General features: G+C 39.8%; 5 protein-coding genes across 14 annotated transcripts; 1 reads left to right on the forward strand and 4 right to left on the reverse strand.

Annotated features, from left to right (window-relative positions):
• Window positions 1-6,750: 6,750 nt before the first annotated feature.
• On the forward strand, window positions 6,751-19,886 carry LOC148820112 (lutropin-choriogonadotropic hormone receptor-like). Its single transcript, XM_088934313.1, has 11 exons — window positions 6,751-6,923; window positions 7,842-7,913; window positions 12,355-12,429; window positions 12,751-12,825; window positions 12,984-13,058; window positions 13,174-13,251; window positions 14,108-14,176; window positions 15,175-15,249; window positions 16,503-16,691; window positions 17,802-17,873; window positions 18,358-19,886. The coding sequence occupies exons 1-11, from the start codon at window positions 6,751-6,753 to the stop codon at window positions 19,562-19,564; spliced, it is 2,160 nt and encodes a 719-aa protein (XP_088790439.1). The 3' UTR covers window positions 19,565-19,886.
• Window positions 19,887-22,130: 2,244 nt separating this feature from the next.
• On the reverse strand, window positions 22,131-33,463 carry gtf2a1l (general transcription factor IIA, 1-like). The gene is made up of 9 exons (XM_088934196.1): window positions 33,440-33,463; window positions 32,704-32,805; window positions 32,033-32,156; window positions 31,301-31,353; window positions 29,098-29,191; window positions 27,364-27,947; window positions 26,771-27,016; window positions 22,482-22,571; window positions 22,131-22,238 (listed from the first exon to the last, which is right to left on the reverse strand). Exons 1-9 carry the CDS (start codon window positions 33,461-33,463, stop codon window positions 22,131-22,133), a joined length of 1,425 nt encoding a protein of 474 aa, XP_088790322.1.
• Window positions 33,464-36,848: 3,385 nt separating this feature from the next.
• On the reverse strand, window positions 36,849-48,946 carry ston1 (stonin 1). Of its 3 annotated transcripts, XM_088934070.1 has the most exons (5): window positions 48,255-48,502; window positions 41,350-41,454; window positions 38,910-40,777; window positions 38,369-38,571; window positions 36,849-38,086 (listed from the first exon to the last, which is right to left on the reverse strand). In XM_088934070.1, exons 3-5 carry the CDS (start codon window positions 40,717-40,719, stop codon window positions 38,012-38,014), a joined length of 2,088 nt encoding a protein of 695 aa, XP_088790196.1. In that variant the 5' UTR covers window positions 40,720-40,777; window positions 41,350-41,454; window positions 48,255-48,502; the 3' UTR covers window positions 36,849-38,011. The 3 variants fall into 3 exon arrangements, with proteins under 3 accessions (XP_088790196.1, XP_088790198.1, XP_088790197.1); XM_088934072.1 differs by lacking the exons at window positions 41,350-41,454; window positions 48,255-48,502 and adding an exon at window positions 48,884-48,946; XM_088934071.1 differs by lacking the exon at window positions 41,350-41,454 and having other exon boundaries at window positions 48,255-48,465.
• Window positions 48,947-55,215: 6,269 nt separating this feature from the next.
• On the reverse strand, window positions 55,216-77,458 carry ppp1r21 (protein phosphatase 1, regulatory subunit 21). Of its 6 annotated transcripts, none has more exons than XM_088934272.1 (23): window positions 76,935-77,458; window positions 75,241-75,309; window positions 74,702-74,848; window positions 72,561-72,662; window positions 72,307-72,471; window positions 71,807-71,865; window positions 71,130-71,224; window positions 70,322-70,374; window positions 68,278-68,427; window positions 67,766-67,867; window positions 67,576-67,664; window positions 66,961-67,097; window positions 66,401-66,493; window positions 65,441-65,568; window positions 64,460-64,612; window positions 64,030-64,122; window positions 63,326-63,580; window positions 62,706-62,741; window positions 61,590-61,706; window positions 60,906-61,004; window positions 59,591-59,719; window positions 58,004-58,065; window positions 55,216-57,380 (listed from the first exon to the last, which is right to left on the reverse strand). In XM_088934272.1, the coding sequence occupies exons 1-22, from the start codon at window positions 76,986-76,988 to the stop codon at window positions 58,015-58,017; spliced, it is 2,376 nt and encodes a 791-aa protein (XP_088790398.1). In that variant the 5' UTR covers window positions 76,989-77,458; the 3' UTR covers window positions 55,216-57,380; window positions 58,004-58,014. The 6 variants fall into 6 exon arrangements, with proteins under 6 accessions (XP_088790398.1, XP_088790395.1, XP_088790397.1 ...); XM_088934269.1 differs by having other exon boundaries at window positions 71,130-71,257; XM_088934271.1 differs by having other exon boundaries at window positions 72,561-72,665.
• Window positions 77,459-87,869: 10,411 nt separating this feature from the next.
• Window positions 87,870-115,048, reverse strand: LOC148820116 (forkhead box protein N2-like). Of its 3 annotated transcripts, none has more exons than XM_088934235.1 (6): window positions 114,946-115,048; window positions 100,304-100,872; window positions 97,464-97,588; window positions 95,473-95,528; window positions 94,309-94,377; window positions 87,870-92,726 (listed from the first exon to the last, which is right to left on the reverse strand). In XM_088934235.1, exons 2-6 carry the CDS (start codon window positions 100,856-100,858, stop codon window positions 92,242-92,244), a joined length of 1,290 nt encoding a protein of 429 aa, XP_088790361.1. In that variant the 5' UTR covers window positions 100,859-100,872; window positions 114,946-115,048; the 3' UTR covers window positions 87,870-92,241. The 3 variants fall into 3 exon arrangements, with proteins under 3 accessions (XP_088790361.1, XP_088790360.1, XP_088790362.1); XM_088934234.1 differs by lacking the exon at window positions 114,946-115,048 and adding an exon at window positions 114,789-114,808; XM_088934236.1 differs by lacking the exon at window positions 114,946-115,048 and adding an exon at window positions 114,489-114,572.
• Between the last annotated feature and the right edge of the window lie 26,182 nt (window positions 115,049-141,230).

Genomic DNA, 141,230 nt, shown 5'->3' on the forward strand with positions numbered 1-141,230 from the left:
TAGTAGTAGTAGTAGTAGTAGTAGTTTCAAGTGAGATCAAGTGACTTCTGGGTGGAAACCATTGTACACAACACAATATCAATGGCTCAGTCTGAGTACTGTTTCATTATGCATAAAATAAGAAACAAGTCAAGCTTTTTGTAAAGGTCCTTTGTTGTTGTCATTGTTAATGTTGTTTGTCTTCTAACTGCCCCATTTCTCTGAAAAAAATGTTTACCCAGAGACATTCTCCTTAATGCTGTTATTTAGTTGTTAAATTGCATTTTTATTAAACAAATACAACTGTGCAATCATTAGCTGCTTAATTTGAATTGATAACAGTGAATTATTTTAAACAACTTTAAACAGTACCATTCTATTAGTGCATTATCAGAAAGCCTCTTATTCTCCGTTTGGGTCACACACCTATTCTGGAAATGCAAGACAGTACTACCTCGGACAGGATTCCAGTCCATTACAGGAAACATACTGTACACACAAAGAAAACATAGAGTCATTTAATTAGCCTAGCCCACATGTCTTTGGAATTTGGGAGGAAACTATAGCACCAGGAGAAACAGCCCAGAACTTGACAGAGAACAGAAAGCATTATGATCCAAAATCAAACCCACAACCCAAGACCAATGAATCAGAAGCAATAAGGGCTTTGCGGACAGTAACCACAGATTAAAATTCTGCTGCTAATATCAACCATTGGCACAATAGAAATACAATTCAAGTAAAGGTTAATTCAATGCTGAAAAATAGAAAGGAGAAATTAGCTGCCACAGCTCCTCACTCAAACACCTTCAAAATGATAAGTCTGTACAAACAGTTTTACTTTATTCTTTTTTTATAGTCCATGTGTAATTTTGCTCATCTTCCAAGTACAGTACAAGAGCATTTTGGTTGGAATGATTTTCTGGTGGCCTCTCTGTCACAGCTGTGTTAGAAATATTCTGTCTTTCAAGTAGTGAGCTACACTAAAATGTCTGTAAATTAAATTCAAGAGTACTTGCTAGATTCATTGACAGAGGACTCATTGAAAACCACTTTGCTTCAAAGTGAGCATGTACTGTATAGCTCCAATCAGTTTAACAGTAAAATGTCAAAAGGCCATCACAAAGGGGTCACCAAAAGATTGCACTGTCATGAAGAACAAACTACAACCTGTCACCACAACCTTAAATTATGACATTTTCCTTTGTTGCTGAATGAACAAGACAATGCCTATATCTCAGAAAGCCAAAAAATTGGCCCTCATCACCAACATATCTGCTTGAAAATAACAAAAAAATTATAGTTGAATAGAAAGTTTTTCTTTTCTTCTTTACATTTTTAAATGTAAAGTTATTGATTATGCTTTAACTGTGCTCCTAATTTTATCTGCATAATATACAGAGAAGAACCCTAAAAACTTCAGTTTGTCAAATTTGTTCAACTACTAGCAACTGAGAGGTAACCGGTAACAGCAGAGTCTTTTTGTTTCTTTTCATATGAGGCGTTGTGGTTGGCTGCTAAGCTGATCTGAGTTCTCAGACAGGACAATGAGATATTTGAAACATCTGTCTGTCCAAGACAGGGGCATTCACAAAAAATGGTCCTGAGAATGTATCATCTGCAGCACGATAGAAAAATCCAAAATAAGTTAACATCTGAATTAAACAGGCAAATGGAGTTTATACACAGAGGTTTTGGAGGAAGGTTATCTTATAACCTCTCACACTTCCACCTCCCTACGTTGGGTGTGAAATGTAATCAAAGCGGGTTCCTGGGAGGAGCCACGGAGAACACTGGTAAAAGTCAATGTCCCGTTTTGAGGCTGTGAAGGCCCTGGTGTGAGGTCAACAAAAAGGGAAAAACAAAAAATGGGGCATCCAAACTGGACTATCCCTATCTAACGGGGTCCAGTCTTGGAAAAAAATCCACCACTTGGAACAGCAGCATCCAGACTGGACAATCCCTATTCTGCGGGTCCAGTGTGGGGAAAAAGAACCGCTTTGAGCAATGGGATCCAGTCTGGACTATCCCTATTTAACAGAGTCCAGACTGGAGAACAAGAAGAGTCGGGCCTAAAAACTCAACTTGTCCTGGCAAGGATATGCAGTGGGACAGGAGAAGAGAAATAGAAAGCAGAAACGAAAAAAGAAGGCCTTACGCTCTTTCTCCATAGTCCCTTCCAGGACTGTTGCTGGAATGTTCTCCCCTTACGGGGCTATCAGGACAAGAGTCCTGCCTGCTTGTCCCTCCGGGGAAGTGCTCAGGGTGTTCTTAAAAGGCCTCCATAGCTGCACCTCATCCTAAATTTGCCAGGGCAGCTGTGGTTGCTAAGGCAACGCATCGGCCTTAATCCAGGGCTCTGCCTCCACATTAAACACGCCCCCCGTAATGCCACAACACAATGCTCATTTATTATAAGAAACCAAAATCCAGATTTGTTTGAACTAACAGGCTGATTACTTTAAAAATTCTAACAAGAACAGTGGATTTTCTTCTTTGAGACAGGGCTTGGATTCAGTTTTACAAATGGCACTAGCAACACAGTAAATTCAGTGGTTCTGGAGTAAGGTAACCCACAGAGCATTTTTTCTATTATTATTGTTGTTCTTATTATTAGAGCCAGGTATGTATTGCAGCCTTGGGTCATTATGACAAGGCTCCAGAGAGTGGTGCAGAAGATGATTGCAAGTACTCTACCCCACTGTAATGAGGAAACTGAATGAAAGAGAGAAAGCAGGCTCTGGGGCTTTATTCGCCACAGAACGGGGCTGCTGTTTTTAGAGCACTATAAACAGTCTCCCGGGTCAAGGAGATATTCTATACTCAATTGTTTGATCTGTCAAGTTAATATAAATACGAGCTCTGGCAATCATGTTATCATGCCCTGCTGACAAGTAATAACCCACTTCAGTCTTAAGAACGAAAAGCCTTTTCTCAGATCATTTATTCAAAATGCTTTGTGCTGTACATATTTGCTTTAGCTTCAAGTTGTAGCTTCACATGTTGTAAGCTCTAATGAAATCTAAGTAATAGGTCTAATAGCAGCTGACAGCAACAGCACTGTATCTATAAAATATAAGATCTGCAGCATCTTGAAGATTATTGAGTCAGTCATTTATTTCAATTTGATTCTTTCATAGCTGTACATTTCAGTAACATTCCTTTGTTAATAACTTCATAGTTGTCCAATTTGTCTTGTATTTGAAGCATACGTTAAAGAAGTATTAATACTGAATTCATATAGCATATGAAGAAACAAAATGCACAAAGTACAAGATTTTATAGAATTATGCATGACAGACTGAATCTTGTCTTGAGAGAGTTTATTGGAGTTTCCAATACAGAAATTCAGTACAACTAAGAAGTTTAGGTTCTGATTTCACTCACTGCTGCTCTCCTAAGCATAATTATCTCACCTCATGAGCAACCTTTTGCTCTTCTTTCTCACTTGCTCTTGCCTGAGACCAACCTTGCCTTCTATTCTCCACTCTGTAAGTTGCATCGAAGTTCCCACAGCACTGTGCTGCCACAAAGCTGCCATCGTTCTTCACCCTGAGCAGGCAGATCTTCAACTTCTACTTACCCACACTCAGAGAAAACAACCAGCTCCCCACAGACCACATGTTGTCTGTTTTCGTCTTCCGGCTCTTTCTGATGTCATCACTGCTCCCAGTAACTCCAGATCGACTGCAGCCTTTTCCCCCTCCTTCCTCCCCCCCCCCCCCCAACTTCCACAATCTCTCCGCTCTCCCCCTATTCTCTCCCCTTCAGCACTGTTTCATTTTCAGGTGTCCTACCCACCACCCTCCACTGTTTCATCACTTCCTCTACCTCATTCCTCCTTTCCTGCTGCCCGTCCCTGTGTGTGTGAGGCCAAATTCCAGTCTCTCCCACATCCACTCTCCTACATATAAATATGTTGCCTCCTGAGTAACCCCATTTTCCTTCTTTCTTTCACCTCTTCCTCCACCCCATCTTTACCCTTGAGGCAGCTCCCTGGCTCATTTCTTGTGAACAGAATAGTATCCTGTGAGCCTTAATCTCTTGGGCATGCTGCCATTCCCCCAGCCTGGCAAGATACACCAAATAAACTTTTAATACATTCCAAACTTTCAGCACATTGCATTCTCTACACTAACTTAATTAGAATTTGGCCAAACCTCTGAACTGTATGTGGTAAACAAATAGTACTTTTATGTTAGTTTTTGCAAATATTTGCCTATATTTACATATTATAAAATATTTGTCTATACATATGCCTGACTTAAAAGCTTATAAAGCTTTACCCACCACCTCTCCATTACACTTTTCCAGGTATCCCACAGATCATTAAAGATCATTTTCATCCCATTATATCCACATTGGTAATGACTGAAGTGCCCTTCTAAAGCTAAACTCCTCTCACACTATGTTCTTTCTCCATGGGGACTTTGGTTTACAGTCACGCACAGAGCTACATAGCAATAGTCTCTTGGTGCTCCCAATAAATTCTGAGCGAATGAAAATTAATGACTTCCTGTGCTCACATCTACCCCATCTTTTCTCCATCCTTTAAATGAGAAACTTGTTCCTGCCTGCTGATGCACTAAGCCTGTTGTAAATAAATGATCTTGCCCAGATGCATGGCTTGTTCAACTAGGCAGGGACTACAGCAAATTCATACAGTCATGCTTCTTTAACATTGGAAATTTGTCTCATTAAACTGAACTATCATCTGCTTAATTCTGTTTATTTAGCTAGTTATGTACCTCATTTAACCAGTGGGAAAAAGATAATTAAGCTCAATGATCTCATTTACATTGATGACCTAGGAATTGAGCTGTACTATTAAACTTTAGATTCAAGAGGACTATAAGATAAGAAGTACAGCAGCATTTCATAGATTATTTTTAACATTTGAGTATTTTGAATAGTTGCATACTTGCAATTCAATTTATTCTACTATAGCTTATTACCCCAATAAATATGTATTGTCAGGTGAATGGCAGAAAACCACTTACCCAGCTATTCCCTTTTATGTATGTATGCCTTAAAAATAATTATTTGTATATCTTCAAACTTATGTACCTTCAGATTTAATCATGTGATTTCAATGCATTCTGATTCAAATATATTCAGTGCTGTTCCAGCTCACCAGTGTCACAGAAATGCAACTCAGCAAACTTAGAGTTCTGTCACTCACACATCAATTAAATTTTACAGAAGTATTGTATCTCTTTAAGTTTCAAGAATTAGACTCACACAAGGGTTTTCGTATAAGTAAGTTAGATATTCAGTTATAGATATGAATATGTTTATGTAACATGTTCATGTGGTGTAATTATATGACATAATAATTGTAATAATTATGTATTTTAGTTATGTGAAAAGTGATTTTTTATTGAAAGTACAAAATATTTCTGCATTGCTCCTACTCTAGTAGATTCTGAATGCAAAAATATTGCATGTATACCACATCTCAGAATACATACCATATTGGTTTTAAAGTAGGCTTTTCTATTCTACCAAACATTAGAACAAACAAAATGTCTCATGTATCTCTAATTCTTTCTCTCTCCTTATAGTTTATTCCCCTGACCATACACTTTCTTTTTTTGCTCCCCTGTTTCAAAGCAACCTGCAAACTCCAGGGTTTTGACTTCTCTGGTCATCTTCCTGTACCTCTGTGAAACTCTCGTATTGCGACAGGGCTCATCAATCCTACGATCTGTCTCTCAGTCTTCTAAAATACAAACTCATGTTACCACTACTGCGATATTTGACACTGCCCACAATCTGACGTGAGGCATCTTCTTTTGAGTCATTGGTAATGCTATATGCCAAGTGATCACATGTTCTGTGTTGTAACACTTCACTTTATCTGTGGTATTGCCAGCCCTGCATTATCCATTAGAGTTTCACCTCACCTTTAAGCCTGTTGCATTGCATTATATACTTATATCCACTGTTGGTTTTAGATATAGTTTTCACACACATAGCAAAAAAACAATTTTCTACTCATTGCGGTGTTTATACTATATATTTCCTGAATCTAATTAGATTTACCATTGTTTAGCTAAACTGCACTTGTTTTTAGCTATAGTTTTCTGACTTGTATTAATCTGTAATCTGTTTAGACTAAAGCTGCTAGAAAGAAGGGAATATAAATAGTAAAAAAAATTCTCGAACCAGCTGGCTAGTAAGTGGATTATAGCAGCATTAATGTACCAGGACAACGAATAAGTGCTGCTCTGTCGATGACACAACTAAAAGTTATTTTATCCAGATGACTCTCCGCTGCCCGCCTGTCCCTTCTGAATTTATATCTTATATCAGCTACGTGTCTTGTTCTTTGTAATAGTTTTGTTACTGAGGGTTAGGATAAAGTACCAAGGTCCATCACTGAACTCTGAAATTAATATGCAACAGGAAAATTGTGTTAATGAAAGTGAATTAAAACACGATGTAAAGCTAAAGCAAGAGCTTTACTGTGAAAAAGAAGCAATTTATTCCCGAAGTGAAAGACCTCTGAAACTTTATAAGATCGTTCTGCACGCGTACGGGAATTGAATTCCGCTCAAACCTGCAAGATTATACACTACCTCAGTCGACCAGAACAAGCCTGCAAAAGTGATGACGTAAACGTTTCAATATCCCGAGTAGGAGAAGAAAAGGTACAAAAGACTATCTGGGCATGTCAAAGTGATCGTGAGTACTACTTGAACTGGTTGCAACAGCTGCTTTACTTTCTTTTGCCTTCAAAATACATTTTTGGGAGAAAAGTCTGTCGGAATGGCTGTGCGGAGTGTCGGGCAGGTGATTGCCCTGTCCTGTGTGCTACACGTGAGTCTGTCAGCCCTCAGTTTCTCCTGTCCAGGGATCTGTAGGTGTTCAGAGGACAGCATCATCTGTACCAGAGAAACCCAACTCGCATCCAAAGGGGACTTTTCTTATATTAGAAATTTGTAAGTACTGTATGCTATCTATCCCTTTTGCAAGTACTTCTCGAATACTTTTCGAATTCCGTTGTTTGAAATACAGTAGTACAGAGGAATATGTAAATGTATTTTAGAATCTATGCACAGAACGTTAAGTGTCATCATAAAATGGTTGTTTACTTTATCATACATGAGTTATTTGAAAGTTAGACGTAATACAAGTCAAATAACGGAAGAAATGTTATACTTTTGTCAGCTTGTTTGTTATTCAAAGGATAATAGTTACTGGAGTTGAAATGGCACGACTTGAGGGAAAATAAGTTTCCCACTCATTTACTTAGGAATTGTTTTTTTAAAGAAGCAAACTGTTGCGTTGTCTATAAGAGGAAGTGCAACCGTTTTCTTTCTCTTCTTACTTGAGTTATTTATTAGGTATGAATCACTTTTAGTTTGCATTAAGTATTTGAAATATTACTTCGACGTTTCAATCAGTGATTGTGCTAGAATCACTGTAAACGTATATTATGTGGCAATATATACATTATCGGAATGGGTGACTGTGTGTTTATTCTTTAGTCGGAAACTGAAATTGAGACACACCCTCCTTCATCTATTAGCAAAGAATTGTGTTTTGTTGTTGTTTGTTCTGATATGACTTCTACACTACCATTAAAGTGAAGTTGCACTATCATTAACAAACTGTACAGGGATTGTGATTCTCTTTTATCTCTTTTATCTTAATTTGCCTATATCCACAGATTTTAAATGTTGATTCAAAAGTGGCTAACTAGGGCTGACTTATAAGTTCAGATCACCAATTTTTTTTAACTGTTCTCTGGTTGAAATACTTCAGACGTGTAGGGTTGGATGAAAACTAGTCACTGCTGTAAATAACTTATCTGTGAAATGCTCCCTGTTTTTAAATCCATTTTCTTTTTTTTCTAGAAGATTAACTCATCTTCCTTTCGAAGAGATCCAAAGTGGTGCTTTCACTGGACTGATCAATGTGTCGAGAATGTGAGTTTGAAATCCATTTGCAGTTCTTATTAAATGAGTTTTTTTATGAACAGTAGCCCTGTAAGGATTACCGTGACACAGCAGTGTCAGTTTGATTTATGAAACAAAACAATCTATTCCGAATGTGATTAATGTACTGTGTGTCTCTTACTGAAAATACTGTCTAGTGGTAAAAGACTGTATTGCAGCAAGCATGTTAGATAAGACCGTGTACAGCATCAGGTGAAACAGGTTGCAATACAAAGTAGTGAAAGTGCTGGCATATTACAAGATATACAGTACTTCATTATGCCATTGGAAGAATGTTCACCACCCTGGTGCTTTTGCATTGCTTCATATAAATAAGCTACAACTTGAAAATATTTTTGTCTTCTGAATAACCGGTCTGCGGTATGTACTTAATATTTTCAAAAAAATGTTTTCTTCTGTGATCATTTTAAAATAGTGCTCTGGAGAACTCAGTTATATATTTCTGAGACGCTTGCTCAAGAAAATGATGTTTATTTGGATATTGGTAGGTTTGTAATAAGAAAAGCAGATCCAATGCTTCTTTCCTGAACTGACAAACTGATGGCCAAATCTATCTGATGGGGAGGGTGTGGGACTGTGTGTGTGTGGGTAGTGTGTTGTGCTTCCAAATCAGCTCTTAATGAAGCGTGGATAAAATGGAGTGTTGTATCCCCATATATCTGCACAGTCCTTTCAGATGTCTGTCAACTTTAATAGCTAACAGATACAAATGTGGGATATTCATATATTGGGCAGCATGGAAGTGCAGTTATTAGGATTGCTGCCTTGCAGTACTGGGGTCCTAAATTCAATTCCAGATCTTGGGTGCTGTCTGCATGGAGTGTGTTCCTCCAATATTCCAAAGACAACCTTGTAGGTTAATTGGCTCTAGGAAAATCCGCCCTGGTGTGTATGTGTGTTCCCTGCAATAGACTGGCATCTTCTTTAGGGTGTTTCCTGCTTTGCACCTATCCTTGCTGGCATCGTATTGCATCAGAAAATGGTTGGATGAATGGATTTTTAAAATGGTACTTATAAAAACATTGAATCTTTAAAATACATTTGCAGAGGAGTCTCAAGGGTCTTAAGGAGTCTCAAAGGAGCACTAAGGGCAGTTAGTGCTTTTGGATTCTGGACTGGATTGCCTTGAGTCTGAAGTCTGCATTTTCTGACTGTGGCCCCATGGATTTTTTCTGCGTGCTCCAATGTCTTAACACAGTCCAAAGAGATCTTGTTTAGGTTCACTGGCATCTCTAAATTGTCTCATGTGAACATATTAGATGGCATACGTTCCAGCTCACTGTGAGCCTGCATTGGAATAAGTAGTTATTATAATTGTATGGGTGGGTCTTTGCAAGAAAAATGAATGCAAATGAATATGTATTGGTCAAATTTTAATATGTTCTGGTGATGTCTAATGAAACAATTTCAGACACCTGTGAAAAGAGCATGTTAGATATGTAGGAAGGCAGCCATTGAGCAATTTATTGTACAAATAGACTCATTATACAGACTTGACAAGAACAATAGTAACATCTAGGAACAATGTTTGCCTCTGGTGGTAATACAGAATGAACACATCAAAAGAAACATTGTTTGGATGAAGAAGGTGAAGTGCATTTTTCATTTAAATTAGAAAATGTCATTACCTATTTAAAGAAACAAAAAGGATTCTACAAGAACAGTAACCTGTTAATATGCACAAAAGCATAAAGACAATTACCTGGGACCCATTTATTAGGCCTAGCAGCATGTGTCTTGTTTACTGTGTGATTAAAAATTTAAATAAGAGGAGCAGGGATTGCAGAGTGTTTCAGGAATCTGTGCCAGCAGCTGTGACTGTCCTTTGCTGAGGAACCAAAGGCTCTACTTCAGAAAAGAATGTACACATCAATCAATAGATAAGTGCAGATGATCTATCAATGCATTTGTGGATCCTTTGCTTGGCTTCCCATCTACCCCTCTCCTTCCTAGCAGGCCCGGCTGTATTTCATTTTTCCATGTGTTTGCATTGATATTCTTGCCATCTCAAGAGACAACAGAATATTCTCTAGCGTGTTGTAATAAGGACTATAAAGTATAATATTGACAAATGTATTTGCAGTGTGAAAGATTTTCTGGTTGTTTAAACAGTCCAACTCGCGTGGGTGACTCACATTTTTAAGAATAAATGATAGCAACATACTTTACAACACAAACACAGGGAGTAGCGCTGATTATTGTAAAGGTAACGGTGACTGACCATAGTTTCTCTGAAATGCATGCATAAATGAATGTTTCAGTAAAAAACAAATGATAATACAGGATATCATTATTGGCGCCTTTCATTTTCTGAGCTCTGTTTTTGACCTTGTAGACTTAGGTTTTTTGAACAAATGTTTGATTTTTGATCAGTTTATGATAAGGAACAGTTAAGAGCATTCTAAATATTGCAAAAACACTGCAGCAAGTTAACTGTTTTCTCCTTTGCTCTGCATACTGCAGTCAATCTATTCATACTACTTAACATGCTTCTGCATATCACCTTCCTTAAAGCACCTATATCCATACATTTTAGTAACCACTTTATTTGTAGAAGGTCACAGTGTTTCAGAGCCCAGTCCAGCAGGCACAGAATGCACAGCGGGTCTACACCATAGACAAGACAACAGTCCATTACAAGGCACACACACTGGGACAGGGGCAGTTTAGAGATGACGGTTAACCTGGAAACATGTCTTTGGACTTGAGAAAGCTGGAGACCCTGGAGAAAACCCACACTAAAATGGGGAAAATATACAAATCCATATAGAAAGCTCACCCAGACCAGAATTGAATGCAAGACACAATAGCTGTCAGGCACTAATTGCCACTGTGTTGCCCCTCAAAATACAATGACTGCAAAATCAAGACAAGAGTTTAAATTACACTTAATACAAGGCTCTGCACCTGACAATGCAAGGCACAAGCTCATGTCACCTGTAAATAGTAATTATACCTGTATATGCCACCTGGGCAGTCTGAACCATAGTCATTTTAAACTACATTATTGCTACGACTGGCAACAGCTCTTTGAAATTATACCATCATGCAGGGATAAAAATATGATGATAATCTGAATGCCTATAAGAGCGTTTATAAGTGTTTTTATGTTTGGCAGTTCTGAGATATTCAATTTGTGTGTTGTACTTAAAACAAGAAAATTACAGCTGTTATACACTGGTGGCGCAAAACAGTTTGCCATTGTACATCTTAAAGAAAGTTTGAAAACAAATTTTAAGTGTGTGAGAGAAAACAAGACTGGGAGATTGTAATCCATTGTGGAATGTTATAATTATCTGTGCGAATGGGTATCGAAAACTCTTTGCACCGGCTGTGTAGATGACAGTATGAAAATCCAATTTCTGTTTTTCTTTAAATAGCATTTGCATTTGCAAATACAATTTAAAGGACATGTTAATTATGGAAAAGCGCACATCTTCTGAAATTATAATTAAGGCAGATGCAAAGACTGTGGAGAAAAATGAAATTAGGTTTTTGAAACGAAAAGCACTGCCGCACTGACGCCAGTAGTAAGGAGCTATTACAGACAAGGTCAGGTCAGTGTCTTGTTTACCTTTTCAACCTGGAAGCCATTTATCTTCCCTGAAATGTGGACTTATGGGTTTCGAATGACATGATCAGAAGTAAACAGCATCCATTTTTAGCACATGAAATTTGGCTGCACACTCTTTTATTCTTTACTTGCAGTTGTTTGTTGACACAAACCAATGTTAATCATTAATGTTTCTCATCAATATAATACATTTCTAATATAAAACTCACAGACTAGTAGCATGTGTGAGTGTGGCCACCATTAGAAACAATACAAGCTGAAAACCTGCAGATCACGGATGCTACATGATAAATGGCATTCGGGATACCATCTACCACTACTAGCAGAATTCTGTAGCACCTAAACACTCCTGACCAGGCCATCATATGTGTTCTGTTTTAAACAAGAATTAGTGTATTGTTCTGCTCATCTTTGTGATGTGCATTAACTTCATCTATATAAAACTGTGATTCATCCCTTAAGAGGACTTTACTTCGCTACTAGTGATTCACTGAGGTACTTCTTCCAACATACAGTAACAATGGCACAAAGGTGTTATTCTCTTGATAATCGTGGGGCATGTTAGCTCTTTTCTGTGCATCTTGTCTCCTGTGCCCAATTAACTCTTACTAATTAGGTGATTGAGTACTTATGCAAAGTCAATCGAGTGTATTATGGTCAGTCATAAATGATCAGTTAATCAAAATGACACTAGAAACATTCTATCAATATCCAGATGGATATTTATTATTTTTTAAACATACAGTACATGTTTATTGGTTTGGTGAGTAACAAAAACACAAACAGCATATCCACTCAATAATTACCTCTGATAATTTCTCCTTGTCTCTGTCACAGCGAAATTGTCCAGAGTGATTCAATCAAACGAATAAAAGGACAAGCATTTGTGTATCTCCCCAACCTTTATGAAATGTAAGTGTCTTTCTGGACTTGATAATGACATTTCTACTACAGTATTAACACCGAAGGCTTGCTGTAAAAGAATCGTGTTGATTAAATGGAAAAGAGGAGATTGAGAAACCTAAACAAAGGTTAATTAAATTTCATGTGGAGTCCAATTTGTTGTTAACAAACAATGTTCATGACAACCCAGACTAAATCTTTAAAGCTAAAAGAAAACACGAGTTTAAGCCATTAAACACAGCATAACGCAGCATTCAATATTAGGTTTTGGTTATGTTATTGTCTTGAATGTTTGAATCCTTACTTGTTTGTTCTGTTCTTTCTTTTTAGAGTAATACAGAATACAAATCGGCTTGTGGCCATTGAGAAGGGGGCATTCACTAATCTAACAAAGTTAAAATATCTGTAAGAATTGGTGTGAGTTTGTTGTGATAATGTTCCATGTTTTCGTAATAATGTCCAGTGTCTTTTAGATAGTAGGATTTCCAATTGCTTGCATTGTGCCATTGTCTGTACTTTCCACCTTTATTTTTAAGAAGTAAAGTATTGTTTCCTTTAACCAGGAGTATCTGTAACACTGGAGTCAGAGTGTTCCCTGATCTGACAATGATTTCCTCGCTGGAATCCTCCTTTCTTCTGTGAGTATGCAGCAGGCTCACCTGGAACCTGATAACTGTTGATTAGACCTAAAATGCTGATTGCCCACAACCACTGGAGCTAGTCTGATCATCTCACTAGCCTTTGTTTCTCCAGGGAACTGGGTGATAACATGCACATAACCACAATCCCACCCAATGCCTTTCTGGGAATGACAGAAGAGTATTCACTAATGTGAGTAAAGAATTGGGAAGGTAAATCTGTGAAGAACGTTATTTATCTTAATCACCTTTACTAAGGTGTAGAGTAACCTTTATGAATAGATAACGTTTAGGTTTTCCTTAAAAATCTGTTTCTTGTTCTTTCGAAATAGATCTGCCCTTAGAGGTATTCATATCTTATATTACTGTATATTGGCTTAATAGTGCAAAATCCTTATACTTCCTTTGGCTAATTTTGAAATTAATTAGGTTTGCTGGTCTGTCTTACCACAAGATGGTATGCTGGTCTCGTATTTTGAACACATACAGCTTTGTGCACAACAAACTCATCTTCTCTAACGATGTGACGTGCATTGCACCATGATAGTAAGCCTTTAAAGAATCAGTAAAAATTAACAGTGGCTTAAGAACATGAAAAAGTGCACTGCATGGTGTATAGAAAAGTAGGAATCCTAAATGGCTACACAGCTGGAAATTATGGTAGTTCAGCTAGTGGTAGACTAATTAATCTAATGAAGGATTCAGTCACATTATTAAGAGTTCGAGCAGAATTAACTACTATTTTTTCCTGTTATGACCAGGTATGAGTATGACTGTTACTGACAAGGAATCAGCAAGGATTCGGAACGGAAAATGTAAACCATCTCAGACACATGCAAACTTCAAACTGAAGCCATCCTAGTTCAGACTTGAACTCAAGAGCCTAGAGCTGTAGTACTAATTGGCAATATGCCATTTCACCCAAAATGCAATATTAGATTCAGAATTGTAAAGGTTCTGAGAGAACACATATAGAAACTGAGTACAAAAAGTATGTGTTTTCTCCCTCAGTTTCACTGAAGGAAAACGTTTCACTGTTTGTTTTTCAGGAACCTTTTTAAAAATGGATTTAGAGAGATACAGAGTTATGCCTTCAATGGAACAAAACTGGATAAACTGTACGTATTTCTTTTTTCTCTTCAGAGCTATCCATAAATGATATAACAGTAAACCTCAAAAACAGCTTGACAGTCTGATGTGATGAAATTCACTTTCATCCCAGAGCTGCTGGAGTTATCCAGAAAACACATCATACTTTGACACTATTATTTCAAATATTCAGTGGGGTGGTAGTCTCCTGTAATCACTGGTACTTTATGTACCAGTAAATACATATCTTTCAGACAAAACATTGATTATAATGCCGGTGCAGTGCTGTTTTCTCATCTGTACCATATATTAGTTTTGTAAAACAATATTTTATCCTTCACTTTTGTTTCCATATACAAATGAAAGAAGTGAAGGCTCTACAAACTAGCAATGGATGTTTATTGTAATGGATAAACAACATGTGGGGTCAAATCATAGAAATAGGTTTTTGAAATGATTATGCTACATGTACAATTGTGCATTTCATCTTAGAAGATGAAGATGGTTCATGCCTAGAAGATGGTTCATGCCTTTTCACTTGTGAAAATACAGTATCTTCCTGCAACTTCTTCACCTTTAGAGGAGAACTAAAAATACCACTTTTATTATTAATGCTAGTCCAATTATTTGTGTGAATATACACTTAAGTGAATGTTCCCAATATTAATCTGCTCCATACATAACACTACATTAATGGATGTTATAAACTGAAGTTTGGGAAGGATAACAAGTCAATCACACACAGCTGTACCTAATCACCACCATCCATCTCAGCCATTCCTCCTCCACCCCATCTCCACCTTGCAGCTGTCCCTGGATCACTCAGCCTGAATGGGGTTTGAGCCTCCTCGTCCTGTGGCCAGGAGGCTGCCCATTAACCAAGTGGGTTAAGCCAAACATTAACATAAAGCCAGATTTATATGATACAGAGCTATTTAAAAAAAAATTCATATCTGCCTAAAAATGTATAATTTACGAAGTTTAATAATTATTGCCTTAAATTAATTTCTCTTTCTTTTAATCCTAGAGTTCTTAAAGATAACAAGTATCTGAGAAGAATTCACAAAAATGCCTTCAGTGGAGCCACAGGACCGAGTATTCTGTAAGTTATTTGTTTTTGACCTTATATACTATAATGACACCAATCCCTTAACCTAAAAAGGTCCATACTATTTACTTACAGAGTAATAGCAATATTTTTTGTTCACAAATGTTACATCCTTTGTGGTTAGAGAAGCCCAACAAATATGGCAGGCAATATACTAAATTTGAAAGGGTTCGAATTCTACAGTCTAAAATCATTGTTCTTTTCACTTCCTTATACAGTACCTCATGTCATTATGACCTTTGCTAATGGACTCCCATCTTATCAGCTTTAATTGTAGATGATATATATATTGTCACATCCTAGGTGCTCTGTATCACAAGAAATCAAATTGTTCCACATAAGAGGAGACCAGATATGTTTCTTTATCACTGAATCTCAGTCGTCCTGTCAATTTATGAAGAGAATGTTTAAGAGGAAAATATTTAACCTGGACACTGTATAATGCTATTCTAAGATAGTCATCCAGTATTGAAAATATTCCATTCGCTAGGTAGATCATTCCTGCTTGCAACAAAGTGTTAATACAAAGCAATTTCTTAAGTCCTGTAAGAGAACTATGGTGCTAGCTTTGCCCTGACAGTAAAGTTGGGTTTATTTTTCTATTTCTCAAAATATAAATATCAGTTTACAGCACAAATATAAATTAATTGTACCATAGCCTTTTGCTTCTTTTACACAACAACCTGTAATTACATCTATATGGCATGTTTGACAGCTCAGGGAGAGAAGGCAGACTAGGTATCTTCAGCAGCTGTCATGACTGTAAGACACCAGGCCTGAACACCACTAGGAAATGCATCCCTTATTATTAAATGTCATTCACAGCTGACAGTGTGGCATTGAAATGCCTGGTCATTCAATAGTGGGTTAAAGCAATTGCAGGTGATAGCAGCTTCAGAGTCTGCACTTTCTGTGTGTTATTGCATTGTAGCTATTTTTGGTTATGCAAATAGGCAGGTAATATTGTAACAAAGTTGTATCACTAACAAGCCATAGCTATTAAAATTGATGATCAAAAAGCTGAAGGCTAGATACAAGTTCATACATTTTAATGTTTTTTTAAGATGAACATTTCTTAATATTTTGTGATGTTTAGTGATTTAAAAAGAATGTTTTAACTTAAGGTTTAAGGTTTCTCTAAAAATACCCAAGGCAACGTGATCTGAGCATCACGGGGCTCCTCTTTTGCTCAAGGTCCAGTGTAGGGGTGTGTGTGTAATAGTACAGTACAGCAGTGTGTTTTTCAGGGACGTCTCCTCCACAGCATTGCAATCGCTCCCAGCCTGGGGTCTGCAGTCTGTGAAGGTGCTGACCGCACGTTCCACTCACGCCCTCAAGACGCTGCCCCCACTGGACAGCTTCCTCAGCCTGCAGGAGGCCCAGCTCACCTACCCCAGCCACTGCTGTGCCTTCAGGAACTGGCACTCAAAAAAGGAGTAAGCAGGCTCTTTATACACTGCCACACACAGTGTGCGCAGGCTTGACTAGCTGTCTCCACTGTCCATTATGGGACCAAAAGAGAGGACCAGACTCTAGAATATGAAAACAACACCATGAAAATGATAAATTGATCAATGGTGTAGGCAGTGTGTAGGCAAGTATCAATACAACAATGGTGTAGGGAGTGTGAAATAGTTTTTTTTGGTTTATCAATGTAAGGAGTTTGTTTTTCCTTTTTTTCCAAAGCGTGTGGTACATTTTCCATCAACATTGACCAAGGTCTTTTACAGTGGGGCAGGTTCTGACACAAGTTGTTTTTTCCACAAAGTTACATCTTCATTTTTGTTGATGAAACATGTACTTCATAAATAAGCACAGGGGGCAATACTTTAGGACCTGAAAAACCTTGTACTGCTTCTGGTTTTACTCATTTATTTTTTTTTCCCTTGAAAACAGTTTGCGATTTACCAGTATATTTTAAAGCATATGGTTAGAAAAGTCCTCTGCACTTCAATGAATTTTCTGTGTGCACTTAAGTTAAGCCTTTGAGAAGAAGGCAAAGTTTTAATAGCACTGCTAAATCATTTCTCCACTGAAGCACTATTGCAATCTCTCTGGAGTGGTTGTGTAGGAGAAAAAGAGAAAAAACTAATCCTAAACTAATAAGGCTTTCATTTTCTCTCAGAACAGCCACACTACCATGAGACTGGACAGAAAATGGGAGTTGTGAAATTTGAAATTTGATTAGGAAGATTTATAACACTAAATATGCTTCTGTGACCTCTGTAGGAACTAGAGATGTTGTATATTTCACAAAAACTCCAGATTTAGAAGGAATAAAAGCATTATGCTACAAGGTACTATAAACATGAAGAGGAAGTACAGATTAATTTACTGAGAGGTATCAGAAACACAACAAATATTATTGGTTTTAATACTTATTTGTTGTGTTTTTAATGGCTGTCAGTATATTACTTAATATAGTTCTAAAAATTTGAAGTTTTACTAAAGCTGTGTAATGCCTATAGACAAAATTTAGGAAGTCTATGATTGTCTCACATTTCATGCTACTTAATATGAACCATTTTTCTCCTTTTTTTACACAGAGACCGAGCCTTTCTGGGCTCTTTTATGAACCTCTCCAGGCAGTGCCCAGGTGTCACAGACCAGGAGATTTTGTAAGTCATTTGTATGTTGACAGAAAACAACAATACATTAAAAAGAAAATCAGCTAATTAGCTTCTTAATGAGTTTCCAAGAATCCTTTCTGCTAATCAGCAAAGCAAATCATTATAAATGATAACAGGTGTGCTAAAAATGACACTTCTCAAATGCAAATATATGTATAAAATTCCATGAGTTAAAAATAGAGCCAGTCAGAATATCTACTGTGTTGTATGTATTAAAGGAATGAGACCAATTAATTGTTTTGTAACATTCATTTCATTATTCATTTTTCACTAATTAAGAAATGAGGAAAGATTAACAACAAGGGAGAGCACAGTTGGGTTAATAAGTACCAGTGTAGTAATTATGTGTACATTTTTATAATGAATATTGACAGTTTTTGGCTTCCAATGCAAACATATTTAATGCACTTTAATTCATAAACCTTGCTACTGTACTTAATGTTTCTATTAATTTATTGAATTCTGACTTCAGATATCCCTCTGACAGTGGCCTTCTGTATTCAGAAGACAGCAGTGATATATTTGGTATCAATTTCCACTATCCAGACCTTGAATTGTGCGTAACAAACACCCATATTAAGTGTACACCAGAGCCAGACGCCTTCAACCCTTGTGAGGACATCTTGGGCTACAACTTCCTGAGAGCCATCATCTGGATCATAGCCATCTTTGCCATTGCTGGGAACTTTGTTGTGCTCCTCGTGCTGCTCACCAGTCATTACAAGCTCACCGTTCCACGCTTCCTCATGTGTAACCTTGCCTTTGCTGATCTCTGTATGGGCATCTACTTGCTTCTTATTGCCTTTACTGATTACAAGTCCAAATGCCAGTATTATAACTATGCCATAGAGTGGCAGACGGGAGCTGGCTGCACCATTGCTGGCTTTCTGACTGTGTTTGCCAGCGAGCTCTCGGTCTACACGCTGACTGCGATCACCCTCGAGCGCTGGCACACCATCACCTACGCCATGCAGCTGGAGCGGAAGCTGCGCCTGCGGCACGCCACAGCCGTCATGGCGGGCGGGTGGGCATTCTCACTCCTCATGGCTCTGCTACCCATTGGCGGGGTGAGCAGCTACAGCAAAGTCAGCATGTGTCTCCCGATGGACATCGAGACGCCCATGGCTCAGGGCTACATCGTCTTCATCCTCGTTCTCAACGTGATTGCGTTCTTTGTGATTTGCACCTGCTATGTGAAAATTTACTTGACAGTGCGCAACCCCGAGCTGGCGACCAAGAACAGCGACACCAAGATCGCCAAGAGGATGGCAGTGCTGATCTTCACGGACTTCCTCTGCATGGCACCCATATCTTTCTTTGCGATTTCAGCTGTGCTCCGCATGCCCCTTATCACCATCAGCCATTCTAAGATTCTTCTGGTCCTCTTTTATCCCATCAACTCCTTTTCAAACCCTTTCCTTTATGCAATCTTCACCAGGGCATTTCGAAGGGATGTCTTCATACTACTGAGCAGGTTTGGGTGCTGCAAGGCCCAAGCCGACCTCTATAGGACCCGCAGCCTCTCTGCGCAGAGGTCAGCGATGAGAAACGCCAGCTCACTCAGCAGTGCCAAAAGGAGCTCTCAGGCTATTCTCTCCCTGACTACCTTTTCGTGCCAGTGTCCTGCAGAAAAAGGTTCAAACGGACACTGCTGCAAGCTACCCTTAAGAACAATCTGAAAGGGATTTGTGTTATGGAAGGCTGGGAGTTTGCAGTTTGAATTTCAGGGATTTTATGCAGGTGGTTATGAAGGACTGCTTTTACAATACAAAAAAGCACAAATAGCTTTACTATGTTTTGAAGAGACATTGAAATGTTAATAAAACCCAAACCAGGAGGGAATAACTAAGGTGCTTGATTAATACACAAATATATATTTTGTGTAGTATTTTTGTAATAAAGTCAAAATATTGGAAGAAAATCTGCTTTATATCTATTTTTACTAGTTCTTTACCAGTTAGTGGTATTCATCGTACAGTAAATCCTTCTGCAAACTGTATATGGATCCTCCCCCAATTTGTTGTTACATTTAAAGTATAACTATCACTTTTTATTTAATAAATCAGCATTATTTTCATTCCAACTCCTAACTTGTGAAATGATTGCATTTTTTATTTATGTTAACATTCATAATTATAATTATTTGTATTTAAGTATCAAAGGTAAATATTTTAAGCATTGCAGAAATAAAACAGCAAATATTAATACATTGTGGCTGGAGAAAAAAAAAAAGAACATTGCCTGGAAAAAAATAGCATTTCCACTTAATGAGTTGTAGCTTTTGCTGAAAAGGCCAGCTAACAATTAGCAGACAGAATCAGGACACCTTGACCCAGGGCATTTGAAAAATCACAAAGTAAAGATCACACTGTCATCCATTTTGCACCTGAAAAGGCTGCTTTTTCATCGTGAATTCTAGTATGAGGGATAAGATCTTCAGATTCAAGAGTTTGGGACAATCCCATAATGAGGGAATTGGTGAATGCAGTGTAAGCCTCAGTGCCTTTTTCGGCTCATCACCAGCAGGCTTAAGAGTCCATATTGTATCCAGTCAAACAAGGGAGAGCCCCTAATAAATAAAATCATGTGATCAACCGAAAGATTCAAGTTAAAAATGTTGAGAAAGATAGAGACTTGGGGAACCAGAAGGATACAGGTTTCCCAATGTAAGATATCAGCATGTTTTCATTCATTTTATTATAAAAGGTATGGTTGACTTTTAATCTGTTTTAGGTGTAGTGAAACATTTTCAAAAAAGTACAGGTTATGAAAAGAATAATAATTTCACAGGCATCACTTCATCCATTTAAAGTGGATTTCACTGCACTGACCCCTAGTACCTTTTCATGCACTTAATTTGATAAGCATAACGATATTCCACATTGTGCAACAAGAGTTTTTCCAGTCATATTTACAAATCTGACCAGAACATAGTGATAGAAATTTGAGTGCATGCCTGAGAGAACAGCACTGAAGTGAATCTGGATCTAATAAAAAAGTCTACTTGAAACTCAGGAAAGAACAGCAAAATGAGTTATTTTATCTGTGAGATGCCATGTACATTGTGATGTTAATTTTCTTCTTACTGCTTATTGAGATCTGGTGGCATTTTATCATTGTCAATGTACCATCCTTAATCCTATGTAATTGTGCAAATATAGATTTATGAATGTCAAGCTAGTCAAAATATGCATGAAAGAATGCAAAGCTCTACACAATATTGGCAGCTTAATACAGGCAAAAAATGAAACATGGTACTTTGCAATCCTTCAAAATGTCAGTACAATAAAATGTGGACTCAGACAGACAGCATTCATGATGAAGAATCTAGTCATAGCCCAAAGTGTATGCACAGAAGTCCCTATTCATCATTTCATTAGTACTTTGTTTAAGATTTCAGTTTAGATTTTATTTTGCTTCAGCAAGATTTTATGTCAAAAGAAACATTTCCAAAGTGTTTTGTAAATATGCAAGCACCAATGTACCCAAATCTAGGGTGATACTGAATGTATATATTTACCCAAAACATTTTTTCATATTCTTTGTGCTATTTTTAATTCACGATACAAAAATACCCTTAATTAAAAATTCAGGCAGCTTGTGTGCATGCAACACATAATTTATTAAATTTAACCAAAAAAATACAATGCAAAGCAATGTTTTCCATTTATCATCACATGTAATGTTTGGCAATTTTAAATATATTTCTTTGAAGAAGACACCTTGTGTAATTTCACAACCAAAAGAAGTAACAGAGCTGCTATATTTTCCAGATAAATCTAGGCCAATCTGAAGTGGTGCTAATGAGTGTTTTATAATTCCATCCACAAAACAGCTTTAAACATTCTGAAACTCATTTGCAGTCAGACTGCATAATACAGCTGGATAAATTATGTACGAATACAGCTGTTATTAGTAATATTGTGAATATTTCTCCTGATGGAAGCTCAGAAGCAACTTTCCAAATGAAGCAAACAAATTTAATGGCATTACAAAAAATAAACCAGAAAAGCAATACACTATAATAGCTTATTATAAATCCTTCCAGTCCAACAGCTCAATTTGCATAGACACTTTAGCTTTGTAGTTGTTGCTCAGTTCATTAAACATCACATTTGCTTCACATCAACCTAAATAAAGTTTTTATCTTCTCACAAACCATGCTTACATCAGGGTTTCAATCTGCTCAAGTCTTGCTGACCCTAAACCCTTCTCACAAGCAAACTGCTCCCTCTCCTGGTACCCTTACCACTCTGCCTCTCCAATTGCTTTAGAGAAGGCATAGTCCTTTCCCCCGAAGCTCATTACTCCATCTTTGAGGTAGAATTTCCATCTGTTCTTGCTGCGATGAATCTAAAGTTAGAAATATTTCCAACAGCACATTCATCAAAGAATATTTTATAATTTGATTTGCAAGAAGCTCACAGGCATATCAGAAAAATGCATTGAAATCCTGGAGTGAATACCCTTTAATGATTGAAATGTTTGATTGCATTGATATTGAAAAACTATTACCCTTATTTTGCTGAATGAGCCATCTTCCTCATTTCACACATAACAGCTGCAGCACTTTTTAAAATGGGAAATGTTACCTACCTTATCATACTGGCAGACAATAACGTTGTCTGTGTCAAACAGGTCTGGTACATCTTGCTCACTGACATCATCTCCAGAATTTAAAGGATCCTGGGAGAGTAGAGATTTACAGTAAACACTTTCCAAACATAGCAGCATTCAAGAGAAATAACAATGGACTATGTAATTAAGGAAGATTACCCAAAGACAGAGGTAAGCAGATGCAATATTTCATATCTGGTGACCTTTCAAAACTTGAATGAAACAGTATGAAGTTCTAAGAGGGAAGGTAGCACTACTGTAGAAGTTACGGTAATGACTCACAGGGGCATCTGAAAGCTTCCACATTGTTCACAACAGACTAAATCATAGGTTTCACAAAATAATGATATAGAATAAGTGCCTCATATATACAATGAAAATTTAATCTGAAAATTACTAGAGACTGGAAAAAGTGCTGCACTAAACAGACTGACCATCTGTTTGCCCACATGCATATTTTCAATTAATATTTAATGCTTTCTGAATTCAACACATGGAAAATTCCACTGGAGCAAACCCACCCCTGGCCTTCACCGGATGGGTAGAAGGAGAGGATGCAAGCAGCTGGCAGGGTCTGCCCTGCAACATTGTTAATAAATTTCAGGATGAAAGTTAGTATGTGGGTTCAAGATCATAATGGCTCACACAAGGTTACTTCTAAAATGCAAAGTCTCATGTTCAAGGTCAAAAAAGGCTTATTTCATGCATGCTAAGGAACTGACAATAAGTTGTATGTCTTTGTAAGTGACCACAGTAACCATGAGGAAACAAAGTCAAGCAGGATTTGTAACACCATATGTTTCACGTTTCTTGTTATTGTGAAAATGGATGTTATTCTGTACATTCATGTGAACATGACTTGATATACCAACCGTCTGCAACAGGTATTACAAAGAACACAATATGTTTGGATTGGTATCCTTTTACTTACAGATTAATTTGTTTTCTAAACTGTTTGCTGTATTTTTTAAAAGAAGAGCAGATTCTTCACAAAATATAAACACCATCTTCTTGGCTCAGACCCACTTGTTTGTAAAGAAAACCCAATTGTTTGTAAACTGAATTGCAGTTGTACTCGAAATACTGAACACAACTCTTTAACATTAAAGATTAAAGGCTGGTGTGCCTCTTAAAATGCTTCAAAAACTGCAGAACAAATAGAATTCTGTTTTTGAACCATTTCCATCCCTAGAGGAATAGCCAAGATCAATTTCTTCCCCAGTATGATCTACATTTTTATTTGTTCTAGACATTTCATCATCCCAGGGATAACAAATTCTAAAATTCAAGTCACTTTATGCTTTTAACCAAGGCTTCATGGGATATATCTTCTTTTAAGAATACCTGCTGTTTGGGACACTAGGATGCATGAAATAATGTACAGTATATCAAAAACTGGCTCATATATGACTGGAGTAGAATACATAAACTTCATACTTATCTTTACACAACACCCACAGTCCCCCAGAAGTACAACTTATAATACCAACGGGTTGCTTTTTTTTAGCTCCTTGCCAATTTCATTTTTGAAAACTTGTTTAAAAAAAAATCGAAGACAATTTTCTACCAATAATTTCTCTCAAAATTGTATGTCTAAGGCATCTGTGCATGTAACTATCTATTACTTAAAATGAGCAACAAAAACCTCTGGAGAAAGGAAAAAATAGAAACCAAAGAATATGAATGTCAATCAAACTCTAATTGCAGCCTCAGACATGTCATGATTCCCTGCAAGGTAAATGTCAAAATGCTCCTGAACATTCTCTTCTATCTTCTTCAAAGGCGAACAATGCATTGTAGGGTCAGACTTGCAAAAATTTTAAGGTGTATGCTACTTAATGTGTTCTCACCTGGTTAATTCTCCTTAGTTAATGGATAATATATCATCAATTCAGTGCAAAACAAAAAAAAAAATGAAGGGCAAAAAAAGAAAAGGCGTCCTGGCAGATTTCTTGTACTGTGTTCTGACTGCCTTTCAAGCTGTGCCATACAGACCTATAAATTATCACCTGCTGTAAATGGATGACAGCCCCCATGAAAACTCCATCAACTACTGTCTGAGGGCCAGAGTGAAAACTTACTACAGTAAGAAAATGTGAGGGAGAAATGGAACCATAATCCACCACGCATCGATCAAATTTTAGTGGTCATTGTTAATAAAAGGGTTCAAGCAGCCAAACACGAGACACTAGACCTAGAGATGAGAAATCATGCACTCTTCTCTTGCTGCTCCATCAGCTTTCCTTCATGTTCATCTAGTCTGCAGGCAATGTTCTCGAATAACCCAGTATGGTACGAGTTCTGGGTCTGTCATTGAAAACACCCACCATTGTTGCCCATGGGCTATAGGAAATATTTCTTCTAAATTCCTCTTTCAATACCTTTAAATACATAGACAACAGTCTCCCAAAACCATTTTCAGGTTCTCAAGATTATTATTTTCTAAAAGTCAGACAGATTTAAAAGTATCCTGAACTCCAAGCCGAAATCTGAAAAATAAATTCAAGTTTAATTTAAAGAAAAAAAATGCTGCCTGTGGCTATTTCTGAAGCATATTTCAGAGTGGGTTACAATAATTATTGATGCTGAGAATAACATTTTGTGAGCACAGGTCACATTATAAATGAGAATATATTGTGTTTTTACAAGTATGCATGATAAACGCATAAGACACCTGTTTACATTATCCATGGATTTTGAATTTTGATTCAATGTTTTAGGTATCATTTTGATTCAATAATGATTTAAAACCTTCTGAATGTCAGTGCTGGTGAAAATCAATAAAACAAAAAGGAACCATTAAGCCCCACTTATCAAGAGAATACCACCTCAGTGCTATCACTTTGTTGTATACTCTCTAGTTATATATCAAGGTTTTGTGTAGACCATCCCAAAGGACATCAGTGAGATGCAGAATGAATATGAATGATACTCTAATTATGTACAACAGACCAGTCAATGGAGAGGTCCAAGCATGATGGTCTCGACAGGAGAGTTGTTGCTACAGACATCTACTAGTAGTATTTGATGGCAACCTGATAGTACAGCATTACATTGACCACTTCCCATGACCTCAATTTCTGTCCTTCCTGCAAGCTCATCCTGACAAAACATTCCAACAGGACAACACTTCTCATGCTGCTCGTGTAACAGTGGCTTTTTTGCGAGACGAGAATGATGGTTATGCCATCAATGCCAGACTTGAGCCCTGTTGAACATGTGTTGTACAAGCTGGGACAACGTGAGGCAACTAGGACTATGACAAAAATGAACAGATACATGCCTGGCCAGCCTCTACAAGCCCAATGGAGCAAAATCCTACAAGAATCTATAAACCACTGCAAAGCAAGCATTGTTACAGCTTATATTCCTTCAAAGGGTGGACATACAGACTACTAATTTGTGACTTTCACAGTAGACCCCCATTTGAGGACAGATGCTAATCTGCATAATGAATTTACCTGTCTGTTTAATAAAACGTAAAGGCACTTACTACAAAGAAATAGTGATTCCCATGACAGTTATTTTTGCTGTATAGTATATAAATCTACAGACAGGAATATCAACAGAGTAAACATTTTGTATCTATAAAAAGTCGCTTTCAGTAGTCCAACAGCACCATCTGTTGACAGCAGCCTTGCAGACTTAAATCCAAATGCTTCTTTAAATTCTACAGAAGTCATGAAATACAAAGGAAATAACACAAAATTAACATTACTTGCAATAATAATTAAAATTACCATTTATCATAAAACTTATCAGAAAGACATGCTTTCTAAAGATAAGTAAATTGTTTCATTGCTTAACACATGCTGTATTTCATCCAACTGAAGGATTATTAATGTTTGACTTCATATTTTTCTTTGATAATTGTATATACCTAAGAAGCTTTAAAAAGCAGAAATGTAAACGGAGCATTCTTACCAATGTACTATTTTGAATTACATTGATCCTCCCAAGTCCAATGACATACTGGTAAGTTAATTGGCTTCCGAGAAAACTGGCCCAGGTGTGAGTGTGTGCATGTCTGTGTGTGTCCTGCAACAGACTGGCATCCTGTCTAGGGTGTATCCCGTCTTGCACACATTGCTTACTGGGATAGAATCCCACTTCCACACAACCCTGTAAGTGCTCAGAAAATGGATGAATAAAATTACATTAAGTGCAGCATATAAGCATTCTATTGATACCAGATTTGGCTGGTATTAAAATGTTTGGCAAAAACAAAAGTTCTGTCTACCTCAGTTTTCTTTTATATTTCTACTCACTTCCTCGACTTCCTCCAGAGGTGGGTCATCGTCAGTGTCACTTGTGGAGCTGTCTGAAGTGCTGGTCCCTCCTCCTCCTTCCAACACCTTCAGGTCCTCTGCATCAATGATCCCCAGGAATTCATTCTCACCCACTTCTCTGAGAGTGCCTGCACCTTCGTCAGAGGAGCTGTCACACGTACCATCAATCTGGACTATGTCAATGATGTCATTGTAGTTGTAGTCTTTTGTCACATTAATCCCAGGCTTTAAAGAAAAATAATACTACACTGTATAGGGTTGGCATTTTAAAAATAAAGCACACATTAGCTCGTCATCTTTTTTCACTTCACAAAGCCTGTTCTATTTTTAAGCATGTATTACCAGTCCCTAATGGGAATAAAAAAGAAAGCAGAAATTATTTAGGCAAATGAACTGAACTGCAGTAATAAATACTCTAAAGCATCCGAGTCAAACACAAAAAGTGAGACATCTGTAATGCTAAAATGTGGCTAATTGGTGAACTAAAGGACTATATTATTGCCCCTAACAAGCTTGCTTTTAGATAAGCCTAATGGGATTCATTGGTATCTTGTAGACGTTTGCTATCTTACCTGTGCAGAAACCTCTGGTTGACACTGGAGATTAATTTGTTTTACACTGCTGCATTCAGATTTCTCAGGCTTTTCAACCACCGCACCAGGATCCTCATTGTTACGCACTACATCAGCACTAAGCAGGTGTGAATCAGGCTTAACCTGAAAGCTACCGAGCTGGGCAGGAAAGGCCTGCTGCACTGAAGATGCCTGGCTCACATCAATCTGTGGGGTGTCCCCACTAGTTTGACCATCGCTCAAGCTGTCACTGTGCTGTAACAAGATCTGACTGACTGCCACCCCAGGCTGAATGACTAAAGGTTGCTGTACAGGTGGTTGTATGGATTGCACACACTGGCCCATGACAAGCTGTTGCTGCAGAAGCTGTCCAGAAGGCCCCTGCTGGAACAGGTCTTTCCTCTGTTCAGGTAAGGACTGCATGACGGCTGACTGGATTTGGACTGAGGCAGTCTGCGGCACAGCAGCCTGGGCCTCAGGAGCCTCACGCTGTTCTAACAAGTGCTGGACCGACTGCTGCAAAATGCGCTGACCTCCTGGAGCCCGCGTCACCATCACAGGGACATTGACTTTGTACAAATGCCCTGCAGAAAGAAGGAAACAACGAGCTAAGTAACACAAATATTGATGTACTCATCAATACACTCCAACACAGCACTTTATTTTAATGAATGCTGAGCATCCATTTTGTCTGCCAAGTAACAGATGTAAGGAGAAGCCCATTTATCATTACAAAGCTGGTATCATGGTTTCTATGGAAATCTAAATTAGTATACTGGATTCTATGTGAATTGTATGCAAATATTAAGAAATGGACATTTATTCAAAAAGGAAACAAGTTTAAATTTTTATCCAAAGCTACACAGCTCAGCATTTCAGCAATGAAAAAAGTATAGCAAGTGAATCTTGATGTGTGCCTTCAACATTCTCCCCACAAATGTAACAGGAATGCCTCTCCTAGGTTACTAAAGAGCTGAATCACACAGGCATTCATCATTCATGGTTTTGTGCTGTCTAAGCGCCATACTTTTGCTCCAAGCCTGTATTTTTTTACAAAGCTATACACTGCACACTTCTAATGAATTGTTCTATTCAGTTTAATGGGAACAATAGAACTAAAGAAAATAAGGAATACAATACATTCTAATTATGAGTCAGTTTGAGAATGGACTCTTCCCTGACATTTTAGTACTGAAAAACAGAGTTCTCTTTTACAAAATAATTTTTACCTTGCCAGGCCATTCTGATACAGTGGATAAAGAAGTGGATACAGAAGACCAGAAATTGAATTGGTTAGAAATAAGGTTGTATACTCCATTATAGAGAGTCACAATAGCACAGGAACATATTTCACCTAATGAATACACCTTTCCTCTAACCATATTTCTGTACAGAATAATCTACAGCACACAAGTGCATACCCTGAGAATCTGCAGATTTTACCTCCTAGCTTTTCCCTAGGGTCTAGAAGTGAAAATGTAAGTGGATGTTTTTTCTCTATTTAAATGTCACATTGTCTCAAACAGCACCTTTTATAGCTCAGAAAATTAGTTCATGCAGTAACACATTAAGTGTGTAGTATTATCAGAAGGTCTGAACCATTTGTTGATAACAAAAGCTTCATTCCCAGGAGGCATTTTAAGCGAATAGAGAGAAGATTATTCAGTCAGCAAAGGTTGGATAATTATGCAAAATGTAAAGAACTAGGCTATATAGTACCCAATTACCCTGTACCTGAGGATGTTTGTAGTGTGACTCCAGCAGGTATCTGAATAGGATAGCTGACACCTTGAGGGAGAGAGAGAGTAGCTGCTGACCCAGAATTGTTCTGAAAGCAAAGCAAGATTTTTTTTAATTAAACCTTCATATTAAAAAATGAATTATATTGTCCTCTTATGCACAAGCATCCTAAAGAAGTTCTGAAACCTGTTAAACTTCTTAATGTTCTGAATTCCATAACATTGACTTTAAGAATGTTTACAAACATTTATAGCTAGCAGTTTATTGATCCAAGGTCTCGTCTACCTGGTTTTGGTAACTTATACCAAATACCTACAATCCTTTGAGTAACAAAAGGCCTTTTCTTACTTTTAAAGGCCCTTCCATGTAGTTTTCACTTTGTCCTCTTGCTCATGGTACTGTTCATCCACTGCACTGACTATCAACACCTCTGAGGATTTTGAATACTCGTATCAAACATTATCTCCATTACCAGGCTTATAGATCATAAATAGAAATTACACCGTCCCCCTCAAATACCATTTTAATGAAACTCTGAATAAACTACTTCTGTACATCATATTAACATGTCAGTATGACCTAACCCCATGCTAGTCATAACATGGTGTTGAAAAGTCTGTCTCCAGTAAGGAGTATGAATGTTCTTCTCAAAGGGATTTTTTCCATTTTACAGTGAGGAAGCTCATCACATTGTTGATGATGGCTAATTTTCTGCATTGCTGCAACACTGGGCTATAATATAGCCAAAGCTACACAAGCCAATCATTCTGTAGTTTTATTCAGTGGCGTACCACCTCTATTAGTTACCACTATCACTCTAGCTCTATCCATCTGCTCTAGATGGCTGCATTACTTCCAGTTTTGAATTCCATTTTATTTGCAGGTCAGTACAGGGGTGGGAGGGTAGTGTACCCCTTTTTATACAATGATGCACACCCCAAAAACAGATAATTGCTGGTAAGGTCACAGCAAGCTAGAGTCTTGCAAAGTGGGACTAAACTTGGATGGGAAGTCAGTCCGCTCCAGCGTTGACACACACAAGTCAGCCAGCACAAGACAGAACCGCCCATTAGCCTAGGCAGCAGGTCTTTGTTACGTGGGAGAAAACTGGAATAACTAAAAGTTATTTCAAATTCTAAACCTGTCCCACTTGTGATGCAAGAGATCACTGCCTACTCAGAACTAACATTTAATTTATAAAATATGTGTTATTCATCTGCTCAGTAAATATGAAATTAAAAAGTCAGTCTCAAGATCACTAAAGGGTTTTCTCCTCCATCAGTAATGCTCATGTTTCTCTGTCCTATTTGCCTGCTCCATGTACTGCTTTTTCATGCATGCATTTTGAAACATGGGCCAAATGAAATAACTACAGGAGACAGCAACAATGAAACACTGCAATAAAGGATTTTAAAGGTTTTCTTCAATCAGCCGGCTGGTTTAATTTTGTTGGCATGGATTTCTTTAATGTCATCTCACCGCTGGGGGAGAGGAGCAATCTACCTTCACACAGCAGTTTGTTTCATGGAAGGAATGTCAGACAGCCTCAAAGGAAGGTGCCATTTGGAAATGACTGAACACACCTTGGGCAGTAAAGGAATGATTAAATTCTCTCTGTGCTGCAATTCAGAGGCAGTAATAAGCCATTCGTGATCCCAGTCCTTTGCAAAAATACGGGTTTGTGAGATTCCAATGGTAATTGTGATGTACAGTAGGCTTAACTACATATATAGAAAGAAATATGTAATTGAATTAGTAAGTATACATTTTTTTTCATAAAAGGAAATTTTTTAATGAGTTCCACTGCATTTCTCATAATCATTCAGGAGCTCTCTAAGAAACAGAAATTGAGTTGTCCTTTTGAAATGTTCCCTTATTATATGGAAATCAGCAGGAAATTACTTCAACATTTTGAACACATGAATAAGCCCTTAAAGTTTTGCATATAAGAAAATCACACAAAATAATAGCTTAGAATTGTATGATTTATGTATCTTTTTGTACATTTTGCACAAAAGTGATAGACCACAGTTTTAACCAATTCAGGAAATTGACTGTATTTTGAATTACTGTAAGCAGCATGTCTTCAAACTAACCCTTTATTAACTTTTCAATACAACATGCTGTATTTCAATATAATTTGAAGCAATATTAAATCCTTAATATGTTAAGATTCAAAAGACCATTTACAACTTACCATATCTGCTGTAAAATTCTGAACATTTTGGCCAGCAGGTATAACTATCGAGGCTGAAAAAGGAGTAACATTTTTGGAAAATCAAACTGCATTAAAGAAATTGACACCAGGCAGTTAAGAACACAACATGATTAAGAAATCAGACATTTTACACTGTTCACTTTCCATCCTTCAAAGTTTTTTTTTCTTTTGTTTCTCTGGGTGAATTTCCTTATCAGGGACTTGAGAGGTAGAGTCTCTTAAAATGTTCTTTTATTGGTCTTCTTTATAATAAGAATAACTGCTAATGCTCGGCTTTAAAGAGCACTGCATGGGGGGAAACGCAAGGAAACAATATGAGTGTGCTATCAAATGGAAGGAAACGGTTTTGCAGTTGACCTTGGAAGATCTGGATAACTGTGGAGCACTTCAGAGAACGAACACTGGTTCAGAGAAATGGATCCCTTTATCCTAAGCTGAAGTGTTTCATGGGAGGCTCTAACTGAAGAGAACTAAACTGCAGGTAATATGTCAAAGAGAGCATAACAAGCAAAAAAAAAAAAGAATATGAATCAAATTACATGTAGGACAGACAAGGAATAATTCACCAAAAGCTAAAACTGGTAGAATGTAGTCTCTGTACCAGAGACTGCTACACCCAGGACCTTTAAAAAGAGACCAAATGTTGAGCTGACATTAGTCAAGTTGCAGGTACATAAGCAATAGAAAGTGTTTACAGAAAAATGAACTAACCTGTTGGCTTCTGCAGTGTTTGAGCAAAGCTAGCTGGGAGCTGCAGAAGAAAGTTGGATGGATTTATGGCGTCTTTAACAAAGCCCTCCACTGCTTTCGACTGCATAACCTTGGATTCCCACATCTAAAAAGAAATCCTATTGTCTGATTTCTGGCAATGATATTCTGATTGCTGGAGAATGTACATATCCATTTAATATATTAAACAGAATCAACAGTAAAAGTAATAAAACATTATCCATATTAAAATGCAGTATTTTAGCAACTATTTTAATATTAATGCGCGTTACTAGAAGTGCATCACTACAAAGAATACATGAGTTTTAAAAATAAACAAATGTTGATATTAATAAATTGACGTCAAAACAATATAAAAATTATTTCACAAATATAATTAAATAATATAACAATAAACAGAAATAAATGGTAGCACTAGCTATTTTATTTATATACATAACACTTTCAGTAATTTCAGAGGAAATGGCAAATAGCACACATTAATCACATGTAAAGTATAAACATATTAACATCATATATATATATATGTGCATACAGTGTCTACACAATTGGGACAGAAGCCTTTGTGTTTCTGCTGAGGAGCACCTCAAGATGACTTCCAGATGAGGTGAAAAATGAGCCAGATTGTAAAGGATCCAGCATGATCATCTCACCTGCCTTAGATCCTGCAGCACTTGCTCTTCCACACCTTCATCAACAAACAGCTCACGTACACCCTCAATGACATCCTCAATGATGGACTTGTATAATTTAGGCTGCATGGGGGAGGGGAGAGAAAGAGCAAAGCAACAAAGAGAGAGTCAAGGTGCAGCTGAGATACCCAAATAGACCACTGAGCTGAAGATTAATCATAGCATCCAAATCAGTCATCACTTCTTCAGAATGCTGGCGTTTTGAGCCCTTACACAATGACTGCCAATTTGAACTTGGGAGCCTATCACAAAGGTCTTAAATATAACTAAGAAAATTGAGAAAAATATTAAGCCCTGATTTCTAAAATTGTTTTTGGAGATGGCTTGTCAGAAAGGACTCAAAAATCAGAATACCACACTTGCAAATAGCTTTATAAAAGGGCAGGTATGGCAATTTTAACGCTGCATTGTTGGAAGAAAAATAAATGCTTTTACAGACGCAGGCATCGCAAATATTAATGTGTTGTATTCTAAAAAGTTCCCCCCAAGCAACAATCTGCACATTAAATAATGAATACTGTTATAACTCACAGCATAAAACTTGTATCAGTCGCACAAAATACTGGACACTGTTACTTGATTGCTTATCAACTTACAAACGTTAACAAGTATAGGGAGGGTATACGTAAATTACAATAGATTCCTATTGTAGATTGCTAGAGATAAACTGTAACTAAAAATATATCCATGCGCTTACCACAGGGTTTGAGTTGGACAACATTTCGGAGGCTGTTGAGATTATAACGGTGGCTCTGTTTCAAAACACAAATACATTTTGAGATAGCAAATTAAACTTTTCCAAATAAACCATATTGAAAATCAAACAAAATCTTTGAACTGCAAGCACAAAATATTTTTGAAAACGCAAATAAGATGTAAAACATTTCAGAATGCAAAAAAAAAAACAAATAATATAATGTCTCACAATGGAAATAGTTCGTCATAACGGAAAGGAGGCAATACGGAGAAGGTCGAAAAGGTAAGGCTGGCAAGACGTCTGTGAGTAGTATTTAATTATCTCCTTTAATTAATTTATCATGACGTAGTGACACCCACTAGGCAAGCAAATATTAGCAGCCATAATGTTTGGAAAAATATTTTCGTCATTCCTGTTTGTTGTGAATTTGGTGTATATGGTGCAGTCATGTAAGCGTTCTCGAGTTTAACCTCTTGCTAGCAATCCAAAGAAAAAATAACGTAATCTAATATGTGTCGTGCTATATAGTATTTTGCACTTTATATCGTCAATATAATTAGGTTTCTCAGCGCACTACAAATTTTACCTGTTCTGTGGCGTTTGCTTTAACCTAAGGCCTTGCTGTGGAAGGCTTATGGCTTTTTCACCCAAACAAAATGATCCCCAGTCCACCACAGCGCGACGAGGATTTGCAGCATATCGTGCAGGTAGGAGTCAGTGTTAAAATTTAATCAATTAATTGAAAGAATAACTTAAAAGAAGTTTAATTCCAATTGTATTTTCACATATGATGTCATTTTCAGGCCATTGGGCAACCTTGGAACTCGAGTAAAACAATGTTCATATGCACTTACTTAAGTGGTGATTTATCATGCTGAGGTAGGGTTCGAATTAGAATAAACGTTAATGTCTGGCTTCAGTTATCATGATGATTGAACTTTAAGTGGTTAAATTAGAACTGTTTCAGGGCTTACTTCTAACATTTTAATGGACTTCATTTTAGGTTGAAGCTAGTGCAAGGCCAAGTAAAATATCAATATTCATTACTATCCAAAATGAAACCCTAGCTCAAGCTTAACACCTGTGAAAAAACATTATTATTTTTACAAATCCAGTGTTAGTCTCAGAGGGCTGATAATCGATAGTACACCTTTATTCACCTGCTTTTTAAATATTACAGATATTTCAAAGACTTGATATATGTAACAACCATGGCAGTTCTATTTATATTTATGTGCACTGAAGTCTATACTTCTATGTTGTGCCTCAGAGCGTTGCAATATCTTTTTACAAATGAAAAAGTTGTCTGAACAAACTCATTAATTACAATTATTTGGTACTGAAAGGAAAAAGTTGTCATTTGATTGCTTGCTTATTTAAATTAATATTTGCTGTTTCCTCTATTGATTAGGATTAGTATGTGGCATTTCTCCAATCTTGGTTTTGTTCTCCTTTGTGGATTATATACTGGTATATATATTATATATGTGTGAAAGATTTGTCGAATATTTTTGCTGGTATTTAATAGCTGTTGGAATGACTGAAATGTATTTTGTTACAGCTAAACAATTTTAAATACATGATTTATAGTGTATTTTTACTGTCCAGTACATTTTTATTCATTTGGATGGTACTTTACACACACTTGTTCTTAGTTCATTTCTTTAGCAAAAGCATTAAAATCCGCGTTCCTTAGTTTCTTTGCTTTATGGATAATCACCATGTTTTTGATTTACTGAACATTTTGAAAGTGTATTGTTGTGATTATGCTTTGAATTTAAGTATTTTTCAAAGTTTTCTTGATTACATTTTCAGTTTAATATTGGGAACATGATATCATTTTAAAAAAGGAGGAAACGATTTACTACTTCACATTTTTCCTGCAGTTTCCAAAACTGACTTTGCAACCGAAGCAAAATGTAGAATGTTCAGTCGCTGTCTTCCTAATTCTCCACATGTTCATTTGCATTATAATGGAGCAACTGTAGACAAGGAACCTGGATCTGAGAATTAATTACGAGCATTTAAGAATTCAACTGTCAGATCCTTCTGGAGACATATGTCTTTCATTTGTGCAAAGAAGATTATATAAAGTGTGTATGTAAAAAACTAATATTTGTCTTTCAAATTAGGCTTTAAGTGCTTACTTTGCATGTAATACAAATACTGTCTTTTAAGAGTTACAGTGTAAAAGGGGTCTCTTCAGTCCCTCAGACAGTTTATTAGTGATGTTAATAACTGATTCCAGAGTCCATATAACTTACACTTCAGTCTTGCAGTTTTTCAGTTGATCTGAGAATACATCCATCCCTCTTTATGACCATTCTTGTTCACAATTTATTTCTACAAGAATGAATTCTTATTCTTGTTGTTTGCTAAACAAAGCCTTTTTCTAATATAATACGACAAAGGAACTTTAAGATCACTTAGTAATTTTTAGCGTTGAATATCCTCCTTATTTTTAACATTGCCAGTTAAACTTTGCAAATGGTTCAGGTATTGCAAAAGAAAATAAGCAGGATTTTCCCTGGCTATAGAACTAAGTGATAGAAAGAATGGAAAAATTAGAGTGATTGCAAGACATTTGCATTGTCTTGAATTTAGCTCTCCTGTCCTGATTTTCAACAGTTTAAAGTTTTACACATTTTATCTTACATGTCATTTTAAGTTAAATGGGCTGATAAACTATCCTAAACATGAATAGTGCTCTGTTTCTACAATTCACTAGTTAATATTGGATGACTTACTAAACCTTGGGAGCAAGTCATACGCTTTTATGTGTAAAGTAATGGGAACTTTATTTTTGTTATGTAAAAAATGGTATTATAAACAATTTTGAGAAACTAATCCTTTACCATTATTTTACTGTTGAGGTTATGAAAACCTCTGATTATTTTCGCCTGCATTGCAACATTCCTTAACATCTCTCTTTGCCTTTCTGCCCTCCTCCAGCTGGACGAACTGCAGTGGCCGAGAGTTCTGTTCTTCTCAGAATCATTCAAGGGGTTTATATAAAAAGGGGTTATCCCTCACTGGACCACAGATGCCCTGTTGTAGTAAGGATATCAGCTGCTTTAATTTTTTTTAAATGATACTTCAAAAGTCTGATAATGTTTTCTAACCTATTCTGCAGCTGGCAGCCATTCACAGATTGCCTAAGAGCAGCTGGTGAATAAATGAGTTGAAGAAAAAGAGCCATTTTAAACATCATTTGAAGCTATTTGCCCTTCAACATAAGTGAAAGACCTGGTTCAGTGAGCTTTGTCACCAGAAGAAAGACATTTTAGCAGACATGTAAGAACTCTTCTTTACAGTTTCTATTGTTTTTTTTCTTGCACTTTAAAACTTGCATGTTCAATCTGACCACTGTTCACCCTATAAGCCACCAAAATCACACAACAGACAGAAATCAAATAAAGGAAATGTTTATTGTACAAGGAAAGTCAGCACTGGAATAATGTGATAACTGGTTTAGAATTAAAATTTTTACATGAAACAGCAACATTATTGTATTAGTTTTGCAGATCATAAATCAGTTTAGATAGAACAATATATGTAAATAGTATCTTAATTGCATTATGTTCAAACGATTAAGCTATGAATGACAAAACAGATTATGATGTCTATGCTTGCTATACGTGGCAAATGACTTGTCATTTTTCTGTGCTTCATGTTGCAAAGTCTGAATTGTGTAGCTCATAAAATCAGCTGCAAGTACTTGATCTTACTTTTCAAACTTATGTGATTTCAGCAATATATCAAATGTACCTTATCACAGCAAGCAAACTGCTAATCTTCTTACACTGGCAGACATGGACCTCTAATCAGAGCTTTTTCTGTTGATGCTGGAAGTTCGGAGTTAAGTGAAGCCACACTTCGTCAGCAGAGTGCTGTCATAGCTGTGTGCAGCCTGGTGTGGACCCTCAGGGGACTGGCCCCAGTGGCACTGTTAGGACTGCAGCCAGGCATGTCATGAAAATGTTCAGATGTCAATGTTCCAAGGCTGGCAGAACGTCTTCATTTTTTAACACAAGGTTGTGTTAAAAAGACCATATGCCGAGGAAGCCTGCGGTTTAATATCTCTGAAGCAGTTTAAAACAGACAGAGTGAAGAGAGAAAAGACAAGGGGAAAAAAGCTGTATGTGGTCAAATGCAGGCTTCCTAGGCTCGTCTGTTTCCTCCAGGTAAAATGCTCTGAAAGAAAGCTAACTATGCTGTCGCTCAGCCAGATCTGAAATAAACTAATTGAGCCTGCCAAGCTGTTCAATTGCTGAAAAACGAAAATCCAAGTGTGTGGTGGAATTCGTTAAATGTGCACCACAGAAGAGAAGAGAGCTTGATATGAAGTTGCATCCATATGTTTGCCATACATTTATTTGTGAGATTTGGATCTACAGTTACACTTTTTAGAATGAGAATATAATAGAGTTTTCCCACTGCCAAGTGTGGTATGCCAGCAATTCAGCTAAGAAGACTGTAAGGAAATTGACTTTTTCACTGTGGGAACAAAAATAATGTAGTTTTGAAATGGTATAGTTTGTCTTCCAGTAGAAACCCTTTCACACTGGCATTTCATTGAGTCAGACAATCAGCTTTTTTCCGTGAGTCACCTTCATAGTTCTGGATCCACTTCTTCTCAATTTCCACCTGTGAAGGGACATTCAAGGGCACAAATGAAAGTTATTTCTAAATGTTTTAATAAAGCATACAAACTCTAAACTCAACAATCAAGAAGTTACCAGACACTCTGGGACCAGATCCAAATTGTAGGAAAAGCTTCAATTCATCAGAACTGTTATAAACAAGAGGCTTAAAAGAAGTAATGATATTGGTTTGGACAACACGGCTTGATCTATATTCCCACATCCTACTGGACTGTAGGTGTTGTTTTGTCCTCATGTTTTTATTGCAATCCCTTTGTTACAATACCTGGCAGTGGAAGTGTGCTTTGGAGACGATGTGCTTCTGGGGCTGAATGTCACTCTCAATTCCCAGTGATTTCACTCTGGTCCTGGACACCACTGCGTCTGCTACATCAAACTCCATCATGACGAAGGGATACCAGTCCAAGGGAATCTCCTGATCGGACCCGAGCTCCAGCTTGCAGGAAAAGCAATGTGGATGGTCTGCGGCTGCCAGAGAGAAGATAACAAGTTTCAAACTCTCAGTCCGACTGTATACTTGCATGTACTGTACAACAGCAGACAGCCCCTACCACCTTCAGTGTTTATTCTCTAAGACATGAGATGCATTCTAGCTGATGCATTAAAAACTATAAAACTACGGTAAAAAGCTCATCTTACATGTTAAACTTAATTTTAAATATAATTATTCTAATAATTTACTCACAATACTGGCAGACAGTTGTAATTGTAAAATTTACGTATGTCACTTGTTCTGATTTTACTTCTTATTTCAGAACATGAAGAAAGACTGGTGGGAGGTTAAATGTCTTCAGTTGGTTTCTTACCAGTGTTTTTAGCTGGCAACCTGTCAATTCTCCACACGATAGAGCCATAGGCATGCTCATACTTGACGGTTCCCACTGTGACCTGCATCACAGGCTCTGTGTCAGCTGTGTTGACAGATCCAAGGCAGGCATTTCTGTTCATTCTGGACTTCAGTGACTTTTGCCTGAGGAGAGCCACAGTGCGAGATACTTTGATCCAGTCTCCTGGAACTGAGACCTGAATGAATACATTCTCGCAGACCTGCGTTGAGTCCAGATGAACAGAACTTGTTAATGTTGAGGACATGTTTAAGAAGGCCTGTAGCTCAATGTAGGCTCCCTGCACAGTCACAACAGCCTTTACAGAGAAAGGCAGTTCCACCATAGTTGAAAGTGTCTTAAAACGCATTAGCTCCACTCTGCAGGCATCTGGAGGGGTGAATTTGATGAGTCTTGATCTCTTAAACTCACTCTCATTTATGCTTTTGTGAAAGAAGTAGTCAGAAATCTCCATCCAACTTTCACTGTCCTCTCCCCCATAACTTGGGTCCCTCCTGAGTAACTGCAGGTCATTCAATGCTAAGAAACACTCAGCACCTCCATTGACAAAGGCCAGACAGTAGATGTGAGTTACTGCTGCTTGTTCCACCATTCTCCCATCCTTGTCTATTCGCCCCCAGAAGTTGTCAGTGATTTGCAGGAAGAGCTCCTGCTCTTCATAGTGTTTCTTCTGCTGAGAGTGGGGAGGCAGCTGCATGAGCTCCTCTTCCATAGTGGCCAACAGATCGGTGAAGTCACTGTAGTCTGTGGTTCCAAACTTCAGAAGCTGCTCCACTTCTGCCTCATGTACCACCTCGTTCTTGGGGTGGTATTTTCTCCTCTCAGTGTAGGATACATGCTCTATCTTCACTGTGTGGATTTTTCCAGGATCATTGTAGCTCTCCAGCTTGGGCTGAGAGAGCCGGCAGTAGGGGTGCAGCTGAAATTCTTTAAATGGCTTCTCTAGGCCTTTCTCATAATACATCTGCAGGACCCCACCCAACAGCAGTTTCAAGTATATGGGACCCCACTGGCGTGATGACATGCGATTCTTCTTCTCCGGTATCCTGAGCATCAGAGACCAGCCATCTCTCCTCTGGCTACGGAACAAGCCTTGTGGGATGAAGGACGATCTTACTTTTGACTCCTTGTACCTTTGGGCTGGGGCAGTACTTCCACGTCCCTCATCCTCGGCTCGAAGCCTTTCCAACTTCTTGCAAATATACGTATAGGACTGCTGGATCTGGTCACCTGGAAGTTCATGTCCATCTTTCCTGGCAAAGAACCGAGGAATGCTGGTGTCAGCAGAACTGGGTTCAGAATCCGAGGAAGAGCTACCCGATTCCCGCCCCTCACCCCAGAAGGGATTGGTGTGTCCGCTGTAGTTCTGGAAGGCTGGAAAAGGACTAGGCCCCCCAGGGGGAAACGGGCATTGAGGTCCCCTGAATTGTGGAGTCCCCCAGCTACTGTCCAAGGCAGGAGATGGAAGAGGGGTACTGCCAGAAGAAACCCCCCCGAAGAATCCAGGTGTCTCTCTGACTGGTGTGCACAAGGGTGTATTGCTGGGTACACAGGGGCTTCCATTAAAGTGCAGCTGTGGTGAAGTAAGGGGGCTGGTGTTCGACAAATGGAAACTGGCAGGGTCATGCAGAGTAGGCAGGGATAGCTTTAACCCATTGGGTTTGGGAGTGGCGGTGCTGGTACTGGGGGGTGGAAAAGATTTCTGTGGTGACTGGAAAGCAGAGCTGTCATCTTCAAATGTCACCCAGTTTGGGTGATTCATGGAGCACATTGTTGCTGATCCCCCAGGCTGAACATCAACTTCTGTGGGTTTCCTGATGTTAAAAAAGCTGTCAAAAATAAAGGGAAACAAATAGTGAAGTATTTAGTAATTCATAAGTCAGCAATATTCTAACATTTTTAATATTATGTTTATGTTGAAAAGTGTACAATGTATTTTTAAAAGTCTTATGTTAAACAGTATATTTACAGTATATCTGAGTATGCTACAGTATATTTTTGAGTGTCATTGCCTTCACTGATAAATATATTTCTAGTGCTGATAAACCACATTCTTTGATATTAGGCTCCATCTGGTGGAGTCAATGTGAAAGTGCAAATAAAATTTATTGTGCTGCCTAAATTAATATAACAGTTGGCAGCATTTCTGTGTGTACACAGTGCCCATTGACCAAAAACCCTATTATTTTGTACACCTATGACAGATATGAAAATGGCTCAAAAGCTAATAAAGGGATTACTTATGCTAATAGAAAGCTAATAAGGGGATGAAGTTTTGTTTCAGAATGCACTAGTAAAAAAAAAAATGAAGCACCTAAAAAACAGATTTGCTGGGCTCGCATTAGTCTGATGTGTGCAGACAGTTCAATAGCAATAATACCATGCTGTCAGCAGTGATTACCTAATGCACAGAAGTACATTAATTAAATCAATCAACTGCACCCTCAAGCTCAGACTTCCAAGCACAGTTTCAATTTAGTTCATCTGAAGCCTGGAGGAACTGCACCTTAAAAAATGGAAAAAAAAGGTGAAGCAATTACATATAACTGAACTTTAGGACAAAACACTCCACAGATTGCTGTTTTTCACTTCCATGAAAACTGTTATGTTAAACCATTATGGGCTGTAAATAACATTTTGACTTTTTGTTTTTTTGTAACGGAATTCAATTAGAACTTAAAAACTGCAGGTCAATGCTTAGTAGAGGTTTATGAAGTATAAATAAGATTCTGAAACACTTATGTAGTGTTTTCTGTAAAGTACTACTAACATAACATATAGTACACTTAGTTTTAATACACATTTTTCCAGTTCTGTACAAAGTCACAGTGCATGCCTATCCAAAACCTCACCACACCTGACTCTGATACTGAGATTTTTGTTCATTACAAAACAAATGGTACCATTCAAGTCCTTCAAGTCTTTGTACACATTTTATAATGTGAACAGTATATAGTCAGTAATACAGTACATATCAAACTATTCTAGGCTAAAAACTCCCAGATACTGACTTTTAAGTAATCATTAATATTTTATGCATTTAAATGTAATGCTAAACCATGCTTATTTCTATTTTAATGAAACTTGCAAAGAAAATACCAGTTCCAAAAACGAAGGACTTGGAGGAGTAACAATTGACTGGTAGCTCTGATTCACACTTTACTGGGGTTTTACAACATCTTCACTGAAAAGCCAAATAAACTTATACTTGACTCCAAGTTGGTCATAAGTAAAACAGTCTGGTTAGGTTTCAGTTTCAGGGATTGGGCTTTAATTGTTATCCAGTATGAGTTTAAGCTACAGTTTCCAAGTTCTTCAAGTAAAAACATCTGGAAGAGTACAATCTTACTTTGTGTGTGTCTTTGTAAAATAAATGAAATTAAAATCCCATTCATATGAGCCTATCATACCTTGACAGTATTTTTTTTTTTAATAAAGGTTATAAAAAGTCAGATCAGTTGGGTGGCTCTTTCTCTGCTTAGTAACCTCTCAGAATAAGCTGAAAGTGTACTATAAGCCATCTTTTATCTGTCAAAATCAACGTTGTATATAAATTGATCTTATACTATTATATAGTGGAAGGTGCATGAATACATTGTTTTCCTTGGTGTAACAAAATACTTATCTCAGGTCAAGAGTTTCAGAAACAGCCATGGCATCCATTTGGATGAACCAGAGAGTGTGATGGAGTGTTTTATTTACCAGCAATGGCTGTTTTTCTCTTGAAGACAACATATGTGTTGATGTTACAATGTTACATTAACAAGTCCAATATTTAAACCAATCAGAGGAGTGGATGTGTAAGAATATATGGAGGATTTATTTCTACTTTTATGCAGACTAGGGACAATATTACTTCTCAGAGATGTGTTGGCTTTCAAACCACAGTTTTTCTATTCCTGCAAGCTAACCTGCAGGACAATGCAAGACCACACAGTGTTAGGGTTACAATAGAACAACTTCTTTAAAACTATTTTAAGTTCTTGAGCCACAGCCAAGAACTCTGACCCAAGTTCAACAGAACATCTGTGGGAGCAATTCACCAAAGCTGTCAGGAGAAAAGAAGTCCCATTCTACCAACCTTCTCCAGCTGGCAGTAGCTACACAGGAAGAGTTGCAAAGTATCCCACAGCAGTCTGTCCAGAGGCTGATCAGATCTATGCGTCAACATTGCCAGACTAACTATTTATTAATGCACAGGGAGGTTATACTCTGTACTTTGTAATGTTTTCATTTTGACAGTGTCATTTTTTTATATGAGAAACATGGAATTTGACGTATTTTTCTTTCTGTTTTCTGTGATTTTATTTCATATCATTAAACTTCCATTAAATCCATTAGAATTATGTTTTTTTCATGCATCATTTGTGCATGTATGTAATAAGCTTTCAAGCCAGCTGCGTAGAATATATAACATCAATTGATAATCAATTCCAAAGCTGCCCTGATATATTCTTTTGACATTAACGTCTAGAAACCATCAGCAGTCTCCAGGTTTTCTTCTCCTCTCGTACCACTCTTGGAAATGAAGCCTTTAGTATTTTCCAATTGAGAAAGACGTCTTTTTTTCATTTAAATGAACCTGCCTGCCATTTTTTGACTCATTGTTTTCAAAGACACAGATTGAGGGGAAACACGAAACCAGTTGCATGAAAAGCCATGCTTCTCAAAGCTTACCAAAGTCAGAGCTCCATTATATTGCAATTCTTGTTCATAATGCATGAAAACTATAAAGCTTTGCAAAGTACAAAATATGCTTAAACAAACAAGACTACAGGAATGCAATCTGACCTTTAATTGAATGTTGCTTTTAGAATAACATATCTCATCCATAAAATTTGGTATTTCAATTTAACAGAGGCACACAGAAAAATAACTCTGCAACCAATTAATAAAATGGTTCCCTTCCACGTTTTAAAGACGTGCTTAACTATTGTAAAAACACTGCATCTACAGGATGAGTTTGAGTTTGTTGCCTGAAGCAATGCAGACATAAACAGAGCGCCAGAGGTCAACCATGCATTCCCAGCAGTTTGAAGAAACATGCAATACACATTAACATCCTATAATCTACATCTGCTTTGTGGAAAAATACTTTTAACTTCAAGCTGAAGTCTCCAGCTTACATATTTCCTATTCTCTACAAATTCAGAGCAAAATTACAAATGTACTAAATATATTGCAAGAATCTTTTTTCAGTCATGCTTCCAAACTGGGTCTCTTTTTTGGCAACAAGAACTTTTCGACTCTATCACTCCCAACAAGGCAAAGCAAACCACTTTCTAGGCATTATTGACTGGATATTTCCTACGTTGAACTTTTAAAGTTTGCTTGCTGTTACTGGAACGAAAGTGAAGATAATTCGCGTGGTCAGTCACAACTAATCCCTTCTTATTATGCACACTGAGCCTACAGAAGCTAACGAGTCAAGTGCAAGGACCATTTAAACCCGGGTCTGTAAAAGTCTGGGTATAAAAAAATATCCTGCTGACCTACTTAACTGCAGGTATTTAGGGAACCAACAGTGTAACTGACAAGGACTTATACACTGTAGCATCATTAGGAACATACAATCAGATTACTCACATTCCTCAAGCCTTCCCAAAAACGAGCAGGCAGGCGGTTAAATCGTTTTATTCCCAAAAAACACATACTAACATTGCAAAAAAACTAGCACTAAACTACTCACAACTTTAACTTTTTACATATAAATTCTAGCTGAAGCCTTGATTTAGGCTGCCTATGACACTGTTGTACAACCACCACCTCCAGCAGTAGTAGGGAGAACATACATTTCTGGGAGCTGTTTTCCACATTCGGAACAATATACCTGTCTTCATTATTTAAATGTTTTTGAATCGAAAAGGCTGAGACTGCACATTAAAGAAAGTGAAATATTGTATTCAGTAAGTTAATTACAGGGTGGTGAATCGCCAGAAAATCTTCCACTACCCAAACTGTGTTTACTGTATTGTACGTTAACTACAGCTAAGAGAAGCATAATGACATTTAACCTGTTAGCATTTAAGCTTTAGTTTTAGAGAAAGATATACCTGCCTGGTATGTAAAGTCTGTCAAATGTGGGTGGTTATACATCTTAGGTTACAGACAAAACTGTGATGTTAGTATTTCTTATTAACTGTGTATAGAATCTTAAAAACTGTGGCCAGATGATACTTATCCTGTATGTGAAAGTATCTAAGAAGATATCCCACTGAAGGCCTCCAGAGTTCTGACAGTTAACTTGTGTTTCCAATATTACATCAGTTCATTAGAATAACATTTTCAGGCAAGAAAGGAAGCAGGAAAAACTAAATATTAGATATAGATAGTAGCATTACAAAGTTGAAACAGAGCGCTTTTGATCAGTCAATCCCAAAAGGAAACTCTGCAAGTCATATTGTTCAGGCTCAGTCGTTGTAAAATATATGTTCCAAATGTATGCTTGACTGCAGATTTATGTAAAGCCCATAAAACACCTAGATAAGCTTTAGTAAGCAGTAAATGCCATAATTCCCTTTACTATTCAAAGTTAATTGAGAGATTAAACTTTAACCATAAACAGACTTTCTGCCATTGACTGGATTGCAGTTCTCGAGACCAGAATGGACCCAGATAGTGACTAAAGAGATCAGATTTCCACTGCTTGGCAGCTCTTAGCTGACCACTTAATTTCTCTTTTTAATTCATTGTCACCCTATCACAAATACCAGACAGCTCAGCAATCACCATATCCCTACACTCTTCATTTCATTGCTTTTTTAGCATAAATATTGTTTAAAAACTAAAGCTGAAAGGATTACTCTGCTGATACCATTTTGTAAAAATAACAATAATTTTGCATAGCAATAACATCACATTGTACTGAATTACATGCAATATATATATTTTTTGCAAATTAAAACTTTTTACTCAAAATGTTAATGATCAAAATGAACAGTTATATGTGAAGGAGGTTGATTGTCAGCAAAACCTGCAATGAAAATACACTGCACAAAGTGAAATTAACTGATTGCATAGGTCTTCAGCTTTCTAAGTACCTGGCAGAAACACCTTTGGCAGCAATTACTGCAGTCAGTAGTTTTGGTTAGATTATTCTTGGCAAAATGTCTCCAGTTCTGAAATGGTCGTCACTGGCGTTAGTTGATAGACCCCCCTCCATATATTTTCTGTTGGAATCAAGTCAGGACTTTGACTGGGCCACTCAAGGACATTCACCCTCTCCTTGTCAAACCACATCAGCGTTGCTTTGGCCTAGTGCTTATGGTAAAATGTGAATTTTCAGCCTAGAGTTAGAATATCAGATTATCCAGTAAAATTAGCCTGTATTTTGCATAATCTATTTTTCCTCCACTCAGCTTCCCAGTCCCTGTTGATGAGCCTACGACATGGTGCTTCCATCAGTACTAACTGGGCAATGTGCTGTGTTGGGCTTGTGTCAGATACTGTATGACAGGTTGCATTTAAACCAAGAAGATTTCTCAATTTTGCTCATCTTCCCATAACACATTCTACCATATATTCTCTCTGCAATATATTTCATTGAGAATCGTCTAATATTCTTTAAAAATGCAATTTCTACATGATATTATTTGTGATCCTTCTCACAAAAAACGTATTTTTCAGAGCACACTGGGCAACTAATGACTGTATTTAGTGTCTCTTAAATGTTCTTTTAATAATATAATATGAAGATTAACAGGCCATGATCCTGTGTTGCATTGAACTTAGCACACCTAAGGCACAAAATGTCCAAGCTTTGGCGACCCCACAATTGCAACATTGTATTTGTAAAAAAGGAAAGATTCTATAAAGTGTATCACTGCTAATTCACAGTTAACCACCAGAGTAAAAGTGACATTCCTGTGAGTGTTTGTGGAAGTGTTGCCTTGACGTACTAGTATTAAAGAATGTCACCCTTACCCAACATCTGTATAATGATGTAAGAAGTGGTGTCTAATTACAAATATGGTGAAAAGTCCCACAGGTGACCCAGAAAAACAAAGGGAAATAATGTATGTACTGCAGCTGCAGTTCTCATTAAGAGACTAATTATTTCCAAATGGCTTGCATGCTAACCTTAACTGAATTGATGCATGTATAGTGCTGTACTGACACATCAGATCTCAGGGATGAGATGCTCAAGGCATCACTGTCAGTCTTTAATTAGGGTACTGATGCAGACAACTGCAGATAAAGTCATCGCTATAAAGCCCCACTGTTAGGGAGCAGACTGCCAGTTAACATCTCAAAAGCACTGGCACATGAAACGCAAAACGTTTTTTAGAAGATACTTAATCATTATTATTTCCAATTTTAAACTGCATTTTCCTGCTTTCTTACCAAAAAAAAGTTAATTCTATCATAGCACGCATTAATTGTTAAAGAGCTGTTTTTTTTACTATTAACACAGGACTACAATAATATTATTCCTTTAGGTTTTGCTTCTGGATTAACCGACACTTCAGCAATCACAACTCACATCCAGGTAAGACGCATCACATTGGCCCTAGCAGGTCGTCCTGGACACATTTAGCCAATGTGGGTGAGAGAGCATGCTGGTAGCACAAGTCTGGTTCCATCGTTGTTTGGGACCAGGAAAACGGGGAGATAATACGAGTTTTGTCCAGAAGGACCGTCCGCTGTGGTGAGCTGGATTATAGAGGATGAAGAAGGCAGATGGGGTTGGAGGTTAAGCAGACAAGCTATAATCATACTAACGGGTCATAGGCACCACACTGATGCAGGATGATCTGCCTTCCTGGTTCCATAACATGTCTGCAACAGTTCAGAATACTGCCGGACCGACGCACGGAGTACCTACACGTCATGCTGAGTGTCAGTACTGTCAGTAACGTACACCCTGATCTTGAATGCCTATAAGCAATTCATATATAATTTCTGATGGTGGAACAAAGAACAATAAGTCTGCTGTCCTGATTGTTAGTGTTTCTAATATTTGATACATGTTACTTAGTGCCAGAACTTTTGCTCACGCGTAAAACTAGAAAGGCTCTCCAACAAACAATCTGCAATAACGTGAATACCAAATATTTTTTAATTCGGCTTAAACTCGGTATTTTCGATCAATGCGTAAATAAAACGATACTTGAATATCGCCCTCGAGAAATGCAAAACAGCTCATGACAGAAAACTGTAAGTTCTGTATATTCTGCTACTTTAAAAGCGCAACGTATTATAGAGATGTCCTGCGAAGTTGCTGTAAAGTAATTTGCTGCGCAGAAACTTTCAAACTGAATATTCGTTAAATAATTGTATTCTCTATTTTTCTATAATTGTACTTACAGCGATCCACGACTCCAAATTCGTCAACAGTCGTACATTGCTAAAGCATAAAATCCTTTTTCTTCTCTCTCCCGTTATCCAAATACTAGCTCAACCCTATGGAATTTTAACAAAATGGCAGAGGACGCGGCGGCTGTCGGAATTTTCTCTTCCAAAGAAGCTGCGCTAACGGGAATATCTTGCTTCTGCAGGCGACAGCTCGTAGAAGAATGAGAATAATACAGTGCACTACTTCCTCTTCCCCAGCTGAGCCTGGTTAATGACGACGGCATAGCTTGGCATTTCTCCGAACCATGGCTATTTTTGTTAAAAGCCACCTCCGAATTGCGGGGGAGAAAATGAGAAAAAGTTGGCGAAACGTTAAACAAGCACAGTTAGATGGCCTCCACTGAGAAAAAAAGGCCACTTTTACTAGAAACAAGTTTGAAAAGAAGTACATTTTAGTGTCAAATTAAAATGTTTTTTACGCTTTACTTACTCCATTACTCTCAATCCCTTGACTTCTAATCGTACCCTAAAAACGCTTATTCTAAAAGCCCTAAATTATAATTTAAAGTGTACTATTAAATTATTTTGGCTCTTTCTTCCATACGATTTACAGTTATTACTATTGCCCACTTTTTACTTACAAAAATGCTCAAACCGATTACTTCGACTTTTCTTTGTATCAGCCTGCAGCCCAAAGCACGAACACAGAATTCACAGCATGAGCAGTATGCCCCTGCCGCCATACTGCTGTGGATCTTGACTTTTAAATCGAGAAGCTGCGCAGCAACACCAATGTTTTATAATGACGACACATGCACAAAAGCTTGTCAAGGAAAATGCGTCTAAAGACCAAATAAAACCAAAACATGTATTTGTTACAATAAATGTTAATGCAATAAATCAGTTTTAGTTCCGTGAAATTACTTATTATACCCATTGTATTTAGCCTGCCTCATACCGAGTTTGCTCCTTCACTGGGCTTTAAGTTTTGATACCCTGTTTCACTTAAATGGGCTTTAAATAACAGATAATAAATCTAGGCCGAGATGCAGTTCACTGGCCTGTCGCACAGCTGTATATACTTGAAGGCAGTGGTGTGCCTATGAGGAGCAGCTGCAGTGCGTTGGGAGGGGTTCATTCCCACAGGAGCTGCAGAGCCCTGAGGACCACTTCAGCCCTGCTGCCCTCTGACAGGCTGCAGCCTGGGAATTCGTGGTGGGTTAGGACTCAGGACGCGCTGTCGGAATTGACAATTTCATGCAGATTATTTATTTCTTTTTCCACATCAGTGCTGCCATTTATCATGTTTGCACCTACAATTATATTTTTAAAAAATCAAGAGCAAATTGTACCCCGTGAATGGCAGAGAAAAAAAAGCAGCGAAAGACACCAGTAAAGTAGGAAAGTAGGTTTTGGTTGTGTTTTTTGAAATTCCGTGTTAACATCTGGATCACATATCGGTTTCTCATACATTTTTTAATCCACATTTGTATCGAAATCAGTTCTGTTATTTTCACTAAAACTGTTACCACTGCATTTTGCAAACCTCTGAAGCCCCAAACCAAAATGTAAAGTATTGAGGCTATATATACAGTATTACAGTATATTGTATGGACAGATAATTTTGAACAAGAAGGAATATACTGTACCCTGACCCTTTAAAAGAGTTTAGTAGAGTTCATTGAAAAGGCAATGGCTGAAGTAAAACAGCCTTTAATCTGGTGAGGAAAGTCCACTCACCAGATAACAAATTTGCTTATTGCCACCCCGAATCTCTGTCCCATTAATGTGGCTCTGAACTTTCAAGTTCTTAACTGTACGCCACAAAGATTTGACTGGGTTCTTACCAGCACATCTCCTGGTCACTGTTTCCAGGAAGATCTGAGAATTTTCCAGAATTTATCAGTCACCAACAGCATACCAGTGACTCAGGCCCAAGACCAGCTCCACGTGCTTTAAGAAGCACCCTACACCATAGCCCATCCCCTTTGCAGTTCAATTCCTGCCTGTATAACTTCACCTTATTACTCACCTTCCACTCTTTCCACCTCTGACACTTCTTAATGCGTGTAACGAGCAGGCTTGAAAAGGGAAGTTTACCTGTTGAAGACGTCTACAGGGTGCTCACCCCCTCTTCTCACTAGTCTATTCCACCTCTACGCCTGTCGCTCAGTGCTTGGCAGAGGAAGGAAGGTTCTAGTAAAAACCAAGGCGTATGAAATGCAGAACCCGGACAGTTAAGGAACTGTTCCACAGATTAATATTATCATTTCCTTCCACTTACGTAGCACTTTTCTGGACACTCCACTCAAAGCGCTTTACAGGTAATGGGGACTCTTCTCCACCTAGTGTGAAGCCCCACCTGGATGATGCGACAGCAGCCACAGTGCGCAGAGTACACTCTTCACACATCAGCTCTCAGCTATCAGGAGAACAGAGTGATAAAGCCAATTCATAGATGGGGATTATTAGGAAGCCATGTTTGGTAAAGCCCAGCAGGAAATTTGGCCAGGACACCAGGGTAACACCCCTACTCTTTTTGAGAAACAGCCTGGGATTTTTAATGATCACAGAGAGTCGGGTCCTTGGTTTTATGTCTTATCTGAAGGACAGCACCTTTTTTATATATATAGTGTCCCATCACTATACTGGGGCATTAGGACCCTCACAGACTGCAGGGTGAGCTCCCCCTACTGGCACCACTAATACCTCGTCCAGCAGCAACCTTAGTTTTTCCCAGGAGGTCTCCAATCCAGGTGCTGACCAGGCTCACACTGCTGAGCTTCAGTGGGTTGCCAGTTGTGAGTTGCAGGGTGATATGACTGCTGGCTGACACCATTTAATACTGACATGCCATAGTAAGACTGAGTACTCTACTGTACTTCATAATATTCTGCTTCTATTTAATTTGCAATTGCTTGAAGCTAAAGATAACTATACAAAACCAGTGTTTCTGTTACACATTGTCAGACCTACTGTATGTGTCAGAAGTCCTCTATAGATCCACAGATTTGATCCATTATACTGCAGGAGGAACAATCAATTCTGCTGGCACACAACTCATAGGGTATAGTACATCCCTTGGTGTGGTGAATGGACTAGTACAATTATAAACTAGCCTTGTACCTCTGTATATGTGAAACCACTTTTTTGTTTTGTTAAATGTTAAATGCAGTTTTAAAGGTTATTCAATATGTCACAAAAATGGTTTCACACCTTCGGTATTATTATTCTATACATCAATACAAAAGAACATGTGAAGCACATATACAATATAGTACGTTAATTATTGATTTCCAATTAAGTAGTATCTCACAACAACAAAGGAAAAAATTGCTAAAAGAATTTAATTTCAACCTGTTCAAGTATTCACAACAAATAATCATTGCCATTTCCTAGCTAAAGTATTGCCTTTTCTGTATATTCAAATAGACCATTTCACCTATGAAGATCGGGGAGTATATGCTTTTTTCTTGAAAAACATTTTTCAGTATTGAAAAACAGTTAAAAGAATTAGCATCTGTGCAATTTGAAGAGATCCTCCTCTATGTCCCAACCCCAACCCCCCACCATCAGGGAGCGCCTGGTCTACAGAAGGGCCTCTGTTGCTGTGCTTATATAAGTAAAACAAGAACATGACAGAAGCTCCACACGCTGTCACAACCCACCACTGGCAAGGGAGTGGAAGCACTTCTGCAGTTTTCAGCAAGACTGTCAAGAAGTGAGACACATGGATATTATTTTGTCTGCTCCTCATGTGTGCATACAAGGTGTTCCTGGCTTTCTCCAGGGTTATGGAAATAATTATAGGATGCATCACAAACTAGTGATTATCTGCAATGAGAATAGCACAAATGATACAGAGCTTGTTTTTCACACCCCCAGAGACAATGGAACTGTGAAAGTCAGTTTGAAAGAGATGTTTTGACATGGGTGGGTGGAAACTTCAAGGCTCTTAATCTGGTGTTTTGGGGGGGGGTCTCCAGAGGCCATTCTCCACAGGGATAATCTCAGAAAGCCAGTGAGAAGAAGACATCTTCCAAACTCTCAGCAGCTGAGCCACATCTGTAAACACCGTCAAAAGGATCTCCTACATTTTCACAAATGAGCTAAAGCATAATAAAGATAAAATGAAGCCTAAACAAATGTAATAAAGCAAAACAAACCCACTGACATAGGGTTATTTTTTAAATGTATTAAAACTTCAAATCATAGCAATTTCATTCCATAAAAAGAGCAATTGAGTATTTTTTCTGTTGTTTAAAAAACAAACATGGTTTCCAGGTGGTTTTTGTTTAACTGTTTCTGATTAGACAAAACATCTCATCAGCTGAAACATTTTTGTGACACATTGAAAAACCTTATTTAATGCATTTAACGTTTAACAAGGCAAGAAGGTCTTTGAAGGCACAATAGAGATGTGCACACAGGCAGTGTGGTGGCGTAGCAAGCAGGAACACATTTCAATTCAGGTTTGTGGTTGAGCAGGCAGTGGACAAAGCAGGTGAATCCTTGGATCCTTGGAAAGGTGAAACACATTACGTAGCAAGTGCAAATCCAGAAGACACTGTAGTAACAGCAAGCAGGTTCCATAGCCGAACATACACAGAGAGATAACAAGCCAAGGGATGATCCAGAAACGAGGTAGTTAACAAGACAGGTCAGTATTCCAAGCAAGGCAAAACTAGAGAAATAGGAACAAGGATTAGAGGGACTCAGAGATAAAACTATTACAGAGCCCTGAGCAGTGTCAGAGCAGTCCTTAAATATTCTGCACCACCTGATTCAGGAGTGGAAGTAAATTGCTTGCAGGTGATGCAGATTTCCTGTGGGAATATTTCCATAGTAACCAGTACTCAGTGACAGGTGAGTGGCCAGCTACCATGGCAAACGCTAGCTTTCTCTGCAGCTTTGCAGTGGATGTGAGCCTGAGACAATGAATCAATGTTTCTTTTTGAATTACGATTCCCAATTGCATTTCAGTAAAATTGCTAATATGTGAGCACCTGTGTTATAGCAACAGCTCTCTCAGAATAGAGAAGGCTATGTACCTGTTGTAAAGCATGTTTGAGAAGACTACACAGTCTGCTATCTGCCTTCCCAAAAAACATTATCTGCATTCCTACCTGGGCAGCAGGTGCCATTGTTTTTTGTCTATCCAACCAAATCCGATTCTTCCAATGCTTAAGGCTATGATCAGGCAAAGTGTTTACTGGATGAGCGATTACTATCATATGAGACTGAACAGCAGCTTCCATCAGTGTTTTTCTCACTATTACATGTGCATGTCTTTGCTAGGCAGCACAGGGCTATAATTTGGGTAAAATCTCATTTTAGAACACTTATCCAAGCAAATACACTGGGTTGCCTGTTTTGTTTTAAAAGCAAGTGTCTATCAGTGGAGTATCAGAGACATCTAAAAAATAAAAATAATCACTTTAGGCTTGTTGCAATTCCATGAAGAGTGATCTCCATATGTTGTTTGTGCCCTTTCCATGCTGTTCCAATTTTGGAAACGCAGTGGTTTTGTTTTTAAAAAATCCAATGGGATATGTGAATATTTTAACACTGACAGTTGTCCTCCAGTTCAGCAATTTTATGTTTCAGACACTCCAGCTTCACACTGTGGGTATTAAGTACTTTTGTTGTTCCCTTTATTCATTTGAGATGTCTCCAGTTACAATTGCTGAATAATTCACATCTGAACATCCATGTTTAGTGCTGTTGCAGCAATCTGTCAGTTAACCAACATCACATCAGCTTTTACAAGTTGTACCTGCTGTTCCATTAGCTGCTCCAGGAGAATGGATATTTTGGCTTATTAATGACAATTAATTATTTTGTCTTCTCAATTTCCTCCCTCGTTTCCTATTTTAATTAAGGAAACAAGGTGTAAAAAAGCAGCCTTTAACACATTTCATATATCTGGATCATGGACTCAATATAAAAATGACAAGGATAACAAAAACAGCAAAAGGGGCTGGCGACAACAGAAGAATTAACTTTGGATTTTATCCCCAGCAGATACCCTAAAGCCTTTAAATTTAGACTGGTCTTATGAAGTTTAAATTTGAACCCTGCCTCCAAAATGTGGAATAAACACTGAGAACAGGCATTATTGTTCTCTGTACATATCGATAAAACCATCATGTTTACTAAACATATGGGACATGAACAAAAGCAACTTCTAACTGAACCAAATATAAATATTCATAGATAACCTAATTTAAAACCCTAGACCGGAGTTATTTGTGTATAGTCCCTTTTAAATACAAGGACAACTCCACCGAGGGGAAATGGAAAGAGCACCCCCTCTGTTTTCTTTAATTTGCTTAAACATTTTTCCTCTCCCTAATCTCAGGAACTTAATTAAGCAACATGGTTAGAATAACTTATGATTCATGGGTCGTATGCCAAGAATATCCTAAACTACTCATTGTATCTCGAGTGGATGATGAGATTCACTTCAGCCTCCCAGCTAAGTGGGAGAGAGCACTCAAGATAAAGGTTCATACAGCCATTTTTCCAAGAGAAAAAGGTTATCGACTTCATCATCCTACACAGTTATAATGTTCAACATTTTGAGAGGATCATATCTCCCCTTACAGACCAATAAGAAAAACATGCATGCAATACTGTAAGTCTCCAAATACATAATTTTCTAAGATATTAATCCTATATGTAATGGAGTCAGCTATTGCCAGAAGAAAAACAGCATTAGTATTATAGCAAGATTCCTTAAATTAGATCCACATACAGCACAAGCATTTTCACTGTCAAGAGGAAGTCAGAGTAAAAGAACAGTTTTTCACATCTAAAAGATCTTTTAGTGTTGATATACATTTTTGTGAGCATCCTTCAGAGATACTGAGTTTGTTGAGGTCTCCATCTGTACCAAAAAATAGTTTCAGTTTCTTGCATGATTTTAGGTACAAAAAACATCCTGCACTAAGCATTTCAAACAGAATACTGATACCGTTTAAGATCATTTTATTTATACCAATGACATAGGTAATGACTCACTGAATGGACACAATTGACATGACTGCCAAAGAAGTAAAACCTTTCACTGACTAAAGACATGAATGTCTAAAACACAGAACTCTCTAGACGTTTGGCTTTTTGGTAGATAAACATAACTGCATTCAGACTACATAAAATACAATGCTCATCAATTCAACAGAACAAACATTCAACCTTTTTATCTTTTTCACATTACAAAATTAAAAATCAACTCTTTTTTTTAAAAAAGTGCACAGAACAATGAATAGTTACTTTCATCAGGAGTGGAGTGTATGATAACCCTTCACATCCAATGCTAATTCCTATGGTGTACAATTTCTATGGCAAACACGAGTCAGTCCATATAATGTTTTACACATATACTGTTACAGTGAATAATTTCCAACATTCTCGAGATGTTATGAGAGTAATTTAAATGTATTATTTAAGAACATGTCGGACTCAGAGCCGTTAGTCGGCTTGCTAAGTGTGCAGTTTCGTTCCAAACTCTTCTCAGAGTAGTGCAGAGGAATAGCTGACTATGGACAGGATAGGGCTACTGAGCCAGGGGAGGCAACATCTAAGCAGAAATTGTCATCACACAGGAAATTGCTCTCTCCTTCTGTGACCTCATGGTTTAATATTTGATTAAAATGGATTTTCATCATGAAGCAACCACCTTCAAAAGCTACTGCCTTTAGTTCTAGAATGAATCCATCTATACAGAAATTCAGAAAAGAATAAGAGTGCATCCCTTTTAAAGTATGTGAAAGGCAACTTGCGTTTTGGTCTTGCTATTTAGTGATAAAAAAGGAACAGAGGATATAATTGTGTCAGAAGGTTACAACTGCCCGCCAGGCTCACTGCAGAACTTTTTTAATTGTAAAACTGTAATTGTAAAATGTCCAAATACATGTACAAAAGCTAAACGTTTTCTGAGCAAGTCTCAGAGTTCTAAGTTATAGCAATTTATAATATTTAATTCTGGGCAGTTTAACTTATAACACAGCTCTGTTGTCTGAGACTTTTGTTTGGGTTTTTTGGGCCTTAAGACTTCATCTTTGTACTCTTCAGTGTGTGACATACTGTACCACTGGCTTCTCCACCCTGGGCTTCTCATATAAAAGTGTTTAGAGTAAAATCTAATCTCATAAAAACAAACCTTATGTAGAATAAGGAGAGGATGGATTAGCCTTTACCAGCCATTCAGAAACTCAAGACTCCTATACCCCCCTGTGCGACAGAGAACTTGAGTGTGAGAAACCGTGGCAATTTTACACCTACATAAATGAAGGAGAAAACCTCTTCCAGAACTGGCAAAACTATTGGACTTCAAATAACTTGCTAGTAATCCCACTGAATCCATGTCCACAGTGATAAGCTATTTAAGAATTTAATGATAATAAAAACAGTAACTGTTTTTTTATCTTTCTCACTTAAAATATTTTTCATACACATTTTATCCCTTTCAGCTGTCATGCACCCTAACTTCCCAGACTAAGCAGATCTTCTCCACATGCAATGTACTGTTTGTGGTCTAAAAGTGAGACCCAGTAAGTTTGGCTCTGCTGACCTCGCTCTTCCAGGCTTTGGCGCTCTGCAGTGTGTGGCTACATCCCACTGGCAAAACCCACTCTCACAGTCAGGGCAAGCTTCTCCCAGTAGCAAAGCACACATCACTGAATTCACCTCACTGACTGAAAATCTAGCTTCCTCCAGGTCTATAAACAGCTTTAACATGTGCTAGACTCCTGATATACTTGGGAAAACAGTTTTTCTCCAAAACAAAACAGCTGTATCTTCTTCCTTAGTTGCTATCATAACAGCTGCTTCCTGGATGGAAGGAAGCACTTAACAAAAAGGGACTAAATATATAGAAACAGTTTACTAAGGCAGGACCCTGGCTTTCTGCTCAAATCCCTTCTGCTTTGTGTCGGTTACTGAAGAAGTTTGATCCCTGGTTCCAAGACAGTTCCTCACTGTGCCGTTCTCTCAGCAGGAGGAGGAGGATGGTACCCCATAATATCCCCCACCTTGCAGCGCAGGCTGGTTCCCCACCTCCTCCACCCTGCTCCAGTTTGTAGGTGCAGCCTGCCTTTGAACCGTCTAGCGACTCTTGTTCTTTTTGGAATTCGCCTATACGAAAAATATAGAAATGAGAAAAAAGGAGGAGAAAGACATTACTATACTAAAAATTAATCAATAAAAAAAACACCGACTTCATTAACATTTAATTGTAGAATGCATTTGCATTTAACTTCTTCCCCTTATCTATACCTTGTAAAAGCCTTTCATATTTAGAATATGTGTATACATTTTCTCCTTGCATTTCATGAAACTTTGAAATGGACATATTTTAGAAACAGCCATATCAAAAAGATTAGAATCAAACATATCAAAAATAGACATATGTGTTTTTGGGTAGATGTAGAAAGAAGTTTAGTTTCCTACATTTGTATAATAGTATTGCATTTGGTATTTAAAAGAATGTATTGCCCCTGCCACAAAACACCCCTTAGGCCTTTCAATCATGAAGAAAATGTAGTTAGAGGTAAGTGATAAGGCAAGATCAAAAGAGATAGTTTATAAAAGCTCACTTCAAACGCATAAAAAATTCTCTCTCCGATTTTGGCATCATCAGCTTCATTCCCTCCCCAAATTTGATAAAGTGACCAACCTGAATTGCTCTCCCAACATGGGTCTACACAAATTGTCCAAAAGACCTCACCCATGCACAGAATTCTGAACCACTCCTGTACCTGTGCTGTGTCTACTGGCTCCCACATGCTGTAGACTTTGATCTTGATCTTTGATCTTTGATCTGCCCTTGTATAAACAGAAAAGGTTAACTGCTTCCCTGAGGTTTGAACAGGTGCTTTTCACATCAGCTTGCTTCCTGATACCTCATGCTTTCAGGCAGTAGAGTGCTACAGCTCTGTCAGCTTCCATGAGTTATAAAAGGGACTTCCAGTCCAGTGACTCAAACAATCTGTTTTCCTGAACTGCTGCTATCATCTGCACTTCTGGCAAGGGATCACTATATTTCCACTTGTGTTTCTCATCTAGTTAAAGCTTCTACTTATAAACAAGACAGGAAGACAGCAAAGAAAATACAGTCATTACCAGACAAGTTATCTAATAGCACATTTTTACAGAAGAATGTCTTTAAGGTGGATTTGAAACATATATCTTCTTGAGAGGCATTTAATTCAACAGTTCAGTAACAGTTACTTCTCTAAACATTAACCACAGGTCAGTCCATCAACATGGCACGTGAATGAGGACAAGGTTTGCAGAAGAAGGCTTCAGCTTTCTGGTCCACTGGCAATCTTTCCATGCCAAAGGCCATCTGTACAGATTACATCTAAATGACATGGGCACCAGTTGTCTTAGCACAAATATCGAGATTTATCTGAAATCCAGAAATGTTTAAACTAGAATGGAAGGGGACAAAATTAAAAAAATTAACACTAGGAAGTTACATGGGTAGCAAAGATAAAGGAAGAACAAAAGGGAAAAATAAAAAAGGACCAATTAATTAAGTGCTTATATTTCAATGCTAGGAGTATTAGAAACAGATAATGGGCAGAAGATACCACATTAGCAGCGATTTATGACGTTACTGAAATGAAAGACACCTGAAATGGAGATGGATGCAATATTGGTTGATTAGTGCACTGTTCCAGAGACACAAGAAAGAAGGAGGAGGTGTACCCCTATATAGCACAGGAACTAAAGGCAAAGGAATAAAAAAAACTCTGAATCACCTTCATAAAAAACATTCCAAAGGTATAGTGTAAGGAGTGTGCTGTAGACCACCAAATGCAGATGTTGATTACAATTCAACACTGTACAACTAAATTCAGAATTTATACAAAGGAAGCAATACAAAGCTAGCTTCAGTGTTCCCCACAAAACTTTGATGAATTAGTTACTATCTACTACTAGGGCTAGACAGGCTGATTAACCTCTTCTCATTTGTAACTGTTCTAATGTTCTTACCTTTATAAGAAAGAATAATAAGTCTCACTATTTCAAGAATAAAGAAGCATTGGACTTTCCGAGCCATTACAGGGCAGATCTTTAAAGTAAAATCAGCTGTATAATTGAAGATTTATTTTTAAAAATTAACAAAGCTGAATGTTCCAAAGCCTTACAGTAGCATGGGTTGATAATCAAGTCCCAGTTACAGGGCTCTATTAATTCAGTAAATCTCAGTGTACTCCTGGGTACTGTAAAGCTGATAACACACACTTCATTTATTCACTGTAAGAAATGAAGTGGGGCGCATCATGCTCTTCTTTCTGGACCTGTTTTCAGGGGTGCCTGTGCTACACTCTACGCACCTTGCTTCCCAGTTTCAGAGTGTCGATCTCCTCCCTCTGTTTGCTCAGGGTCTCATTCATGCTGCACAAGTGATCACTCATCATGCTCAGCTGATCCTCATAGCTCCTCTTGGTGGTAGTCAGCTCATCCTGCAAGGGTGTTCACAAACTGAGTGCCAGCTTTTTACTGCTGTCACTACTTGCAACAGTATAAAGATGCCATGATTTGGAGAAATACAGGCTGTCCTCTGTTTTCATTAGTATAACACATCTGATGTCACATTAGCTACAGTAATTCAGAAACATAACAAACTCATCTGGTCTTCTTTTAATTAATTGACATTTGTTTTCTCATAATACTAAGCATTACATTATTATTTTTTACAAAACTGAGGTTACATGAACGCTATAACAGAGAAGGGCAGCTTGAGTATGAAAAGATCAAGAAGCAGGTTTGCAAATTTTAGAAAATTTCCCTTTGTACTGTGGACAAGTATTCCAGAGCTCAAACACAGTAGGAAAGTCTACTGTTACATTGGTATGCGGAAACCGAATGAAGCCAGCATTTCTGACCTTCTAATCTCCCCACTAAGAGACATTCCTGGCATCTTTCCCAGCATGCCTGTCAAGCTCCTCTTTAACAGAACAAAAAGACGAGATACCACTTTATGGAGTTTTGGAAAAACAAACCACAAAATCTTCTCTTCCAAGTTGTGAACCTTTTTTTAAAATCCAACTTTTAACAAAAATAAACGCCACAAGAGGATAGAAGTGCAGGACCAGATATTTCCCATTTGTTGGACAGGGAATACCCCAGAGGACCCCACACAACAAGCGATGAAGAATTCCCCCTTTTGAAGATTTTTTATAAGGCTTTTTCCCCAAGGTGTTAAATCAAGTTTCATGTTTTTTAAAAACGTTCCTATGCTTGTCACTGTTTTTGCTGGGTTTAATGTATCAGGTTTAAAGTACCATTGATTCAACAATATCATCTTTCGTTTCAAAAGGATTCCTGCTGTGGCTGTTATTTCACGGGTTATAAATTCAGTCTGTCACACCGTTTAGTCACACTGGGTCAGTGCAACAAAGCTCACAACTCCACATTGTCCGCAGGGCCTCAGTTAACTCATAGAGCGTTTACAATTTGTTCAAAGTGCAAATAAGACCTAGATTCTCTTCTTGCCATAGCTACAATTTATCTCATACAGTAAAAACATGTGGAACATTGTCAGTGTAAATGAAGAACTTGAAAAGTCCACAAAAGATGATGTAAATAAAAAATAACTGTTACAGTCAATGTTCTGTGATTCATGTTTGCCAATTTTTATCACCATACCTGTAAACGACTGATATTCTGATTGGCCATTTTCACCTCCTCTGTCATCGTTTCTCTAGATTTCTCAGCCAGTGCCAGTCGCTTAGCCAGTGCTCGGCACTGTGAAGGAGAAACAGGAGAGATGTACAAACCTCAATTCCTTCCAAGACATTCTCCATATTCCAACAAAAATCCATAATGTTGGCAAAGCAAAGTTCAGATAGTGTTGAGGAATTTGTTCTCCACATGGGAAGTGTCTAAAGTTAGTGATCCCTTCCTTACCTCCATCTGGCATCACTTCTGTTTCCGACACAGTGAGTAAGAAACAGTCAGACAATGACTCCAGTGATGCAATGCATACAAACAGACCATGTGTTTCCCAGCAACAAAGCCAACAGTCTCTCCGGGTATGGATATATATATAAATCCTTACGTACTGATGCCTGAACAGTGACCTTCCCAGAATACTGCAGATGCTAAACTGAACCTTGCCCTGCTTACTAACTTACAGTGAAACTCTGGAGACAATTAAAACTGATCTTTTAAAGAGAACTGACAACACAATGACACATCTGGATGCACAATCCCCAGTGTTCTTCCCATCAGCACATCCTCAGGTTCCCCCACTTTCCATTCTTCTCTTGGAGGGGGGCTTAAGGAAAGAATCTGGGTCTGAACAGGGGGGTGAAGATCTTAAGTACTGACCTCAGCATGGAAATGGACAGCCTTGCTATCAGCCACTTGCAGCTGCGCAGTGAGATCAGCCACGCGGCTCATGTAGTGACTCTTGATGAGCTGCTCCCGGGACTGCTCGTCACCTGCCTGCACACACAGTACAGAGGTGTGTTTGTCAGTCACATGCATTGTATAGCCCTCCAAACAGCTCCCAGGGTGACTGGATAGTGCACATGATCACAGCTGAGTTTGAGTGCACTTGCCTTGTTAAACAATTTAAAATAGATTTGTTCCCAATGTGACACCGAATCACACAGGATAAGATCAAACTGCTCTGAAACAAGGACACAAGGTTCCAGCCTGGCTGCCTGATGCTACTGTATGTACCTTCACATGCACCATGATTCTCTACCATAAAACACCTTATGTTTACATGCACCTGACACTGACCATTGTGGGTCAATACACTAGATCACAGGTTTGAATAAAACACTATAAATGAGGAGTTAGAAAGGGCATGAATAAGAAGCCATGTAAAAAAAAAAATCAAGTGAATAAAGAATGACCTAAGCAACCTGACACTCATCTGTTACATAACCCACTGCTTATCCCTTCGAGCATGTGATTAGGAAGAGCACACTGCTGTTTGACTTATGTCAGCTCAATCACATTAGAAGGCAGCAGGGTGGGTTAAGAAAGGATTTAATGTGCCTGTCAAAAGTTAAACAGATGATTAAGAAAATATTTTGATGTTAATAACTATAAGTTAGTATTCTCCTAAAGACAAAACTACCTACAGTAACTGTAATCATAGTAGATACAAAATCCTGGACGAAAACAGACATTTGAAAAAAATCTAAGTTTTTATTGTTTCAAGGTGAACATAGTAAAAGTATGCATCCACAGATAAGAGAGAAAACATTTATGAAATCTAAATCACACTGACAGAATAATGAAAGCATGATTTTTACCATTTTACAGGTGGGGTATTGTTTTCAAATCCCCAAATCATTTGGTTTTATTAAAATATTTATTACCTGTTACTGAGCTTACTTTTGGTTCATCTCCTTTAACATAAGCATTAGAATAGTGGAAAACAACAAGAAAAAAAGTCTAGTTGCAGTAATTATTAACAAACTGACTTACCTCTTCACTAATCTGTGTTGTAGTCAACATGCCCACCTAAAAATGAGGGGGAGAAAGGGTGTGAAGATTTAATACAAAAACAAACTTTATGTTATGGCTCTAAGATTAAAAGTGACAAAACAAGCAATCAGTTATAGACTAGCATTTGCTTGCTAGTTTATATTCACTTTATAATTTAATAACTACTAACCCCAGTTGACAAACTAAAGCATTCCTTTATGGTTTGTAAGGTAAGTAAGAAAATAAATTACTACACATTTTCCCCTTACTTAGCTTTCACTGTTTCACTACAGAATTGGGGTTCTAGTCAGTCAGCAGTTTCATACAAGATAGTGAGCTACTGAAAAGTTAAAGTTATTTTATTCATCTTCCTATTACAGAACTCTGGATTAGATAAGAGAATATGTTCTACAACACCATAAATCTTTCTCTTTTCTACTAGTAAACAGATCAATATCGTTTAGCTCAACTTTGTACATCTGTCAAGATCTAACAGTTTCTTAGAAATCTGTACATTCCCATTATGTGTGGGGTTGCTCATGTTGAGTTGTCAGGACTCGCCAAATTAAAGCAATAAAAAGCTGAGGATGACAGAAGGCGGGGCAGCATTCGTCTCTAACCAGGCTGGTGGTGAGTACAGGCTCCTTTGGGTCACGCTCCACGGACTCTGTCCCCTCCTGGTCGGGCCTGGGAGCAGCAGGGCTGGACTGGGCGGCTGAGGGCAGCTGTCCAGCTAGGGCCATGCTAAGCTGCCTCTCCAGGTCAGCAATGCGCTGGGTCTCCTTCTCCAGTTTAATGCGGCTGAGCTGGGCCTCCAGAAGCCAGTGCTCCTTCTCCTGCTCCAGCCGAGCGATCTTCTCCTGGCTCTGCTGGACCTGACAGGAGCACCCCATCAGTCAGCAAACACCTAGGAGCTGTAGCCTTACAACACGAGGGTTGAATTCTCCAGCAGCACGTTTCAGTTTTCTTGTTACGGTACATAATACGGACGCTTGCAGGAAGATTTCAGAGGAGGCAAGAGCAGTCATAAAGCACATCTCCAACAAATACATTTGGTGGTATAAAGACAAACATCTAATACAAAGTTCATATCAGAAGGAGAAATAAAAGAGATAGAAATACATTTTCTTCCTTTCAGGATTAGCCAGGAGCTTTTTAGTATCGGTGAGAGAAAGTAAAATCCAGGACCCTGGGTGTGTGTTGGGACTCATTTCCAAAACTTGAAAACGAGAAGCAAGCACTGGAGTTACTGTAGGTTAGGTGCATCCCCCGAAAATGTCTTGGCAGGAGCAGACAAGCAATGAAGGGAAGCAAGAAGGGGTACCTGCTGTGTGAGGCCTTCCCGACTCTCTGTGGAGCTGGTTAGCACTCTGCGGTTAGACAGTGCCTCCAAGTAGGGTACAGACTCTGGCCTTGGCTGGCGCCCCAGAACAAACACAACAACAGAGGGGGGGTAATGAGTCAAGGATAAACTGTTATTCAGCAGAAGACAGGATATCTTTTTACATTCTTATGTACTTCAATTATTGCTGATAATGTGTACCTAAAGATGAGATTCACTTAGGGACACAGCACTTAGACTTGTCACACTTCCTCAGTCGATTTAATGCCAACACTTTGCTGTAAGCCAGAAACACTAAGTAGGTTAATAAAGAAGGTCTTATCTCGCCTTAACACACCCCCAGTCCAACTAATGAGCTCTAAGTGTTTTAAGCAGAAGCCCAGCTGGGATGCAGGCGGACAGGCTGACTGACCTTCCTGAGCCTGAGGATGTAGGCCGCAGCTCTCCTCTTGTTCTGCAGCATGCACTCTGCCTGGAGAGGGTTCAGCAGCCCGAGGCCGCCCCTAGGCCCATACCCTGCCGAGGCCGTGAAGAAGTCCAGGTTGTTGCTGAAAAATGTGGCAATCTACATAAACCAAAAGAAAAACAGCACATTTTGTTTCTGCCACATTCTGCTTGCAAATAGAGAAACAAAACAGTAATTCAGCAATCTAGAGCTACTATATCGCTAAGCCCATATTTCTGCACAGTGAGAAGTTCAAAATCTCTTCCTATTCAGACTCAAGTTATATATCTTTTTTTAAACACTACATTTTTGCACAGTTCTATTGCAAAATCATGATTCATCAAAGGAAAATGCCAGGTTCAGTACTTCAATATAACAATATGCTCGTTTGCATGCTTAATTTCATACTCTGAGCAGGTGATTGGGAACTGACTTGTAAAGCTCAAATATACAAACATATAATTAACTAGCCTGCAGCTACTGTATATCACCCTGCAACTCACAACTGGCAGCCAACTGAAGCTCAGCAGGTGTGAGCCTGGTCAGTGTCTGGATGGGAGACTCCTGGGAAAGCTAAGGTTGCTGCTGGAAGAGGTGTTAGTGGGGCCAGTAGGGAGCGCCATCCTTCAGATGAGACATAAAACCGAGGACCTGACTATCAGTGGTCATTAAAAATCCCAGGGTGTTTCATGAAAAAAGTAGGGGTGTTACTCCGGCATCCTGGACAAATTTCCCCCTGGCCTATACCAATCATGGCCTCCTAATAATCCCCATGCACATCAAGAGATAGCTACACTGGATGCAGGATACTGGTTCATAGTTCAGTACTCCAGTTAATATAGCTCAGTTATTGGGTTGGCAGTACATTGTTGAAGTCACTGGTTTTTGACACGTTCCTGGACTTTAGACCTTCCTTGCACAGGACCGTGCACAGCCCATTCCAGTTACCTTTCCTGTGCTGTTGGTGAGGGAACCTAGGGAGGACAGGATGCATTCGTTTGTTGTCCTGAGTTTCTGTGTTACAGTTGGGAGATCCTGTTCCAGAGTGGCTTTCTGACTGTAGTGCTTGGAAACATCTGCGAGAGAGAAGTTGAGGAGTTACAGAGAGCTATGAAACTCACACACAGTGCTCTCTCAGGCACCTTAATAAAAAAAAAGTTGTGGTCCCCTTTTCAATTGCTTGTCACACAAGCTTCATCTAAGGATACTTTAAAAAGCATGTTATTAAAAATGTATTTTTATAATGGAAATTAGACTCTAAACTGTATGTCTTGGCTCCTCTGCCTTTTTAATCGCTGTCTAAACATAATAAATCGTGTTCTGCAGTGGCAGTATTCGATGCCACTTCAAACAAATAAGTTTAGAACACTTCCCAAGCATTTCAGTAGGACCTAATAAGGGAATGGTATTCTGCATGGTTATAATCCTTTTATCAGTCTTCATTATGTATCCTACTGTGCTGTAACTTTGCTACTCAGGAGTACAAGCCTAAGCAAAGCTGTTGGCTTGTTTACCAAGAATACCACACGATCCCTTAAAAAGGCAAGCTTGGCAAACGATTCTCTACACAGCAATATATCAAGTATCTAAAGTAACTAGGTTTAGTAAATAAAGTTAAAAGATTGTAGTTTTTTTTAATAAGTTTTGAATTAAACATACTGTGCTAATTGTCATGACCTCCTCCTGTGTAAAACGTTCCAGGACACCAAAGTTACCCAAACAGCATTCTAATGTCACGAATTAAATAAGAAATGAAACTGCAGGCTTGTCCTGCTGTGTTGTTCTTTTAGGAACTATCAATTTTTGTTACCACAAAGCATATGAATGATTTAGAGAAGACATCCAGACTATGGGGTGAAATGTGCATCTTTGCTTCTCTGCCTTTGCCATGTGAGAGGGCACACTTACCTTTCATTGCATCCTGCAGGCCATGGAGACATGCAGCTAACTGAGTAAACACAGCACTGAAGCTACTTGGAGGGAGAGCCTCTGGTTTTGTACCTGTGAACACACTGTACATGTTGTAATATGGCCACACTCTGATCTACACAAACACTCAGACAACTAGCAAGCAGAACATAGCATGCAAGATTTAACAGGTTATTTTTAAGAATCCCTATTAATTATAAGATAAGAGAGATAAGATAAGATCACTTTATTAGCTCTATACAATTTCTTGAATTAGGAATTCGTCTTTTCGCATACCCCAGCTTGCTCTCCAAGCTCACATTCTATTAGTAAAAACAATGCTGAAACTTCAGGATTTAAACTCCCTTGTTGCTAAGAATGTTAGTACTACTTTCAACGTTATTCACCTTTATAAACCTTGTCCGTGCTTGCATTAAGCTGTGTCAGAGCAGGAAGTGTCCCCTATTGATAAGATATAGTAACAGACAAATTTTGCCAAAGAACAGACTCTGTGGAAGAGTCCCCTCTCCTTATTTGAAACAACAGTGCTGGCCACTCACTTGGTAAAGACAGAAGACTAATATAATTCTGCAGCTTTTCAAAGACTGATGTCATCTTTCTCATGTCGTCCTGCAGCTCCTTGTTCTTCGATGTTAGAGAGGAGGTGCAAAGAGGAGATTCACACTCCTCCTCCAGACTGTACAGACACAAAGAAAAACCATCATGTTCAGGAACTCACACACAGCTGAGGAAGCCTACTTACAATGAACAATCTTTAAATATTTATTGCATTTAGCTCTGATAATGTTATTCTCAAACAACAACTGTACCAAGACAGGTGATTAAACAACTTTGTAGAAAAAAGTTGAATAACATTTGACATTTTCTGATAGTCCAGTAAAATGAGGGGAAACTAAACAATGCTTAGACACAGAAAATTACTTTCTAAATGTGCACTGTCCACTGTCCTTGCTTTTCAATGATAAACTACTACCATCCTACTGGTGAGCCGTTAACTAAATGAACAACAATAAGTTACATAGCTGTCTTTTATAAAGACTTATTAAAAGACAACAGAAATGAACAATAAAAAATAATTTACAGTACAAACAACTAATGTGATAGAAGACTCTAAGCACGGAAATTTGTCTTTTTAGAAAAGCAATCATAAAGACCTTTTCAACTGGTATGGAAGTATCTTCTGCAGAAATCGGGTATAGGAGGTGAAATGGTCAGAAAAGTCTTTAAGTTTCACAGTTGTTTCCTAAAAATAAATAAGACTGCATTGTCAGTTATTCATTCCAATAAACCACATGTAGCATGAGAGAACACAGGGCTGTGACAGAGCAGGGAAGTGTTACACACCAGCGTGGTGACGGTCTCCTCTGTGATGCTCTCGAACAGTTGTTGCAGTCCGTCCTCTAGGGGGCGCACATAACCTGCATTCTCGTGCAGGTACTGAGAGAACTGCCAAAGAAACCACAGGCAGCTTTGTCAGGAGCTCCATTGAAAGCAGAAATTTTAAGAAAGCAGAGAAAAACATGCAAGTTTTTATTTTGAGCCGAGGACCACAATTTTATACATGGTCAATGCATATCTTCACGGATTCAGAACTTCAAAAAAGGCCAAAAAAAAAGGTACTTCAGAAAGGTAAGGCAAAAAAGTGTTTCAGATACAACATTCATCAAGATATTTCAGACTACAGAGGACAATGCTTCAAAGGAACACTGTGTAACTTGTACATGTAAGTATTTTTCACTATTTCCAAGTGATTTAACTACATACATCTACATGCAAGGAAACATTTCAGTTGTACTCGGTATCCCACAACCCCGCTCGGCAGGGATTCTCCCTTTTAAGCCCCGGACCCCACTTGCCTTCTGGTTGAGTGGTGAAATGGGCTCAATAGCTGAGTCCCGGGGGTAGATGTGGACCCTCTGCTCAGTGTAAGTGTGGAAATTGAGCAACGCAGCCACAAGGTCCTGGACAAATCCCAGTGCCTGGCCAGCCACATCCTGAGCCTTCAGCTGGAGAGAGGACAGGGCAAAGGCAGTCAGCACAGGGCTCTCCTGGCTGATACCTGCACTGGACACAGCTACTGCAGATAGCACTGGCTTTAACCATGACACTGAAGCTGATTTAAATCCAGTGGAAAAATCCATCTTTAACACATGATAAGCCATCACAAAAGAGCCGTAACAAAAACCATGCCCCTTATCAGACGCTGTAACAAGTCACACCAATGTACTGGGGGACTTTGATGGCCCATGTTTTTTTCTGTATTTAAATTATACGGCAACTATCCTGAAAATAAAAAAAAATATGGTAGCCTACATTGCTGTTTAGAACATACGGGTTCCATCTATAATAACCGTTTAAAAACACCTGTTATTATGTCACACTGCCAATGTGCCAAATAAGTATCATCAGCGCAGCCTTCAGATATGCATTTTGGTTGACATCAAAGATGCAAATGAGCTCTTGCTCAGTCAAGAATCAGGTGTGTTCATCATAAAATCCCTGTGGAAACACCTATTAGGTAAAACATAATATTCCACCAGTGCTGTGTTAGTGGGTTTAAGGACAAAAAAGAAAATAATAAAATTGTTTTAATTTACAAATTGAATTGGGAAAGAAAACTGTGTAATTCAAATCCCTCTTTGTCTATAAAAGCCATCTCAATGATATGAAGTGACATACACACACAAATACATTTAAAGTACAATTAGACTGCCTGGAATTAAGGACGATCAGCTTTCTTGCAATGGAGAATCCACTGCTGTCTGAAGCAGCACAGTGTGGTTCAAGAGCTGCGATAAGCTTGGGAGATAGGATTCAATCAGTGGCAAGGAGCAAACAGTGCATTACCAAACATATAGTACATGTACTTATATTAACACACACGGCGAACACGCATTGGTGATGTAAACAGCATTTATTAAATCGCTATTATTTAAGAGAGTTCACAACCCGTCCCTCAGTTAAAAAAGAAAATTAAAATCTGAGCATTTACATTTAAGAATGTTAATGACTTTTGAATTCGTATTGTAGTTCTTGCAACAGCATGATCTTATAATATTAAACATCTTGTTCGGGATAGTAAACTGAGCATTATTGCATTATGTGTCTGGCATTTAAATTTATTAAATTAAAGTTATTTTTTAATTAAATACAAGGTTTATAAAACTGCTTGTTTTTGGTACTCAGAGCATACGTACAATGTAAATATTAAACGTTTAAGGTATATTCCTTTTCTTTCAAATTGGAACTAAAGTCCATGCTTCAGCGAGCTCTCATTACACAACTACTTTGAAACATTACATTTAAGCACAACTGCATTGTGTTTTCAAAGTTTTCATGATACAGCTTATTTAACTTTGAATTAATTGCATGGTTACTTATAACAATTTATACAACTTACTTTTTTATGTCTAGAGAAATGTGTTGTCTTCAGTCATTTACAGTAGCTACTCCCCCAATACACTAAAGTCTTTTTTCTGCTTTGACACGTAGTTAAGCCACACCTTCATACATACACTTCACAGAGCGTATTTTCTTGACCTCAAAATAACAGCTGCCTTCCAACACATGGCAGTGTTGGATTTCTCTCAATTGTGAAACCAGCTGACTAATCAAATACACCCGACCACAGAGAAAAGAGAAATAAAACTATAACATACCTGTAGCTGGAACTAAATTTCCTTTTAATTTAGGGTAACTAGCAACTCCTTATTCACTCCAAGAAATAAAAAGGTGGCATTTAGCACTTTTTAGTACAAAGTACTACTGCTACATCAGAAGTTTTTCCAGAACACATTTTATGGCCACACATAAATATAAATTAAGTGTGGGGAGAACGCTGAAGTCATTATGAAAAAACTACAACCATTACCTAGCAGGAAATGAAAGCAGGCTGCTTACCTGATGTCTTCGATTGTGAGGGGGAACGTTCAATGTGTTATAGTGGGCATGCCCTTGGGCAAAGACAAAAGGAAAAATCATGTCATTCCAAAATCAAGAATATTTCCAAAAAGATTTTCAATAACCTTGTCAGTGAATATTTAAAAAGAATTACCCGACCAAAAGAGAGTCCTGCCCTACAAATAAATTTGTAAGATGCATTTTATTTTCAACTTAATTATTACTAATTCAAACTGCAACAGATGATTGAAGGGCCGTACTTAGATATGAATGCTGTACTTGTGTATGTAGTTGAAATCAACAAAAAATGTTGAAGAGTTTGGAAATCAAATCTCTATTTCGGAGATCAGACAAAGCACTGATCAAATTCTGAATTCCAAAAGAACAATGTACATTAAATATTCGGATAAGTGATGCAGAAATAAGGACATCAGCATCTTATGTCAATTCACTTTTATTACATCCGGAAAGCTGGCTTCTTATTTATAGACACGTTGCTCAACAAGGTCTACCGATATAATTTTGGTTCCTATGCAGTAACCCACAGCCCCTTTCTCTAATGGAAGGCAAAACTACTGTATCAAACCACCCAATACAGCTACAGTTTGACACTGTGCATGTGTCTGATACCAGAAGGCATTACCTTTTCATTAAACAAAAACAGAATTACAAAAACATGTCTTCCATTCTAATAATGTCAGAGATATATTTTTACTCTTATCTTTTACTCTCTCTTTAAGAAAATCACAATTTGCTACATTAGAAAACAAAAAGCTGAACAGTGTAGCTGTGTGCAAATTTTACTCACTAGTGTCATTGAAGGGCACTTTTTCCTTAATGATGTTGGTGGTGTGCTCCAGCTGACTGCTCAGCTCAGTCTGGAACTTCCTCAGCTGCTGCTGGCTGTTGGCAGAGACAGCACAGTGTAGGCAGACCCTTTGTATCAACATGTAAACTCACTTTAGGAACAATTCACATTTCAGTAGTATTTCAATGACAGGGTTCAACTGGAGTCTTTCCCCTGTAGTAAAATAGCCTAAAATACTGACTTTCCAAACTCCCTGCACGCGAGCACTAAGCTGTTCTATTTTAAGATCAAGAGCTTTCAGTCTCCTTATAAATCTGTTGAAAACCCACACTTTATTCAAATTCATTGATCTTCTTTTATTTGCTATTAAACTAGGCTGCAATAAATCTCTTATCGGGTCTAGTAACACTCAAGAGGTCCTGACATTTTCTGATCTCACTATAAAGCTGAGACTCCTGCAGCACTCTAGCAACTCTAGCAACACCTGCTCCGTGCAAATGCTAGATGTTTAATGTAACTACTAAAAAAAACTGTTTCACAGGATTTCCGGCACTATTACTCCACTGCAGCACAAAATTCCACATTATAATGTAACAGATTATAACTTTCCCATCCTGGGATTGTCTCATCTTTTGTTCTGGGAAAAAAAAAAGAAAAGAAAAATGCATTTTGTTTACCATTCTTCAGTTCGGAGTCTGCATTCCTTTGCCTCTCTTTCCAAGGTCTGGGATTTTACCTGTAATACATTTTTAAAAATAAGAAGAATCATCTAATCCTTTTCAGTCACTATTAGCTGAAAAATGTTCCCAAGACGGAAGAAAAATTACGTATGTGCATAATGCTGAGGTGCTCAGAATCTGCTCCTAATACCTTAATCCAGAACACACATTTAATCCAGGATCCCTTCTGAGTGGTAACGCACAGATGGAAGGGGTGACAGACAAAGGGTGTGTCAGTGGTGTAATTACTGCTTTACTGCGACTCATTTATTCACGTATTAATAGGAAAGTGGATCCTAGATTGTGACTCCCTGGAAATATGCAGGACCATATTTACTGCCTTCAGTCGACTCCTAATGGCTCAGGCAGGTCATCTGAATTCCCAGCCCTAGCCCTGCTCTCTTGGGAAAGCTGAGAAAACAGCAGGTGGGTTTTTTGTGTGTGTCTGCAGGGCTCACTTCCAGCTTGGCCTTGTCATTCTGCAGCTTCTCGATAGTCTCCATGTACTTCTGCGTCAGTCCGTCCACAACCGCTTGGTGCTGCGCCGCGTCCCGCTCCAGGACCTCCAGCTGCTCCCTCAGCTGGGCTTCCCTGTGCCGGTGCTGCTCGTCCGCCTCAAAGAACTGCAACACAGAGAGGCCGCGGCTCACTCCCGCGCCCTGCCGGCCACTCCCCCAGCGGGCGGGGCGGGGCGGGGCGGGGCGGGGCTCACCTGGATGTGCAGCCGCTCGTTCTCTTCGATCTTCTTCTGCAGGTCCTCGTCGAACACGCTGGGGTGCTGCAGGGCATGCTGGGAGGGAGAGTCCCCAGTCTTCTGCTGGCAGGGAGCAGACGGACAGAAAGAGCGATTTCACACCCAGGCCCCACCACACCAAACTAGCAACCAGACGGACAACGAGCCACCGGGGGTCAGGAAGGCTCCAGTTAAAGACCCGCTGCTGGAATGTGTTCCCCAGGATGCCGAAAACAATAAGAAAAGTGGTGTGTTATCCCAGAAGCGCTCTTACTTATAATCAATTTATCCATTATAAATGTTGATATTTTCACCTTTAATATCACAGGCATTAACAAAAGATATCAAATGTAAAAATTCTAATAAAGCATTAGTATAAAACTTTCTACTTAATTAAACAAAATCACAGCAAATGGTACTATTTCATGTAATGTAATAAATAAGTAGAATTACACCTAACCGTGCATGGGTGTAGTGATTGGTAAGGGAAGTGTTAGAGTCGGCTCACATTTCATTTACATTTGGAATCTCCTTTCTCTGAGGCCATAACAGCTCTACATTAATACATTAATGACTGCAGCTGCATAGAAACAGCCTGGTGCAGCCCAGCAGGACTGCTCTATTCTGCACTCACTCAGACTACAACCGCAATCCCAAAATTTCACTTTTATTTGGTCATAAAATATAAAGCAATATAATTTAATTTAGGACAATCCATTTGCTCTCTCTATTGAACGGGCATCTACAGAAAAACATTCTGTGGCAAATAATTCCTAATTCAGGCAAAGGACTGTATTCTGCAGACTTTCAGGTTTATAAAGAGACAGCTACATCTCTTGCAAATCTACATAAATATTTATTTTAAAACATGCCACAATACAGATACAGATAATAATGTCACACTACACAAACTCTAAGGTTTGTACAAGTTTGTAAGGTTTTTACTTAAGAGATAAGAAGAAGTCTACACTCTATGGGTAGTAAGGCTTTTTTTTTTTGCTATGCCCCAAAGCTGTGGAAAACCATTGCAGAAGAAATCCTTATTACTAGTACTACAAGCCTGAGAGGCTGTGAGAGCTAACTATAGTGATTCTCTGACAAAATGGATCAAATTCCATACTGCCAATATCATACTGTGACTTTATTCTTGGTTAACAAAGCCCAGAACCCTGCAGTGATGTACTCTAGTCAATTTAGAAAACTACTACTAAAACTTTAAAAGAAAACTAGAGAACTGCTCTGCCATAATTACAGCAGTAAGAAAAAGGAAAATTTAACTTCAGCTTAAAAGAATAATTCCTTTTGTTTGCAGTTACCAATACACCTGAAAAACGAAATCTGCCTGGTTCAAGTAAATCAGTGAAGTAAAAGTCAAAATTCAGAAGACAGTTATTATACTAGCTCACATGTAACTGCAGGCTAATCTTGTTGCTCTTTTAGCTGGTCAGTTGTGCTCTTTTGTAACACTAAGGACTAAAGACCTGTGAAAATCACCTGCTCGGGTGCCAGAATGTCTCAGAAAGGCAATGGGCTTGCTTGGCATGCTTAGAAGAAGACCTCCGTCGATCAGATGTCACCAGTTTGAGGGTATGTATGACATCTGAGATATGCATCTATCTAATGCAAACAGCAGCACACAACAGAGTATCACGAGGGTAAAACTGGGATTACAAAACTATATCAATGGAGAAACAGCACAGCAGAAGGGCATGTTAGAGGTGTGTCAGAAACTCAGTCAAGCAGACATAGGATTCACTGCAGGACAGCTGAGTCCTACCTCCACATTTGGTGGATTTTTAAAAAGAAAAAATAAGCAATTTTACATGTTAGAAAAGAAGGAAAATATCACTCATATGACGTATGAATATCTCATGAAAATGTCTCGGTACAGAACAGCCTTCACATCTTGAATGATTGTACTTCTTTTTACACACATCAATACAAACATATGTTTTACCATATGCTTCCTCCTGGGCCTAGATTTATTTGAACATTTTTCAGCCTAGAGCACCTAATGTAAGCTGCACTGTACTCTCCCAGTACTGTGCCCAGGACTGCGGTGTGTATACTGGGCGGTCACACTGCTCTCAAACCCTGCCCCCAGGTGGACGCAGCTCTACCTTACTCTTCTTGCCCCGCGCCTCGCTATTCGCCAGCTCTTCCTGCAGCAGCTCCACGCGCTTGGCCAGCTGCTGGTTTCTGAAGGTCAGGCTGTCCATCTCCTGCTCCACCTTGCGTAGGCTCTGCTCTCTCTGCTTCAGCTGCTCCTGCGAGTGACACACAAGGGAATCAATACTGTCTCCTTACTATCCTATATCCTTACTATCCACAATGCGATGCAGCCTAACCCAAGAGGCACAGTACACATGGCAGGACTGAACTCTGGACAGGATTTCAGTCAATCGCAGGATACGCACACATGCACAAGGGGATTTTAGAGGCACCAGTTAACATGGACAGCATGAGAGAAAAACTGAAGTCCCCAGATCTGTGATTCGTCATCCGGGAAAGAAACCAAAAACAGAGTTAAGCTACAAAAGAGCTGTAATGCACCCCTGTGCAATACCAAGTACTCCTGCAGAGGCTGCCACTGTCTGTAGAGCCATGGACCCTGCTGTAACAATGATGCCAGGCCAAGAGTGGTGATGTTATCGCCTACCTTGAAAGAGCTCGAGTTGGCCTGCTCATCCACCACTGCCTTCTTCAACACCTGGTTCTGTGCACGGAGCTGGAGGAAACAAAACTACAGTGAATCCCAGACACACACACACACACACACACACACACACAGGCATTACATGAGTAGTTCAAGCAGATAGCTATGTCAGCATGTGTAGGCTGCAAAGGAACAAGTAAAGGTTTATTCTATACTGAAAAGAGAAGAAAAGAAACACACCCGAAGAAGGCTCCACAGCCGAAATGTTATGTTTCTTTTCAGCATGGAATAGATTTTTACTTGCAACACTACATAAGGCTGCACTCAAACAAATGGCTCAGTGTATATGGGCAGATTTAGACATTTCAATTGTTTTCCTACAATTTATTTCTTAACCGTTTAAAAGTGTAAGCCTGCTAAATTGCCTAACACTGTAAACTTCATTGTCTTTTGCAGATGATGCACATTCCTCTAGCTGTTCAAGAAACACTATCGAGGCCTCGTTTGCATTAGCTCCTTAACTAAGCTGTTACTTGTTAACTTTTTTACAAGGCAAAGGTAAAATTACTGTAGCAGAAAAGCAGTACTGTATTTCATAAAATGAACAACATCCGTAAAGCTTTCGTGATCTGATTCACTAAATGAGATAAATTACAAGAGACTATAATGTATGTTTAGACCTAATGGTTTACTAAGGTTCAAACATGGGCTTGACTAGACTCTGGTGTTGCTTTTCTGAAACAGCAACAGTAGGCCTCCTGAGTGACAACCTCACCAGTCACGCTATGCATATAATACTGTAAAACAGTCTTCTGGTGGACAAGTGAAGGAATGCAGACTGTTTTTAAAACGTTCTGATTAAATGGATGAACTGCAGCTTTTCTGTGCCGCTCTGCCCTGTCCTAAAGAGTGCTAGCACTCTGTAACCCACTGAGCTCAGAAACTGTACACATGTGTGACTGCAGGCATTTCATCACCCAGACCTGCATGTCCTGAGTCTCCAGCCATACTACATATAACATAATGCTACTGCCTGAGCACTAGGGCCGGGCAATAAACTTCATCTGAACAGAAAAAAATCAATATCACTTTAGTTAGGGCTCTGGACTTGCACATTTCCCCCACGTCTACTATAGATTAACTGCCTAAAAAAAGCCTAATCCTGACTATCGCCCGAATTTGGATTCCAATTGTTATATTTACAATACTATTGAGACATGTCTGTAAACAGTTATAACCAAGACGTGAACTAAACTGTTTTTTAAATAAGACCTACCTAATTGGGTTGGGGGAAACATTTATCAAAGCGCGCATATACACCAAATAAAGAAAGCTTTTAAAAACACCCACAATTCTTAAATTTTCCTTCACTTGGTTCTTATTTACTCTGTGAAAGTAATGTACTGTACTGTATATCCTGCACTTCTATGCATAACTTCATTAATGCAGTCTGAAGAGTGAGCCAGTAAATAAGGAAGTTTCCATCTATGCTCGGTGCATTCATTACAGCGTTTAAACAAAATTGTTTCACCGTTAAAACGTTGAAGTAAATAAAACATCATCAGTTAACATGAAGTGGTAATGATATCTCTCTGTATAGAGCTGACATTCAAGTCACCCGACTGATCCTATACTCTCCACACCGATAAATTAGCTTGTAAACTAAATTTAAAAGTATATACGAAACGTATGCTCACCTTTGAGTACTCCTGAGCCAGCTTTGTATATTTGGCTTGCAAATCGGTGGCCATCCTTTCCCCCTTTATAAAGCTGAATATGAATATCAGTCAATCTGCGCTTTGACAGCAGCCACTGTCACTCAGAGAATGTACGGCGCTGACAGAACGTCTACCCTGCTTCTTATCGTCCTGTCACGAAACTCAGAGAATGCATCTTCATAACATAATAGCGTCCAACAAGAGTTTTAAACATTAATACCGGAATTGCCCTGCAGAATGGCGGCTCCTTTCCAGCAGGGTTCGCCTCCTATGTCGCTATGACTGCCTGCCTTCTTAAATCTCGGCTAACGAGTGCAACGTGTTAATATCAATGACAGCTTTTCTTCTACTGTTTACGTTTTTCAGCGCTAAAAGGGCATTTGCTAGAACTAATCACACCTAAAAAAAATCCATCATCACTTGCACGATCAGGCTATCCCCAACATTCTCATACAAATTCGCTCGGCACAACACTACAGGCCTCGGCTTCCGGCTTCTAGTTCAAAGTTCAACAAAACACACGTGTGGAACTACGGAAACCCGTCAGGCTCTATGGGTGGCTAGTACGATTCTGCCCCCTAGTGGACGGGTGTGTAAAAGACAGTATTAATTTTATTCATTTCGATGTACCATTTGCTGCTTACTAATTTTACTTTCCTCGGTTTATTTTTATTTATTTAAAATAAAAAGTTGACATTGTTCTGAATCCAGCCTCATCATCAGTTGAATGCCAGTTACAAATGAGAGTAGGTCATTTGGGTTCATTGGGTTCATTTGGTTTCTGAGGAGAAGGATATCACGCCTTTTATGAACAAATTAGGACCTTTTGTAGTCACCACTAAAGTGCAGCACCCGACTGTGTGACACAGCAACTATTCCATGCCAGAATCTGCACTACACAGCAGATTGGGAGGAGAAGTGAGAAGTTTCTTCACCAACTGAATTAAGGGGGAACTTCAGACAAGGCAGGTATTGTGCAAGCCTGGCTAGGCAGCAATTTAACCAGGACACGGCAATCAAAATACTACCTCTTACAAACAGTGCTATAGAATTATTAACAACTAAGCAGTCTCTTTAATGCCTCCTCCAAAGATCTACCAAAGAACTATCAGCATACTCATTGTACTGGTGTATTAGCTTGCCAATTCTGGTCCAGAGAGAAGAACACCATCTAGTGGTTCAGCAGCACCACTTATAGAAGCAATCTGGTTCACTTTACGAGATCTCCAATCCCTGTACTGATCCTTCCCAGCCTTGCTTAGCTTCCAGATTAGATCAAGCTATAGGGCGGCAATGCCGCTGTACCAGCTAGTAGATTCAAGCTTCATCAAGCTATTTCCTGAAGGATCTAAAATCTATACCTTTGGTACCCAATTCGAGCTGACTCTGATGTCAGTCCTTTTTTTTGGTTAAGCTACCCACAAACAAAATCAATTGTTTGTGCTACTGTTCACTTTCCAATTTATTTAGGTGAAACTAAGGTGTTGTTGAAAAGCTGTTACTTACATGACCATGTCAAAGAAGCTCAGGTCAAGCTCCATAGAACCAAAAAGACCGTATGACAAAAACACGTAAGCAGTAGTACCTTATTCTGCTCCATTTTAAAACTATGGACTTATCTCACACATCCAACACCAAATCTGGAGCAAGAGGCTTTTGTCATATCATTATCCAATAAGACCTCTGTAGAAGACCGTTCACACTTATCACTCCAAGACTCTCACAGCAGACCTAAAACTGGCTTAGGGTGCAGAACCCAGCTAAGATACGAATCCCGCTAGAATCTCTTTCCTGCATAGATTTTCAACCCAGAGAAACAAGTTTAGTAGGATCAGTGTTAGGTAGCCCTTGTGTATATTTGTTGCACTTGACAGTGTGCAGCGAGGGCACTGGTGACCTTTGTGAAAAGATAATGCATACCTTTACCTATGTGAGCCTCCGTACCCGATTGATAAATCTGGAATCAATGCTAATGGGCTACCATAAGATTAATAATCCGCATCTGTCTGGGGCATTATCAGAGTCCCAAACTAATCAGCAAAGAGGAAATCCCCCTAGACCTGTCCTGTAGCTGTTAGTAGTGTGTATCCTCCTGGCTGTCATGCTGTCCTTATACACACGCCACTGCGCTGCCGGGGGCTCTGTCTGGTTGCCTGGTAACTGTTGGCGTGGTACAGTTGCCAGGGCGGTGTGTGGGGGGAGGGGTGGGCTGCACTCCTGCGGGATTGTGAGTGTTGGTTGAAGGAGAGGCCGGGGTGGGGGGGAGGAGGTGGGCTCCACCAGCAGTTCCGCTAAACTAAATAATTTGGGTTAGATAATTGGATTTAGGGCATGTCTGGACAACCGGCATTTGGAGGTTGTTCTGTTCAAACATCCCCCACTGATTAACAGAGGCTCGTGACAACTAACGAAGCCACTGTCAAAGGCCGTCTGCCATTGACACAAAACAAATAATTAAAAAAGGAAAGCCCAGTGGTGTCATCACAAGCCATATTAGGATTTTTTTTTTACCATTCAGGCAGTACAGTGATTCTTAATTTATTTATACTGTAAAACTAAAACATGGGAAATGTTTTACTTTAAACAGGGCTCTTCCACATGGCTGGGCAGGGTTTGAACACATCCATTAAGTCGTTCTCAGCATTTTCTTATACATTGCGGCCCTGCTGCGCCTTTGACAAGAAGTGATTAAGAGTGAGTATATGCCATCTTGACATTCTCACTAGACCACTCTGAAAGCTAAATGCAGGCACATTTACAAGTGAGAACAAGGGGACGCGTTGATTATACACAGGGCTGTGGGAGTCTGGAACACGCTGTGCAGCCATGTTGACGACAGTGGTTCCCAGCAGACAGGCTAGGCTGAATGGGTCCCATCTCTTTGGTAACCTTTCTTATGTTCTTAAGGGGTTTTCCTTGTCACTGCACACAGCACAGGGCAGGAAACTGGTGTGCTTCAGTCGCATTGTATCAAAGAGCTCCTCCAAAACAAAGCTCAGACATTCTAAAATAAGGCTGTTTTCTTGTCTTTTTGATCATGCGTGTCAGGCCTCTTCACACCCTTGTTTTGCCATATTGGTCGAAAGCTGGTGCGCCTTACTGAAAACATCAGTGCTGAAATGTAGCTGAAGGAGGATGAACATGACAATCCTAACTCTTGTCACTAACACATGAGTTCGATGGCCTGGCACAACACCACACATCAGCACAGGAGGCACGGTGGGTGAGCTTAGCTGAGGCATTGCTTCCTTAACTACTATTCTTGCTGGGTTCAAAAGAAAGGGGAACTGCATCGGTCCTGTGCGGGTTCCTCTGCAGATTGTGACTCCTGCCCAGTGAATATCAAAAGCCTCTGCAGACTCATCAGTTGCCATGGACAACTATCTGACAGAAAGTTCTGATAGCTTATTAACCCCTCTGTTCTTTTCAATTGCTAAGATTTCTTTCCATTCCTTTTCTTTAAGGTAAATGTGTCACTGCTCACTATTCTTGTGCAATGTCCTCCATTAATTAATGGGAAATGAACAAAAGCACACAAAATGTGTTTGGGATATTTACTTTTTCAGGCATTCCACTGAAATAATTATTTCTCATATTTTCTTACTTCCAGGTCCTTTTGATGTTACAGTTAATAGGTATGCAGTCACGCTGGGGCTGGTCTCAATATCACTACTACTCACAGTGTCATTCATTGTGTCACTTTAGATTTTTCTCTGCTCATAGCCGTCTAAAATTACAAAGATACCTCTTACAAAAGGTGTTAAGCTGTTTAGACGAGCCGTCATTTAGTTTGCAGAATTGAGTTAGTGCAGAACTTGTCTCAGCCCTCACTAGGACAAGCAGTGAATGGATCGTTTGGTATTTCAGTCTTAAAGCAATTGGAGTTGGGTGATTGAATGGAAAAGAAGTGCTGAAGATTTAAAATTATTTCTGAAGAAGCACACTTTGCTTACGTGTTTGCTACTGTTATTTAACTCCACAAAACAGTTAAAATTGTCTCAAGTTTACACTGTGGATGGTGTGAATTTGCTGTGTGATTTTCTACTACACTCACTAGGATACCAGGTTTTCGTCAGGAGCCTTTGAAAATCTCCAACTCTGGCCCTGACAGTGAGGCTGGGGCAGACCGTCCTGGGAGACCAGGAGACTTTTTCTACTGAGGCTCACTGAGAAGGTTACAGCTGTACAACTCCAAGAGAAACCATCACTGTGTTTTCTCCCTGATAAGAATGATGAAAGATCACTGAGGAAGACTACTATTGGAATGCTCATTCCTAGACAGGTTTCCTGCAAATCCTGCTGATTAACGACTGAGCGAATGAAGACATCAGGAACACGAGAGACATTACCCAGGGACTAAGAAGTGAGACATTGATTTATATATCAGAGACTTTCGCAGGCACATTCCCTTCTAGGCTCAATGTCTGCGTTTTGAGTTACACTCTACCATGGCTGCCACAGCACTGCCTCCTGTCAGCCAGGCCTGTTTCTGTTACAGTTTAGTCCAAAGGCAGCTGTGAAAAGAGGCTCTGTCTCTGTGACACTGACCTTGCACACAGCAAGGCTATGACAATACGCTACTGGTTTATGTTTCGCTATTATTTCAAAGAAATACACTTACAACACCCTGAAGGGTGTAAGAGTGTATAGTGTGGCAGTTAATGCTTGAGAGCCTCTCCATTGACTACGCTTGTTAGCAAATGGGAGAACAAAGCTGCTGAATAATACATAAACCACTTTCACCTGATGCACTCTGGCTAATTAAAGGAAGGCCCTAGTTTTTACTGCCCATATTCAATGGCATTAATTATGAATACTGCAAGAGAAGACATCTGCATATTTCTAAATGGCACTGTTTAAAAGCACTTCTTTGTTGACAAATAAGACAAACACATTTAATTTTTCTTTATGCATTTTGTATGATACAAATCCATCCTCGTGTCCCCTAGGTGGTACAGTGCAAAGGTATTGAGAGATGTCTCTTTGGTAACAGGAGCAATTTTGGCTCAGTGTAGCTGCTTTACTAACCACAACACTATCTCTTGCTTAGATCAAGAGCCCCTGATACTCGGAAGAGTATGACAAAAACACTGATGAAAAAACCTGATGCAGTCTCAGTATTTGCAAGAAAATGTGTATTTTACTGTATACTGTAGCTCTGGCCTTTCTTACACTTTGAACTTGAGTCCCACACTGTTCACTATCCTAACTGCAGGTTCCTCTACAATCAAGTTCACAGAATGAGGGGCTTTTCGCCCAGGCCTAGAAAATGTTCCAGGCCTAGAAAAAGTTGTATTAAAGTCTGGAAAACTCCACAATTGTGAAAGAATTTGCTTTTCATCAATAAACAGAAGTATTTGTTTCAGTTCCTTTATAAAACTGTACCATTCAAAGCCACTAGCAAAACCGCTAGCCCTCAGGTTGACAATTTGTTATTCAAAAATTCGCCATGTAGTTTTTGTAACCAATACTCAATTGGAATTAAAATGATTTAAGTTATTTTCATCATTAACATCTACCTACCAATCTGTTGAATCTATTAATCTATTAATGTAATTAATTCACTCAAGTACATTAAGTACATCTTTCCAGAATGAATGTGGTCATAATAAATGTAGAACTGCCTGACAATAAAACATTTAATTATTTAATAACTATATTTCAGATACAGTGTGTCAATTCTTGTGTCTGCAACTATACATTATTTATTAGGTTCACAAAGGCATCTTACAATGAAAATATGCTGTATTGTAAAGAGCCTCTTATATCACAGACATGTATTACTGAATGTTGCAATGTGTGAATAAGTGCAGAAGATGTTATAGCCCAGTATAGGAGATCACACAAAGGGCAATAATCACATGAAATAGGAAAATGTGTATAATCTAAGTTATTTTAAATTGTATGATGTTTAATAAATGTACTACGATAGAGAAACAAAACATGCATCAAAATGATAGAGAAAGACAAATATTTCAATGGATCCCAATTGCTGAAATGGTCTGACACCACTATTAATAAATGTAAGGCTATTGGAATTTTTATTTCCCTGCTTGTTTCAGAACAAGAACAGTCCTTTAATTAAAATGTGGAAACAAGTTATTAATCATAGTCATGTTAAACTGTTTCTGGTTAATACCCTGATTGAATTTTTTTTTTTTCGGAGTACAGAAAAAGAAGGAGTTTGCCTCAGGTTCTAACAAGGTAAATGTAATTGTTTTGAACAAAATCATTAATCTACAGCTGCTTTTATATCATGTGAAAAAAGAGTACGATGGCATGCAAGACAGACAGGTGCAGGCGAGCAAACACAAACACTTAAGTCTTTCTCTTCGGTACCTGGTCTAATTCAGTACCACACACTTGACATTATAATCTCCAACCTTGCTAGCTGTATAAAACTTTGCATTTATTTATATTCAATTAAATAATCTCTGTGTTTTGCTAGTTTTTTCAATAGACTTAAGACTCAAAAGAGTTTGATATTTCCAAATACACTTTGGCATCTTCCTCAAATTTGAAAAGCTTGCTAATTATACAAGAGTCTAGGTCACAGATGCAAATTCAGACAAGCATTGGCACAGTGATTCCTAAATACCTCTGTTAATCCTAAACTATCATTTGTAACATTTTTTCCAATGGCACTTCATACCGTGCTTTGGCATTATCAATGCTATATACAATAGTACTTTAAATTTTGGTTTGGCAGTGTTCAGTGCTATATTAAGTGGCACTTAAAATGACAGGGGTTTACAGTGTGAAATTCAATGATACTTTCCTTAATAAACTGTATTGTCTTCTACATGGTGTGTGTGACAATATTTTCAATATTAAATATGGTATTTTTCACAGTGGACTAAATGATAAACTAAATAGGGAAATGATATATGTGATTGCACAATGAGTGGTATTTTTAGCATTGTGCTTTGTATTGTTTAATTAGCTAGAGACAGAGAAGTGTGGGGATATTTACAGCTGTTCCTGTTTTTGGGGGACATGTGCAAACATATATATATATTGTTTTCTATTTGAAAATATATTAAAATGTATTACAGCTTGATGAATTAACCAACCTACTAGCCAATGACAAAATAAAAACTTGATAGAAATAGCTTGTGGCCCTAGCTGTGACTGTCAAAGCTAGGTGTGTACAAACAACGGTGGAATTGTTAATTTATCTCCGCAGTGCACAGAAGACAAGCAGCCCACATTGAGCTGCAGACAGAAACATCACTGTTTTCCACTAGTAATGCAATGTCATAAAACAAATGTGTTAACAAACTGATGGCACAATAACTAAAGTGAGATGGCACAGATGTCTTTTATTAGGAAATGGAAGACCGCAATGACAGTGGTACAAGACAAGATGCATGGTAAGTCAATAAAGTTCATTTGAAAATTGTGTGCTTCACAGTCAGGGAAGACTTCATTTCTCAACTTAGTACTGTTGCATATTCACACATATATAATTGATGCCTTCATAACAAATTATCCTGAGCCATTCATGCAACCTGATTTGGACCCCTTGGTCATCACTGAATTTCTGACCTCAGCACAGGTGCTGCTCTGAGGAGGAAGCAGCCCTTGTAGTTATAGAAGGACATAGAGCAGCAGGACAAGAAGAGTGCCTATATACAGTGAGCTTATGAACCTTGCAGTGTGGTCAAATTGAAGGAGTTCTCCAAGGTTAAAGTATGATTACAAGGTCATGTTGTGGTGCAGGAATGGCTTGAGAGAGCAGCCAATATCATTTTATTACAAAGCCCTAGTGAAGCAGTGGTGAAAGCCTAGTCTGGAAGAAATGTTGAAAAATGAAAGTTTTACCCACCTGTAAATTTGGCCAATACTTTACAAATTATCTTTGTTTACTGACTTTAGTTCTTGCTGGACACTACAACATTTTATACGGGTTTAAGTCAGGATTGTTACTGTTGTAAAATACCTGAATATTTGTCAACTGTCCACAATACTGTTCATTTCTTTTGAAATATAAGGCATTGTGGGTAATTGTAAGTGCACTGGGGCTCGGTGAGTAAGAGCCTGCCACAATAAGGGACTTCACTCCCTTGACATCCAGTGAAGAATTCCCCCACAGAAGCAGACCTGGTTTAGTGGGGCTCCCTGTGTTCTAGGGAGCAGTGGAAGGTGGTTGTTCTGAGCCCACAGGAAGATGTGAACGAACTCCCGCAGGGAGAGAGCCAAGCTTCACCCGTCCCACAAGGAAATAAGATACTGCCGAAAGAAACAAAATTGTATTTCAAGTTCAAGAGGGAAGCTAGCAGCTGATATTATTTTATTTGGTGTTTTAAATGTTTTAATTTGTGTTAAACAAGTCCACTCTTTAAATTTCGCATGGTTTTTTACCTGATATGTGTGGTAGATCCCTCCTTTAGGATAGCTGCTTCAACAGCACTTTAACTCAGGAATTCCTGGGTCCTGTATTTATCAAAGGTTGAATTGAAAATAATAATGAAATTAAACAAAAGTCTTCTCTCTTTGCTACCATCACCCCACCCTTACTAGGTGCGTTTACTCTATATATAGGTTACCTACAGTATATCTGACTCCACCTCTACCTACTATATCTTACTCCACCAAGCACTATTGACAAATAGCACACATTGTCTACTGACAACAGTGAAGGAAAGACTCACCTTATATGCACAAACCCACATGTGCAAATCACTTTCAAAACACTTAATAATTCATTTATATACAATTACACACTGCAAGTAAACTATTTACTGTGAAGTGTTTAAACCACCTCACTGGCGGCCTCTAATGGCGATCCCATTGTCATTACAGCTTCCGAGTGTTATTCAATGGATAAACCACACAGGTCAGGCATAATTCTATAATACCACCAGAGCTTAATAATGACAGAAATTTGTTGTCTCAACATTTAATCTGGGCTGATTCGATACACTATTCTTCATTTGGAATATTCTCATAACTTTTACCAATAATATTTTAGTAATTTCACATGCACAGTACGTTTTTGCTAATGCCGTGCAACGATTTACATGAGCACTTTTAAGAAATTTTACAACTGGTGTTTTTTTTTATGCAATTTTAGCGCTCATGTGGACAGCTGTAATATGTATAAATGAATATTTCACAGCTTCTGGATATTGAAGGATTTTGACAGTTGAAAAAAATTTTGCAGATGGAATTTATTGATCATACTGTGCATTTCTGAATTGATTAAAAATTTGTGAGAAGTAAAATCACATCTATTTCTACATTGCATTAAGAGAATAAACCTGCCTTGGAGGAACCCTTCTTCCAATACAGCACAGCTGTATTATACTAAAATATTAAAAAATAATTATAAAAACAACTAAAGCGAGTCTTAATCTGCACATTCTCTCATCATATAAAACTGATTATTTGACAATACTCATTATATAATGGCTGCCATTGCAGGATTTTCTGAGCTTATCCTTTTTTATTTTGTAGGAAAAAATCACTGAATTTAAAGCAGATTACATCTATAAACATGCCACATCACTACTCACTTTAAACTTATAATGCCTGATCAAACGAATGACGAATGTCATTATTTTTCTGAAATTAATAAGACAAACCGAAGAGTTAGGGGACATGTTACTTGTTGACTGTCTGGGATCTCTCCCGTATCGCCTGTTCGGAACAGGGTTAGGATGAGGTAGCCACATTGTCCTCACATTTCGTCAGAGAAGCAGCAATACCAGCAACTTCCCAGGCACCTCCAGGGACACCGTGCAAAAGGCACCCCAGCTCTGATCACTGCTAACTCTCCGGTTGTGCCCTGAGGAGCTTGCTTCCTCATTCTCCTTGCGTGGACAGGAGTTGTATCTGAGCTGAGATGCAAAGAAATAAATGGAGATTCCACAGGTAGGAAATGTAAAATGAAAAAAAAAATTGTTACAGAAGAGAGGGGGATCAGTTTAATGTTATTCCTTATGTCACAGATTTCTTATTAGCTTTCGTGTCCTCTCTTGCTTTTTTGATCCATTGTGCTCCGGGTGTAATTATATTGTTATTATATGCAAATGTGCCTCTCTGGAAAGCTACAAATCAAACAGATTTATTGTTACTTCTGCAACAGCCTGAACAGTCTGAGAATGGTCGTGTGACTCCATAGGTAAAGAACAACACAATAATAATTATTGCTTACACTTACATAGCGGTTTTCTAGACACTCCACTGAAAGCGCTTTACAGGTAATAGAGACTCCCCTCCACCACCACCAATGTGTAGCCCCCACCTGGATGATGAGACGACAGCCAAAGTGCGCCAGTCCGCTCACTATACATCCGCTATCAGTGGGGAGAACAGAGCAATTTCATAGATGGGGGTTATTAGGAGATCATGATTGGTAAGGGCCAATGGGAAATTTGGCCAGGACACCGGGGTTACACCCCTACTCTTTTCAAGAAACACCCTGTGATTTCTCCACGGAGAGTCAGGACCTCAGTTTTACATCTCACCCAACAGTGACTTTTTTTACAGCATAGTGTTCCCGTCACTATACCGGTATATAAGGACCCACACAGACCGCAGAGTGAGCTCTCCCTACTGGTCCCAATACACCTCTTCCAGCAGCAACCATAGCTCTGCCAGGAGGTCTCCCATCCAGGTACTAGCCAGGCTCACACCTGCTGACCTTCCGGGGTTGCTGGGTGATATAGCTGCAAGCTTAACCGTCTCAACATTGACTGAAAGGCAAGCAAATATCCTTGTCACTCCCTTCAGAGAATGTACTGACTGGCAACAGCTGTTTACTTGGTAAAAGTGCCCTACTTTTTTATTCCACACCGTCACAAGCCTCAGAGCAGTAGCTGGAAAAACCCGATTTACAAGATAATCAGAGTAAATCACATGAGAACAGAAGCTAAAAAGAGCAAACAAAAAAAACATACAAAACGTGTATAACAAGAACATTTTATTCAGTAATACCATATATAATGCAATTGCATATCTTTGGCGAAAATAAACTTTATAAACATTTTATTAACAGAGGTTAGCATACAAAAACCAAAGGTTTGTCTGTCTAACAGACATGGCAGACAACAGACGCAAACTGATACTGGATTGGCAGCTTTTAATTAAATGTTAAAAAAAATATCAATCTTTGATTAAATTATAGAATAGATTCAAAAGATTCAGTATGCCAACCCTATATCACTTAACCAGCTTCTAATGTCACCTGGCAAATACTGTCAATGACAAAGTCACCCTGGTTCTTCTGGCTAGTTGGCTAGAAAATACTCAAAGCTTACAATACACTGGTATGTACCACCCCCCCACACAAACATGCCTTCAATATCTTTTCACATTGAAGTCCTCTGTGATGAAAAATCCTACAGAATGTTCTTCTATAATCTATAGATTTCTACATTTACATTCATAGGGATATTTCCTATTATGTAAATTAACCCTAGAATCATAATGAATATTCACTGTATGTTCCAAAGATAACCAAACTTTCTACTTTTACCTATGGATTTAAGGCTGGTATCACCTTGCTTAGGCAGTCATTTTCACTGAACTTTTACTGAAATACAGTAACTGAAAGAGCTTAAGCTCAGAAGTCTGTCCAGGATCCTCATTCTCTGATGGCACTACAATCTGATGGATACTTAATACTAACCCTGGAAGCCAAAATCAAGACCTGGGATGTCTCCCCCACCACAAATGTCCTGGCCAGTTTGGTTTAATTGTTCTAATTGAAAGTGGATTTCTAGGTTGGCAGCTTAAGATTGAAGTTGTGCGGTTACACACATTTATCTTTAATTTAAGTACTCATGAGGAACTAACAATGATTATTAAACTTTTCATTTCAAACAGTTTATAAGCAGGTGCACAACCCCAGTCCTGAGGGCTTACATCTCAGACTATCATAAAGGGTCTCTTATACCTCTAGCAGAACGGTGTCAAACTGGTCCAGTTAAGCCTATTACTTTATTAACTGGATAGTTCAGAGTTCAGATAGAAGAAAAACCTGCCGATACTGAGGCCTTCCAGGACTGGACCTGTGCACCTCTGATGTATAAAAGCCATCGTCAATTTTTAAACACGATTTTTGATATCCAGAGTAATGACACAGATAGATACAGCTCTCTTTATAAGGGTTGGTTGGTAAGTTCAAGCAACGCTTTTTCTTTTGACTTTTCAGCAGATCTCCATGACTTCAGTTCACTTCACCTACTTCTGAAGTTATCTAAGTCAGCCAAACAAAAGAGCTCTAGAGGTTGCCCTCGCTTGCCTCTTCTTGTTTTGCGTGGAGCACAAATGGGAGTTTTACAGTTGTGTCTCAGGGTCCCAGTGGTGAACACTGGTGATCTAGTTGGCTAGATTATAACCAGCAGCTGAGAGTCTGATTCCTTTCACTGAAGCAAAATCACGAGCACTGAGATTTCACAGCACGCTTTCTGCATTCTTGACAATACTCATATCCACACCAATTATCACCAAAACTCTTCCAAAGGGGCTTCTGAGATAATCTGGTGACACTGACCCTCCACACATGAACTCAGCAGACATGATGACGTCAAATATAAGGGAATTCCATCACTACATAAACCCGTCCTATATTGATACATTTGAGTGGGTTTGCCATCTTCTTTGACAAGGGTCAGTTTGTAATGAGCTCCACATTTTATATGGGTGGCAACTTCACCTCGAAATGTGAACTGTGGCTAAGGAGACAAACATCTCCCATCTCTACCAAATGTCATCTAACAACCGTTACAGACTTGATGAACAATGTCCGCATGATTCGCACATTTCAATTTATACTTTATCAATCGTTTCCGTCTATACATACAGATCTTTAAAATCCAGGAGAATGGCAAATATAAATATACAAAAGGAAGAGCACCCTAAAAATCATATGAAATTAAAACAACAGCAAATAAAAAACATTTATACATAATGTTATCACCCATCCCACCTCAGTAGAGGTGAAGTATATGGCAGTGAGAATGTCACCGACAGCTCTAATCAGAACACTGTCATATCCGTTCCTCGGAGAGAGGGCCAATCACCCCCTGACACACAGGGGCTCAGTAAGTGCTGCAGTCCTCCCTGTGTGATTAATCACATGTCTTAGCTCAAGCACCGGAGCTGCCAGCTCTTTCTCCGAACACGTTATTCGCCCCTTTCAGCAAAGGGTCAAGGGCAGTATGAGTTATTACAACTTCTGCACCTTCTGTTACCACACTTATGTAACCACTTGGAAAATGTAACAAGGAAGGAAAACAGCTGCAAGGGTGGAGTGGACAGAGGGGTTGGTGGCCTGGGGAGGCCAAGAGGATAAAAGGTACTTCCATTGGGGACCTGGTCAGCTACCAATGGAGTTTCCACATTTGGGTTCCTCTGAGGGACAGGGGTCTACAGGGAAGGGCTATTTCCTAGATCCAAAGCATACATTTTGTTACTCACATTGCTTAAGTACTTCGACCACATTTTCCCTGATTTCCTTTATTTTTCTCAGCATTTCTGTTCAGAACTGACCGTGTAACAGCGTGCTGTCTATACATCGTGCAGGTAGTGCACTTTGTGCCATTACCTCTGGCACCTCAATGACACTATTCCAAAGCCCACGCCAGCTGGCACCTGGGTCTGCATTAAAGCACATGCCGCAGGTGACCTTCAGCTGACAGATTCAGGGCTAGTTTCACCTGACCCTCAAAGAGCGGGGGCAGCTATATGTGTGAGATGCTTGTGCAAAGGAGAGGAGTGACAATCTACTACCTACACTGGGACAGAGTGCAAAAAAGCTTTCACATAAACTGAAAAAATACTGCGGTTTGTCACGATTTGGCATTAGAAATCAAAGAACAACTGTAAAGAAGACATTAGCGCATGTGAACACCGCTGGTTCACCTAGGGAAACCAAAGAAAGAACTGAGGTCTGCCATGCATGTACAGAATCAACCTGTAGGAATGAAGACTTGCCCTGGAACCTTTCATATATTTGCATATATTAGAGGCATCCCAAACACTCGAACTACATGATGGGTAGACAACTAAAAGAAACTTCAGTGCAGATCAACACTCAAGCCATAACTTAACTAACTTAACTTTCAGAATTTTTTGTGAACGGGAGAAATCAACAATTGTTTTTCTGCTTTTGACAGTGTCTTTGTAAGCTCCTGTCACTATCTCTGTGGTACTTCTCATTACACCGGGATCTCTGCGTCTCTTGTCCATGTATCTCGCTCTGCAGCCCACACTCACACACGCACTGTCACACGCGCTCACAAGTCAGAGGGGCCGGCGTGTCGTCACCATAGGGATAGCCACTCCACCTCCAACACACCTTGCATAGGATCTGAGCTGAAATCGTCTGAAAGGCTGCCACGATTAACCTGTTTCAGTTTGCACAAAGAAATATGAAAATGAACAAAAACAATGACAACAAGAGCCACAATAACAGGGTCTGTTTCTGCTGAAGAAGTTGTGGATGGCCCGTTGAATTCTGAACAGTGGCAGACTCGCTCCCAAATGTACTTTCCAAGATCTGTTTTAAACTTCCTGCTTTAGGTTTCAGGTTTTCAGTATCCACACGTCCTTCGGGTTATTTTATTTCTGCTGCCAAGTCCACTTGTTCCTTTTAAGTTCAAACATGAGGCATTTAACTGCTGAAAATGGTTTTGTTAGGAAGCCGAGGTTTAATTGAGGTTTCATCCCGTCTGACAAAGTCCTGCTTCAAGTCAACTCTGCTGCTTCTCTATCATCAGCTCAGACTTTGCATCCACTACCAAACTGCATCTTTCAAAAAAAAAGGAAACCCAAAAATTACAATAAAAAAATAAAACGAGAAGTTTTGGAATAATTATTGCATTTCTCTTTGTCTCATAATTATATAACAAAAGTCTTCTAACAAAAACGATGGCAATTGGCAACTTTTTTTTTCTTTTTTACACCTTGGTAGAAGAAACCGAACTACGACTACAAGATGGATAGGTGTTCCAATTTGTATTTTACATCCATGCACTCATCCTTAGTATAAATATTTTCACTTGTATACGGACAGACTTGAATGGGAAGGAAGCATGCAACTGTCCAATTTCTGAAAACTCCTTTAGGTTTCTGAAGCCTTGAACTGCTCCGACTTCTAAACCAATTAAAGTCGGCAGCGTTTCTGGAGCCGTTTCCAGTAGCAAAAGTCTCAATATGGCTTTGATCTCCTGTGTGAATGATAATATTGCCATGTGGGGGATATTTTGTGTAAAAAAAATGAGATTGATTCACCAAACGTAAGAAAACACCGGGGGGAAGGGAGGAGAGAGGCGCCCTATTTTTTGCTTTTTCTACTCTTGCTCTTGGCTGTGCGTCTGGAGGCATCCAGGCAGGTGCGGATCCCAGCCAGGTGAAGCAACGACCCGGCGGCCTCCTTCAGCTCCTCGTCGATCTCTGGCTTGGCCTCCCTGCGGGCTTTCTTCCCTGGGGGGCCCTTGGCACGGGGCCGGGGGGCACTGCCGCCGCCGCCGCCGCTGCGCTGGGACGCCCCGTACCCGCTGTCCCCCAGCCGCCCCTGCACCTCCTCCGGCTCCTCCGCCAGGTCGGAGTCCTCGTCGCTGTGGAAACCCTCGCTGCCTGCCCGCCGGGCCTGGGAGGCTGGCTGGTAGCCCTCGTCCAGCGAGGAGAGGGAGGAGGTGCTGCAGCGTGAGACACAGCGCTGGAAGGACGCACTGTAGTTGTGGTCCTCCTTGGGGTCGCTGCTGACCACTGCCACCTCTGGCCGAGACAGGTCCATCGGCCGGTCCTGTACCGCTCGGCCTGCAGCAAACAAACACAGGCAAGGTGCGTGTGAGCGCTCGCCGTCTATCAATCCATCACTCTCACTGATGCAATGCTTTCTATCCCTCAAGGAACCCACAGGACCAGAGTAAGGGTTAACAAGTGGCAATCCTTACTGTCCAGGTGTCCATCACAGGTCAAATCAACACACAAGCACTCGGGGGTAATTCAGAGACACCACTGGCTAGCACGTTTTTGGAAGGTGGAAGCAAACTGGAGCAATAGCTGAAAACTACAGGGGTTACATGTAAGCTTCTCAGGGTAGGCACCCCAGTCTGGAATCGAACCCTGGACTCAAGAATTGTGATGTAGCAGCCACACCAACACAAGCTATATGAAATAAAATGGATGGCACCAAAAATAACATATAAAACTTCTCAATCTGTACCAGGCCAAGAAGCAGTTTGAAGTCAACCAGCACAAACAGAAAGCTTGCAAACCCAGTGCAGTAACATTTAACAACTGTGTTTTATTCTCTCTGCCCTTGTTCGGTGTCTATTCACTCCAGAAAGCAGACAGCTATTATCCAAGACAGATTTGTTCATTAACCAAAATCACAAAGAGGTCCACATGAACTATCAAATTAAATATGATCAAATTAACTTTCCATGGTTTCAAAGAGACAGCTAAGCTGAAGACCACAAAATGAAGACAAAATGTTCACATTCTATAGCTCTTTCATTGATATGCCAATAGCCCAGACTGTCTGCAAATAGAAAAAGCTTTAGTTAAAGTAAGCTACATAGTATTATCAGAGACGGTTTCTCTGTAGACAGTATGCAATTCACTGTCAAAAAGAAACCTCTCAAGGGTTTATGCAGTAATATAAAGCAAAAATATTTTCAGAAAAATTAAGAAATAGTCAAGTGACTCCTAGAAAAAAAATCTATGTAAAAATATTTGCTTTGGACTCAAGTCAAATTCAAGATATACACATGATAAAAATCATGTGGAGCACCCTAAATCAGCTTTCACTGTGGATTTGGTCAGGAAGTGAAAACTGGACAGTGCATTTCTCTTTACATTATCTCTCACCTGGACTGCCAGCTATGACAATGCACATGGATAGTCTGGCACAAACTGTAGCCCTTGTAAGCTAAATAGCGGAATACAGACTAGAGCATTAGGGCAATGCTAGAGCAATTACCAGGCTTTCTCTTTATCTCTTCAAGGAACAGACACTGTCAGTGGATTAAAATTACATGACATCCAAATAGAAGCAACATAGACCCCTGTGTGTAATATCTATAACAACTGCAGATCATTCTGGTGAGAAGTACAAGAGTAAATAAAGCTATGGCAGTTAGCATTTAGCATAATCACAGGACAGCTCATTTCGTTCTACATAAATAAATACAAGACAACATCATTCCTGAATAGCACTACATTTTTTAAACTTAAAGAGAATGTACTAGAAACAGCCTTCTAATCCAGTGTGCACCTGAAAATCAGTACTACATTCTTCTGTGGATGCAATGATTTTAACATTCAGGAATATTGTTTATGCTTTCAGAAACAGAGGACAATGCATCTTTAATAGCTACAGTAACAAAGGCCTTACATTCCATTCTGTGCTGCTCTGGGGCTGAATTTAAAAGCATCATGGCTGTGGCAGCATCAATATCAGACTCTGCAAAGACAGGGAGAGAACATGCATTAAAGAATATTTACTGTTAGCTCTTAATAAACTGAAGAGAGCTGCTATTCTGTCATAATCCCCAGCTGTGTTGAGAGCTCTTGGGCCCCACGGAGGACAGAAGAGTATAAATTATTAATCTCTATCTGAAAGAGCGAATATTCTTCACTAACAACACATACACTGGCTGGTGGTGTTTCTGTAGTCAAGGTTACAAAAAGGATAGAGAGAGGGAGAAAGATGGATAGAGTGAAATTCTATACCATAAGGGCTGCTCTGATTGAACTTGGAAACATTGATTATTTGATGGAAGGTGTTGTTATAGTGACATAGGATACATTTTATGAAAAAATATAAAAAATGGATTTAATTGTCACCATATTTAATGTTATCAGTGCACATCCAGTAACTCTGCAGAAAGTATATTACACATTATGTTTGTAGCTGCTCATTTTGAAAACACTGTGCAAACACCATATCTATATGCAAGTTAAAACCAAGCATGTGTGCGAGTCTATTTCAGTTCCCTGGCCAGGTAAATCCTTTGCTATAAGCACAGAGGTCTTCTTAAAAGTGACCTGACATGCCAATGTACTAAATCACACAGCTCGAACTCATTCATCCCAGATTTGGACAGTGTGCATTTATTTAAAAGTGGCTGCCTATGTGGACTGTCCCTTACTGTAAGCTACCAATTCAGTCATTACCTCCTGAGTCTAAAGCTACAGACCTAGTTCTTGTGTTCTACCAGAAGCCCACCTAAAGGTGTATGAATGTATAGGAAGAATACATCCTTCTACATTCTACAACAGAATAACCAGGTCTGTGGTCTCTTATCCACTAAATCTTCTAGCATTACCTTTAACACTATCAATTTAACTTCAAGCGAGATTGAGCACAACTCTGCCCATTTTCAACTACAGCTGGATGAGCAGGAAAAAATAACACATCTCAGGACCAGAAGAATTTAGTAAGGCAAAAATGGCATGTTCCCTTGTTAAGCTTTATCATGTTCAATATCTCAGATGTGCCACGAAGCGACCAGCCTTGTATAGTGATGACAGAGAAATGCGTGTGTTGGGGCCTCACCTTTCAGAGAGCAGCTCTGGTCCTGAGGGATGAGGTGGCGAGGAGGTGAAGATGCACTGCAAGATAAACAGGAAACACAAGCTATAAGGCAGGGTAAAGTTGGGGTAATTGACAAAGATACACACTGGTTCACTGCAGCATCAATTACTTACACTCAGTAATTTATTCAAATCGCTTTTTACAGTTTTTTGGTTATTTGCATGCCCATGAACTTGTAGGCAACCGACAAGACTGTAAATACCCAGATCTGTGCCCACTCTGACAGCAAGCAGTTTTCACCCAGACCTGGTTTCTGAGCAGCAGGCCACAGCCCCACACCCAGGTCCTTCTGCATGAATGGATGAATGAATGCACAAGGGAACACGCCAGCCTCAGCACTGCTCTGTCCCTGCTCTCACACTGCACTGCCTGACACCCGGGAAGCACTATACAGTAGCTCCCTAATTAAGATGCATTTTTGTCTTGTTACATCCTGTCCTTTGAAGACATGTGAAAGAATGTCTCTAAAGCAAATATTCCTGCTTTTTGTAAATTGTAGCAATAACACTTAAAGTACTACAGACAAGAATTAAGTATCTAGTACCTACAGGGTGCTTGTAAAGGTAGCTGGTCTAATTAAAGAGCTATAAAAGGGGAAACTGCAGACTGTGGACCAATGAACTTTGGCACTTGTGTGAATAGGACCATAGAAAAAGCTTCCCCAGGGACAATAACAGTAGTACAGGGCTCAGTGTTCTAACCAACTGCATCCATGATGGCTTGCAGAGATGGAAGGACATGGTAAACAACTATATGACTGCGTTCAGTGTTCACTGTCATTGTCCACATGTTCCCTCTGGTCCTATTTGTGTATGTGCAAATTTACAAAGATCCACACTTTTCCGTCTTTAAGAGTCCCATATATGTTAGAGTTCAAATTTTTGACTCCATCACAGTCAGGAGGGATCTGCATGTCCTCCAGGCTAACAGACCAGTCAGTTTATTCTAATGTGTACAGATATTTGACAGGCAGTCAAACCACAACCCGTAATGTTGCAGATGAGCAGAGTTATTGATACATTTTATGTTAGAGTACTTGATGACTTAAACAATTGCAGCCCTGACTTGTTATACTGCCTTAGGCATAAGCTAGGTGGTTGGGGTCTAACCTACAAGCATCCTGCATACATTAATAGAATGATCAACTGCACTGAGAGCACAATATTAGAGCCTCCTTTACCTGTTGCTCCTCATGCAAGGTTTCTGGGGGAGCACAGTGCAGCATTATTAAATACTGCCACTGTAGCTCTCCCTCTCCCTGCTCCCCATGGTTCACTTCAAATATACAACAGAGACACAGCAATAGGCAGACACCCATGCATTCTAGTAAGCACAGGCTTCAAGTCACACAATACAAGATGGTGACAACATGTATACAGACACCTGCCAAAGACACAGGAAGTCAACCCCAAAGATGTGTCTGTAGAGGCACTGTGCTTCTCCAACCATCAAAAGCAGCTTTGCATTCTCAACCTGGGCACATGTCTCACACTAGAAATACATTTCACACTATTTCTTGCAAAGACCATAATGAGGAAGATCCTACATGTACAAACTGACACGAGTACACTGACGCATTAATACCAATTTACAACAAGACTGACTATTTTGGCAAGTCCTTGGCTACGAACATGAGCAGATAGTAAGGACATTTCCAACACACGGAAACTCTACATGACAAAACATAAACACCTACAGAAAAAAAGATAAAAAAATCTTAAGCTGGGCTCAGACAACATTGCCCAGACAACAGCCAGATATTGTTCTGAAGAAAATGGAGGCACATTTCTACAATACTTACTATTGTTTAAGCTTGTTTTTTTTAAAGAAAACAACATGATTTAGTTACAAAAGGTCACACAGATTTCAGGATACAAAATATCAGACTACTTGTAGGCTGTTTCTAGGTGTTGTTTCTTCATGTCTGAGTCTGTGCTGTGGTGCTGCAGTACCTGGGTGGGGAGGCAGGAGGCGTGCAGAAGGCATGGGCACTGGGAAAGTGCTGCTTCTTCAGGGCCTGGATCAGATTGGGTCGGTATTCCGGGTCCACGCACCACAAGGAGCCCTTCCCATTCGCCTGGAAGAAAAAAGATGGAAATTACGAACTCCCCGACAGCAGGAAAGGGCAGCTGTGCACTGTGAGAGCAGCATGACCTGCGATCTACAGTAACGCTGCTTTGCATCAGTCCGTTCTCCATCTTGGACCATACCAGTGAGGCCTCAGTAGTGGGATTGTTCCACCACCTGGAAGATAAGTTTGAGTGAAGAATGGGTATGGCCAAGACCACAGCCCCTGTGTTTACCTTGCAGCTGCTACCCTTTGCTAGCTTGACTGTCTGGAGGACTATGGGTAGCTGTTGAGTATAGGTAACGCACTGTGAATGCTAAACAAAATCTCCTATTATTACTCCACACAAACTGCATACAAATAAGGGCTATCAGGTGCCTCCTCGTTGGGCAAGAGGGACACGCTCAGACGCAATTTACACACAGAAGGGGCCACAGAGAGAGGGAAATCTGGGTTCACACACAGGACAAGCAGGACAAAAAACAGGCACAGCGCAACAAGCTTGCAAAATAAATGAACACCAGTTTCAGGTACGCTACTGCAGATTAGACTGGAAAAGAAAAGCTGAAAAACAGCTTCTAGTTCTTGTTGAATAACCGCACCAGTGAAGCAGAAATGGCAAGGTTGCAAAAATGGAACAAACTGAAAATGTCTCTGTGCATGTGTAGCACAACCCACTTAAGTTTCCAGCCCAAAGCAAAAAAAAAGACTCACACAATGAGACCATTATGGTGGTAAACAGTACTGGAAATTTCCTTCACTCTTCCTCTCTTACACAGACAGCTGAGCATCCCCTCCGCGTGTACCATCAACCATCACACCACAGGGTCAATTAATCGGTTGAGCTCCTACTGCACTTTATTTTTTTTATAAACGTATATTCAGACCCATACTGAAATAAGCACCCGCTAAATATGCTACTACTGTTTCACATTTCACCAAAACGCTGCTAGTTAGTTCACAAACTAAAATATTCATGTTCTACATGAACATCAAAATTGCGTACTGCACAAAGATTAAGACCAGGTAAAGAGACTACTACATCTAGGCCCACAATGTCACCTACACATATTATATTTAAACAACACAAAAGGGGCTATAAGTAAGTAAATGCAAATATAATTAAAAATATATAATGGCCAGAACATATATCTCACTGTGTTTTGATATTTGGTTTGACTGTGAAAGACAGGAAGCAGGGGGATTGTTGTTTTTTTTTGTTGAGCAATCTGAAAGAGCCCTGCAGATGAAGAGGAATATAACCTTGACTCATATTACCAGCCGCTCATAAACAGGAAGGAGGAAACATCACCATGGCAACAGAAACCAGGCTGTCATCTGACACCAACGCTGCTCAGACACGAGCTGACTGCTGGGAAACTTGCTGCTTTCAAATTAAGGGTAAAAGAGCTGTTCAATTAAACAGCTGTACAAAAATTACTACCCAGGAAGCATGTCAGCTCTTCACTGTACTGGAAGTCACACAGAAAACCAAATGCATTAGCATCCTGGTATAAGATGAATCCTCCAATTACTATTAACTTGAGCAATCTGATCACAGGGAAAGCCCCTGCTCGGGGTTGGCCACTGCTTCACTGTGCTGGATGGAAACCAGCCACACATGAAATACAAACTGATGAATGTCCGAGCCATGGCCTGTGATTTACTGCACACTGGTGACCTGCTGCAGTCTGCCCTGCCTCACACTGTGCCTGCAGTTCATGCTGCAGCAGCTGCAAACACATGGGAGCAGGGGCGATCCTATTTCAGGCAGTTTCACAGATCCGGGCAGAAAACCTCATGGCACTTTACATAACTGAAATCGTTTGTAACATCGGTGTACTGAAATACTGCCGTAGTCATTTTTTTTTAATAAGGAAGTTGACCTTGACAGAATTCCTTTGTTATCGGGAATCACTGAAGTCAGAGGCATGCGACTTATTTTAACACTAAAAGGCATGTGAGACGCAATGGCACCGGATATAGTGGCACAGATGTATCTCCTGCTGTCTGCTGCTGTTCACAGCAGTCACTAATCACTTTCACTTTTATGTTTTAGTTCAGTTTTCAGCTTTCAAAATTACCCACGTTTTCTCCCGGATAAAATATTCAAATGATGAATATTCAGAAAGATTGTTCAGAAAACTATTTATTTTTTGATAAAGGTATATATTACATTTACTTTGTGAATTCAGGAACTGTTTAATAATGTAATACAAAAATATTCATCTAAAATCTATTCAGCACTCTTGATTACATCCAAAACTCTCATTATAGCTCTCAATCACACCGAATAAGCTAAGAAAGCAGCTGCACAGTGCAGTGGTGCCTCTGGACTTTGCAAATCCTTCAGGCAGTAGCAGCCCTGGAGAATGTCCTGAAAGACAGGTGAAACTGCATCTCTTTTGTCTTGAGGTTAGGAGATATCAGATATCTTTAGAACACAAGAGAAAGTTCAAAGGAAGAGCATTTAGGACTGAAAACGGGAACTTGTTATGCAGTTGAGAGTGTCTTGATCAGATCACCTAGCCATTGCACAATCTTTCAGAAAATTACTTAATGACCTTCCCAGATCAATCAGCTACCAGCAACTAAATAACCAACAGAGGCCAGGTGGGCTCCTCTCATTAATGATCTTTCTGATGCTTTGAAATGAGGCACAGAGGTGTTGCTATGAGCTTAGCTAGCAGCCCAATGGATCGGTACTGCGGACTCTCTCCTCACCTTTCCCAGGCTCCTCTCCACCTTGCGGAAGCACTTGTTAAGGGACAGGTTGTGACGCACAGAGTTCTTCCACCCCGTGGGGGCACTCGAGAAGTAGGGGAAGTGCTCTAGGATCCAGCTGTAGATCTCCTTCACGGGCAGACACTTGTTGGGGGACTGCTCGATGGCCATGTAGATGAGCAGGCTGAAGGAGTACGGTGGCTTGGATTTGAGCGAGTCCTTCTCCCTGCCAGCGAGGGAGGAAGATGAAGAGGAGGAGGAGAAGGAGGGAGGTGGCACTCCGTCTCCCTCGATGTCGAAGAGCGGGCTGACGCTGGGCTGAGCCTCGGACCCCAGCGTGAAGTTCTGCAGCAGGTTCTCGTGCAGCCAGTTGAGGTTGGTGAGCTCCTCGTCGTCCCCGGGACCCCGGTCCAGGCTGGTGGCGCGGGGGCTGGCGGCGCTCTCGGCCTCGGGCAGGGTGCCCGTTCCGCAGGGAGCCGGCCGCAGCCCCGCCCGCTCCTGCAGTCCCGGCGTTTCTGCTTTCTTATCTGGAGTCATTCCGATTATCGGACCCATTAAACCAGGGGGCTCTGCAAACACAGAGAAGGAAATTGGCATGCAACAGAGATTTAGTCCACATACTAGACTGTTAATTTCATTGCCTACACTCGGATCCTTTCACAATCCTATTAAGCATGCAGAAGAGAAGCAGCTGTAGACTAGACAGACATAGGGGCCGACAGACCTGCAGAATAAAGCTTCTGATTATAAGAATGGCAGCAGGAGCGCTGCTCAGCCACAGTTCAGATGACACTGCCACACCTTACTGAAGAGTTGTGCTTAAATTACACTGCTCCTCTACAGCTTCACACCGGCACTCAGATTCTGCAAATGCCCATGCACAAAGTTAACTAACGTACAGAACAGTTCGACTCCAGAGGCCGCACATATAAAAACAGAACTCCTCTGCAGAGCTCGTATTAAGGAGCCTAAGTAAAGAATCCCAACCACCTGCTGCAACTCTCCCTGTCTGAGGACTTGATCACGCTCTCAGCTCAGGCTGCTGTCTGATCTCACAGTTGCTCTGACTTGGGATCAAGAGGCACTTCATTTGGCGCGGCTCTCGAAGTTCAAACGAAGGACATCTGAGAAACGTTTAAGTATCTGAGATAATATGCATCCTTCAAAAACCCTCAGAACGACTGACATGAGATATTATAAGAAAACAATGTGGTTGGGAAACGATTGATATACAGAAGAGGAATGCCAACCAGAAGACGTACAAAACGTATGAAGTGAGAATTGAAATCACTTGCAGCTAATTGAAGGCCCATAAAGCATTCAGACACAGCTCTCATGATTCAAATGGAAGGGACAAATCACTGATATTCTTCTCAGTAAATCAGATTTCAACACTGAGCTTTGTGTCAAATTTGAATTATGACTCAACATCTGACTCATAATTTCCACAATGACAAGCCATGTCATTTAAAAAAAAACCCTCAGGATCAGGTCCCATTTCTAAATGTTAATTTCTAAAAGAAACACCCACACTTCGACCTCAGCAGCCCTTCAATTTATTTTCTATTAAAGTCCCCTGAATAGAAGGGATCCTTGTGCCTGCAGTCCAACAGTATTTGTGGTAAATGAGAAGCTATGAAGAGACCGGTGCAAGCTGTAATCGGTTACGTTTTTATCCATTTTTGAAGTCCGCTCAGTTTTCAGCAAAACTGAAATAAAAGTTAATACCTGAAAACGAGGCTGTAACCATGGGAACAGCACGCACCATAACACCACTGTATACAACCGTGACAAATATGCAGAATACAGCAGTTTACATACTAATTACTTTATAGAAGTAGTTATAGAAGTAGCCAACAGCAAGGTAATAGAATAAAGTATTAGACAAACATTTCTAATTGTTTTATGTCTCTTGTGCACTTATTTGCTGCTACAGCTCACTGGAACAGGCAAATCACACCTAAAATATGTCTGAATAGAAATGAAGATTTACCAATGGCGTCCTTTTCTGTACTTTTAACTTAAAAACAGTCTACCTGCTTTTAATACTACTACCAATTAATCCGAGCCTTTTCATCTCTGGACGTCAGTCTAACTTGAAGTGCCAGTCCCAGCTGAGATCACAAAACACAGTAACACTCCCACACGACTGATCACAGCCAGCAGCTGACTTGTGCTGATGAGCAAAGGTGACGGAGAATCCTTCCCTAAGGAATGCCCCCACTCCTTTCCTCCATTCACGGCGATAGTGCATTCCCTTTCCTGCGTCACCTGGGCCGCACCACACCGACATACGAGAACGGCAAGGGGTTGGGGGGGAAAACAACGCAAAATTTGAAAAGCAAATTTCTCTCCAGCCGTCGTCCAGGAAAGGAGAACGGGTGCCGTGTCTAAAGAAAGGCCCACATGGACCGTGTCAACAGAGGAAAACGGCCTCAGCTGCGGCAGTGGGATCCGTGAGCTGCCTGGAGCCCAGCCATGCCACCGCGCAGAGCGCATCTCCACCGCAGGGTCACACAATGCACAGCGGCACTGCCGGCCCACGTGGCCCTGCCCCACATCTCCATGGCAACCGCCTGTCACTTTAACTTAAAAACGGCAAAAGGAGAGAGAAAAATTAAAACCCTGAGAAGTGTATGATAATAATACTATCAGGGCTGTCTCACAGCAAACCAGAGTGAGGGCTGCAGTGGGGGAGGGGAGGAAGCAGGGAACAGCGCTCTGTAACTGGGTCAATCTGAGGCCAGACTGGGAGACTGCAGAATGGACACCGACAGACAGGACGCCCCGAACACATTCAGGCAGTGCGCAGGGAGACACTGGGGTAGGCCTCTTAGCAAGGGCATTTTGAAGTACTCCTTCAAAGTTCAAGGTTGAGCAGCGCACAGGACAGAGGCAGACACACAAATTCATTTTTATTTTGTTGGGCGTATTCATAAAAGTTCATAAACAGGTTAAAGACATAACCAATACAGGGACCACAGTGCACTGGGGAGCACTCTGAGAGGACAGAACATTGTGAGCGTGCACCCGGAAGTTGCTCTTCTAACCCGGGCAGGAAGCAGGAAGAGAAGGACTCCTGTTTTTCTCTTCTAAACAAACAAAAAGGCTCCGATATGACTGTGGCAGGTATCGGGAAGCAAAGCTAACCACAAACAGCAAAAAGCAGTCTCACCCAGCAATGATTCATAGCACTTAGAAAATCAGAGCAATCAAGATGTCATCTACTGAAAGGTTAACCCAGACTCCTCTTGTAGCACAACCAGAAATTCTTTTCTCCACAGAAGGATCATGCCTCTCAGAAAAACTGCAATAAAAAATGTATCTAGGCTTAAAATGCCAACCCCCCAAAATATTACCAGCCTGTTTCATGAAAAGGAGTAAAGTGCTTTAAAATATCACCGAGGAAAGATTAATTTACCTACATAAATACCTAAGACACATGAGATGGATGGATGTTTCTTTATCAAAACGTGAAAGTTGGAACAATAACTACAACAAATCGAACTCCCGGGAGGCTTCAAAGTCTTTCTTTGAGTAGTGTTGAGTTTTTCTTCTGCCCTGGCATGATGAAGATGATTCTCCAGCACAGACATCTCGTTAGACCTACTGTGTGGGTGCTGTACTGCTTCACTGGCTCCAGTCAGTTCAATCTCAGGCTGCCTTCTTCTTCATAGCCATAATAGCCGAGTTTCCAAAAGTCACATATCCAATACTGCGAATATTTCTAACCAGTTCATGTTGATTCATTTTCCCCATTATTAACTATTTGTCTTAAGTAAAACTTTTTTTTTATGTTACTGTTCGGCTTTATATGAACTAACAATAAATGTACAATACTGTTCTAAAAATACATGCTGTAAGAATATATATACCTACGCTTCACAAAGTCAACCATTCAATCAGATACCACCTACAATAACTGGTACACAGAATAGGGAGAACGTGATGATAAGAATTGTAGTGGGAGTTGTGTGTACCTCACTGTAGATAATGCGTCTTAGCTGCCACAGGGAATGTCACACAATACTGAAATGTTTTAGAGTGTTTATATGGCACTTTAATTTTATATCTTACACAAACAAAAGAGCAAGACTAAGCCTCTTCAGGCAGCAGTTTACAGATCGCAGCACTTCAACGTTTTTAAGGTGATATTGTCATTTATCATGTATTATAAACAGGTGATTTAAGCAGCATAGCTATTTAGTATGTCAAAGAGTCATCGCAGGAGAAAAGACATTGCTGGAGCTGTACTGCACAAGGCTGAGAAAGGAAATTTTAAATATTACATGCCATTAAAAATGGTCTCAACCTACATAAAATGCACCCATCCTATAAAAGACACAGATTTACACAAATACTTAAAGGTAAGCTGAGTGCTGTGCTGACACAGCTGTCCATCTGAGACAGGGCTAGTACCATCTCATTTGTGGGCTTAAAAACCATGTGGTTACTAAACAATAGAAAAAAATAACCAGTTAAATTAGAGATTAAGATGTGAACTAATTTTAAAGGTTATGTAACAGCTAACAACAATTGTAGGCCACAGCTTTATACTCTCGCTAGCCAAGAAACTAAGATCTGTCCAATGAGGGGATGGGTAATAAACTCCTGTTCCAACTGGGGTTTCTGCTTGCAGGGGGCCAACGCGGTGTTCAGTGTGTGATTCACAATGTGGAGAGTAGAAAGGATTTGTAAGCTGGGAAACGGTGTGCAGAAACACAACACCTGATACAAAGCAGCAGTGGGAAGCACAGGATCAGTCAACACTCCTCCAGAACCCATTTACAGACACTTGGACATTTTCTGGATACAGTACCGAAGTGTGAAGAGCCGTAGCTCCTATCCTCTTCCCATTTCTCATCTATGAAGACTAAGCATACAGATTATCCACTTATACCCAGCAAGGTGCAAGCTGGGTGGTGGCTCACATTACCAATCCATTCAGCCTAGCATACAGCTCTCAGAATGGGCCAGGCGGAGAGCTTAATTAACCCCAATTACCAACACAAAGCTCACCTGCCTCAGCCTCTCCATCAGCCAGGGCTTTATGGCTAACACACCCATTTCATTGCAAATTACCCAGGCTGGGGGACATTAAAGAGCTCTCGGGCCAACAAAAACACACAGGTGATTTGAATATCTATAGAAAGCAGAGAATTCAACTTCCCACTGAAGTGTTTAATATTGTTACTGGTATTGTTATGCCGAACATCAAAGCCACAGCTCTGAAATGATCAAGTCTTTAATGGCCCACTCCAGGGAAAAAGAAAGGGGATAAATTTAAGCCAAAGTGAAAGCCCAGGTTACTAGTAGTCCATTCCTATGCCTTTCCACAGGTGTCTGCATATTGCTGGAATGTCATTCCAGAGAAACAGAGCACATGATAAGAAATTACTTTAAACAAGTCTTAGTTCTCTGCTACAACTGAACATGGATACTAAACTAAAATGGGTTTCCCCTACTGTTCTTCCCACCATTATACCGCATTTCCCAAAATGCAATGTGATACATATTAAAAGTGGTTAGTATCAGCTCTTGGACTCAGAAGTGTAAAAGATAATGTATTATCTGAGGCAACTGAAAGACATAAAATATCTGGATTTGTGGTACCACTTATTCTGAGCTGCTGCCGGAAAAAAAACAAACAAAACATTTGTAATTTTTTACTGAACATCAAACAGAACCATGGCCCAGTTCAACCCCACCTGCAATGCTGCAGCCCCTGACCTCTAGAGAATGAGGGAGCTCTCCTACAGGAGGAGGCAGAGCCTGGTGTGCTGCGATCAATATCTGCAGCGAAGCGCTGAGACCAGCATTAAAGGGAAAAGTACGAGTGAAGCCTGATCCTCCTCCTCCTCTCCCATCCCATCCCCAGGGCCCTCCAGCACGTCAGAGGAATGGAGTGAACTGGACAGAACATCCGCCGTGGAAAAGCTCTCTTCCCAGACTAGGGTGCACAGCTCATCACATGCGTCTGACACAGTTAGGCTCAAAACTACCCTTCTTGTGAAACCTCTGAAAGCTCTGAAAACACCCGCAGCTAAAATTAAAATTAGAGCTGGCAGACTTTCCAGAAGTTTTCTCACTGAGGTAATGTCAGTGCGAAGGGGGATTACTAAACAATTGAATGTCGTGTGAAACTTCTGACTGAAAAGCACCGAACCCATTCATCCAGATGTAGCTGGTATCAATATCTATGTTTCACTTGCACGTATGGGCTCAAGCGTTTCAGGAGCAAAACGAGAAAAAAAAACATTTGAACAATATGCTGCATCAAGGCGCAATACAGTACAGTCAGAAACATGAAGTGCATTAAGAAAAGCTTTCACACAGGCATCTTAGCTAAAAGTCACTTTCACTATAAAAGCACCAACCTCATCAAACCAGATCACACTATCCTTGGAAAACAGAGATGTGCACCAATACTCTCTGGGCCACACTGAGAAAATCAGAGCCTGATTATAAACACAACAATCCACTATTTGTGACCACTGTGGCTCAGGACCTGTAACAATCAAAACACAGGGCAAAATCAGAACCAATTGTTTTAGTCGTAAATGAAAAACAAGGATCATAGTCAAATATTTCTCTTGTTAACTTCCTGAAAAGTGCGAGAGATGCCCCGTCATAAAATGAAAACCTGTGGTCTGTAAATAGTCGAGTGCACTCGTACCTAGGAATAGTGGGATGTGACTGACAGGAAAGCGCAGTGGTGATAAGCCTTTTTTACTGTGACCAGAGCCAGTTTCAGAACACTGCGCCATGACTGCAACTATACCCGGGCCCAGCCTTGAGGTGGGTTCAGGGATGGATCGTGTGGGATGATCTTTAGCCCTGACTAACTCACTGACCCCTCCACCCCTCCAGAAAGTGGGGCTACATTAACCACTTCAACCAGAGCCCACGGAAATGTAACACCAGCTCTGAAGTGATTAACGGGGATTGGGAAGCGGGAGCTGTTCACACTGGCCATGTGCTGCAGCCTGAACACTGTCTGTTCCCGTTCTGCAGTCCAGGGTCTGTATCAGTGCACTGTTTCTCCCGGTCAAGTCTCGAAAGCAGCGCAGGTCTCTTGTCCTCGGGTGGGGAGGCTTGCCATCTGTTTGCGCGGGAGTTTCCAAACTTTTGCGCACCGCTGCCTGTAAATAACCACCGTGAGGCAGGGGTGGAGCCCCCGTGAATTATACATTAGAGCAAGTGTTAGCGGTTAGGGATTGAAAAGCATGCCATTTGATGCATCGCGGATTGCTAGTGGCGCGCTCGCTCACGCCCCACACGCCACACGCCACGTGGGCGCTGCGCAAACAAGCTGCTGGCAGGCTCACCGGCTCCTGTTGCGAGCAATCTGCACTCTTCCTCTCCACGGCCTGCGTCTGTCTGCCGCACGCGAGCCCACGGCGTGAGCAGCGAACGTGAAGAAAGCACTCCAGCGCTGAGAGAGACAGGGGGGCTCTTGCTGAATTCTGCAAACCTTTAGGCTTCCCCTATGTGGCCAAAAAGTCACGAACACCCAGACCGTGCAAAGAAATGCACCACTGGGCTTGAGTCAAAACCCAAAAAACACATATCATGAAATCAGTGCTACCTAACCCATTCTAGAAACATGAGGCCGTACCAGCTTCACGTTCAACTCTGGATGTATAAAGATGCCAGTAAGTTTTTCGACAATTGTCTTAGTATCCGAGCCCTATAAGCATATTTCTTTTCTCAGCCTTCTGAAATTATATTAACTTTGAGCGCCAGTACTGACTCCCGAGTTGCATGCTTTGTCACATTTCCAAAAACAAACGTAGTGTGTCAGACACAGTGAAACTGCAAGCGGAGACATTCTGACAGCCAGACAGCAAGGTCACGCGGATTTGTTTGGAAAAATGGGGGAAAAGCAAAGAAAACTGAACAAAACAAAATAACCTGTTTTACTTTGGTGTTTTTGAACCCTGAGACGGAAGAAATGATACCTGTATGACAGTAATTAATTCATCGAACACTAGTTAACAAAGGCACACAACTCTGATTTTAAGCTAAAATCAGGCGGGGGATTGCAAAACATTATCCATTTTGTGAAAAGAGGGATTTTTTAAATATATAGGTTTTCAGTCTTATTTCTATGTGATAAACAGAAAATGAAAACAATAGGACCAAGGTGTGCAGAAGTCATATTTCCAAAAAAAACAGAATTATCAATGAGTCCCACTAACTCAGGCTAGAATTGCAGAGATATTTGCGAGAAATGTTTTAATGGAATTAAAATTGTGAATTATCCTATCATAAGCAAATGTTTTTTTTTACCCCTGACATGCAGACCTAAACAGACATGGAACCTTTGGTACACAGACTTCCCAACTTCCCGAGAAATCGAAGGCACAGGATAAACAGGGTAAACACTGACTAAGTAAACGTTTTTGGACAAGCCTGCTGTTTTATGTTTCAAATCCAAATACTGAAGCTTTTCTGCTGAAAATTCAAGAACACGTGAGGTGTTTTGTAGCAACTGTAGCAGAGAATAAAATGAGTGATTAAGTGAAATAAAATGACTAAGAGTGGGAGAACCTCAGGCAGTAGTGTGGAGTAGTGGTTAGGGCTGTGGACTCATAACTGGAAGGTTGTGAGTTCAAATCCTGGGCAGGGAATGCTGTTTGCACCCTCACACCAGGCACATCACTCAAAATTGCTTGAGTAAAAAGCTCAGCTGTATAAATGGGTATAAACATGAGCTGATCTGTGCAAAAGAATTCAAATAAATTAGGGATAATAAACTCAAAGAGCTGGGCATATTTGCGTCTGAGGAAAATACATAAAGAATCTCTCCGTGAGACGGTTTGACAGTACTGACTGTGGAGGAACCTGCTCTATATGCTCTCAGTCACTGATCACCCAGGCAGAGAGGTGATATGATCTGCACCGAAAGTACCTGAGGGGAACATAATTTTGAACAGTGAGCACTTCATGTTGAACACAGACAGAAAACATTTGATTTCACTAAAATGCTCAAATTCACCATTGAATACCAGCTCTTGTTATTAAGTGTGAATGCTATAAATAAACTTCACCTGAGAACAAGATGTAAAATTTTTAGCTGAATTCAATAAAATTTCAGGGTATTTGAATTACATATAGACTACAAAATGAGAGTTCCCTCTCATACTAACAAGTTTTTTTTTTAGTTTAGACTGTTGTACAAAAAATAAGAAAAAAAGGTGTTTAACACCCATTTAATTCAGTTTCCTCTTTGCAAAACCCAAAGCCTCTTCGTTTGAAAGCAGAGCTCAGAAAAACACAACTATAAAACAAAAAACACACGTATTAAAAAATCTATATGCAACACACCATAAGAATCCCTTTGTGTTGGCCTGTATGTCAATATACAGTGTGTTGTGTGACAACTGCTTGAGCACATGTAGGACGTGCCAAGAAGGACATGCCTGTCATATCCTGAACTGTCTGATCGTCTGTCAGTCCTCCACTGCCCAAAGCCTGCTTTACTGTAACACTGCCATCTTAATTAAACAAACCTCGTTTATTTAGCCAGGAGTGTCCCACACAAAGCTCTATTGTTTCCCTGACACTAGGAGTTGGCAGACCTCTTTTCTCAATTAAGGCCAGGGACCATTAGCATCCTTTTCAACACAAAGAAGACTCTAATGGCACACCATTAACTGAAAGGGACTTTAAATCCCTATCCACAAAAAAGGGGGGGGGGCCTGGAAAGACTTTAGCACAATGATTCTGACCAATTATCACCGAAACCCAAAACCACGCAGCTTAGTGGCAGTCAGTAGGGGTCAGTGTGTGGAGCTGTATTCACTCCCTTGTCATTCATCTGCGAGGAGCCCTGGGTCCCCCCTCATGGTACACAGTTCCACTCCATCTCCGAGTAAAGAGGGGGAGGGCTAGAGGGAGGCTCCAAGGCCAGATAGGAGCTCACATTTGCAACCCAAATTCAGAGCAGCCACCTATATTTGATTACCACGCTCTGATGTCACGTATCCAAGACAACTAAAGCATTATGGTCTCCTGGGGATAGCCGCCTCCTGGTCACAGCTTTAGGCACAAATAAAAGTGAGGGGGAAAGCGAGCACGAGATGTGTTGTCTCCAGATGAAAAATGTGTGCAGCTGGAGTCATTATGAAAAAGCACAGTCAGAAAACAAAGGCCATATAATTATTTAGCAAGCATGGAGACGCGGCAAGCATGCGGGAAAAGGGAAGACTCGAGCTATTCAATTCAAACCACCAACCAGGCTTTCTTATGGATCAGAACCAACCTCCTCACAGTTTCAGCACAGCCCCGGGAGGGAATAACAAAGGGAAAAGAAGCCCATGAGAATGTTTTCGCTGCATTAAAATAAGCTAAATATGCACCCAGTGGTCTAGCTCCTAAATGATAGTGCAGTGCCTTTCTAAAAACAGCCATCTTCATCTATTTTTAGCACCTTCCGCAAAGCGGAAAGATAAAATGACAGGAATTTCAAAATAAAATATTCCCAGCCCAGCATTTAAAACAGACAACCTCTACAGCAAGGACCTGTTTTGCTCAGCCATTTAGCTGATGAGCACAGGAGATGTTAACAACAGGAGAAGCCAGCAGGAAAAGTCCTGAAGAGTCAGCAGGTCACACATTCACTCTGTCCCTCTGTGGTGGAGATGACCTCCCAGTAAAATCTCTAATTATTCTCTGGAAATCCTCACTCCTCACTTGAGTCTTAATCGGTATAAGCAAATGTGTGGAAAATGAGCAATATACCCCTGGATCTCAAGGGGAACGTGTGCTGTTTATGGTAATTTAACAAACATCTTCCTTCATTTAAAACACATCTGGTACAGATTGGTCAAGCTCTGTGTGACTAAAGCTCAATTAGCAAGACAGTCTGTGGTTTCCAAAAAAACAAAATCTAAATATTTTAACTGGGCAAACCTAGTATCAAAAACCTTCCAAGCATCTGTAAAGTAACACACAAGGTCTCATTTCACTGATTGTCCATATAAACTAGAAATTCACACCACCTTAACCATGTTGACAAAACAAACTGGTTTTCTTTTTTTAGAAAGCCCAAAAACATATGTTGTTTAAGATGTGTCCCACAGATCTTTCACAACAGTTTACCAGATATCAAGGAACTACAAACAAACAAGAGACAAAATTAAAACTCAGTCCAGGTTCTGCTGAATAGGGTCTAGTTGCTTGTGCTCTTTTTTAAGAGAGGAAAAAAAAACACACCAGTTTATGCCTAAAATCGATATGAGAAATGATGTTTCGTTTTGCAAAGTTCCCCTTTTCAAAGAATTAAAGCCATAATGACAAATCACACACTTTGTAGCTGGTATTTTCACAGTTTTACCATGAAGGAAGATGTGATTTGCATAATCTGCTATGAAGAGAGTATGGGAGCCAGACCATTTACACAATTAAAGTGGCTTCAACTACAGTTTTTATACCATCTTGGAGAACCAACCAAAAAAAAAAACGGATCCAAAAATGACAAAAATTACACAACAGCCAAAGCGCTCACAAAAAAGTACGTTTTCACTTAATTTTAATTTGTGTGCCATATGACAATGAATGAATCTGCTTACAGTGCTAAAAACTTACTTTGCTAAATACAATACAGCTGAATTCATTCGGGCCAGCATCAGCAAAAAGAGCATAACTTACATGGCATGTTTTATTTTTAGTATTGGGACAAACTCGGATAAAGCACACATTTTGTTCCTATCTCTGCAGCGGCTAACATTTTAACTTTCACTGGTACACACCTTAAATAAAATAATTGACTGTTACACAAGGGCACACACACCGGACAGTAACCAACTCCCCTGATGGTTGAAATGAAAAGCCATTCTAGTCTATATAGCATTCTCAGAGACCGGATTCCATGTAATTAAAAGACAGGTTGTTATATTTTCTGGCTTCTTTGTTTTTATTTATCTACGTAGGTGCCAGCAAACAGCATCTGCTAGACCAACTGGGTGACTGAGCACACCTGATGCACAGAAACTTCAACAGAATAAAGTGCAAACCAGTCTTACAGTCCAGTTCAAAGGTATTCCAGTAACCGTCTTTACGCAAACATGAGAGTAAAGAGACAGGAGAATCCGATATTGATGCAATTCTTCGAAAAGACACTAAAACCACTGGTAACAGCCATGCGTGGCAATGAAAGTCTGCCAATGTGCACAGGCCATCTACCACACAGCTCAGAGAGAAACACTTTGATTGGAATGCATTGCAGATCTGGGACATGCTTTTGCTGTAACCTACTACATCATGTGTTCAGAGATTACCCACTTCCAGAGCTAAAGATCAACCTTTGCACTGCTTTTGTGGGATCACAGGGCCTGTCGGCTAAAACCTTCACTACACTTCTGCAAAAGACAAGAAAAATAAACCGAAAGTAAGCCGATTAAACTTCACCGTAATAAACAGCCCGTTGATGCATGATAGTGGTTGTTCACGTACTTTCCCGAACAGACAAGACAAAATAACGGGATGATATCATCTTGTTACAGGACAGAGGCTGTGGTGGACAAATTTGTTGGAATGTGGTCAGATCCGCACTCCGAACTGTCTCAGTCAGTGTGACACATGGGGACATACTGAAAGGTACAATAAGTGACGCGATCGGGAAAATGTCGGAAAAAAGCCCCTGGAATCCTCACTGTAGCAGGACTGGGTGCACCATCAATTCTTGTTGTAAACGAGCAATTAAGGGACGCCCAGTAGACTTTCCGAGTTATTCTCGTCTTTTAGTTTATGGCTATTTCCATACAAGTTCAACGAAAACGCAATGCCAACGGGGGAAAGCAGACTTCGATCCCTGCTGCCGCTGGCTCTCAGACCCTCACCGGGGCTTGCTGATCTTCGCACGCAAATCGAAAATCCATTGTTTGGGAGGGGGGGGAGAAGGCAGCGTCTACCCGTCTAGACTACTCCGTGTTGTGTTTATTCGAGAAAAAGGCTCAAATTGAAAACACTACGCTGAGATGTGCGCCAGTGCTAAGTATAGAATCGTGTGGGATTCCTCAGCTCCGCACGGCAGGAGCTCTTGCTCTGTGTCTGGCACGGCGCCCTGCGTTTTTTTTTTTAAGCAGGGTGCATGGGCGAAAAACAAGAGCACCGTCAAACCAGAAACACACCTCATGTGACGAGCTCGACGGAGAGAAGTTGTCGGTGCAGCCCTTCCCGAAACCTTTTCTAGCTACCTCAGCGCTCGGCTCGGCTCCCCCTGACCACGTGTCTCTTGTCACTCAGCGATACAATCTATCACCCGATTCACCGGAAACAATGCGCACGGCTCCCTCCTTATACCCATGTTATCTTTATTATATTTCAATGTGAGACAAAAGTTAAAGCTGTGCGTTCCGGAACGGCCACGCCGAAGACGTGAGCACGCGAACGACTGGTTTGCCCACGCGGCACAGCTGCCCTACATTCGAGCCGAAGCGAGCGTTTCCTGATTCACGTAACGTTTGAGAATATGCTGGTTAGCATTGCGAGCATTTCAAATATGAAGTGCATTCAGCTCGGCTAGTCCTCCAAGAAAAGTCTCCCAAATAAATACAATGCGAAGTCCGACCCTGCCAGGACTTCTCGGAATAGCACGACTCGTTTCAGGAACACGATAAGGGCTCGCTGAGACGAAACGCATTCAATGACCCTGCCTTCTGTTTTGTGGATATACAATCTATCTACACAGTCCATTCTTGGGTAAGGAAGGGGATTAGATATAAACGATCCTTTGTGTTTTGTATTACTGGTTCACAATAATACAGTACACTAACAAAAGAACGCTAAGACAGAGGCGTTTCAACTATCTCCCCAACAATGTTGCGTAAACATGTCAAATCCGTCAACTTTATTTCTTCCAATACACCACATTAACTTGCTCTGACCGGGACCGAAGTTAAACCAAATCGAAGCCCAACTCGGAGAACGAAATAACTTACACACACCACACACATTTTTCTTTAAAAATAAAAAAAACGGGACCACAGAAGTGGGGAGTCAGTGTCCCTCCAAATCCTACCATACGTCCTTAAAAGATATATGGAGGGGAAATAAATATTCACCGCGTCACGTTATTAATTAATATAACCCATTTTCTCTTCAGTGCACAGGATAAAGAGGGAGAACTACCCAAAAGGCATTGTTAAGCGTAAAAAAACGAATTCACGTTTGTACTTACATGCATGCACGCTGTGCCTGTTTAGCAATATGGCAGTGAATCTGTATACAGTATGTGCATATAGATGCCTGTCTCTCTCACTGTGTCAGAGATCAGCAGCTGCTTCCTCCATCCACGCAGCGCAGAAATCACACCGCACGGCAACGCTACCAAACCCCCTGCCGTCGCCACGGCAACAAGGCTACTTCAGCCAATCACGCCCCCTCCCCTCCGACGTCCCCTGGCAACTGCCGCAGCGCAGCAACATTTTTAGAAAAGCGCAAGCAACTGCGACCCCTTCCGTACGCCATTTGGGCTCACCGAGCATCTGGCCTTCAAGGGAGAAACGGCCGGCAGTGTAGAAACGGAATGGCGTCAGTTTCAAATCCTGTCCTACACTAAGAACCCCAGCTAGGTAAGGCAGCGCAGAGAACCCGTTTTCATTCAGTAACTTTTCACTTGAGATGCCGTCCTTCACCTTGTATTCTCTTTTTAGTCTGTACTGAACTCGCACGCTGCAAATGCGTGCGGCGCCGGCAAGGATGGAGCGATGTAGCAGAACACGCTCCGCTTCCCGCGGAGGGAGTGAACCCGGCAAGGGAATGGCGGCGCGTGGCAGAATAGAGGCCAATCGAAAGGTGGGATTTAGAATTCGTGTGCGTCATTTTGGCGGGGAAGTCCTGCCGGCGGGTCTTTGAGCCGTGCGGTCTAGGAAGCGGATGATAGAAGAAGTTAATCTGAGACAATGTCGAGCAGTTCACTTATACAACGCATCTTAAAGAAGAGCCTGATGTGTAATGTGCTCGAGTTTATTTAAGATCAATTTCGCCATGTCAAACTAACGGGAATGATAATTACTTGAGTTTATACGGCGCTTTACATCCTAAAGAATCACTATTCCCTTTGCATAAAGGAAGGGACTGTTTTCGCCAGCCCCTGAAAAGATGGACCCATTATGTCTAAAAGCTCCACTATACTGTAGATCAGCCAGAGAAGTGAAAAAAAATGCTTCACAAATTGAATTAAGTGATAAGGAGGCTAGGTAGTGCACAACCAGAATATTCAGTTATCCAGGACATCAGAGCTCATACCCCTACTCTTCCACACAGTGCAGTGCTAACGACTACCTACTGCTCCACACAACAACCCTTACAGGAGCGTTCTGGTTTTCCTTGGAAGTCTCTCATCCCAGAACTGACTAGCCTTTCCTTGATTCTGAGATCGCTCAAGATCAGAAGAGACTTTGCTAACACTGCTGTTGGAATAAGGCTGTGAACAAAAATAAAGTGTTTTAGTAAATTCCCTTAACCATATGTAAAATGTATTTGGTTCTTTTCTTGGAGACAGTTGTTCGCATAACAGCTACAGCCTTTGTCCTGCAGTTACTCAGTGGCACAATGGGGCATTTTCTACTGCTATGTGTGCGTTTATATTGTGTTATGAAATAACTGTAATTAATCGTGGGTTGCCTTGGTTAAAGTTGTTAGCAAAATAAATATATAAATAATTATTCATTCAAAAACCCAAATCCCTCAGGCCTTTCTCGGTATTATAAACTAAGCCAAATCTCTAAAACATCAGAGAATCCTGTTCTGTTAGCTATGAGTCTTAAAATGTTCAGCTTTTCCTCCCCTTCAGACACATAGCTACTCCTGCAACCGTATCCACTCAGACTACAAGTGGTGCACTGTCAGGTTCATTGATAATTAACACGATTATTCTCTGATTTTATAACCATTTTAATAACCTATGAAAAAGCTATCTTTTCTGAAAGCTTTTCCTGCTCTTACTGTATATCTGAGGACCTACAGAGATAGTCCAGGTCTCACTCCGGTCTGGACTGTATTAGTTCCCTCCCTGCTGTATTTCCACCTATTTTGCTTATTTATTCATCTTCAGCCTGATTGATTTCACTGGCTTGTTAAAAGTGACTGTGGACTTTGCAGTGCAGTTTAAGAAGCAGTTTAATTGCTGATGAGGGCTGTTTCTAGGCAGCAGAGCACCTCTTTTGAAGCTGGGGTGCTGAGCTTTGTTTGGTGAAGCCAACAGCAGAAATCATTCACACTGTTGCTCACAGGGGATTGCCAGTGCACCGTGTACTTTTAGTGTCCTGGCTGTATTCATGACTATATTTCCATGGCTTCGATTTGCTATGGTTTCTTTTATACTTTGTCATGTGACTTGTCTCATGTTAGGTGGAGGAGGGCAGAAAAAGCGGCAGATAACGCTTTCTGGTTCAACAAAACACAAGGCTGCTTCCTGGCATAGCCGTGTTTATTACAGGAAAGACAAAGTGTTTAAGGTAGAAATTGGTTTGAGAATCAGACCTGTTTAGAAATGACACCACTCCAGTCAGACAGCCCTACCGTGCCGTTTAGAATAAAACTCCTGTGATAAAATGTTTATTGTGTAATGTATGTGTTTACTGTATGTTATAAAAATGGTATATAGTGTAAAAGTGTATATATATATATCAATACCAGAGCAAGGCATTGGGCCAGAGCTTATCCTGGATTCTGTAGTGTTAAGCAAACTTGGAGCACTTGATGGGACGGGACACTGGTCTATCACTCCGCACAGTAATGCATATAATGTTCCCATTTGTACAGCTGGGTGGACTGGAACAACGGGGAGCAGTGCCTTCTCACTCTTCTTCACAACTGGATTGTATCTCACAGCTGTTCCTCTGTGTCTGCGTGTGCATCGCTGGTGCATGTTAGGGTGAAATGATAGCATCAAAAGAGTCACACATGGGTGTCATCTACCTGGTGCCCCAGAGCATTGTACAGGTCACCCTTCACACTTCACCACTGCAAGAATCATCAATGTCCAGCACATTTAAAAGGCTATTTAGCTAGCTGAACTTGAAATGTGGCGAAAAATGTAAGCAAATCAAAACGGTTTAGGCCCCTGTTGAACTTTCCAATAGCTATGGAGTATTTCCGATCTTGGCAATTTAATGTAGGGATACATATTTTGAACTAACTACACCCTGGAATCGTGTAGGGGACGATGTTGCTTTTCAGGGTTTCCATTTGAGGTATTCAGCCTGTTGTGTTTCTGTCATATGTCTGGGTGACTGTCAGGAATTCTGAAAGTAATTCTCAAGCCTTGTGTTTGATATTGTTGAATGAACAGATATATTTTTTAAATATCCATTATTCAGTTTTTGAACAGTTATGTAATGCCTTAATTACCTTTTACAAAAATGAACACCTCACCACACATCCAGCTCAATAAATAGATTAATTGCACAACATGTATCAGATTTATAACTACAGATTTAAGTGGCTTGAGTTTGGTGAAAATCACTCATAAAATTGAACTACTAATCAAGATGGAGAGATCTGTCTATCCAGGTTATCTACATACAGTAGACAGATGTCGTAAACTAACTTACTCAAAGGTCAAGTTAGGCAATGAAGCAGGTACTGGAAGCATACTACGATGCATGAATCACGTCAAAAAATCCTTGAATCCCTAATAATTATTTCCTTTAGTTGTGCTCATTCTAGTCAGAACAGTGTTATTTAGACAGGGCTATTTATAGAGGCAGCATGAATGGAATGGCAATGGTTCTGATATCAGTCCTGTAGTGCTGAGACAGCAGGTCATGCAGAAAAATGAAAGACAGCACTCCATGAAAACAGTCAATTCAAGTAGCCTTCCTGCTAAAATGATTTGTTCTGTGCTACTGACAGTAATAACGTGATTTATGTGCTACAGATGGAGGGGATGCAATTTATTTTATCGCGTGCTAAATTGTTAATGATCAATACAACCAGCAGATATTCCTAAGTGTCCTGCATTGGCTGCCATTCGGTTTACTAGTTTAGCTCATCCACAGACATTCTCTCAGCGCATCATTATCTGAAATGAAGATGGATACTGCAGCCTTGCTAATGCCATTTAATCTCTGAAATTGGTAGGCTTTCAGAACGAAAGGGAAGCGACTGATTTCTGGAAGTACCATCTCCTATGAGAAAGAGAGCGAGTGTTTATGTCTGTGTCAGCTTGCGCCAATATGTAGAAAGCATATAAGAAGCGCACTCAAAGTTTAACAGCATGGCAAGCACCTCCCTGGAGACTGCACTCATTAATGGATCAGAGTGGCTTGTATGAATGTTTGCTTAAAGTAGACAGATCAATAGAAGGGTGATGCTGAAGGGAGGCTTATACCCTGTGGACTACTGGAGGAGCGTGTGTTTGGCTACATTCTGTCTCTGCTCTCATCGCTGTGAGAACCCCAGCTGTTTTTTTAGCAGAGGCAGGGAAAGAGATACATTAATCTGTGATTTCTGTAAAATGACCATCTTTATATCCTGTTTATTTTCAGCTGTTCTCAAAAAGGAGCTGGTGTTGTGTGAGCAGTTTGTCATTCCTGAAGCTGATGCACAACAGATCCAAAGCAAAATATACACAATCAGGAAAGTATAGTTGTGCATTTCATTTGTGCAGGAGGGCAGACCTCCGCTACCCACGTTTGCTGCTGTTTATCAGGATTCTAATTCTCTTCCTCAGTGCAGATGGATTATCCAGATTCATTGCAGCCAAATCCTTGCCCATCATTGTCTCGAGAAGCAGTCTGCCGGTCGGGGTTCCTTTGAGATCATGATGTCCTCATCTCCTGAGAAGGGGTTAAGGAAGAAGATGCCTCTGTCCATGCTGAGCACAATCACAACGTAAAAAACAACGAGAAATTCCAGATCCTGCTTAGTATGGTAGAAAAATGGACTGATGAATAAACAGACAAACAGTGGCTCTGTTAGCGTGCTGCTCAGTGATGGAAAGGGAGGTGCTTGGAGGAGAGGGGGAGTGTGCCTCTGAGAGACTCACACAGGCTCAGCAGGCTGTTCCATGGCGGCCAGGAGCCCTGCTATTTTAATTGCCAATAAATCAGCATGTCCTCCTCCTCCGCCTGCCAGTTTCCTACAATGAGCTTTTCAGGCAGAAAATGAAGCGGCTGATTTTTACAGTGTGTATGAGTGCCTCCGCTCGCCCTGCCCGGGGTAAGATAAGAACAGTGACACATGCAGCCTACTCCATTTCACTGCGGCACAGCTAATAAAGCACTCTATTAATGACATCCTCTATTTGTTCACAGGTTACCCCCCGCCACCTCTTGTTGCATTAGAATAATATCCACATACACACACGCCTGCAATTGTTGAAAGCTTTGCATTTGTCTACTTGCTGGGCAGTAATTATTGAATTAATCAGAGGATCTCGCTCTTTATTTAGGATGCCGTAATGGATTTCTGCTAAAGTCTAAAGACTGCATTATTCTACTGCTGTGTGGTAATTTTATTTCTAGAAAAATAGTCCTGCATTCCCAGTTGTCGGGCACTCTGCTAATTGCAAAGAGCAATATAATTAAGGCACGTTCCGGAGCTCCAGTGACATAAATGAGAAGTCATTGCTGTTTGAAGGCAAGGCTGTTCCCCAGCCCATTTTTGCAGCTGAAGGGACTGGGAGCTGGAAGCCCATTAAAGATGGGAGAAACAGGCCAGGGGCTTTTCCCTGTGGAGTCTCTCCCTGTCTTTATTTAGATCCAGATTAACATTCATCTTTTTTTAGCCATTTCCAGCTGTCATTGACTTATCATTCCACTACCCCCTTTAAAGCATTTTGTGGTGCAAGTTGAATACGCAGACTTTGACTTTCTTTCAAGAAATTGCCACATGTATAAATTGTTTTCCAGATTTCCATTTTTGTTTAATAACAGTGATCTACAGTGTAGGAGAGCAAAAGAAACAATTTTCTTTTGGAAGGAGTTAAGGGAGAGCTGCCTTGGATGTGGATGTGCAAGTATGCTTCAGATCCCTCGGATCTCAGGCAAGGTGGTCTGCTTCCATAAAAGAGTCCATCGGCTTGTGTGAACCTTGCAAGATTAATTCATGTATTTAAAGAACAATATTTAGATGCCGGAGTCATTGCAAAGATAAGAAGCAGGAGCTAGGGATTAAAAATACACCAGCACGTGATTGACTCAAATAAGCTTTAACTTGTCTGTTGACTTGTCCCCTGAGGTGGACAGGTTAAACCAATAAATGATGTCTAACAAAACATGCAATTTTAAGCCTCTCATTCACAGCCCCACGTCGTCCTAAGCAATTTTGGCAGCCGACAAGACAATTGCATGCTCACGGTATTAAACAGGCACTGTGGCATTATACTATAATTATTTTAATGGGACGGGTGGTTTCAGAGCAGGCTGGCTGCCAAGACCATCATACTACAAGTGCTTGAGTGTTAAAGCAAAGTAGGAGGAGCTAGAGGAGAGAGTGAACCAACAGGAAGGAGATGAGATGATCTATCCCTCCTCCTCAGGTGTTTTTTTTATTTGATGTTATCTACAGAAGTACTCCACTTCACTTCATAGGTGATATACAATTTCTTGTATTAGGAATTTGTCTTTTTGCATACCCCCGCTTGCTCTCCATGAGACACACAGACAGGAAGAGAACCCTGGGGTCAGAGCGCAGGGTCAGCCATTTATACGGCGCCCCTGGAGCAGTTGGGGTTAAGGGCCTTGATCAGGGGCCCAACAGAGTAGGATTCCTCTGCCGTCCGCGGGATACGAACTGGCAACCTTCCAGCCACAGGCGCAGATCCTGAGCCACAGAGCAACCGCACCGCCCAGTGCTCTTTATCCTAGAGAATCATCCCTGACTTGCTACATCCTCTTGTTTTCTTGTGTGTCTGGAGGAGGTCACAATGGCAGCAAACGTCACCCTTGTCTTTCATTAAATATCACACCGTGCATTCAGCAAAATAGCACCTCTTAAGGTACATGACATACATTTACATTTTATGAGCATGGGTTTCTTTTAATGATAGTATGGACAATATATAATACCAAAAATGAGGACACTGTCCTTGATATTGACTGCTCAAACTGTGCAGATGTGTGTCATCAAGACTGAATCAGGCCTTTAAAGGTACTAATTACGCTAAGATTATAAATACAGGCTAAAATTAATGTTATAAGTGCAGCAGGCTAAGGAGCTGTTGCAGGTTTTATGTAGTTCATTTTAGTTGGAGTGCAGTTTGTGGCCTCAGTCCAGAGTGCATTGGGTTAATTTCCATAGATAAGAACCTCAAGGACAGCTGACTGTGTAAACAAGATATGTTTGCATTTAACCCAAGGGCAAGTGCCATGTGTTTGTAAAGCAGCCATTTACAAAGTGATAACTTGTCTGTCATGTGAGAATGTTATTACATAAGCCTGAACGCTCATTTTTCAGTTATTTTCTTCATATATTTTAACTAATTACCACTTGTATTCACACAGATACATTGGGTGATATTGTATAATATTGAAAAATCAGAAGCATGTAGTGCACTACGTTTCCTGAAAACGTTTTTTCAAAGTAATAGATGATTTAAAATGTGCATGTTTGATTACATATAACTAGATTGCAAGGAGGTACGGTGACTGCTGTGTCCTGAGTTCAATTCAGGTGGGGCTGCACATTGGTGGTGGTGGAGGGGAGTCCCCATTACCTGTAAAGCGCTTTGAGTGGAGTGTCCAGAAAAGCGCTATATAAGTGTAAGCAATTATTATTATTATTAATAATAATAATAATAATAATAATTCTGGCCTCAGTTATCTGTCTGCCACAAGACAAGGCATTAATAAAGACCGACCTTTAAAAAAGGAATACAATTTCTTTATCTCTTTCCTTTCCCAAGTACTGGCCAAGTAGCCCTGGGAGTGTGATTGTGTGTAAACTGACATATTACCTCTAAGGTAGAAGCAAGGGAGGTGACAATGAAGTAGAGCAGAACGATCTAATTAGCTCTGTCTCTTCTCCGTGTGTAAACCAGACTCTTTTGTAAAGGTAAGAAGGACTACAGGAGGTTGTTTGGAGACATTAATGCACTGAATGGGACAGAGAGACTGGTCTGTACAAACTAGTAAATGTTTGTGAGGTCTATCGGCACCTCTGCAGACAGGATTGAATGCCTTGTTGAGTGTGTTTGCATACAGAATGACTGTATTTGCAGTGCATTTGAGAAAGCCTGTGTCTTTATGAATTGAGTCAATAGGTCTTTTTACCTTATCTCTTAGTGATAAAAGCCCTCATCTCTTCAGAGCTCTGACTATTTAATAAGGAAGGAAAGGCATGAAACAGAGGGGGAAGCCAAACAATTTCATGCTGTAGTTATACTGCTTTCACTCATTTAGATTAAATAAAAGCATGATTGGTTTTATGAAGTACCAATGTGTTTCCACAAATAAGCATGCCTAAATCAAATAACTCTAAAGTGTTTAGGGTGGAAAATGTGGTGTGAAAATCTAAATCAAAATATATAAGTGTTTAGTGCTTATGTTTAACATGATTTAGAAATGACAGTGTATTATTTGGATTTTTCCATTATAACGTATATACCACAATAGTTTATTTCAAACATTTAGAGCATGTTGATTTCAAATATTGATGTATTATAGCCACTGTTGTTTTCAACCTATTTAGGCAAACAAACATTTGTAAGGAAAGCTTGCAAAGTCATAACTAATATTTGAACATGGGCTTATGCATTTGTTAACCATTTTGAAAACGGGAATTACGATTATGAAGTTCTCGGAAGATAATCCATTTCAGACATAAGATGCACTCAACAGAGCACAAGATGGTAAGCAATTCAGAGGTGCTTGGTCTGATGAGGGTAGGAAAGCCTTTATTTGAATGCATCCCTCTATTCACAGCAGAAATGCTATTGTCTAGGCCAGCAAAGCATGACTGATTTATCAATAGATAAGTCAGGAGACGAGCACTAATGAAAGGGCTTTATACCTAATCTACTACCATCAAGCGCTGGGGAGACGTGCAGGACAATCTGTAAAAGGTGTCCCTGTTTCGCTGGGCTACTTAGACACCACTGCCCTTTCAGCACATGTACTATGTCACGAGAGCAGTACTCCATTTTTAACACAGGCTGAGTTCATTGTTTTGTAAACTTGCTGGTGCTGTAATGACAGGAATGACAAAGCCAGAGTTAAGGCTTTGTCCTATGGTATGGTCATGAGTGGTTTTGTGTAGCCTTAGGTATTCATTTGTAGCCCTTTGATGCAGTGCTTGTTCTCTCATTGCTAACTGTGTGTGGAGCACAGGGAGGGGACATGTTTCTCTGTGTGGCAGTAAAAAAGATAGCAGAACCCACTCTGTTCCCCTGTCTTACTGACAAATTTTCAGTCTCTGGCAAGATCTCTTACCCATGTTGGGCTTTATGAAGGGCACAAACAATTATGCTGTCTTGTCGAGAATGTCAATAGTGTGGCAAAAATGTTCTGTGTTTAAGAATACTCCTTTAGCAAAATAAACTGTTCTGATCACAAAATGCCTTTCAGCTGGCAATCTTATCATTTATTTTTAGGACAATGTACAAAGAATTTCTATTCCTGTGCAAAGTTTGCACTATTTTCTTCTCTATTTTTTAATTAGAGGCCATTTTTAAATCCCAAAACTATTATTTAAGAAAACAATCTATTTTTTGTGCCTATTTTGCCAAGATCTTGTTTGACATATTTATACTATGACATTTAATATCAGAAAATTTGACTCTGGAGCAAAACAACTTTGATAACCCTTTTGTATGTGATTCTGCTGCAGTTTCAGTGTGAACTGAAGAGTACTGGAGAGTTCCAGTATAGGTGCAGGTCATTCTCTTAGAAAGTTTCCAGTTTTGACCTCAAGGTCTATCATGTTCATGTATCAGTTTCTTTGAAATAACGACCAGAGTAAACATTGTTTATTGCCTTTATAGTTTTTAAATTATGCCTTAAGTTGAGACTTCTCTGGTTAAATCAGACAATCAAACTATCAGCACACAGATGGTAGAGTTATACTCTTTGCTTAGAGACTTGATTTACAATACTATTAACACAGAGACAAATTGCCCTTACAACTAGTCTCATAGACTCCAAAGTGCTTTTGATGTTTAGGCTCCATCCTATAGGCAATGAAAGCTATTAAGAATACAAGAATAGTTACAAGTCAGAGGAGTCTATTCAACCCATCTAGCCTGTTTTAAGAAGTCAATAAAAAATTACTGAAAGAAACAAAAGCCAACAACGACAAAAGTAAAAGTCATTAACTTTAATGAATTACCTTGCAAAAGCCACTTTAAAACTAAACCTTCGATTATAAACCAAACCTGAATCTTAAGTTCTGGATTTTTTATCCCTTCCAGTTACCATGGTGCTCCCCTTCTCCTTGATGATAGGATATAATGAATACATTCTGTTCTTGATATGAATTAAAATAGTGTTTCTTTAAAACACACAATGAATACAGTTCTCATGGATGCAATGTGAATGTGTGATGAATCAGTAATACTCAAAAGCTCAAAGACCAACAGTAAGCACTTTGTCAGAGCAAAGCTTCCTTTGCTGTTTTCATTGCTCTGGCAGCATAAGTGAACTTTTGTTTAGCAGACAATTAGTGTGTTGTACCCAGTAATGCAATCTGGCACCAACTTCCCTATTGTGGGTTATCACACATGTAGAGAGAGGCTATTGTTCGGAATAACAATTTATACCACAGTAGGGAGTCATGTATGAAGTATCTAGGGGCAAAGAGGAGTAAGTTTGTTAACTTCCAACTGAGAGAGTAGAATCATACAAGTCTCTGCCTGGTACTCAGCATGGCACTGCAAACAGGACTGCTCAGAGACTCAGGATTTGATGAGAGTAACACAAGTTTTTGAAGGGGAATTAAGAAACAAAATGATTATGCCCTAAACACACAATATGGAAGAGAAAGACTAGTGGTTACCAAACTTTTGTGCTGGGACCCCTTTTCGATTTTCCAAATATTTCACATGCTGCTAGTTGTTTTTTTACACTCTGTTATATGTGGAAATCTAATGTAATAATGAAGAATTAATATTCACTCAGCAAACATGTGGAAAATACTCACCATACACTTTGTGACAATCGCATTCATTACCTCAGTAAATACTGTATTTTTGTAGCATACTGTATTTATGAAGCATAGCAGCCCAGGGGTTGAGTAACTAGCCTGATGAGATGGCTGATACTTTTCCTTGGACTACAAAGATGGAATGTCAAGTAGGAATGATGACAGTTTTAGCTTTAATCTGATTTCACTTCACATTTTTCTTTTCCATGAGCGTACTGTAGTAGCTTCATGGAGCCCCAGGTCCACCAGGGGTCTGTGGACAGCAGGTTTGTGGTAGACTCAGTGCTTAACAACAACTGAGACCACCGACTCCATGAAAAGATATATATATATATAATAGTAACATCCTAGACTTGTAAAGGTTCTAAAAATGAAGAATAATTTCAAGAAGGTCTGCCGTTTTGTTGTAACACACATTTTCTCTCTTTCTCAATCTGATTTAATTTGGCAAAACAGGCTTCTTTTTCTGTACAGCATTATTAACAAGGCCCAACTTTAATATTTAGGCAGCTTAAAAATAATAACACCTGGCAGACTTTGAGCTTTTTTGCGGCACTAGTCCCTGTTACTCAAAGCAGTACTGGCCATTTCAACAAAGAACACACAGAAAATAATGAGTATACACAAATCTGTCCCTTGAACCATCTGCTGCAATAAAACAGTTCGTAGTCTTAGTACTGGACTGTATAGAACTGTGGAAATATAGAAGCACAATGTAGAGTCCCATCTAACAGATACCACAAAGAGCTCCTGACGAATTCTCTCCTGTTAATTTACAGGTCTTCAAATGGGATGGTACTTCAGGAATATCACTACTTACCATTTTAATAGTAACAAGCTTCAAATAGTGATAGCATAGCTTTCACTATGATGAAGCACCAGGTACAAAACATCAGGGGACAAAAATAAAACATTTAGTGTCACACAGAGCCTGATGTAGACACTCATGCAGAGCGTTGATATTTATAACATGGGTTTGGAAGTACAGAAAGGAAACTACACATTGCCTATATTTCTGGAAGGATGGGTATGCTCATTTTAATATGTCAAGTATAAGATATTACATGTCAGCTTGGGCTACAATTCAGCTTTTTTAGATCTATAATACGCTGAATGATTTAAAATATGAAAGGGAAGATGTACGGCAGAGGCAGGGGACTGGCCTTTACCACAGTGAGCTCTGGTTTCTGTTGCTGTGATTAATGAAGCACAGCTTTTAAAGCTGTCCACTGGGCAGACCAGGGCCTTGTTCCTAAGCAACCAGGTCTGAGAGTCCATTACTATAGCACAGCAATTCAAAGTGCAAAGAGTCTCCTTTCTTCCATTATCTCCTCCCTACCCATCTCCTCAGGACTTGGCAGGACTCAGGACTCAAAGCATCACCACGTCCCACTGCTACTACACTAACCTGTTAGATATAATGCACAACACTGTGAACCGATACTGCTTTAAAAGTGGGTTATGGCTAAACGAGCTGATTCAATGTCCTCATTTCTCCTGCTTCCCAACATACTTCCTTTTCTAATATGTTTTATTTTGTTTTAGTGAATGCAAAGTCCCTGAGCTACACAATAGCTTCTGGTTGGACGCTGTTGAGGGCTCTCCAGTCAATCTCCACTGAGTCTGTGGAGCAGCCAGTAGTCTAGGATGTGCTGTATAGTTTCCTCCATCTCAATGGAACAAATAGAACTTGCACGTATTCCCCATCTAGACGCTTGGCAAGACATTGACCATGACCAGTACCAAAGCGGCTCAGAGTGGACCCCTCCTTTGGTGGAAGGTGAAAGTGGAGTGGCTCCTGGGTTGGGCATGTGATGAGGTGCTTTTTTGTTAAATCCACTGATTCCCAGTCTTGTTGGAAAGGGGTTTTTCCAAGTTGGTGTTCTTGAAGGCAGATGTGCCTTTGGTTGATTAAATATGTCTTTGTATAGTGACAGGTGAGGAATGTTTTGGAACTTTTTTAGCATTTTGTGGGTTATTGGAAGTAGCTGGATGTGTGGAGGGGAGATGTTTGTTAGGACAGGGAGCCAGGGCAGTGGGGTGGAGTGTTGGGTCAGGATTGCACAAGTAATTGAAACACCGACGTAAGCAGAACTGAGTCGTCAATGATACCATCCTGATGTGATAGGGTCGCTTAAATAGGTGATATTGCAGTTTAAAAACAAGTTGCTCCTTTTAACATGTCATTTGTTCTTTTTTAATTGAGCACCTAGTTGAGTCCTTGTGTCCTTTCCTCCCAACAATGAATTTCCCATTCCAAACACTTACATTTCCTTCTTAATCTAGTAATGCTGGTAATAAGTTAGGTGTTTTGGTAAGGGTTCAGGAAAATATATTAAATATATGTATCTCATAATGTTTGAGGGTAAAAAAAGTGCAACTTGCTGCACCTGAACATTTCAGTGTGTATTAGTTGAGGATGGTTTTTATTGCTATGGTAGATCTCAGGGCCCATTAGAAAACAATGTTTAACAAGTGTTGTTCTATTCATAGTTCCTACAGAGAAAGAGTCCTCGTTCCCCCTCCTTCCTCAGTCCTGTCAGAGAGGTGCTAAATAATTCTTGACAGAGGACTAAGGCTCCGGTGTGGTACAGCTGTTTCTCAGTGGGGCCATCGGCCATCTGTTCCCAGTGATTCTGCCTCTGTGCTGAATCAGTTGAATGCTGGGAGACCCGGGGCAGAGCTGCCTTGCCTAGCTACAGCTGCACTCTGCTTGGTTACGCCGGCGCCTCTGCTCGGCTCCCCACGCAGGCTCCATCCTGTTTATGGTAATTAGCCATCTGCCGGGGCCCATTGCAATTGCAGAGTGGGGAAGGTGACAAGTCAAGCCAAGCCGAGGATGAGCCGGGCCTAGTGGAACAAAAGCTGCAAGTTTTATGAAGATTCCCCAGTCGCTGTTGGCAAGCATGTGTGTGACAGAGGAGTCCCAGAGCTTCAGATCGGGACACAAAGAGAAGGATCTCTGGAAGTGTGGTCCCCTCACCCATTTCCTGACAGTTACTGAAAGACATTGCACAGTAGCCCACTGTCTGTGATTGTCTGGCTTTCTGTGTGGGCAGCGGCAGATTACTAACACAACTCACAGTAGGGTGAGATCGTGTGGGTAGATTTACTGGTCTTGTGCAAAGGTTTCCGACAGATGAAGTTTAAAATGAGCTTCATATCTACAATTATAGCAACTGTAAGTCCATACACGCCAGTCTGGTGAACCCTTTATTTCCATCCATTCACCTGCCTGAGTATGAGATGGAACACACAAAGGTGTGTTGGTTTTATTCCAGAACCTGTCCCTGAGAGATGAAAGACAGCTTTTCCCTTTCAGGCACTCATTGGCACACGGCGCTATTTGTTTTCTTGATTCAAAGAGACCTGAGTGCCATTCTAGCTTAAAGGCTCTACACATATTTGCAAAGTCCTAAGCACTGTGCAAAGTGTGGAAAAAAGGGCTTTTGAATGACACCCTGGAGCCTTCAATTAACTGTCATCCCTGGGTCACTGAGCAAGAGACAGAGCAAAAACCCTTCTTTGGCAGAAAGAGATACAGGCAACCTGTGACCTTGGAGACATCAATTCAAAACAGTTTATCTGATAAAATATACTTAAAAGTATTCAAATTACTCTGCATTTTATCTACTATGACCCTTGAGGGTTTGTGTCGCCACAACCCATAAATTGTTCCCCTCCAGACATTTAACGTTGCTCATCACTAAAAGAGATATGGGAAAGAAGCAATTAATTTGAATAAAATGGCAGACAATTCTTTTGCAATGGTGGTGACATCTTAATGCTTTAAATGTTTCACTCCGCGCATACCAAAGCTTTAAATGGTTGAAACCATTGAGCACAGATAATCCTGTGGAATCTGTTGAAGGATTTGAAACGTAGCACTGGTAAGAGGACAGAGAAAGGTACTGAACTGTAGCAGTGCGAGAGACTGTCATACAGCCTGAGCTTCATACCCACCTGATCAGCAGCTGCTCTCCAAGGGGGCTGTATCACTGGGGGGGGGAATTGTCCAGATTGAGCAAAACAAAGACCAACATGCTTCAAGTTCAAATAGCAGTGCTGTTAACCTCATCTGACCCTGCACAGCAAGAGCAGTGCCGCTGTGAGCGGGATCTGATTGAGCCCAGCCCTGCAGAAGGGCGACAGAGGATGCCAACACTACAGCTCTCCAAGGTGCTGGCAGAAAGCTGGGGGACCCCAGGACCTTCTCAGAAAATAGACGCTTTGCAAAATACAACTGACACAATGTTTGTATTATACCCGAGAAAATAAGAAGCAGTGTAGAAGAGGCTCAGACAACACTGACACCTCACTGATCACTGGGATGACATCTCTAAAGGCCTGCTTAACAGGTGAATAAATATGAACACCTGCACTGACCTCTGAGCAGATTCAGAAGGAAGAATATTAGGCAAATACCCCACATCATCTCTGACATCCACATATACGCATCCACACAACCTGAATGTAAAGCGAAGATAATTTTTGCTGTAACAAGTGCTGTCATGAAAGCTGCTATATTCTGTAAAAGTATGTCATCAATGATTTTTTTTAATCAATAGGAAAATGTGAGTTCAAGATGCATTTCCCCGTAACAGTACATCTATATTAATGAAGACAATAGAATAATAACAGATTTCAAGGGCTTAGGCTGGTGAGAAACTACCTTACGACCTTACTGGGCACCTGGTTTACAATCTATGCCAGCCCACGGGAAAGTGAGTTTGTTTCTTGGTCTCACTCATTCCTAATTAGGCAATAAGATTTTTTTTTATAGAATTATGTTTCAAAGTCACCTTTTGGCACGGCACGCAGATCCCGGCGGGGTTTGCTCCGGCCCTGTTTCAGGCCGGGCAGATGCGTGCCGCGGTTGTCATGGAGGCAACATCTGCCACGGGTCAGCGGCTGCGCCGGCGGGGGGGAGAAGCAGCACGCAGGCCACTCCTGTGTCTGCCAGGGGAGGAAAGGGTCAAAGAGGTCAGGTTGGCAACACGCCCTGCACTCCTCTCCCCGGGGACTAGCCCGAAAGAGACAGTGCGGCCGTCAGCAGGGAGGAGGTGGGGTGGGGGGGTCAGCTTGAGGGGAGGGTTAGGGTGCTGACCGGGCAGTACAGCTGACGGGGAGAGCGCCTGGAAGAGAAAGCAATCTGGAGAGGCACTAGCAGTGTCTCTGTGGATGTAGCACACACGTCAAACACCTCACCTGATCTGTCACAACAGCACACTTCAGCTCGCAGATACAGTGGTGTCAATTCCAGTATCAGATACCAAATGGGATCTTAAAAGTAGGCCCTGATGGTTTAAACAGGCACAACTGCACAACCTGTGTGCACGCCCAGTGTGTGCTCCCAGAGTGCTCCTCAGAAAGGAGCACTGCTCGGTGAGTAGGGCCAGCTCACCATCACGGACACTTGGGACTCTCTGTCACCAGCACATCCCATCCCACAGCTCTGCAGAAATTCCCTTTATCTCACAGATGTGGTTTGTCAATTTCAATGTCTCCTGCAAATCTGAATTGTTGTTCCTGGGGAAGAGGGAGAAAATAACACTAAACTCCGAAGCTATTGATGTTTGTTTGCTTTGTGTGTCAGATGTTGATTACATTTGTGACCCTTTCTCCTATGCTTGTGTGCAGCAGGTCTTTTGGTGTACTCATACTACCATGCTAGTCAGCATTGCTGAATGTCTTCCCTTTTGGTCTAACAACTAACAGCCTTAAACTTGTTTTACATTAATTCCATTGATTGCAAGACAGTGATGTATTTATAAACCAAAAAAGACTGAGTTGCAAGCCAGGTATCTACTAATGAGAAGCAATCCCCCCCTAGTATCAAAGTCTGGATGGAATCAATAGATTTAATTGGAGAAATATGTTAAGATAATTCACAAGTGTTATCAACACTGACCATTGAAATAGCCAGAGAAGGTGCAATATGGAGTTGAGTAATACAGAGCAACACAATGTAGACTGAACTAGTGAAATAAAGTGTGGAGTGAGAGAAGGACTGCCTGACTGTCAATGAATTTGATCAGCTAATGTAGCAAGGATTAAAAGTCTTTGAATGTTTGCGTCATAAATAGGAAAAAAGATAGTTTCATGGTATACAGTAGATCAACCACAGCAGAAGGCTTTGACACTTTCATATGCTGACATGAAGAGCCTGGGAGGAGAGGGAAGCAGAGACCAAACTTTGATGATTAATAACATAAAGGCAAAAGGAGAGCCGGGCCTAACATTTAAGATCAGTGTCCTCCTATGAAAAACACGTGCAAATTGCACATTCTACCACACGTTCACAGGAGCTTTCCTGAATATGCACTGAGTAACAACATCAATCAGCAGAAAATAAAGAGTACATGTAGTCTAGAACTGCTGCGATTTTAAGACTGCAATTCATAAAAGGCTTCTGAGTTATGAATTTCTAGACTGTGGACGAACATTCATCCATCTTCTACTCACTTTATCCAGTACAGGGGCATGGGGATGCCGGTGCCAGCAAGCAAAAGGTGCAAGATAGGATTCACCATGGATGGGACACTTGTCCATCGCAGGGCACACACAGACACAAACACACACGCTCACACCTGGGCCAATTTACCCAGAAGCCAATAAAACGACCAGTATGTCTTTTGACTGTGAGAAGAAACCAGAACGTTTGGAAGAAACCCATGTGAACACAGGGAGAACAGGCTTCGGTGCTGTGAGACACAAATGCTCACCATTGCACTGTCATGCTCCCCTATAACTGGCATAATTAAAAATGTAGATGTTACTTGGATACGTTTATGAAATGTAAATGTATATTTCAGAGTTAATATCATATGAAGGAATCCATGAACGAATTAAATTATCATGGATTCATAAGTGACATTTTCCTTTTACACATCCAAGAAGTACTTGCTACAGTAAAGCATATTTTGTTCAAAAGGAACTGTAGTTATAACTTTCTTATACAAACAGAACTGCATAGAGCAGATTTTGAAACAACATTAAATGAAGCCCAAACACCCACTGAAGTCATGCCTCCACTGAAAATGTCTTCTCTGAAGGTTTCAATTATTGCATCTTGAGAGTTTGACCATTTCCTGAGCCCTGGCAATCCACAATCCATTTACAGGATGTTGAAGACTGAGCATGAGTCACAGTGCAGTCATGGATTTTAATAACACCACAGTTCTTTCTGTGGAGCTGAGCCAATAATTTTTGACCTAAATTCTGCAGTTTTACATAGTAACGGCTGAACAAGCTCATCAGGAGAGCAAGCTCTGTCATTGGGTTTGACCTGGACTCCTTGGAGGTAGTGGCTGAGAGGAGAATGAGGTCCAAACTAGAGGCCATCATGGACAACTTCTCCCATCCCCTCTTTGACAGGCTGGCAGGAATGAAGAGCACGTTCAGCAATAGACTGATTCATCCACGGTGCGACAGGGAGCGCTACAGGAGGTCATTCTTGCCGTCTGCCATAAGACTGTACAACGCATCCACCTTGCGTCTTGGCAGAGGCAACATCGACAGTGACCTGTTTCTGGACTAAACGCATCTACACATCTACTGCTACATCTGTTCTCTTTCTTTTTCTTTTTTCTTTTTCCCGTTTACAACCACTTTTTGTGCAATATATGCCAGGGACCTGTGCAATACATTTATATTTATATCAATAGTTACATCTATATTTATATTCATATGTGTGATATGAGTGTGATACGATTTTCTGTGTACTGTTCTGTTCTAGTTTGTTCTTGTGCGTCCGGACTGTGAGTAACTCTTGTATTGTATTGTATGTATTGTACTACTATTATTATATAATTCGTTACACTGTGGCTGTGTTGTGTGTGTTAAGCTGCTGTTGCACTGCAATTTCCCTCACGGGATCAATAAAGTATCTATCTATCTAGTACAGAACAACCGGGAGATGGATTTTTGATTGCATGGTTGACCTATTATAAGACATCGCCACCTACTGAGTGGTTACAGTACTACGTCTTTATAACTATTCTTGGAAAAGAGTTAAGTGAAAGAGTGCAAACTTTCCTTAAAAAGTATATAATTATCTAGGAATCTTACTTACCATTTTCTACGATGAATTATTGTTCAATAATCTTAGCACTGTTATCATCGTTAGTGGGTAACCAAATGAGCCTTTTAAACCAAATTCCCATTTTGAAACCTTTCTTACGTTTTATTTACATCACAATATAACCCAAAGTCTGAATTGCTTATATTCACTCCACCCAATGTGTCACCGAATAACAATTTTGGAGACGAAGTATATAATAAATTGATAATTACACGTGTATGCCATTTTATTTTTCACTCGGTTTATTTCAGACAGGAAGAATTAGAAAATATATAAATTAAGAAGCCACAGAACATACTGCAAAAAATGCATACATAATATTGCAATGCACACAACAATTACAGAAACGCCCGTAACAGTAGTTTCATTTTCCTTTTAAAATAAGTCATTGGAGTTGTGAATTCATATTAAAAGTAAAAACTGCAAGACCTTACATTTCAAACGCTACTATCAATCCCACCATTAAACAGAAGGAAGAGAAGATAAATTCAATTTTCCCCAGTTCGTTTTTCTGTTTTATAATTAAGTTTGTTTCGTCTTTACATTTTTATCATCTATACATTTTTTGACATATCATAATCAGTCAAAAATATTTCATAACAGAAAGAGGTGGGGGTAGGGAGCTCGTAGCTTTCATTTGACAAAACGCCTGCTTCTCAATCGCAGTGTCACGGGAAACATCGCCCTCTAACGCGCTAGACAATTTTTTTTTTCCGGAGCTGTGGTTTGTGGGAGAGGCCTGGATACCAGAAGTGTATAGACAGAACCAATCGTAATATCCCATTACGTAATTACAAATGTAGGAAGATGTTTAGGCATAGGAATAGAGTTAAGGTGAGTTGAACATGTTTTGTAAAATAACCCAGCAGCATATATACTGTGAAACTGCTCTCCTTACATGTACTCTTTTGCTAGCCATACAGAAACGTATTGTATTATAACTGCATTACACTTACACTCTACATGTTTGTTTTTATTGTTCAAGTTAATGGATTTACTTAAGGAGCTGCAAAAAAGACAAACAGAATGACTTTAATTGTTTTAACCCTATAACACGATTTCACAAATACTTTTTCAGCAGAAACTATAGTTACAGCGGAAGTATCGCTGCTAGTTATAGACAGGAAAGGGTCTGCACCCTAGATTGTTTATACACAAAACATACAGCTGATCCACTGACGGTCATTTAAAGCAGAAACTTCCCGTTCCTGTTCACTGTGACAAAAAAGCTGTATTGAGGAAAACAACTAAATTTAAAAGGTGAGGATTCTGTGAAAAATGTTTTTTGTGCAGCAAAAATATAAATGTCAAAAAGTACCAAACCCAGTTATGGGTTATCATTAGGTTTAGTACTACTAGTGTAACCTTATCCTTCACTCTGAATGTAATTAAAGTCCAAGAAATAAACTGTAACTCTCATCAGCAATTAGCATCCTTAAAATACATGGGTAGGGTGTGTATTTGAGATTGTCAGAAGACAGCATTCACATTATTAGTGTTTGATACTGAAAAGAAAGTGTAGATTAAATAAAGAGGTAAAATCAAGGAGTTTAATTTTACAGTTCAAAAGTAGGTTTTAAATTGACATACATCTCCTTTTAAATATATTAGGAAGTTGCACATGACAAGGGGTTTAAAGGAAAGAATGTTCAGAAATCCCTTTAGCTAGGGTCTGTCCCACCTTAGCAACTCTGGGTCTCTTGTTAGGGTCACAGGTAGGTATCAGGCTGTAGAGGGGGGTTTATGGCAGGACAAGGAAAAGGTCAGGCTGGGCTGGGTTTAGGATTACAGTACATGTCATTTCTCCAGGAAGGATTAAGGCTAGGGACAGGATAAAGCCCAAAGTGAAGCTTAAGTGTTTGTACACTTCCTGGGGGAAAAGGCAAGACTTCCTTTGCCTTGTATCCAGCGATGTCTAGCCTTGGGCTAACATCATTTTGCTTAGGTGCTAATGTGATTTGGACTCAAGGCAAAAAAGGACTTGGAATAAGCACTAATATGGCCTAGTCTAATATGGTTGGAACTTGGGGTTAATGTGATCTGGATTTGAGGGTGATGTATTTTGGACTTGGGGTCAGGGATAATGTGATTTGGATTTAGAGATAATTGGATTTGGACTCGGGACAAATATTATTTAGATTCAATGCTAATATGTTTTGGACTGTTGGCTAATGTGATTGGAACTGAGGGCTAACAAGATTGAGATTTGGGGCAAACATGATTTTGACATGGGGCTAACTGGGCTTATTTTTTTGTGAAAGTATGAAATAAGGGTGCAATTTCTTGATTGTTTACTTTCAGTGAAATGGGTTGAGACTACTTGTGGTTAGGATTCAAGTCTGGATTGGCATCAGGGCTGGGCTTAAGATCAGTAGAATTAAGTTTAGACTTTGGGGTTAAGATCTGAATTAGCATTTGAGTTTTTTTAACAGTAGGATTAGTATTCTTCTTGAGTCACAGGTGTTAAGGTTTGAATTAGAGCTTGGGATTTGAGGTTTCATGGAGACTGTCTTGGGTAGTGATTGAGCATATGTATAAAATTTTATGAAATTAACAACCATCAATTACAGATAACCTCCACTGAGTTTCAGGTGTTGAACAAGTGAATGAACCAGCAGTTTTGAACAGACACAGACGTATCACCTAGTTTCCTTCTCAGCTTCTGTCTCTCCAGATAGAGTTTTACAACATCTAATTGGAATTGGCTGCCTTTATTTGGATGTACTAATCAGAAAAACAATTACAGATCAGATGTAATTTAACTGACTTTCTGCAGTGAAGAATTGCGTATCATGGACCACAATTTAGACAATATTTTAATAAGGCCTTTAATAGGTGTTTGATTAATTATCAGTTTATTATTTACAAATGTTCTGTATAATGTTAATGCAGCATACTGTACATCGATACACTGCAGTGCTGAGGTTAGACAAGGATGGATGGATGTGTTATTAATAGAATATCTATTAACCCTCTATTTATCCAACTTAATCTAAGGAGTTACTGTAACAGGAAGTGTTAGGAGAGATATCAATATTTCCTTAACCCATCCCAGAAGTATTACTAGGCTGCCAATGTTCCAAGTCTTGGTACAAGTCTCAGGCTCATAAAGTCTAACCATGTACAGTGATCAGATGCTGAGCTGTTATTGCGGAATATACGTCTATTGCAAGACATGCTGGCATATTGAATTTGAATCTATATTTAATTTTTTAACTTATTGGAGAAGATTAAGGTTGAATTTACTTAAAGTACTTTTCTGCTACAGAGTACAGTTCTGTGGCTTCTGAAATCTAACAACATGGATATGGATATTAATGACTAAATATTGATACAATTAATATGTGCCAAACTCATCTAATAAAGTGACAAAAGTAAAATCTGTAGAGAAAAGTTTTCCATTCTTCAGAGTGTTAGTCAGAGTACTAACTCTGAGGTCACTGCAGCCAGTGGCACAAGAATAAAGAGGCATTGGATGACAATTCCTTCATGGAAAATTCATGGAATGCTGGTACTCACAATTGTGTCTTTCATCAGCACAATCATGTAAAGAAAAGATTCGCTGGTAGGCAGCAGTAAGTGTACACTAGAATGCTACTCTGTACTCTAATGCCAATTGCAAGGAATGAGTACATAGCTGGTGCTGTTCCCTGGTTTCCCAGCAGGTGGTACTATTTTGCAATGACAATGCTGCTAGTTGATCGTGAGTTGGAAAGACAGTTATTGTAACTGAAACGCAATATCTGTCTGTAGTATTTAAAAAAATGCACAGTAAATGTAATTAGAAGATTTAATTCTTTTTGTGCCAAACAGTATACTACAAATATTTACACTAATATTGCAATTACTAGCTTTAGTAGTAGTATTTTAGAGGCTTGCAAGTTTAAAATTGTGCAAGAAAGCCACACAGCATATGCACATTACTTTGGAAAATAGAATAGTTTATTTCATTGATTGTCGGACCGCGCTTATTTGTCACTTAAGCAGGGTATTGTTTCAGTCTCTTATTAGAAAGTAAAGTGGCTGAAGTTGATGAATATGGGCAGCTGAGCTGTACTGTGACAGGATAGCAGTGAAGGTGGAGGGTGTGTTGAGAGAGGAGAGACCAGCAAGGTCTTGGTGGTGATGGGGGGTAGAGGCAGTACAAACTTTTGATTAGCAGGGCACAGATCTTTTTTTTAATTGCTGGAGTAGGAGGGCTGTGCCCAGTTAACCCACGACAACAGCAAAGCCACAGTCAGCTCCTGATGACATGGGCTGACTTGTTGCGAAGGAAACGTGTGTGAGAAACAGAGTGGTGGCTTTGTGCCAGCCCAGAACCACGGAAACGCACACTCTGCGGGGGCAGACAACCGAGAAGCAGCTCTCCTTCACAGGTGCAGTTTGCCAGTTCTTCCAATAATAAATTCCCCAGACGTGTCTGAATGTATGCAGCTACAGCAGCCTGTACGCACAATTGAGAGCCAAAGCTGGGGTTATGCTTCGGGATAGAGGTTAGGGTTGAGTAGCAGTAGTACAGAGGGGGGCTTCTGGAAAGTTAGCAAGCCATCATAAACAGCTTCTTAACCAAATTCCTTTTATTGTCTGGAAAATTCACAGCATATTCTTTCACTGGAAAGGCTAATCAGTATTTATTTACCTTTCAAAAGGGAGACGTTAATCTAAACTGTATGAAAACCATTCTTCATCTTTCAGACAGGAATTGACTTTATTATACTGTAGAAAAAGAAATGAGTGCCTGAGAGATTATGCACATAAAAGCTCTAATAATCTGATAATCTAGATATCATCCCTAATGAGAATCCCCAAGTGGCAGTGTGCATTTGGGCAAGCACTGTCTGGGTTTTTGAAAAAGAGAGCTGCAGCATTTTGAGCTGCACGGTTGAGTCTATCTGTGCTGCATACACTTGGGTTAACCTGTCAATAGGCAAAGCGAAAGAGTCAGGCTTGTTATCATTTGGCAGATCCAAAATGTGGACAATATAAACAGAGACGTAATAGGTGGTTCCCAAAATATGGAATGATAAAAGTAAGCATTCGAGAGGTCCTCCTTCACCAGAACGTTTATTTAGAGGATAGCAACCTGAGCAGACTTTTTTTTTCTAAAAAGTCTCTGCAGTCATTTACTGAAGGCACACCTCTGTCTCTTCTACCATGAAGCAAAACTCCATGGTTACTTGAGTTGCTGGTTTAACAAAGGACACACCCAAAATGTGATGCAATCAGTGTTTTGCTTTATTATACTTTGGGAAAGATATTGAGTATTCTACCTGGATCCCACACCTTCATCAGCTTCTTTTGGTGCCAAGATACAATTTAACAAGCCTGTGAATCCTGTTATTTGCTTTAAATTTGACCAAAAAAAACCCAAAACCAAAATATACAAGATCAGACTCACTGATAAATCATTCATTCTAGCATTGTCCCAGAGGTTTTAATTGTGACTCTTTAGTAGTGGGATATAGTAAGCCGTTCTACATCTAGGACCCAAAACAAGATAAAAAAACTTATTTCTCTCACATACTGAAGTTGGAGAAGTTAATTTGTGTCTCTTAATTATCAATGTTTATACTGTACATACATGCTTTAATATTAGTGTGTGTCCTGCAAAGGAATAGTGTTTGGTTTGGGACATATATATTCTTTAATCATTCTATGCTTCTGGGATAGTTTCCCAGATAAGTAGCTTCCTGATAATGGATAGATGTTTGGATTTCGTTATTTTTGGATCGCATGGTAACACATACCTTTCCAGAAATGGGAAGGGCTCAAATGATAGTATGGACCTTCCTGAAGTCAGCCCTGTCAATAAATGAACAGTCAAATCCATTGATCCACATATTTCATACAGGTGTGAATCAGGTATGAATTTACAGTGAGCATTATCAATGTAAAAAAAAGTTAAAACAATATGTGATGGAGAAATTTCACCAAAAGCTCTTACGTACTGTATGTTTTTAAATCATGTAAACAACTGGAGATTTGTAAACCTGTACAAAGTCACTGAATATATCCACCGTGTCTATGTACCAACTACATGCTAAAGCTATTACAAATAGTCTGGGAAAAGCAGCTGTAGTTAAAAAACATAATAGAAACACAGGCAAATTGCCATTGGACTGTTAAGATAAGTGCAGTTAATGTTCAGCCAGATATTAACAACTGGGACAGTTGGTTGGTTGGATTAATAAGAACCTGGTGGTGTTTTAGTACATGCAAGTAATTTCAAACCTGTGAGTCTTTAAACAAATGCCCCTGGCACAGAAACCATTATAAAAACTAACAGAATAATTAAACTGAGAAAAATTAAATGAAATTCTAACTCAGCCCCATAAGTGTAGAAAGCCATTTTGCAGAAGGGTTTGGGGTGGAAAGAGGCAAAAATGGCTCAGGATCTTCTTATCAACTAAATCATAATCTTGTAGTTTTAGGGTTGGGCTTAGAGATCACCTTTCAGGGGAGAAGAAATGTTTTCTTGCATCAGGCTTTCTATGTTTACAATGAGAAAACACAAATCTCTCCTCATGTTTACTCCAGCATTTGTGTGAACATGTTGCTATTAAGTGGTACTTAGTACCCATTACACTTTGTATCATTCCAGGGACTGTGTTAGTGCTACACTTCACAGTACAGTATGTACAGTACAGAGTATTTTAAGAAACAAGTTAAGGTTTATTCCATGCTGAAAAAAGAAGAAAGGTAACAGCGTTTCAGATGTTCAGGTATCGATGCTCTTCAATGTACACCCGAAGAAGGCTCCACAGCCGAAATGTTGTTTCCTTTCTTTTCAGTAGGGAATAAACCTTTACTTGTTTCTTTGCAGCCTACGCATGCTGATGCATCTACCTACTTGAACTATATTTATTTTAATTTGAGTGACCACACTTCTTCAATTCATTGTCCTTCATTACATTGTATTGTTTTTAATGATTTTCTACAGTCTTTATCAAGGCGTAAAAGGTCAAGTGACATGGTGTTTACTCCTTGCCTCCTGGGCTTTATTTCTGCTTGGGCACCTGTCTCGGTAGAATTTGCATGTTCACGTGGGATTTCGCTGGGTGCTTTAGTTTTCTCCCACCTCACAAAGATTACAGGTTATATCCGAGTTTTCAAATTGTCCCTTTAAAGGACAATGTTACAGAGGAGTTTCAAAGTGATTTCAAATAGCCCCATTTCATTTGTGATCTTTCTGATGTGTTTGGCCCAGGTGAGTGAGTCATCTTATAGGATCAAATAATTTTTTCAAGTTTCTTGTATAGAATATTGTTTTGGAGATGGAGATTCTAAGTAAATAAAATGAACAAAACCAACAACACAAAATAAGCTATTATAAATACTGGTGCCTTTATTTCCTCCGTGACTAAACCTTTGTTCCTATTATTTAACGACCCCCCTCCCCCCATACTATGAAATGGCTGTATTGTTCCCTAAAGACTAATTATTATGTAGAGGCATACCAGTAAAATAAATATTGCATGCGTACAGAACTCATTAAGACTTTCTCATACGTCATACTAATTATCCGTGGTTTTGGTCAGCATGCAAATATTTTTTTTTTGAATATACATAAGGAAAGCATATATCCCATTATCTTATTTAAAAAAAACAACAATTCCTTAAATCTACACAGACGAGACATAATCTAAAATGATGAAAATCTGGAATGCAACGAATGCTGAGTCTCTGCACCTTTAAATGCAACAACGGTTTGTGCATTAATAACATGCAAGTATGTCATGGCTGTAACTAATG

The sequence above is a fragment of the Atractosteus spatula genome, chromosome 15 (genome assembly GCF_055471065.1).
Source record: "Atractosteus spatula isolate fAtrSpa1 chromosome 15, fAtrSpa1.hap1, whole genome shotgun sequence".
Taxonomy (NCBI): Eukaryota; Metazoa; Chordata; class Actinopteri; order Semionotiformes; family Lepisosteidae; genus Atractosteus; species Atractosteus spatula.

Coding starts and splice junctions, on each gene's coding strand:
- LOC148820112 (XM_088934313.1), top strand. CDS start 6,751: ATGGCTGTGCGGAGTGTCGGGCAGGTGATTGCCCTGTCCTGTGTGCTA. Junction 7,914..12,354: donor CTGATCAATGTGTCGAGAAT/GTGAGTTTGAAA, acceptor TCTCTGTCACAG/CGAAATTGTCCAGAGTGATT. Junction 15,250..16,502: donor GCCACAGGACCGAGTATTCT/GTAAGTTATTTG, acceptor TGTGTTTTTCAG/GGACGTCTCCTCCACAGCAT.
- ston1 (XM_088934072.1), bottom strand. CDS start 40,719: ATGTGCTCCATGAATCACCCAAACTGGGTGACATTTGAAGATGACAGC. Junction 38,572..38,909: donor GTTGCCAGCTAAAAACACTG/GTAAGAAACCAA, acceptor TCTCTCTGGCAG/CCGCAGACCATCCACATTGC. Junction 38,087..38,368: donor AAGCACACTTCCACTGCCAG/GTATTGTAACAA, acceptor GTCCCTTCACAG/GTGGAAATTGAGAAGAAGTG.
- gtf2a1l (XM_088934196.1), bottom strand. CDS start 33,463: ATGTTGTCCAACTCAAACCCTGTG. Junction 31,354..32,032: donor AACACTGCAGAAGCCAACAG/GTTAGTTCATTT, acceptor CTCCTTTTTCAG/CCTCGATAGTTATACCTGCT. Junction 29,192..31,300: donor AGAATTTTACAGCAGATATG/GTAAGTTGTAAA, acceptor CTTTGCTTTCAG/AACAATTCTGGGTCAGCAGC.
- ppp1r21 (XM_088934268.1), bottom strand. CDS start 76,988: ATGGCCACCGATTTGCAAGCCAAATATACAAAGCTGGCTCAGGAGTAC. Junction 67,098..67,575: donor CTTCCATACCAGTTGAAAAG/GTCTTTATGATT, acceptor GTGTCTGTACAG/TCTGGAGGAGGAGTGTGAAT. Junction 58,066..59,590: donor CTCTGAAACTGGGAAGCAAG/GTGCGTAGAGTG, acceptor ATACAAGGGCAG/ATCAAAGATCAAAGATCAAG.
- LOC148820116 (XM_088934234.1), bottom strand. Junction 97,589..100,303: donor TGGAGAGGAGCCTGGGAAAG/GTGAGGAGAGAG, acceptor TTTTTCTTCCAG/GCGAATGGGAAGGGCTCCTT. Junction 95,529..97,463: donor CCTCCTGCCTCCCCACCCAG/GTACTGCAGCAC, acceptor TTTATCTTGCAG/TGCATCTTCACCTCCTCGCC.